The following is a 144,179-nucleotide window of genomic DNA, read 5'->3' as shown; positions in this document are numbered from 1 at the left end:
TCAAGAGGGTAGATAGAATTGAATCCATCAAGGAACCAGAACCTGTGCCATCAGCGTCAGGTGTGGGTGAAATTGCAGCTTGCCCTCCATCTCCTATTGCTGACGATCCTTCAGCTCTACCATCTCCCACCTCCTCTCCCTCCTCCAGTCAGTAACTCTTCTTGCCTGTTCACTCGATGCCAGCCCCTGTATGCCAGCTGTTGTACTGTACCACTGCACTTTTCAAGGTACTGCACTGTAAGATTAAAAAGGTTTTTTGTGTGTGTGTGTTTGTTTTTTATGTATTATTTGTGTGAAAAGTATTGGTATTATAAACCTATTACAGTACAGTGCTATATAGCCGATTGTGTTGGTTGGGTACCTAGGCTAACTTTGTTGGACTTACAAACTGGACTTATGAACATGTTCTCAGAACAGAACACATTCGTATGTAGGGGACTTACTGTATATGTTTGTGATATTTCTATATCAGTACTCACAGATCCACATTTCATCAAATTATCACAATTTCTTTAAACTCTGCCCTACTGATCAACATTTACATTGACTTTGGGTTTTTGACTAATTCAAACAATGTTGCAGTGAATATTCGTGCACTGATATCTTGGCATAATTTTGTAAGGAAGTGAATTTCCAGAAGTGGAATCTTTGGCTCAAAGTATGAAAACACACATACTTAATTTCAATAGATATTGTCATATTGCCCTTCAAAAGTTTCTACTTCCACCAGAGGTGTGTAAAAACGCCATTTTCCCCACACTCTTGCCAGTACTAGATGTACCTCACTTTTTCATTTTTATCAATCCAATAGTTAAAAATTGGTGTATTATTCTAGTTTCTACCTGGGGACACGTCTGAGCATCTTAGAGAGTTGTCAAGAGTACAGGCCCAGGGGCCAAAGCCTGAGTTTGAATTCTGGAGCTGCCTTCTCCTAGCTGTGTGACTCTGGCCAAGTTGCCTAACTTCTCTGTGCATCAGGCTCCTCTACCGTCAAATGACATAGCAGTGGCAACTACCTTGTCATAGACTTCCTATAAGAACTTCATGAGTGAAGAGACATCAAGTGCTTAGAACAATGCTTGGAATAGGGTACTCTCCAAATTAATGTTAGTTATTATTACTGTTATTAAAAATTAATACATATTTACTGTTTGTATTACTTTTTGCGTGACTGCCCTGCCTTATGAACTGAATGTTTACGTCCTCCAGAAAACGCATATGTTGAAGCACTAACCTCCAACGTGGCTGAATTTGAGATGAGGCCGCTGAGGAAGTAATTAAGATTAAATGAGGTCACAAGGGTAGGGCCCTGATCTGATAAAATTCGTGTCCTTATAAGAAGAGACACATGAAAGCTCTCTCTTTCTCTCCCCATGCTCACTCAAAGAAGAGATCATCTGAGCACACAGTGAGATCGTGGCCACCTACAAGCCAAGGGAAGAGGCCTCAGAAACAAACCTACCTTGCGGGCACCTTGATCTTGGACTTCTCAGCCTCCTGAACTGTGAGAAATAAATTTCCATTGTTTAAGCCACCAAATCTGGTGTTTTGTTATGGCAGCCAAAGCAGACTAACACACCCTGTTTACGTCTTTTACCCATATTTCTGTCCAATTAGTCTATTTCTTATTGATTTGTATGAGTTTCATCCATGCTCCTTAACTTGATTTATAAGGACAGATGTGTTGACCAAAGGACCATGGTTGAGAAATGAGGGCAAATGATATCGACTTCCCCTAGAGTCTCCCAAGCAGGAGAAGACTGAGAATGTGAATCAGGCAGCATTTGAGGTAAAATTTGGGGGCTAAACAGTCTAGATTTAAGGAGGCATGTGTAAATTCTGGTCCTCGATACCAGCACAAGTATGGCATTCCACAATCTCCTCCAAAGATTAAGAACAAGTACCAGGGCACCTTCCCTTGACTTTGATTTTTTTTTTTTTACACATCTCCCTCTTTCAAAGAAAAATACAGAGGGTATCAGTTACTTCTTACCCTTGTTCATTTCCACATCAAAGTCTTGGTACTGAAATGCACTTTTTCAAATTTAAATCCAAAATTGTAATTTAATGTAGAGCAATTATAAGTAACAGATGCTGGAAGGTTTTCGCTTTTTGCTTCCACAAGAAATATACACATTGGATCCAAATTTTTGGATATGATATCCAAACTAACTTAGGAGCTAGCAATGAGAGACTGCTAAATGTAAGCTCAAGCATACAAGCTTTAGAACTGGAAAGTATGGGGAAATTGGGAAACCAGACACATAAAAACTACACTGTATTTGACAGACACCTCCACCCCCAACTTGACTGGCACGTCAGACTCCAAAGGTAAGGTGACAGAATGTCATGGTAGAAGCATAAACCTCAGAATTGAAGTGCCGTGGATTTGAAACCCAGGCCTTCCACTTAACTAGCTATATGATCTTGACCGGGGTAATTTAACTTCTAGGATTCAGTTTCCCCAGCTACAAAATAAGAATGATGTTACCTAGCTTACTGAGTTGTAAAGATTCTGTAAGTTAACGACTAGAAAGTCCTCAACCCCATGCCTGACGGATGCTAAGTGTTCTGCAAATGACTAAATGTCTCTAAGACTTTCTCTCAGTACCGGAACCCTTTTATTTCTGAGTTTCTGTGATCCGTCCAATCCAGTTCCATATTCACCAATCGACTGTTAAGTGATTATTGAGTTCTAAGTGCCTAATACCACCCATACAAGGAATAGAAGAATAAGACCCTCGAGAAACTTCCAGCCTCATTATGGAGGCCAAATGGGTACCTATGAAACAATTCATGAACGATACAAGGCAGGGAAAATCAAGTACGCCAGACTATAAATGTCCCCTGGAACTTGAGCTGGGGGTTGTTTGGGTGAAGCGGGAAGGAAAGTGGTTTCAAACCGTCAAGGTGGGAATGAGTCCCCAGGTCGGCACTGCTAACGAGTTGTGGCCAGCCGCTCCATTGACTACAATACTCCATCCTCACCGACCACAAAGCAGGACTCGTTTCTCACAAAGAGAATCCAGGGCACCGAGGGGCAGTGTGGACTCAGGCCAGTTAGGTCCCCTTGAGTTTTCTTTTCCGTGTGGCCTGGGAGAGGGAGGGTGGACATTTCCTTTCCTCTGAAATGCTTCCTAGATGCCTTTCCTGTGGCATCACCATGTGCTGTCATTCCTTCTCCTTACGCACAGGTTCCCTGACCAGGGGCAAGGCTCACAGAGGCAGGGCAGGGGCTCCCTCTTCTTTGGCTCCCCACAGTCAGGAGTCCTGGGCCCCCAGTAATTGTCACATCCATAAGCAAACACCTAAGTAAATACATGAATGAATGGAGTTCCTATGTTCCCATGTGTCTTATGTCAGAGTGGAACAGGTAGAAACAGGATAAAATGGGAAGTAAGGAGATACAGTTCCAAACCCTGCTTGTGGGAAAACTTGGACACCACTTACCAGTAGTCTATTCCAATGAGACTTGGTCACATCCTACGTTCTTTGTTTCCTCCATGGCTTGAGTTCCTGGCAATAAAGTTGCAGAAGCCAAAGAACATTCAGTTTGAAACATGGAGTTTTGTTTTCAGAGGAAGCGGCAGGAGGCGGGGAGAGTATTTTTGTTGTCATGGCAGCAAAATAAGCCCCCTCAAAACTTTAGTGGTTTAAAATGACCATGTCTTCTCTCACACAGTCCTGAGGCCGGCTTGACCGGCTGCAGCCAGGCGGGTGTGCCTTGGGGACTCTTGTGCCAGTACAGCCAGAGGACAGCTGGGGCTGGAGTCATCTGAAGGCTCTACTGGGCTGCCATTCTAAGACAGTTTCTCCACACAGGGGTCTGCACCTGCCTCCTGTGCCCCTTGGCCTCTCCCCAAACCCCACTCTCACAGGGCATCTCCTCCTCCAGGGTCCCCGCACACACACATGGCTTGGGTTTCTCTCAACTTGGTGATCACACAGGAGTCTCACTCTCTCCACTGCAGCCGTCCTCCAAGAGGCTGAAAGTGGAGGCTGCCAGGCCAGGTAAGGGCTATCCTGGGAGTGTCAGTGTCACGTCCACCATATGCTATTGGTCAGAGCACTAGTAGGACCCCAGGGATAGAGCAATCGACTCCATCTTCTGATGAGGGAGTGACCAGTGCACATTGAGAAGAGCACGCAGGATGAAGATGCTTCTGTAGCCAACTTTGGGAAATGCAAACTGCCACTGTTTGCTGTTGTCATTGCCACTGTTGATGCTGTAATCGTTCTTAAGGATCCCTGCTTAGTCAAACTAATGCGAGAGAAGGCAGAAAACACCTCAAGCCCAAATCCCACTGCCATCATGTTTGACGGCTGAATGACAGTGAGACAAAGATGCTCCTTGAAACAAAGATTCTCCCATTGGCCCCCAGTGCTCCTAACCAATGCCCTCCTCCAGCCGATGAAGCTCCTCTGTGTACATCTGACAAAGGTACCCCTTCCTCTAGGTCGAGGCACGGCTCGGGAGGGCAGTGCCTGCTGGGAGGCACACCTGAACATGCCACAGCCCTCCTCCTAGCATGAGGCTGCACACCTGAACATGGCACAGCCCTCCTCCTAGCATGAGGCTGCACACCTGAACATGGCACAGCCCTCCTCCTAGCATGAGGCTCCCGATGCAGCAGAAATGGACAGTTGATAATTGAGTGCATGAAGGAGCAAGAAATAGCCACACTTTCCTTCCAACGCGGTGGCCCATGTAGTAGGAAGGGGAGAGCGACCAGGGAGCTGGATCAGAAGAGAGTATCCCCAAGCCCCTCAGCTCCCATGCGGGCACCTGAGAAGCACACCCCACAGTGTCTCCTTGAGGTGACACGAACGACAGTGCATTTACAGCGGAACAGAATGCAGTTCCATTACATCCAGGAAACTGGAACTAGTGGCAACCGGCTAATCCAGGAAAATAAAAGTAAGAAGGACTGTGTTATTTATAACCTTAGTGAGGTGACAGGGCCAAAACAATACTGTCCAAAGTATTACCAAAGAACATAATTTTTCAGATGCATAGTTCCTTTTTCAGAAACACATAATTCACTAGGATGATTTTAAAACACTGCCCTTTGCAGCTGTAATTACCATTTGTAGGTGTTTGACTTATCTGTCGGCTTATTAAATCAGACCTTCGTTTTCCCCTTTCCAAGCTACAGCTATCAGTGTATAACTAAACTTTGGCAGGGTGTTTGCTCTGTCTTCAGCATGGCTCAGAAAACTAACCAGCTGCAAGTCGAAATTTCTAGAAGTTGCATGCCTTTAAAATTCCTTTTCATATAAACAGAAAAATTAATCTTTTATTTATATATAGGTATATCTACATATAAATTCTTCCCCTACTCCTGTTATCAAAAACTTGAGGGACTATTCACTCAGACTATTCACTCAAAGTGCCACAGCAGCCTCTATTCAAGCTCTCTCAGAGCCAATGGTGTCTCCTGCACACTCCCACCCCCAACTAAAAATAACCTAAGCAGTAAAATGTGCTTTCCATGCAATCTATGTAGTATCAGTTTGCATCAGGTAAAGCAAAACCAGAATCCCCAAAGCCTCGTGGATTTGGAAATCAACCAAATCACTTCGCTCTACCCACCCAGTACTTCTAGGTATGTAAAAATGTAAATATTTTATTTTATAGTTTATATGGGGTGTTTTATAGAGCAGAGAAGTCAGAACACCCTTAACATGACACCATAAACCCACCAGGCTCTTATACTGCTCGGCTGTATTCCTCTCTTTCTTCCCCTTATCAGGGATTAAGGGCAGCTCCTACACGCATGAAAGCTTTTGACATTCCTCACAGAAGTTCCTGGAGAAAACTGGGTCATTAGAGTGAGTGTGTGGAAGGGAAAAGCAAGTCTGGAGCCCTCCCTCTCCTAAACTTGTAAACTTCACCTTAGGAAGCTCACCTAGAATTAAATGCAGCATCTCATATGCTAAGTTGAGCCAGTGTTTTACGGGTAAGAGCAGACGCTGAAATTCACCACACGCCAGCAACCTCTCTGTCTCCTTCATTCTCACACGGCCTATGAGGTGGGCACTAACGGTAATAACATCAACAGTAATAGCAAATGTCCCTGCAGTGCTCATGCTGTGTCAGGCACCGTTCTAAGTGCTGCTTGTGTATCAACTTGTGTCATCCTTACAACAAGCCGATGATGTCGGTAGACCATTATGATCATCCTTTGATGAGGAAACAGGTGCAGCAAAGTGAAAGAACTTACTCAAACTCACAGAGATAGTAAGTGACAGAGTCTGACTCTGAAGTCAGTGCTCTTCACTGTTATTCTACCCATTTCACAGATGAGGAAATCAAGGTACAGAGAGGCAATGAGACCTATGTTCACGAACCTGGTATGGGATCAGATGGGGTTCCACACCAAGTATGCCTGGTTCCAGAGCCCGAGTCTTGTTGTGACTGACAAATGGACACACAGATCAACCCAACCTCCTCTTAGTTTGAGAGTGACTCCCTGGGTTTTGCTTCCTGGCACAGCTGCTGCTGTGGGCCTCAGCTCTGCCTACCCCGGCAGTACCAAGCACAATATCACGAAGGAACAGCTATAAGCATGGGTGAAAGTGAGAGTTGCCTACGTTATATGAGTTCAAGAACATCTAAAAATATGTTCCTTCCTACACTTAAGGAGTCATTCCCTCGACTTTCAGCTTTGCCTCTTGCAGATGTAAAACATTACGCTGCATCAGTAATCTGTACCTCAAATACCTTTACCAGACTTTTCCTCAGAGAGGGAAGAAAAAATAAAGGCTTTTGGGGTGCGGGGGAGGAAACAGAAAACAGCCTCGGACCTATTAGGCATCCCAGACAGAGCCTAAGCGGTCTCCACCTCTGGGATTCAGATACATCTAAACAGATTTAATGAGCTAGTGGGGTCGGGTGCCAGTAGGACATTTGCATGAGGGAGTGAGAGGCCTTCTGGGAAAGCTCTCACTTTAATTGGGAAGAGGGTCAACAGACAAGTCTGGCCCAGTGACAAAGCCCTAGTCACAGGGAAACAGATTCAGTTTTGAGCACCGGGTTCTATCACTCACCAGCCTGTATCTGAGAGAGAGGTGCCTTGGGGAGGGGGTGGAATTAGGAAGTGCTCCATTTAAGTGGTGGCCTGACAATCCGAGGTGAAAGAGTGCTGATTCGTTACCCGCGGAACAGAGCTTGACATAAAGTGGGGAGGGGTGTGCTCCCCAGGTGGCAGCTTGGATCCTTGAAGACCCCAGTTCATCAGTCCTGTGATTGGGTGAAAGAGACAGCCCAGATGGGCAGCTAGGTATTGAGAGGAAGTGGCAAGAGGGGTGTTACCCCGTGATGTGGCAACCCTGTCCTGTGGAAGCAAGCACCCAGCCCAGGGAACTGGGATGGAGACGAGTAACGAGAACCAGCAGAACTCATCTGGGGGGTGATTGCCCAGCCTGTTAGAATAGGTCCATGTGCCACGGTCTGTTGACAAAACTGGGATGGGGGTAAGAAGACAAAGAAAAGTACCACAGGAAATTCTCTCTTACCCTGTCATAGTCCAACTCTTAGCTGAGGACCAGAACTGATGTCAACCTTCGAATTATGCATTCACTGTATCTATGACATGCGCGGCATAGACAAGAGGATACAGCAACTCACAAGACAGCTGTTTTCTCCAAACACATCCCTTCTCCCCACCCTTTAGCCATATCAGCTTTCCTTCAGCTCCTTCTTTCGCTCAGGTGCCACACCCCCTACTCCTGCTGCTTATAACACGTTATCCAACCTTCACCTTTGTCTTTGGTCTCAAAGTAGAAGTCACCTCCTTGCGGAGGCCTTCCTGGCCCACCTATTAATAGGGTCCCCTGTTATTCCCTTTCATATCACATATCACAGATTGTACATAGGAACATATTTGTGAGTTTCCCTGATCAAAGCTCCACTCCATCCTCAGCACCAGCTTCGTGCCCAGCATGCAGTAGGAACTCTATATCTGTCAAATAAATGTTATTCACTGAACTCCATTTTATAGAGGGTCGCACAATAATAAACGATTGAACTCAGGATTCAAATGCAGACCTGATGGCATGTTATAACCAGAGTCCACCTTATCTGGTTATAGCATCCCCTCAAGGCCCTCATAGTTTAGTTGTGAAAGAGACACATAAACAGTAAGTAGAATCATGTGACTCGTGCTATCATAAAGCTCTGTCCAAAGTGCTGTGAAAACATGGAAGACAGTCTGATGAATTTGGCTAGGGAATGATGAAAAGTTTCTAGACAGCTGACACCTGGATGGAGCCTTGAAGTATGAGGTGGTGTGGAGGTGTAAAGGCATGGTGGCATTCTCACTCTTATCCCCATCAGTAAGGGTTGCTTATTCTGGACAGCTGCACAAAGATTCTTCACTTATTCATCCAGTAAGAGTTGAATGGCACTTATCAAAACACACATAGTCCCTGCCCTCTGAGGGAAAAGGGACAAATAAAAATGGTTGACCCATAGGGTCCATGGACAAAGTATTGAGAAGGTAATTGGAGGCCGGATCATGGAGGAGCACACTGAGGAAAATCAAGGTGACCCTGTTTGCAGCCTGTCAACCCCCAGACAAGTGAGTGATGTTGTTCAAGATCAACCGGCCTCCAGTCTGCCTGCCTGCTATCCACAGACACTCAGAAGAGCCCAGCAAAGATCATCTGCCCTTCAGCTCCTTGCCCAAACCAGAGGAGCCTCGCAGACAGTCCAAAGAACCATGAGCTAAATTAAACGTTTATTGTTTTTAGCCACTGAGTTTTGAGGATTATTTGTTGCTAATCAAAAGCAAAAGTATCAGTGTATGGTAGCACCATGCTAGATACTATTGGGGTGGCACACATACACAAATAAAGCCCTGCCTTTGCTCACTTTGCTCCATCCTACCTCGTATTTACTTATGTACAGCTTTGTCTCCTTATCAGCTCAAGAAGGAAACACAGTTGTACATAAATGAATGTGAGATAGGATAGACCAAAATGAGTTCTCCAGAGAAGGACCAACATCTGCTAAGGGAGCATGGAGGATGAGATTAGCCCTGCCTGGGGGTGGGGGAGCACTTGTGAAGGAGACCATGTGATAGGGGTGCAGAAACACAGGTGTAAGATCATCAGGCAGAGGCTGAGGAAACAGGAGCCTCCAGGTGGTGAGAACATCCTGCTTAAAAACACAGGATGTGAGTAATCTGGGATGCTCAGTTGGAACATTTCTCATTTTCTGCCCCAATCTCTCCCCACACCAATCTACCCTTCCTAATATACTCCCTCAGGAGGTGTGAGCTTAGATTTCACTTCTTCCAGGAGGCCCCTGCTATGCACAGAATTGTGCACCTCCCCAAATTCATACTGAAGCCCTAAGCCCCAATGTGGTGATATTTGGAAATGGGGCCTTTGGGAGGTAATTAGGTTTAGATGAGGTCATGAGAGTGGGGCCATCACATGTGATTAGTGCCCTTATAAGAAGAGATTCCAGAGAGCTCTCTCTCTCTCATTCTCTCTCTCTCTTTGCACTGTGTGAGGACACAGTGGGAAGGCAGCCATCTACAAGCCAAGTACAAGGTTCTCCCCAGGAACTTAATTGGCCAGCGCCTTGATCTGCAATTTCTAGCTTCCAGAACTGTGAGAAAATATATCTCTGTTGTTTAAGCCACCCAGCTCTGGTATTTTGGTATGGTAGCCCTTGCCAACTAAGAACCTTCCTTGATGTGGTCCCCTCCACATCTGAATTAGGCTCTCTCCTCTGTATTTCTTCTCTGGAAGTTCTTCCCACACTGCATTGTGACTCTTCCCTTGTCTGTATCTCCCACCAGACTGTTATCTCTATGAGGACAGGGACCTCATCTAGCTTCTTATGTTTGCTTTCTTATCTCTAGTGCCTAGCACAGAGGCACATAGTAAGGGGTCAATAAATGTGTGTTGAATATGTGCTCCAAATTTGTCTTTCTGTGTGTTATCCCAAAGAATTCATGAAAATAAAACATTGGTTAACTCTAGATATAGTTGCAGAAATAACTCACACTCCTGCCCTTTTGCAAAGTTTGCTACTTCTCTATTATTTCAATTAAGAGAATTGGTTTTGGGGCATCTAATTGGCTGTTTATAAAGACAATAAATAGTTCACAACCTAAGCCATCTCATGGATGGAATATTTTGTCTGATGACCCAGAACAGCATGATCTCTAAATGCTCCTGCTGGTTTTCTATATTCTTTATAAATACTCCCTATCGGGACTTCCCTGGTGGCACAGAGGTTAAGAATCCGCCTGCCAATGCAGGGGACACGGGTTCGAGCTCTGGTCTGGGAAGATCCCACAGATGCCGCGGAGCAACTAAGCCCATGTGCCACAATTACTGAGCCCGTGTGCCACAACTACTGAAGCCCATGCACCTAGAGCCCGTGCTCCGCAACAAGAGAAGCCACCACAATGAGAAGCCTGCGCACCACAACAAAGAGTAGCCCCTGCTCGCCGCAACTAGAGAAAGCCCTCATGCAGCAACGAAGACCCAATGCAGCCAAAAATTAATTAATTAATTAATTAATTTTTAAAAATACTCCGTATCTATACAAATTTTACAGAACACTCACAAGGTTTCTGCTTCTGGAATACTGGCTAACCTTTACATCAAGCCTCATCAATCCCCCATTTTTTTTTTTTTTACTAGTTAAGAAATTTAAACTCAATAAGGCTAAACGACTTATCCAGGATCATCAGTAAGCAACAGAGAAAAGGGTAGAGCCCAGGTCTTCTACTTATGAGTCCAGAATTTATTGGAAGAAAGAAAAATGGAAACTATACAGAATTCAGAGAACCCCTGATCTAAAATATAGACCACATATATCTTCCTGTTAAAATGGTTAAAGGTACACAAATATAAATGTATAAGAAAAGAAGGGGTAGACAGGGGAACTCCAGTATTTATTACCAGCATTTAGGTATGTTCTTACAAGAGACAGAAACTGAGTGTCAATGTCCATTCTCTGACCTCTTACTGATGTCAGCACATGACAATTCTGGCTGTATCCAAAGGATGTCACCTGTATTTCACTTGCTGGAGTAATCACTGTGTAGGTCTCCTTATATGACACATTGTCAACTTCACTTCTAATCTGCACCCCCTTAGATTTCAAGATGATTTGCTCCATGATTTCTGATCTATGCAATTAGCTTGAGGGTGAAGTTATATATTTATATCCATAGGCGCCATCTTGATTTGGAAGTAGAAAGTGGAGGTAAGATAAGGAGAGCCAAAAATAAAAAAAACACAACACTTCTTTTTGATCTGTCACACTCTAGTGTAGTGACCCATTCTCTCTGTACTGGTGTAAGGTCAGTGACTAAATTACACAAAAATTTAGAACAAGGCAGCATGCCCCTAATATTTCCAGCAGCAGTAATGCTCCTGGGTTTCCTTTCTTCATGGATTCATTGCCAAGCATTTCTATCAGATGAGGTGAGGAGGCTTCCGTTAGTCAAATGCTTCCCTCTCTCCCCCAGCTGCCTGTCTGGTTTCTTTCTTCTCACAGTAAGTTCTAGGAAGCAACCCTCTTATTGTCAAAACTCACAGTCATAAAAGGGTCATCCTTTATTTGATTTAGCCAACAGTTTAGAAATGCTTGAGCAGTGCGGATTAGATTACCCAGTTATGGTCAGATCTGAGAAGCAAAGCAGAGAGATGACTGTTGGTCTACTACGGAACACATGGAGACTAAGTGGCTGAATAAAATGATGTCTGCCAAGCACCAGCACATTGCCTGGCGTGTTCTCAACATGCCTCTCTGAACTCCAAATGTCAGCGCACCCAACTCTGTTACAGCCTTGCCTCTTGGTCTACACTATCTCTTCACTGGTGATTTCATGCAGGCCTGGGGCTCTAAATGGCCCCAATGTCTTCATGACCCCTGAATTTACCATGTAGTCCTGACCTCTGCTCTAAGCTAGAGTTATATATGCAATTGCCTATCTGACACTTCAGCTTGTATCTCTAGCAGGCCACATTCAGCATTTCCCAAAGAAAGCTCATGATTTCCTGCTCTGCTTCCAAAACCTGCCCCTCCTCCATCTCAGTAAAAGGGACCAGCATGTATCCAAAAACCTAGGAGTCATCGTCAATCACTCCCTTTCTTTCATCACCCCCTGCCCTTTCCATACACACATCCAATCTGTCATCTAGATCCATAGGCATGTCCTCCAAAATGTCATGAGCTGGATAACTTATATCCACCTCTCTGGTTACTCTCCTAATCCAGACCACCATTCTCTTTTCCCGTGACTATTATAAACTAGCAAAATGGGTCTCCCTGCTCCCATTCGTGCCTTCCCATGATCCATTCTCCACAGAGCAGCCAGTGCAAAATTCTAAAACAAAACTCAGACCATCTTACTCCCTTGTGTGACAAATGCCCACAGCTTCTCCTTGCACTTAAAATAAAATCTAAACTCCTTGTTCTGCCGCTGAGTCATGGAAGGCCCTGCACTGATTAGCCACCTACTTCTCTCTCTCAGTCACCCTTCTGCTTTCTCACTAGTTCCAGCCACGTTCCCATCCTTAACTTGTGAACTTCTGTTTTTCCTTTAAGACTCAGATACTGCTTCTTCCAGAAAGACTCTCCTGAGACTTGCAGCCTGAGTTGGATGCTCTTCCTCTGATGTCTGGTAACACATCTCTCTCTCTCTCTCTCATTCCACTCACACTGCCCACATCAAACTGGATTTACTTCTCTGTTTAGGAACCATCAACCCACCATATTGTGAGCTACCTGAGGATGAAAATCATGTTCTATTCATCTCTGTGGCCCCGCATAAGTGGTGTGCTATCAATGTTTATTGAATGTAAAGTAAATTCACCCCTCCTTCTGGCAATATGAGCACCAGCATGCAGGAGCAGAAAATAGGGAGTTAGGTAGGCAGTACCTGCTGTTGCAGACTTTGCTTCTTTCCACGTGGCCAAGTCCCGACCGGAGACCCTTACCTCATCCACAGGGCACACGTGCTCCACCCACAGGAGTTCTGGGTCTGGAGAACGCTGCGTAGTCATTGAGCCGAGGAAATGTGGGCAGCCCCTATGGAGCTTGAGTCTCTGAGTTCCACCAGGTGCTCTGTCGTGCTCTGCAGATCACACGTGAGGCTCAGAATCCACAGTACACAACACGTGTTTCTGTCCCCCATCTGCCTTGCAGCAACCCTGACTTAAAGGAGCAAGCAGAGAAACATATGGAAATCCAACGATGAAGAAGTAGCCACGTGCCTGTATTTGGAATTTGCATAAGTTCTCACTTAATACAACTTTCTAGAAAATGTCAGTGAGCTTAGCCAGCAATTCTGTTGACTTGCCCCCAAACAAATGTGGAAAAAACAGGTAATGCCATTGCTTTGATTCCATGGTTTACCTTTAGGGCCATGACTCTCAGGTTCAATGACTAGACCTCTCCCCATCAAAGGGTACCTCGATTGCTTTAGCTGCATGGCTCAAAATCCACTGCAAAGTCATAAGAAATGGAAGATTCAGCCATGTCAGTCCCCATACAAAGAATGTACCTATCTCCCTACTTTCTATAACAACACAAACTGGATGCACACAAGTATAAATGATATTTAGGATAAAAAAGAGTTGGCAAAGGATCAATGCCAGGTGTGGCGGCCATGAGAATATATCTCATAGACCTCTAACTATTACAAGGAGCATAATTCACCAAGGGATGCAGCTCTGAAATCCACTGCTGCATTTGTGCTGAGGCCACAATTCCTGGGAGCTGCTGGCGCATTAGGGATACCAAGGCCAACCTATTTCTGGGAAACACGGGTCTCCTGTGATGGCTAACTGTGGTTCAGAGACTTACCAGCAGCCTTGCCGGGGCTTCCTTAGGCTAGACAGTAGGCTAGGACATTTCCGCCCAAACTTCCCTCCCTCTTTTCTTCACTTGGAGTCAGACTTGAATCACAGTCTGTCAACTCTCCCGAGCTTTTCCAGCTCCCTCCCCATTTTCTCTAATACAGGCATTTCTCCTAAGAAAATTCTTGCACGTTTAATCCTGTCATGGCATCTACGTCTTGGGGAATCTGGACTAAAATACCAGGCAACATCAAATACCATGTTCGAGAAAAACACCAAACTAGAAAGTTGGAAACATGTCATTATCCCAGCTCTGTCCCTTTCTAGTGTGTCAGTCCACTTCTGAAAACCTCATTACCCCATCTGCCAAATAAATCAGCTAGAGTAGATGTCTCTAAGTTCTCTTTTGGCTTCCATATCTTGGATTCTATAGCTCCACATCCTGCCATTTATGACCACAGGATTACCAGCATCATAGGAGACAGTATCTCTCAGCATGAGGATGTCTCAGGTGAGGAGGTACATTTCCACACACTGCCTTTGTCAAGAGAAAGCTAAGAGTTAGCCAAGCCCTCAGCAGCTAATGTAAGGGTGTCCTTGGGCTGGGCCCCACTTGAGAACTGAGTGAATGGAACCTACATTTTGTAGCCCAAGTTGCTGTGTGAGAGCCTCAAAGCAACGAGCTCACCTTGAAACCAGAACACTGGTATGCTACTCAGCTCAAAGAGATTCTACCCACCTCCAGAAGAAATGAGATGTGCCCCCTTTTGACCCCCTACAACACTGTGTCAGACCCATCTCTAGGCACTTAGCACTTGGACCTCACAAAGACCTTGGAGTCTGACAGATCCAGGCACACCTTGGAGATATTGCAGGTTCAGTTCCAGACCACCACAATAAAGCCAACATCACAATGAAAACAAGTCACAAGAATTTTTTGGTTTCCCAGGGCATAGAAAATTATGTTTACACTACACTGTAGTTTATTAAGTTTGCAACAGCATTATGTCTAAAAAACAATGTCATAGGAGTAACGTCAAAGATCCCTGATCACAGATCACCATAGCAAATATATTACAATGAAAAGTTTGAAATATTGCAAGAATTACCAAAACGTGACACAGAGACACAAAGTGAGCAAATGCTGTTGGAAAAATGGCGTCTATAGACTTGCTTGATGCTGGGTTGCCACAAACCTTAGATTTGTAAAAAATGCACTGCCTGTGAAGCACAATAGTGAGGCACAATGAAACAAGGTTATGCCTGTATAAGTTAAAATCATTGGTGAGCCAGTGAGAGGTTACATCAGTTAGAATTAGGTATGGCCACCTGTGAGAGAAAATCCAAATTCACAGTAGCTTAAACATTCAAGATTTTACTCTCTCACAGAAAAAGAAGTCCAGAGGTAGACAGTCCAGGGCTGATAGAGTGATTCTCCAACTTCAGGACCTAGATTCCATTGGCCTTCTACTCTACTATCTGTCGATCCAAGGTGGCTGCTAGAGGTCCAGCCATCACATCTGAGTTTCAGACTACAGGGTAGAAAACAGAAGAAGGGACCACTTTCTCTCTTTAAGCACATTTTCTACAATTTTCACCATCACTTCCACTTGCATCTATCTTACTGGCCAAAACACAGTCATATAGCTACAAGGGAAGCTGGAGAATATAGTCTTTTAGCTGGTAGCAATGTGTTCAGCTGAAAATCAGCGTTCTTGTTACCAAGGGCAAAGAACTGGATATTAGGAGGTACCTAAGAGTTTCTATCACAAAGACTGATGGGAAAAACATACCTGGAGGAGTGGGAAGAAAAAGGGTTCACAGAGAAGGGGAATGAAGCTAACATGGAAAAGAGGTATCACTCACCATTTGTGGGGGCCATAGATTGTGCCTGTCTTGAGTTTTTATCATAACCAAAAAAGAATTGGCAATATTTACTCTAAAAACAAATATGAACATGCCTTATATTGTACAATACATGGAGCTAATTCAAGTCCCATATTATTTTATGTTGTTATGATTCAGACATATTTTTATAGTGCTTTCTCTCAGAGTCAAGATGTAAAGTCACAACACAGGTGGGGCAGATCTGTGGTATTAGAAGTGGACAAGAGCTTCTCGGCACACACCCTACCACCCCCACCTCTCCCGCCAGTAAGTGAGATGCTCTCATGACTTAGATTCCCCAGTCCTCATGTTCTTCACCTGCAAAATGAAGATAGTAATGCCAGGATGGGCTAGCATGAGGATTAAAAGTCATGACTGTGGACTTCCCTGGGGGCGCAGTGGTTGAGAGTCTGCCTGCCAATGCAGGGGGCACGGGTTCGAGCCCTGGTCTGGGAAGATCCCACATGCCACGGAGCAACTAGGCCCGTGAGCCACAATTACTGAGCCTGCACGTCTGGAGCTTGTGCTCCGCAAGAAGAGAGGCCACGATAGTGAGAGGCCCGCGCGTCGCGATGAAGAGTGGCCCCCACTTGCCGTAACTAGAGAAAGCCCTCGCACAGAAACGAAGACTCAACACAGCCATAAATAAATAAATAAATGGATCATCACGTTTTTAAAAAAAAAAAGTCATGACTGAAGAGCAGCCACTGCAGGTCTGGCTCGTGGCTAAGTGCTCAGTAAAGGCTTTTGTTAGTTCTACATTGTTATTTCTGGTCTCCACTTCTAGGTGGAGGTTCTCAGAGAGGAAGAATCTGTCTTCTTTGTATCTCCTCCTTTTTCTGTTTTTTGAATCATAATATTGCAAAACAAAATTCTATTAAAAAGAACTTGTTGTGTCCCATTTAACATTTTTAAAGCTACATGCACGAAGAAACTATTTTCAACAAAACACAAACAGGCTTGGAAGGGAACTGTTGGGATAGTTACTCATTTGTTCATTTATTCAACATTTATTTGAGAACCAAGCATTGCGGACACAAAAATGAAAATGGCACAGCTGTGAATTCACAATGATTAACCTAAGAGGAGGCACAGGCAGAACAAATCATGAGATGCAATAATAACTACAAAGAAATGTAAACGGTGCTGTGGGAGCACAGAGGAGGGGCCAGTGATGCCCAGGAGACTCAGAGCTTCCCCCAAAAAAGGTGAAATTTGCACTGGTGTTTTGAAGGATAAATAGGAGTTTACTAGATGGAAGAGGAGGGATTAGGAACTAACCTTAAGTATTAGACCTAGAAATCATGAATAATCAAGAGGGAAAATGTGGTTAATGCACTGAATCAGCAGATAAGGAGAAAGAAATCTCTTCTAGTTAGAACAGTATGGAAATGAAAATTGTGCTTATCAACATCATCATCATCATCATCACCACCATCATCTCTCTCTTACCTCATGTTTTGGAAGCCAAGCTGGTAGTACCCAAGGCAGTTAGCCCCTCACTAGGAAACAGCACAGGGGCTGAGTTATTACATGTGTGGCCTGAGTGCTTGCTGGCAGACTGAGAAGAAAAGACTCTTGAAAAGAACTTTCAAGACCATGCCAGGAAAAGACTCACAGTTAAATCATCTTCCCACTGCAGGTTTCAGAGATCCATATAAAAGCTCCATCCCACCAACCACCTGGTAGCAAGAAAGAAGAGCACGGCAGTGATAGATGGCCTCCTCCATAGTGTGATCACTGGGTTCAGAAATGCGTTCCCACTTCCATAATCCCCACAATTCAGAACACTGCATTGGAGTAAGGAGTAAGGAAACAATCGGAGGAGACCAGTGTGAAAACTCCTACATCCTCTTTGAGAAGAAAGGCAGTCCAACCAATTAACACACATTCAGTGATTTGTCATATCAAACCATTGCAGCAACTTGTGAAAGTAGAGGAGGTTCTCAGGAACTAGGAGCCAAGACGGTGCCACCTTACAGAATCTAGAACTCTGTAATGCAGAAACACCTTTCCAGGAAAGCCCCTATGCAGTGGATATGGCACACTTGGGCCAGCAACCCCTCTCACTCTAGCACAGGGTTTATCAACTCGAGACTACAATCCCTTAGGAAATCTAAAAGTCATTTATCACAACAAGCTTTTTTGAAATCATGAAATAGAATGGAATGGGGCGGAATGAAACATGATGAATGGCATGAAATAGAATAGCATAGAATTGGAGAGAGTAGAGTTGCATCGGGTTGGGTAGGGTGGAGCAGAGTTGAGCAGAATAGACTAGAATAGAATAGAAAGTATAAAAGTGCATTGCATATAAAGTTAATACTGTTTTGTAAAATGTGAACCCATGGGTGCAGGTGCACACACACACACACAATCTGAGTGCTGATTAAAACGTATTTTTAACTTTGGTTTCCAGGCAAAAAAGTTCTATACCCACTATCTTAGCATGTCTTCTAAAACTGCAAAGACTGAAAAAAACTAAAAACGGTATTTCCCATAATCTATTAGAGCTAAAATTTGAACATGATTTAGGTTGGCCAACCATATATAACTGCATGACATTTGTTCCATGTAATGAAGGTAAAGGTCTCATTTCAGATCCTTCTGACGTTGCTGCTGATCAACTCCATGGCGGCACTGGGTTTCCTGCAGTAGCAATGCCACAAGTCCCAATATCCAGTTGCTGACTTCACGGAAGTAAGAGAAGGAGTTTTAGGGTTCATGTTTTGCAGAGGTGGATCTGGAAGCTGTGGCATAGTTCTGAAGGCTGTTGTTGCTGTTGTAATCTATGCTTGGATTACAACCCAGAGAGTGTATTCCTGGACCCATCATTTGCTGCGTCAGCTTCCTGATTTTCTAGCTTCATGATTGCGGCTGAGGTGGTAGCTACCCAAGCAGGATGATTCTGGACATCACTCCTGAAGTCTCAGCCCACTCTCCCAACCATTCAAGGATTTTATGAGCACCTAATTCCCTTTCTGATTAAAAATAGTTAGATTGGTTTATGTTAGCTACAATTAAATCCTGTCTGATAATGGAAAACATTCAGAGGCATTAAATAATTCACCCAAAGTTTCATCTCCGAGTTGAATTCATGGCAAGGCTGGTACTAGAACCCAGTTCTTTCAACACTAAGTCCTCTGTGCTTGGTATCCACTCAAACTACATTTTGTAGGGATGGAAAGGGAGAATGAAATTAAGCCTAAGGAAAGGGCTTAGGTTTGGGATCAGGTTTGGTACACAAATCTTACTCCCAACTGCCCCTCTCCTCTGGAGTTGTTGGCTAAGAAAGCATTCACACAGCAACAACTATCAAATAAAAACAAAACATTATTCTTTTAAAAACAGAACAAGCCTCTGACACTCCAATAAAGTGGCTTCTAAGGTCAATGGAGGAGGTGCATGAAGTTTAGGCTTCTTCCCATTCCAACAGAGACGGTGGGATCCGTGAGCAGACCCCAAGCTTCTGACCTGAGCCGCCAAATGAATGAGGATGGCCAACCTGTAACAGGGGTCCTTGGGTGTGGTTACTACCTGGGGGCAGGACCCATAGGAGAACTTATCATACACATGGGAATCAGACAGAGAGAGAATGAACAATGAGTTCCATCGATATCTCAGGACCTGACCACCCGGAGTCATAGCTCTTTCTCTTGTATTGCAGTGAGAAAAAGGCAGCTAGAAAATGGGTGGAGAGAACAATGGGAGGACAGGCAGAATTCTGCACCCTTATTGGGAAGAGGTGAGAATATGGGCAGAAGATCCTGAGCATCCTTCTCTCTCTACAGAAAGCAGACCTGATGGGGAAATCCAGGTCCTGGAGTCTAGGCTATCTTGACAACCAGGGGAAGCATGAGAGTACCATATTCTGGAAGAATTGGAGGAAAATTTGAGGAGAGAAAGGTTAACAGAAAGATACAGGGCATTGCAAAGATCCCTTGCCCTGTTTCACCATCATGCTCAAGAATCTTTCAGAATTTAGAATTCTTACATCACATGGCTGTAAGAACACATAAATGTGGAGATGATCATCTCCTCCAGATTGGTGTTGAGGAATACAAACCTCTTACATCTCTTGCTGGGCCAGCTTAGCTCCATCCCCTTCTAAGTGACATTTGTTAATAGGCTGGCATTCATCTCACTCAGGCGAGTTTATTTTATCACAGACGCACGGAGGGGAAAAAAAAATTTGCAACTTACCACAAGAAAGTAAATATCACAAGATAAATGACATTGTTGGAATGGAAACCACTTAGGGACTCAGAATGGTCAGATGCAAACAGTTTTTAGACTATTAGCTGTTAAAGGTTATGCCTTACGTCACCCAGAAGGGTTTTCCCCTAGATTTATAGCATAATCTCCTAGAAGATTTATTGCCTTCTTAATTTTTTCCCCCATTTTAACTTTATGAACCACCAGCCTGGAATTCCTCCTAAGTCATTTAGGAATGAGGAGTTGCTGGTTTTTAAGAAATGCTTGTGGTACATTTTCTGCAATGTTAATATTCTTACCATGAATCAGATCATGGTGCCCTTGAGTAAGAACCAAATCATCTTCCATTTGCTTCCCCAGATTTACTCTCTAATGTTTTCCACCCTGCTGTCTGTCCCAGGAAACTGACCAGCAAAGATACAGAATAAACGTTCTTGCCTTTGGTTTCTAGTTGGGTACAGACACAGGAAGAACTGGCCAGAGACTGGAGGGAGGGAGGCATTTATTCCCCCATTTCCCTCTTCTGTGCTCCATGGCTGACCGTTCCCTCGATGCAGTCACCGCTCCTGTCAGGCAGCTGTCTCCTCATAGCTCTCTCTCTCTGTCTCCGGGTTCCAGTAATCACTCCCTCCCCGTGATCGACAGTATCATTTGTTCACAAATTTTCATTTTCACTCTCACGAGTATAACCCTCACCCTGCTGATTTTATTGGACTTGGCCACTTGCCTTGCTTTGGTCAATGGAACATAAGCAGGTATGACGTTCATCTCATCAGAGCAGAAGCATTATATGTGTTCTTGCATGGTTTGGCTCTGCCCTTCTTATTCTGCCTTCCAGCATGAGAATAGTCTCAGTGAAAGACTACTGTCAGCCTGGGTTCTCAAATGAGAAGCTATATGGAGGTCACCCAAGCCTAGCTAAGCCCAGCTGAGCCCCAGTGAACCCAGCCGAGGCCAGCAGAGCCAAGCAGAATCACCAACAGCCTACACCCTTCAGGTAACATGCACAAGGAATGAATGTTTGTTGCCATAAGCTACTGAGATACTGAGGTTGTCTATTACCACAGCAAAAATCAACTGATACACTCTCTTTGCCCCTCCAGACCTAGGGGTTTGACCAGTACCTACTGCTACTCGGTTCAGAGATTTGCAACACTCCTTGTGGTTGCCCTACATCCTTCCCAAGCCTTTATAAACAGTTTCTTTATTAAAGACTCCTCAATCTGCACGATATGATTATGTGATCTGTTTCTTACTGAGACCCTGACTGGTACCTGTCATGTTTAGAGCAGAGAATATTAGAAGAAACCACAAAGAAGCTTGATATCGAGTAATGTTTACCAAACTCTAAAAATAAACAATAGTAAGGAGAAAAAGAAAAATGGGAGGAAAGAAGAAGAGGAGGAAGAACACAAGGAGAAGTAGGAGGAGAAGAAAAAGATGAAGGAGAAGGAGGAGGAAGCGGAGGAGGAGAGGGAGAAGAAGAAGGAGAAGAGGAGAAAGGCAGTGGCAGGGGAGGGGAAGGAGAAATAATAATGAAGGAGAAAGAAGAGGTGGAGGGAGGGAGGGAGGGGGAGAGCAAGTGGAGGGAGAGGGAGAAGAAAGCAGTTACTGAGGTTTTACTCTGTGCCAGACACTGCACTGAGAACTTAAAGATAACCTCATTCCATTCCTAAAACAATCCTAGGTAATACCAATTATGCCCACTTTATAATAAAAAAAAATAAGATAAAAAGAGAGTAAGCAGCTTTTTCAAGGTCACCCCCAGAAAAGTCCAGACAAATTGCTCCACAGCCTCAAAAATAAAGGAGAACACATCTAGTAATGGGTGGTAGGAAGGCCTCCTGATGACAGCATCTTGAAGGATGGTGGAGTGAGGCTGGTTATCCAAAACTCTTGACCAATGGATGCCAGAAAATCTTGCCAGCCAAGGGAAAATACATCAACAACTTTGCAAAATAGCAACAGATAAGTAAGCCAGTTCTTGCCTTTATAAAATATGAGTCTCTGAGTAGCTTGATTCATTTGGGTTCTAAGAATTTTGTGAAAGAAGCTCCATGAAACTGCCAAATATATGCACAAGTGAGCCCCTTGTAATGCTGGGATCATCCACGGCGTTGCAAAAAATAGTGAATCCCAGGGCTCTCCTCTGAGTGAGGGATTAACAAACAAGTTCCCATTGTCTCTTAGCATTTTATTTCTGCTTCAAGATTGTCCTCAAAGAGGTGACTGTTCGAAAGAAGGCTCCACCTTGCACGGATCTTCCAGTCATGTGCTGTCCATTCACCAGCCTTTCATGGAAGTCTGCCTCTAGAAATTCAGGCAGATGAGCCACTATTCAATTCTAACAAGCCTTTCGGAGGAAGCCACGCACAACCAGCTCTGCTGCATCAGCAATGACCGCTTACAATCAACACTTTATCCACCGGCTACCGATTCCACTGTTGGATCCTCTAATTTTTCATTCCTTTCAGTTTCATCTCCTTGCTTGTAAGGACTTTCAATCACCTGTGTATCTGCCAAACTCCTTCACCTTCAAAATGTGACCTCTTCCCTTGTTTAGTCCTTGCTGAGCCGGGATGAATGGCTGGTTGAGAAACATAATATTTATTGACCGCTTGATACATGCAGCCCTGTATCTACAATCTCCCTTGATCCTCAACAACCCTGAGAGCACGATATTATTACCTCCACTTTACCAATGAAGAAACAGGATCAAGGGGTTAGGTAACGCCATGGTAACACAGCTCCTGGTCTTAAGACAGTCTTTCTGCCTCTCTTCCCATCTACCGTGCCTGTCCTGGTGTAGACCACCTGCAACCAGCCATGCACCAGCCACACCCAAGGTCAGATGGTCTCAGGGAATGGTGAAGTCCCACAGAAAACTCTTTGTTGCCTGTGTTCAGATATATTGATATTCAAAAGCATTTAATGCCCTCCCTGGGGGAAGACTTTCATCCCTGTCCCATTGGCAGCAGCCTTGGCAGTGCCACTTGATTTTGCCAGAGAAACATGAGCAAAGGAGATGTGTTCCACTTCCAAGCAGAGACTTTAAGAGCCAGCTGAGAGTTTGCCATATTCTGTTTTTCTTTCACTACAAGCAACACGACTTTCAAGGTAAAGGTTGTTCCATCCGTCTGAGTCATGGACTGAAGCCATCCACAATGGACACGAAGCATGAGTGCAAGATAAACCATTGGCTTGTAGGTCACTGAGATAGTATCATTTGTCACTGCAGCATGAATTAGCCTATTCAGGGCTCTGAAACTCCAAGGGGCAGATCCACTGCCCAACGTTTGCTAGCTTTTTTTTTTTTTTAATTGATTTATTTATTTATGGCTGTGTTGGGTCTTCGTTTCTGTGCAAGGGCTTTCTCTAGTTGTGGCAAGCGGGGGCCACTCTTCATCGCGGTGCGCGGTCCTCTCACTATCGCGGCCTCTCTTGTTGCGGAGCACAGGCTCCAGACGCGCAGGCTCAGTAATTGTGGCTCACGGGCCCAGTTGCTCCGCGGCATGTGCGATCTTCCCAGACCAGGTCTCGAACCCGTGTCCCCTGCATTGGCAGGCAGATTCTCAACCACTGTGCCACCAGGGAAGCCCCGTTTGTTAGCTTTTTAAATGTATGATAAATAGTCGAGTGGGCCACGGGTCTACACTCAGAAAGAGTTGGGTTTGAATCCTCACTTGCCGTTTACAACCTAGCCATGTGCCCTCTTGGTCAGTTGCTTAACCTTTCTGAGCCTTCATTTCCTCATCTGTAAAACTGAGAATAATGGGGACTTCCCTGGCGGTCCAGTGGTTAAGACTCCATGCTTCCGGGCTTCCCTGGTGGCGCAGTGGTTGAGAATCTGCCTGTCAATGCAGGGGACATGGGTTCGAGCCCTGGTCTGGGAGGATCCCACATGCCGCGGAGCAACTAGGCCCGTGAGCCACAATTGCTGAGCCTGCGCGTCTGGAGCCTGTGCTCCGCCACAAGAGGGGCCGCGATAGTGAGAGGACCGCGCACTGCGATGAAGAGTGGCCCCCACTTGCCGCAACTAGACAAAGCCCTCGCACAGAAACGAAGACCCAACATAGCCATAAATGAATAAATAAATAAATAAATAAATAAAAATTTAAAAAAAAAAAAAAAAAAAAAAAAAAGACTCCATGCTTCCACTGCAGAGGGCACAGGTTTGATCCCTGGTTGGGGAACTAAGATCCCACATGCCATGCGGCGCAGCCAAAAAAAAAATGAGAATAATGCCTGCCACATACACATTTGGAGTGAAATCTAAGAGATAACAAATGTAGAGGCCCTCACTCTGCTTCTGGTGCTCTATAAACATCCCCCCAGCCTTCCTCCATCTCTAAGTGCTGCCGCAACACACAAACCGATGTGTACACATATGCCCAGCACACCTTTGCCAAGTCCTCATTGCATTTCCCCACTCCCTGTGAGCCCTTTCTTCCTGCCCTGTCCCCATGACCAGTGTTCACACCATCCCCTGCCCTCCCCTACACTTCTGGACTTTCTCTCCTGTTCCCCTTCCCTCTCCCCAGCACCCTGCCGTCCCCTGCACCCACACCCAGACACTCATCTTCCTTCTGACGCCTTCCCTTCCTCTCCCTCCTCCAATAACAATTGTCTTACTTGAGAGCCTCAACCTCCTTCCCTGCATCTGTAGTCATCACTGAAATGCTGAGCACAGCTTGATTTTCAAAGCCAATGGTTAATTGCAGGGAGCTAAGGGTGACCCAGTGGCAGTTTCAAGTATTTAGAGTGTGAAGTAAGGAAGATGCTGGTGAGCAGACAGCCTGAAGATCAGCATACAGTCCCCCTGAAGAGTTTCCAAGGGTTCTGATGAAAGTGCCTCTCCCCAGCTGGTGAGGCTTGTGCTTGAGCTGGGAGGCAGACAAGAGCCAAAGACCACCCCAGGGAGATGCACGGCGGGGAGGGTGCATCCTCAGACCTACAGGAGGATTTTGATAACTTCCCCAGTTACCATAGCAGCTGGGCTCAGAAAGGATTACACAGGAACTAAGCAGCAAAATCTTTAATGAGGTGATGACCTTCAGGGCCTAAGTCTCCCCTCACCAGACATAGTGGTCCCCTCCACCCCATCACCATTAATGAGTGACCCCATTAACGCCCCTCACACAAAGAACAGGCCTACCCTCCCCCATGGATGAAGAGGGAACCTGATCAAATACGTCATATCCCAGCTGAGAGTTCTGAAAACCTTGAGAACAGTCAGTCTGTGCCCCTATCATAACTTTCTTTGTCTAATCCACAAATATTCAGACCACAATGGGTAGATAATACCCAAGGAGTATTACCGTATTACTCTATGGGCCATCATATGGTCATATGGGTTTATCTGAATGGAGGGAAGTTTCCTGAAGAGTCTTCAACTTTTAAGATGCAGCAGTTTTTTAAGTATTTACTCTATGTCAGCCCTGAGGACAAAGCAATGAAAAACTTAAGGCCCCTGCACTCAAGGAGTTTATCACCCAAGGAGGAGAAACAGAAACAAGCAATTTTAACAGTGAGGTAGGCCCAGGAAGTGTGGGGAGTGGGGAATGAAGAAAAGTGCTTACCTTGTGACAAGTGTTTGATAAAGGATTTAATGTAAATGAATTTTTTAACTGTGGAAATAATCAATAACTGGAACAACACACCAGGTACCTTCCTACAACAGGGCATTTTCACCTTCTGTTCCTCTGTTGGCAATACTCTTCCCTCAGTGACTACTGTATGAGCTTCCTGTTGCTGCTGTAACAAACTTCTATAGACTTAGCAGCTTAACACAACATAAATGCATTCTCTTACTGTTCTGGTGGCTGGAAATCTAAAATCAAGGAATCAGCAGGGCTTCATTCCTTCTGGAAGCTTCAGAAGAGAATCTGTCTCCTTATCTTTACCAGCTCCTAAAGGCCACCTGCATTCCTTCACTCCTGGTCCTTCCTCACATCACTCCAACTTCTTACTTTGGTTGTCATATCTCCTATGACTGACTGTGACCTCTTTGCTTCCCTTTTATAAAAATCCTTGTGATGACCTTGGGTCCACCAAAAAAACTCAAGATAATCTCCCCATCTCAAATCATTAATGACATCTGCAAAGTCCCTTCCACCAGGTAAGGCAGCATAGTCCCAGGTTCTGGGGATTAGGGTGTGAACATAATTGGGGGGCCATTATTCAGCTTTCTGAAACTCTCATGACTCCTGTTCTTAACGTCTCTGCTTAGACACTACTTATTTCTGAGGTTTCCTTGGCCAATCTAGCATCAAATCAACATACTACCTGTACCTATGGCACTCCCTGTCTTCCTTACCCTGATTGATTTTTCCCCTTTATTTACTCCCGTCTGAAATACTATGTCTTTACTCATTTATTATGTATTGCTCCCCCTCGCCAATAGAATGTAAGCTGCATGAAGGCAGGAACCTTGTTGACTCTGATGTCACCAGAGCCTAGAACACTGCCTAGTACTTAATAAATATTTGTCAAATAAATGAAAACCTATAAGCTGTAGAGGAGATGGCACTGATGATGAGAACTTGGCCAGGCAAAGGGCTAGTAAAGAGAAAAGGGGGGTAGGGAAAGTTCCAGGCAAAGAGAAACCATGAACAAGGCAAGAAACATCATTAGTTCCAGAAGCATAAAGAGATTAAATATCACTCTGAGGTGGACACTGTTGGTTGCCCAACTGTAATCCATTCTCCCATTTCTCTTCAAATGGAACCCAGTTCTGAGCATAAACCCACTACTCATGTACAACACCACACATACACTGATCTGATGCTTTGTCCTCTATCACACAGCCCCTGGCCCCAATGGGCTGCATTTCCCAGGTTCCCACATCAGCCATTGACTTGGCCCATGGAGGTGCTGGTAGGAGATAGGCAATGTAATGGACTGTATTATGTCCCCTCAAAATTCATATGTTCAACCCTTACTCCCAATGTGACTGTACTTGGAGGTGGGGCCTTTAAGGAGGTAATTATGGTGAAGTGAGATCGAAAGGGTAGGACCCTAATCTGATGGGACTGGAGTCCTTATAAGAAGGGGAAGGGACACCAGAGTGTGCTCTCTCTCTCTGCACACACAGAGGAAAGACCATGTGAACACACTGCAGGAAGGCAGCAGTTTGCAAGCCAGAAAGAGAGGCCTCATCAGGAACCAACCCTGACAGCACCTTGCTCTTGGACTTTTAGCCTCCAGGACTGTGAAAATAAATGTCTGTTGTTTGAGCCACCCAGGCTGTGGTATTTCCATTACGGCAGCCTGAGCAGACTAAGATAGGAAGGAAAGAGAAAGAAAAAGCCAGGATATTTCTCCCCCTTCTTCCCGGACTCAGACAGCTCTGTCTCATCAGTGGTCCCTGCTTCTGCCAGGTGACCGAGGCCCCATCTGTGACCTTTGCCCCTACACCTATGACCCTCTGCTGGCTAATCTCTGGGTGGCCACCTCATCCCTTGATGGCTTCTCAGCCCTTTTTTGCCTGTCTGATCAATTCCCTGCATTCAGTCCCCTCTGTTTTAAGAATTCACAAGGGTTTCTATTTTCCTGGTGGGACCTTGCTTGACATCTCTTACGGCACATAAGGTGTGTGTGAAGGAAGCTGCACCAGAGGATGCTACAGGGTATTGCGGGGGCTAGTTCACCAAACTCCTTGCCCATCAAATTGCCGGTGGCAACGTCAGAGCTCAAGGTGGGGTGTATCCAGGGAGCAATAAAGGCCAACACAGAAGCATTTGTAGCAGGGGGAGGACCATTTTCAGGGCTCCATTTTAGAAAGATCATGTCACAAAAGTCATCTACCTGTAGCACCTGTAGGATTATTATTCTCTGGGGCTTACATTTTCCCCATGGGTTCTCGAACGCTGTATAGACACTACCTAAGATTTCTCTCCCAAAAGGAATGATAGTGGGAAGGAGAGGAGAGACAACACAATGATTAGAAGGCGAAAGCTGACCCTCCCACTGTCTCTGGACCTAGGCATTCTGACTCGTAAATTGTGTCTAACTCCTAAATCTTGACTAAACCACAGCTGACATGGTTGGGCATGCAATGGAAACAATGGTGTCCCCATATCCACCCTTCCTCCCTTTACAAACCCCGAATTCTTGTGCTTAAAAGCCAAGAACAGTAGGGGCTGAAAAATGCAAGCAAGAAACTCCCCGATCGGCACTTTGAATACAGGATTTATCGGTTCCAAGTAAGGGTGTCATATGGGTGATACAGCAAATACCAGCTGGTAGCTGTAACTCAGAGGGCCAACATTTTGATCTGTACAATCAATCATATGAAGCAAGCAGAGGCCTATTTGTTCTTTGTCATCCTTCAGCAAAAGTTCTCCAGTTGATACACTTTTCTCCCTCTTTCCTCAGCTCTTTCTTTCTCATTCTTTTCGTTTGTTTGTTTGTTTTTTTTATATTCTTGGAAACGCTTTTCTGCCAATCACTGTCAGCAACTACTCAGGCCTTGGTAAAGCAACAGCAGATGCGCATGAGACATACAGACTTGGAAATGAGCTACGGAGGGTGTGTGGGAGGGAGTCTTGCCCACAGAAAAGAGCAGATAAAACACTAGATGCTAATACAGCCTAAGACAAATTCTAATCTAATAAGAAACATTCTTCAGGTGCACAGACGGGCAGAAAACGGAATTGAACGCTTCACCATGCAGAACTGATTTCTTTTAGTATTAGAAATGTTATTTTCCTCCAGAGGAAAGCTGCTGAGATTTATACGTATTGCTAATATATTTAAGGCAGAAGAGGACAAGACAACAGCCTTCAACAGGATCACGGGAACTAAATGGAAACAAACAACATCAGAGCTCAAGGTGGGTCCTCCTGTCCCGAGAGGCCAGGAATCATCTGAGATGCTCTAATGTCAGGTGCCCTTGATTATCAGGGTCAGAGGGTCCAGCTGGGGTGAACAGATGAAGGGAAACAGGGTTTAAGGACATTAGCCTATTTTAGAAATCAGCTGAGGTTTGAAGAGTTTAAGAAAAGCCATGGATTTCAGAAAAAGGCTCAAAAGAAATCTGGACGATCTCCTGGTCCCTCTCACTCAACACCGCTCTGCACAAACCTGTTGGTCAGTGTACACGAGCCATCCTCTGCCATCTACACAGAGTCACCCACACACTGAGGACTCAACAGGGCCGGTGGCTAGGAGGTAGCAGGGTTGGGTGGATAAGATGCCATCGGCCTCACGCTTGGACTCTTGCTGTCAGTCTCCAAACATTAGCGTGTCATAGTGTGTCTTTGAGATACACTCGCAAGACTAATTTTACAACCTGTTTTGGCATTTCATCATTTTTTAATACAGTAGAGATGATTGGGACTTCTCCTAACACCGAGAGGCCCTTGGTATCAAGGATTTGATAAAGTCTCATCAATAAGACCTGCATGTCTCAATGCCCCCCGAGAAGCAGATAAACCCAGACTTCTTTGATACTTTATGTATGAGGTCTGAGTTGGGTCTCCTTAGAATGTATGCTTGGGGTGGGAGTGGGGGTCTTTTTCCTGGAAAAAAAATGGAACCATTGAATCCCAAAGGAGAGAACATGAGGAAGGAATAGGAATAATTCTTTTTTAAACCCCCAGAATTTCTATGACAATTTGTCAGACATCATCTCTGCCCTCTCTACCCTTCTCTCTTTTCTATTCTCTCCCTCTCTCTCTCCGGCCCCCCTGCCGAAGGTCCATAGCCCCAGCCACTCACTCTCTCTGGAATACTCTTCTAGCCCCTCTTTACCTGGCCAACTACTGCTTGTCTTTCCACCCTCAGCCCCAGGAAATCCCTTCCTCCAGGAAGCTTTCCCGACTTTCATAACAGCAGGCTCTCTGTGATACCACCTTGTGGTCTCCTATACTTCTCCTCCGTGGCTCTAATCACAATTGCAAGTCACTGATTGCTTACGTGACTGTTTGTTTAATGCCTGTCTCCCCCTCCAGATTGTCCATACCAGGAAGGCAGTGCGGTAGCCCCTCAGGTCTCCTGCTGCAGGGAGGGTGAGTGACCGCTGGCCCCAGCCGCTGTGCTCATCTGCATCCACCATGGTGTTGCACCAAGGCCTCGCTTCCCATGGGCTGTTCCCAGCCACTGATCAAGGTCAGCACGAAATGCAGGTCGTTCCTGCCAGATGTGGGACTCCTCTGACAAGACAATTTCACTTCAAGGGCTCCCTGTTCACCTGGCCAAAACTTTCTCAGAACCGGGCTGCAGTCTGAGACCCTTGCTACCCTGTGCTCCTCCCTGCCCTCTCTCCTTCACAAGCCCATCGGAAGTTTCTCCCCACCCCTCCAGCTCCCTCCTCTTTCTCTCTCTCGAAGGGCATCTGCTTCCTAAGGACCTGGAGGACTCGTACTGACACAGGCAGTAATTCCTGCTTATTCCCCACTGTTTCCCCAGGGCCTGGAACAAGGCCTGGTGTATATGTAACAGGTGCTCAAATATATGTGTAAAATGAATACATGCTCGCAGACATGGTGAAGATCAGTTGAGAGAGTGTAGATGAATCAGAGCATATCTAATTCATCCTCTGGGAGAACAACAACAGGAATATGCCCTATAGAATTGATACCAGTACCCCATTCCTCAGAGTCTTTGTATTGTGAGAGTGACCATACCCATGGCTGGAGAAAAAAGCTGTTATCAACATCAGCACCGACACTACATTTTACTGAGCACCTTGTATGTGTTAGGCATTGACCACACAATTTCTAAACATTAATTTATTGCCTTCTCACAATAGCAGTACAGGGTTGATCTTACTCCCATTTTACAGATGAGAACACTGAGGCTAATCAGGATAAAGTTTTGCTGTGGTGATAAAAACCCTCAAATCTTGATGGCTTAAAAGTATTGTATTCAATACAGAAATACAAGTTCTGTTCCTGACATCTTGTTCCTCCTTCTAGCCTTTCAAAGAAGGAGCTGATAAGCCTTTTGAACCGTGCCAGGGGCTGTCTGACCTGTGCATCCTGAGTTGTTGGGGTCCTGCTTAGCTTGGACCTCGCATCACCAGGGAATATCTGTGACTTACTTGCTGGAGTCGGGCTTCTGGGACCTGAGGTCATAGTGATAGACATGCTCTAGCACTGACACTCCCGGCTCTCACCAGTTCTGGCAAAACCAAATCAGTTGGCTTTCCATCCACAGTGCAAAGCCCACTTGCTAACCTTTCTTGTCCATGATGAAAGCTGGCATCAGCCCTTCCAAAGACGAGGCATTTTATTATTTTTAGTCTTCACGTTATCGCTGTGACTGTGTCCAGAATCCCCTTACTCTGAGCTTATTGTTTTAGCCAGGCAACTAGGAAAGAGTCTCCTTTTATTTCAGCCTTCCTTGGATAAACATTAAAATCTCCATATCTCCCAACAATTTTTAGACTGACTAGTTATCCCAAGTGACCAAGAAAATTTGATTGAGCTTCTCTTTTGGCAAGTGCCAAGATGGGCAAGTTACAAAACCAACAGATTTCCTTTTTATTTTAATTTCCCCAAATACAAAATTAAACCATAACATTAAAAAGTGTATTCAAACTAAACCTAACACTCCCACTCCTCCAGCCCTGCTGGGGACACTTCTGGAGGTTCTGCTGTGCCCCCAGTTGGCTACTACTGTTCAGTAAGACTGCAAGAGACAAATGATATCACAACCATCTAGATGGGAATCTATTTGGTTCCAGGATACTTCTCCAGAGAGACAACCTCAATACAGGCCACTCAAGGGACGGAAGAAACCAGCTCACGAAAGAAAGAAAAGAGACCCTGTTTCCACATTGCGCCGCTTGTCTTTGACTGACTGCAGCCTTGCGACTCACAGCTCTGATGCTGCCAAACTTCTTTCGCCCTGAAGCAGCATCTGGTTTCCTGATTCAAGTCTCTCTTTTGTGAAAACGGGTTCTCTCCCAGCAGGGTCTCAGGTCCCTCTAATGCTTCTTAAGCCTAATTGGAGTCGGGGGTCTGAGAAGTCTCAGCCGCTTTGGAGAGTCAGGTAGGCCCCGGGAGAGAGACCTTGGTCCCATTCCTAGGACCCACCAGTTGTGTTGGCCAGAGTCCTACGTCCGTGATCTGAGCCAATCCCATAACCAGTTTCAGTACCTCAGTTTCCCCACTCATAAAACTTAGCTCTGGGACTTGGGAGTCTTAATGAGCATTGGCCTTTCCTGGAGAAATTAACCAGGTGCCAGAAACATCTGTGGCTGGAAGTGGAGTCAGCTGTATAAACAGAATATAGTATTCTTATACACAGGACTGTAGCTAAAGCTCAAATACCCACGAAGCCTGACTTCATCCTAAGTCCTATTTAGTATGTCTCTTGGGAAAAGGCAATCTCTTCTCCGCTGGACTAGGTTATATTTGAAGAACTCACCTTCTCATTTAGCTCAATCTCTTCAACTCAGGACAAAGGGTCTTCTGTAAAAAGTAGAGGAATCAATAATTTTTACATCACCACTTTCCATTTAAATCATGTAACAACACTCAAGAAATAAATACCCCCAAGGGAATGTGTGTTCCATATGGACATAGACAGCATCTGTCTTACTTACCACGATATCTCCAAAGTGCTGATTCACAGAGGATACTAAAAAAGGTTTTGAATAAATGCACAGATAATCCCCCTAGAAAACTAATACTATATGTTTGCATAGGTTTTAGACTGCCTTTATGGCCCTCCTTCCATGCTGTCCTCAGTTTATGAGCTTATTAGGGCAGAAAATACTTGATAAAGGCTCAACGAAGGCTCAGAGAAGTCAACTTGATACAGCCAGTAGCAGATCAGGTCTCCAAATACCCAATTCTGTCTTCTTGCTTTTACAACCCACTGCTTTTCTTTGTCTAAAGTAAGGGTCAGAAAACTACAGCCCTGGAGCAAAATCCAAGCCATCGCCTGATTTTTGTAAATAAAGTTTTATTGGGACACAGCCACAGCTATTCCTTTCCATATTGTCTGAGGCTGTTTTCCCACTACAACAGCCCCAGAGTTGAGTAGTTGCCGTAGAGACCACATGGCCCACAAAGCCTAAAATATCTACTATCTAGCCCTTTACAGACAAAAGCTTGCTGACCTCTGCTCTCTAGCAAACTTCGCCTGGAATCCCGTCAGTCCTGGAGCTCTGTGGCCACACTGATTCAGTCACATAGCCCACACAACCAACTGGCCCTTCAGGAATGCTTGCTCCTAGGAGTGCAGAGAGCTTCACCCATGCTGACCTAAAACAAAGAGACCGCCAGTTATTTGTCCAGCAAAAATGGGTTTATTTGGGATCAACAGAGAATTGCAATTCTGCAACCATAGTAAGCTGTGTGCAAGTCCCCACATAGCAGGGAGAGGAGAACACTTTTTAAAAAGGGAAAAGGAAGTTGGGAGGGCAGTAGTGAACAGAGTCCGTTGGGGCAATTGAGAGTTCAGAGTATAGCGGCTTTTCACTGGCTGAGCTGTGACAGTCTCTTATTGGCTGAGCTCTTGCCAGGCAAGAAGCCTTTCTTCCTTCTGTTGGGCGCTGCTATCTTAGGGCTCGGCTAAGAGCATAGGATGTGAGAGCGCCCTCTTCTGGCCTCCTGACTCTATTTTAAGTGAGGTTTCTACTAATTTTTATACCCACATTATCCTATTTAATTCTCCCAACAATCCTATGAGGTATGCATTACTGTACAAAGACATATTGTGCTAATAGTACTGGACTAAGCAATAAGAAATTGCTATTTTTTTGTGGGTCAAATACTGGCAATTTCAGGTAGGTCAAGCTAATACTATTATCTCCATTTTGAAAATGAGAACACAGGGGCAACTGGCCCATCCGCACTCAGTTAAGTGAAAGTGCTCAGATACTAACCAGCTCTCTGCCTAGGGCAGCCACTAGCTACACTGCCCCTTCTTAAAACTTTACACTTAGGGGAGGGGGAAGGGTAAGCTGTGGCAAAGTGAGAGAGTGGCATGGACATATATACACTACCAAACGTAAAATAGATAGCTAGTGGGAAGCAGCCGCATAGCACAGGGAGATCAGCTCGGTGCTTTGTGACCACCTAGAGGGGTGAGATAGGGAGGGTGGGAGGGAGGGAGACGTCTGCAAGAGGGAAGAGATATGGGAACATATGTATATGTATAACTGATTCACTTTGTTGTAAAGCAGAAACTAACACACCATTGTAAAGCAATTATACTCCAATAAAGATGTTAAAAAAAAAACTTTACACTTCACTTTGTGTATTGAAGGTTGTGCTAATATTGAAGTAAAAAACTAGTCTAAGGCTGTTTAAGCAAGCCTTTTTCAAATTTATTTGACCAGAAAAGTTCTGGGGTTCCCTGCCTCCCCCAAGTAGCACCTACGAATATCCCACAAAACTAGTCTTCCTTGGCAAAACACATTTTGGGAAACACCTCCACTCCCTCCATCCCCATCAAAGAGCCTGTGACACTTCACAGGCATTGTCATCCTCAGTCCCCTGGCTGCAGCCACCTCCTGCCTCCCCAGAATGCCCACACAACTGTTCTGGGCATGCGCAATTTGAGACACACTGACCCTTGCTCCACTGGCAAATGGAACTCCAATTTCACTAAGATAACCTGAATAGTTCTTGCTGTTGCTGCTGGCTAATTCCATTTACAGGAATGATGAAGCTCCATGCTTGTGTGGCGTTGGATGCTCATTTAATACACTTTAACATCCCATTCCTCCCATTTGTAATGCAAATAAACTGCATCTTCCATCAAAACTGCTTGCTCTCCCTCTAAATCCAAATTCTTCATAGAATTTATGTGCCGAATCAGTTGCAAGCTTTTTTCCAATGGCAGTACCCAAAATCTGAGATTGCCTTTTAGTCCGGGTCAATTAAACAACGTGGTATATATACGCTTAGCGGGTTTATTTTTTCCCCTCCTTTTTAAAACAAAATAATGGGAGGGTATATATAAAGTTTACAGTAAGGGTCTCATTTATCACAAATTTTCTTTAGGAATAATGTAAGTCCATAATTGTCATATGCATCTTCCCCTGCCCCCTCCTAAAGTATGAATTTGGTGGGGAGGTTAGAAATCTATCATAACCAATGACAGACATCAGGGCACGAAAATAGCAAGCCTCGAGTTTAATATTTTATTGCCATATTTTGAAACAACTGGTTAGGCAGATGTTACTGTTATCTTTCAATTACTTCTCATTTTTCCAGAGTTTTAAATGCAAGCTGTGACAAATTAAATCTAAATTTCTATATGCTTTTCTTTGAAAAAAAAAAAAAAGGCAATTTCAGAAAACACTGCAAAAAAAGAATTGAAACAGAGGGGAAGAAAGGGATATTGACAGCAAGCAAGATGAGAACTCTATTCTCAGTGCCTCCAGTGATTTGTTTCGATGGCCCCAGGTATGCAGATATGCCTTCCCCACACAGGTCACGCACTCTCCATCCCAAAAAGATTCTTTGCACCCGAGAATATGCGGTTGCTAAAAATGCACTCTCCCTGCCAATTTTATAAAGGTGCTGAAGAAGAAATCCCATCACCGAATGCTGAATCTCTCTCATACTCTGGTGTTAACACTCTACCAATGGTGCCCAAATATACAAGAAACCTCTCAAAAGATGTAATGCGTCATATTTGGGAGCTATCAGCTCAAACAGAATTGCGCATGATTTAGATTGACCACGGAGACAGCATACAGCGTGGTTATCTTTTTTCTAACATCCACGTGCTTTTCATCATTAACTACGGGGATGGTGTTCAGCAATTACATTTCTGCTAGAAAAATAACACATGTTTGAATCGTCTCTGTTTTTTAAAACTCTGACTCCTTGACCCTAATTAGGGGGAGTTAGGGGTGAAGGTAGAAGGCAAAATGTCACAACTCCCTCTCCTTCCTGCTGCCGGGATTCAAAGAGATTTCCAAACCGAACTCATGTCACTCTGCCTTCGCTCGGTTCAAGGATGTTAAGTGGCACACGCCGGTTTCCTTTCTCTGCAGTGTTAACACCGCTGCCTCTAGGTGGCCGCCGCCATCAGCAGTCAGGTCAACAAAGCCCCGCTACAGCTATTGTCTCGGGCTCCCTGCGCACCTGCCTTGAAATGCTGGTGACGCTCAAGAGAAGGCTCCCTGGTGCCTGCATACAAGGCTCTCTGGATGCGTGGATCCCTCCGCCCTTCGCCTTCTCCGTCCCTCTTCCTCCTCCTCCTCCTCCCACTGCCTCCTTCCCCTTCTCTCCCACCTCCTCCTCTGTGCTGGTGTTGGCCAGTAATGCCTGCGGCCCTGGCTTTATGCTCTGTCTGGAATCCTTCTCCAGGACTTGACGTGACTATTACTCTTAACCTCTAATAGAGGTGACTACTCTAAAATAATTTATTGCATTCTGTCCTCCCAAAATCAGCTTAAGAAAAGAAAAAGGTTCCCAGGCCTATTTCAGACCTGACTTGAAACTCCCCAGGCAATAATGACACACAGCCAGATTCAGGTGCCACTGTTCCAGAGCAATCTTTCACAAGCCTCTGAAACACCTGGGCACTTGTTAAAGCACCGGTTAGGCTCCACCCTCAAAGCTCCTGATTCTGTAAATCTGGGCGGAGGTCCAAGAATTTGCGTTTCTGACAAGCTCACAGGTGATGCTCCACCAGGGGCCACACTTAAGAGAACCACTGCCCATGGGTAAGTCCCTTAGGGTCAGGACTGCCTGCAATTCCAGTCCCAGGGTTCAGCACCACGTGTGACACATCTGCCTGCTGAACGATCAAGAGAAGGTGCTCCAACATTAATACGTATAGTACGGAGGAAAACACACAACAGTTACCATTTAGAAAGTGTAAGTTTGTGATTCTACTTTCATCCCACAGCGATGCTCCATTTGCAAAGCTAAAACCCACTTGCCAAGTTAGACGTAAAGAGACTCAGAAGCACTGGACTGACACAGTAAGCGACACTCAATTCTTTTTAAGGAAAAATGCTGCTCTTAATTGGTTGGTTGTTTGACTTTTCTTCCTAGAAGTAGTGAGAGACAAGCATCTACTACATAAGAGCATCAGGAGAAAAATCATCTTGTGGCCCAAGGGTGCTTAAATTGGGAGCAATGATTTACCGCTCACACTACATCTATTCAGAATCCAGGGAGGATTTACATGGCCAGCCTCTAATCACTTTCAGCAGAGCACCCCAGTCGCTACCGTCCATCCACACCAGACGGGAGATTGTCATCTGAGATTTGCCACATCAGGGCTTTGTCAAAACGCAAAATCAACACCTCCCCTTTCTCCTTCTCCTACCCCAGATGATTTCTGAATTTCTGTACATTTGTGAATTCACAGACGCATGAGCAGAATGACATGAACATCACAAATGCAAATGTCTTTGTTCCTAACAAACTGCTCCAGGTCCCCCCTCCCCTAAGTTTGGGAAGGGGAGGGGACGCACTCCACAGGTCATTTCATCCTAAGTTTCTCGAAGGCAGAGGCGAAGGTGAGTCACAGCATTCCAACATGTTTTGTCAGGAGGATCTTTTAAACACACACATACACACACCCCATCAAGTATCCTTTTTTCCAATGCTGATTTGTACTTTGATAAAACTGACATCTGCATCTCTAAAGAAATATTTCACTGTCAAAAGAATCTAACTTAATTTTGTTTGCTTGAAATGTTTTCATCTCAGACCGAATTTAGAATACCCGGCCACCTGTTTACACCACCAATCTCCAGCAAAGTAGCAAAAGCTCACCTCTTCCATCCTCTTCCTAGCTGGAACAGTCAGGGTGACGAGGAGATAAATTACAAAAGGTTTTTAATTAGCCCCTAACATCTTGTTCTTTCTCTAGAGTGTGACCTTTGTGCTCCAAATGCTTCTGAGAACACACCTCAACTCCAGGGGGCATCGGAAAGCATCTCAAAAACAGAAAGGTTCAGCATGAAGGGGTAACACTCAAGCTCTTGAAGAAATGCTGAGACACAGAATAACACAAAAGAAGAGTGAATGATCTAGGCTATTTTGGAAACAGTATTTACAGCTCTTGAAGGCTGTTTCCTCATCGGTAAATAAGAGTGTGTGTCGTGCCACTGCTATATTTAAATGGATAACCAACAAGGACCTACTGTATAGCACAGGGAACTTTGCTCAATATTCTGTAACAACCTAACTGGGCAAAGAATTTGAAAAAGAATAGATACATGTATATGTATAACTGAATCACTTTGTTGTACACCTGAAACTAACACAACATTGTTAATCAACTGTACTCCAATATAAAATAAAAAGTAAAAAAAATAAATTAAAAAAAAAAGTGTGTATGGTGGCCAATAACTCAGGCTGGGTTCCCTCCTGCTCTAAAATGTCATTAATGTATTTGCAAAACAACTTTGATTCTTCTATTGCCTTGTAAGGCTGTACCTTCTCTAACCCATTCAGGCCTAATAGCAAATAAGCCTTAGTATATACATGAGTTGGATTAAGCATTTTTGAGGTTAAAAGCAACAGAAACCAACTCAAATTTGAAGGGGAAAAAAGGCAGTGTTATTAAGAAGATTCAAAAGTGTTTTTCTAAGACCCAAGGGCAGGAACACAAACAGGCCTCAGAAAGGGACTGGAAACAGAAAATCCAAGTGTTAAAGGAACTTGGAAGCATTCTTCCACCTTTGTACCTCTCTTGCTTCTTCCCCTAAGCTCTTCTCTGCTACTCAGCCCTATATTACAAAATGGTTAACAAGGTTAGATATTCTCTTGGCAAGAAATGAGCCCAAATGGACACTGGAATCCCTTAATCTCAATTCTTATTCATCAGAAAAGGGTCACTAATTGGGTGAGGTGTCCACCCTCCCTAATTATAAACATGGAGGTTGGGGGCTCACCACTGGGATCCTATGAATTTAGGGGGTGGGCTGAATTAGGGCGCGACACAGTTCGCCAAAATTGGTGGGAGGAGGGGAGAGAGTGGCTCACCACAGAAGTGAAGCTTTCATACAAATGGGAAGCCATGCTGAACTGAGAACTATTTTCCTAGAGTCGTGTCAAGGAGGGAGATTGTGCCGAGTACTCTTAAGAGAAATCAAGGCCTGAGCTCCGGTCTTGGTCCTGCCACCTAGCAGTGTGGGAGCTTTAGTTAATCACACCTTTTTGAAGTTTGGTTTCATCATCCCTGAGCAGGAATTACCAAGTACCAAACACACTGGCTTCATAACACATCCATACTCCTTTCCAATCTCAAATGAGAAAATACACGAGCGAGTACTTGGTGAACTGTAAAACAACGTGTTAATGTAGGAAATCGTTCTTCAAAGAGCTGTTTCAAATGCAATGCAATTAGTCTATTCACTTTCTTTTCCAAGTATCTGGGTCTTTCGCCTCCGTAACAGGAGTCCCCTTCCGCAGGTATGGAATATCAGAGGGACTACAAGCCAAAATAATACCACCCATCAAGACCAGACTAGATATTGTTATGTAGGCAGCACACGCATTTTGTATTTCTTTGGCCCATTGCCTCCTGAGAGTGCATTTCTGTTATAGTACAGTGGGCTAGAAGTCATCAGCTGTAATTCCTCTCTGTATCTCATTAGAGGTCTAGTTTCCCACCTTTCATTAGTAGTAATGGTGGCTGCATGAATCAAAGAGAAAAATAATAGATAGACCCTCACCATTTTGATCAGGAGATGAGGTTACTGGGACACTTGCCTGCTTGACTGGACAATTATGACATTCAGAGATTCGTGATTCCATCAGGGAAAAAATTAAAATCTTTGCAACTGTTTAAGAAGAATGAAATGCAATTTAAAAGCCTCAAAATGGAGAAGGGTAAGAATCAAAACTAAAGAATCATAAGCAGACTGAACCTAAGAATGAGTTAAGCAAGTGAAAGCCAAATGACAAGATAAACAAAGGCGGGGAAAGATTACCCAGGGGATCTGACAAAACAAGAACTGTTTCCAATACATACAAAGTAAAACATTGGCAAAAAGAGACTCCAGTCCAAGAAGAAAAGGCAAGGACCATTTACCGTCAGAAGCAGTAAACACTGCTGAAAGTTAAACAAATCCTTTGCCTCCAGGTCCACAAAGGAAGATGGAAGATGCCAGAAATGTCTGTGCCCTGGAGAAGGGTCAATGAAAAAAAATATGACTGAAGGAAATAGAAATGACACCTGGATTTATGTCTTGAGGTTGACACAAATGCTAGAAGCAATATTTTCCTACTGCAATCAACTTGACTGTAAATAAGGACACTTGGAAATTGGCCACCCTGCATTAAGGGTCTTACGAAGTGCTAGAGTCCTTCACTTTTGTCCAAATGTAAAAACAGTAATTTTTGGATTAAAAGAAGAGAAAAATCATTTTTACATTTCTTTACAGTACAGCATCCGTCAATTACAATTCTCCTATACTTCTTTTTGGAGTAGGGAAGAATGCACATGGAAACTAAATGTGTATCTGCAACCTACTGAAAAGGACTTCCAACAAGTCCTAGGAGTGAGCATGGATTCAGCACCCCACCTACTATCCACTCAACTCCTGAAGGTTCCACGGAATACTTTAAGTTAGTGAGACTCTGAGACTGCATCCAATCTTTGGTAGTCTGCTAGCCATTGATTCAATGAAAGGATTGAAGATGGGTTGCCTAACTCATAGTTTTAAGAAAATGCAATTGACCTCAAAATCAATCCCACCAAATCAAATTGTGATTCTAATAAACTGATCATATGACAATTCATATGAGAACTTAGCCTCTGAGAACAAGGAGGATATAGGTATTTAAAGAAATATCTAGGACAGACCAAGCCCCTACAGAATGACCCAAACTCCTCAAGCTGGGGGTGGTGGCTCTTGGAAACCATTCCGCATCCGGGAACTGTATTCCTAAAAATCACTACTGAGGCTTCAGTATAGCCATTCTGGGTTATGCTGCAGAGCCAAGCAGGCTTAAGGTGCATTATAGGGAGTGTGTATCTATGTAAAAAGGAAGCTGAAGGCAACGGGTATTAGGCCACAGCTGTTTGCTCCAGCAAACGGTAATTTCCCAATAGCCCTGGCTCCCCATTCCTCCTTCCCTATCGCAAGCAACTTGGAGTCAGATCAACCCCTGTTCCAATCCATTCAAAGAGGTTCAGACTCCAATTTGGGAGTCACTGCCCAACAAGCAGGTTTGAACTCCTCCACTGCACATTCTTAGGCTGTGGGAGGCAGAAACCATCTACTGCTTTTCTCTCATCTTTGTCAATATTAACAGACTCAGATCTTCATCCTTCCCTTCATTACTTATCTACTAACCACTGTCCCCCCCACTTCCATACATGCCAAATAAAGAAGGAATCCTCTGTTGCCAATGACGACTTGATCGTGCTTTCTATAGATGGGCACATGAGTCATTTGCTAAAATAAGCCCTTATAGGCATTTGCTTTGACCCAATTTGAGTATTATCAGCCCATCTCTATGACAGAACTATCAAAGAAAAAGATGCCTAATGAAAAGAGAAAACTGATAAATGGTATATTATATATTTAATTTGAATGAGAAATGTTTACTATAAGATGGAATTTACAACTTAAATAAAAAATTCTTTCATAACATTCTGATATCCACACCAGAGCTCAATGCCAGCATTGTTTGAAAGTAAAGCTGACATAGGTTTTCCAAAGAATGTTGTAAAAACATACTGTGAACAGTGTAGTAACATTTTAGAAGACACTAAAACTTAAATATTTAGATGCTGTAAATGAGAAATTACACTGAGCTCCATTAATGACGTTAACATTAGATAACCACATCTCCATTTCCAAGCTTCAAAAAATGGAGAAAAAAGTTCCTTTAGTTTACCTCCATATTAAAAGAATAAGGTATTTTGGGGAGGCTAAAGATTCATTCTCTCAGGTATTTTCAATTAAAAATAATGTTACATTATCTAGAAACTTATAAAGTATTATCCATGATTATGGGGTTAAATATCAATTAGGTTTTACTTTTCTTACTTTGTAACATTTAATTTTCCATTAGGTTAACATGCTAGTTTTTTCTGTTCTTTTTGTTCTTGGGTAAGTGAATGACTTATCAGACTTGGTACTCAGTTTATGAGCTTTTCTCATTTCAACTTGAAGAAACTGCAAATATTTATAGAAGATGAACCACATGTATTTGTTCCTGAAGACTGTCAGAATATAGCACTCAAATCAAATGCCGAACAGAAGCTATTCCCTAACACTACATACTGTGGAGATTTAATTTCCATTGACACGTTTTCCTAAACAGTTTTTCCCACTACAGTAATTCCTAACTCAAAAACTACTGAAATCTTCTGTTAAGTGTGTACTCACATATTACTGAGTTATGAGGACCTAAACAGTCACACAGAATTCAGAAAGAGCCACATCTTTTAAAATACAATTGAATCCTGTTAAATTAAACATATACCATGAGGAAAACAATATATAAGATTATGTTTGAACTGACTTTCCTTCCTTCCTTGTAGTTTGCTCTTTCATACTTCAAGGGCGCTTTGTTTATCCACAACAAAATTCCAAATCTAGGCAACTAGAATGCAGGGAAATGAACCAAGAGTATACCATCCACAAAGGCAGGGACCATGACCAGCTTTGTTTATGAATATAGCCCCTCTGCCTAACACAATCACACTCAAATGTGTTCACTCTAATAAGGAATCACCATGGGTGGGAGTGCAAATCAGTTATCACCTTTCTTGAAGGCAATATAGCAATTAAAAGCCTTAGAATTATATATACCCTTTGACCAATAAGTCCGCTTCTAGGAATTTATCCTAGGAAAATTAATTACATGTGAGCAAGGACTTGAATTCTAGGATGTTCGAGGGCCAGATCTTTTTAAAAGCAAAAACCTTCTAACAACCCAAAATCCTGACCGGAGGGCCCAGGGCGCGCCCTTCGTCACAGCTCACTCTGAGGCTGCTCGACACCAACCACTGCTCCCTGTGGACCCTGTTAGCGCCCACAGCACCCTACACTGGTCTCCTTCTCTCACCTCCTCTGCATGAGGACAGGGAGGCACAACGTGTCTCGGGGCCCACTAAAGGGAAAAGAGCCGGGGTGCGATCCAGCTGACTGATCCCAGAGCCCCAGTCTTGCCTTGAAAACAATGTTACTGCAAAAAAAAAGGTTTCTCAACTCTTCTTACCCACCACCCATTCCTTTGATCATCTTCCTAGGAGCCGTGTCTTCAAAGGGAAAACCATCCATAAGAGTCTCATAGGCACACCTCCGCTGGCTGGTAAATCTCACTGATTTTGGTGTTATACAAATGGCAGGATTTTTTTTTCTTTCAAATACAAAATTATTAAAATAGTCTTTTCCCCCCAGTGTAGCACTTGTCTCCCAATTCTTCTTTCCCCACTCCTAAAACTTGTTATTAGCATAATTATATTTCATGGTATAAAAGAAACAAACATGAAGTCCTCAATTAAAAAGAAAACACACACACAGAATCAATTTCATTTTCATACAAAAACATGGTCCTTTGGCGAAATGATTTTTTTTTTTTTTTTTTTTTTTTTTTTGCCCGATGAATGGCCTATGAGCATGGGGACTGGGCAACCACCACCTGAAGAAATGAAAAGGCGGACCCACGGGAAGCACGCCAAGCGGTTCTAGGCCTGGGGACCAGGGGTGCCAGGGCAAGCACAGAAAGCCTGGGGCTTCAGGGGGCGCTCACCTGGGAGCGAAGAAGTACCAGAACTCATAGTAGGCACCAGGGCCTCTGGGCCAGGCATCGGGACAAGCGGCACTGGATCCGGTGGCTGAAATGTGGCACCGCAGAGGTGTGACAAAGGTGACGGAGCCTGTAGGTCTGAGCCTGGGGATGCTTCTGGTCAAGCCTGCTTTATCTTTGGAAATACATAGGTATAAGCTAAACAAAAATAAGAAGCTAAATATAATATGTCTAAAACCAAATGAGCAAGCAGTCGAGATTGTTTTATTATTATTTTATTATTTGCTAGAAAGACTTTTCAATATGCAAGTGTGTTTCTTCCGAGAACTGCCCCAATGTGATCTCAAGAGTCCATGTTAACTCCTTTTCTGGAAACTTCCTTTTCTTAGTTGTTGTATTCTTGAAGAGCCTGGGCCATGAAGAGTTTGCCTAAGTTTTGAGCAGTGAACTCCTTGATGTTCTGGCAGTAAGTGTTAATCTGGCCTGTGCATTTGGGAAAGTGAGAAAGAGAGTCATAATGTTCCACAAACTGTAAAATGACCCAGAATACTAGTCAAACAAGAAAATCAGCATAATACAGCATCATCAGAATTTTATTTTGTTATGTTTTGAATCAAAAACAAAAACGAAGCAGACACAGATATAGAGAACAAACTAGTGGTTACCAGTGGGGAGAGGGAAGGGGGGAGGGGTAATATGGGAGTAGGGAATACTAAGAGGCACGAACTATTAGGTATAAAATAAGCTACAAGGCTACATTGTACAACACAGGGAATATAGCCAGTATTTTATAATAGCTATAAATGGAGTATAACCTTAAAAAACTGTGATTCACTAAATTGTAACCCTGTAACATATAATATTGTATGGCAACTATACTTCAATAAAAATTTTTTTTAAAAGAGTTAAGAAGTCTATTCGTTCATAAGGAATAATAAAGAATATAAGTTTTGTTGTTGTTTTTTTTTTTTTTTTTTAAATAAGCTATCTTCCACTCTTGGTTACATGGATAATGAAGAAAAACGACAACTTTTAAAAAGATTACCAGCAGTTAAGCACATATTAGCTGTCAATCAAAACGTACTGACTGTGCAGACCAGACCAACACTGTAACTAAGACAAGTGAGAAAACAGCACTGGCTCTTCTTAGTCAGGTAGAAAGGAGACACCAAATCACAGAACTGTAAACTAACCAGACCCACCTGACCCGGACATTAACTACAGTAGTTTTCAGTCTGTGCTCCAGAAATATCAATAGCCTCCTCCTGCACCCCCAGAGCCCAGACAGAGCATGAGCAAGGAGCCCATGTGAGGAAAGGGCTCCACCACTGCATTAGTCTTAAAACAAATGATCTAATCTGATGCAACAGTTACACATTTCTTGAGAGTATAAGAAATACAATTCTGCTTGAAGTGGCCCTGAAGTAAGTAATGTGTCTCAGTTTCCCGAATCTCATTTATACAGGTACCAGAAAGCTTTAAGGAATTTGGAATTTCCCCCACACTAAAAATATATCAACAGAATTGAGAAACTGCAGAAGACCAGCTTTTCTCTGAGTTGGATTTTCATTCTAACAAACCTCTCAGACAACTGGCTGACTGAATCAAACAGCATTCAACAACATTCATACAGAAATAAGGTGATTATAGCTAAATAAGGGCATGAATGTTATATATTCAAAATCAAGTCCTAGCATAGGACACAACGGCTCTACTACCTTAAGGCAGTGTTAAATGTTTATCCCCAGAGAAAGTCCATGGAGAGTTACATTCATGTTGCTACAATACAAGTCAAAGTAAGGGAAATACCTCTTTGAATCAAAAACTTCAGTTCAATTCAAACACCCACTTACACACTGGGCTCAAGGCTAGGCTAGAACATCAACAGTAAGGGGTTTGAACTCAATGGCCTTTTGCATTATGAGATGATAAACACTTTTTCTTGGTTTCCATGAAAGATGACTCACACAAAACCTTCCCATTTTAGAAAGTTTATATAATCCCATCTCAAAAGTGTTTGTTTAGATAAACACAGAGTGAAGCACTGAAAGGACCTTAGAAATAACAAAGACTGACAAATTCTTAAATTTCAGAAATTACACGTGCTAGATTCAAGTTCATCATTTAACCATTTAAAATACACTAACTTTTAGATGTCTTACCCTGTGAATCTCTCACTGTCTTCTGCTTCCTAAAGAATAAAGAAAACCAGCCATGCTCTGCACTGGCTAACAATACCTGCAATGAGCAGAGAATCCATCCTGGCAGGGGGCTGATGTGGTTTGAAGAGTTTGGACAGATCCTCCTCGGGGAGCGGGGGTTCTCCCCGACTCTGGCGCTGCATATTCTCCTGCTGGCGACGCTGCTGATACTAAAATTCAGAGAGGAAATGATTGGGTTATTTTTCTCTACCTGGGGAGAAAAAAGACCTCCCTCACTTATGTGATCAGCAAAATTCCACTGTTTTGAACTCCAATCTCGGTTTTATAAATGTAACCCTTCATAACTCTTGCTTCTAAGAGGCTAAATATGGTAACAGTCAAAGAAAACTTCCTTGTTGTAAACTCTAGTGTCACTCTGAGCTCTAAGATTATATAACTAATGATTCAGAAAAACAAAACTGGTTATGTGAGAAACGTGGGGCTTACAGGCAAAGAAGCTCAAGATTCATGAGCGAAAGGGAGTAACTTGACCAATTATGACAACTGGGTAAACAGCACTACAAGTATGATTCATCTTAACTTGAAGAACTAAGTAATGAAATACCGTATTGGGGAATTTTTTCAGCTTTATCCTTACTGACCAAAGCAACAATAATACTGATGATGTTACTATTATAACGTCACCATTCCTGTTATTATTATAACAGTAAATACTATCAATTCCTAACAACAGATAATCATCTGTGCTTTAGCTCTACACCGAAGAATGAATATTAGCTCAGATAATGCTTCAAAAACTTTCAAACTCTGGATTCTTACGACTCAATGCAGAGAAAGTGGGGTTATATATAAAGGTATATATCAACTATAAACTTATAGTTCAAACTACAATCAAGACGCTAACAGCTGTGGATTGCTTACGATAGCAGAGGAAATAATATCCTACACACAGCCTTAAAAGGTCAGGTAATGGGAAACCAGGGTAGGCTAGTAAAAATTTTAAGCCCTTAGATAAGGGAAGTAACTTGCTTTGCAAAAATTTCTACTCATTATGGGGTATGAGAGTAGAAGTGAGACAAATCTAAAAAGGGTTATGAATGGTGCTAAGTAGAAATAAATGTCAAATGCAAAAATTTATGACATACTAGAATTCTAAAAAATATCTCCTAAGATTGGTTTCCAGAGTCAACTGTTTCATTGGTGACAGATTTTCAATTTGATCCTCCAGTTGGGTCTTTTACCTACAGGAAGAACCAGCAGGGGAATGGAATCAAGCTGGTTTTATTCTCCCCAGTTTATAAGAGATTTTCACCATCACCATCTTCACCACCATCTTTTCATTTAAAAATAAGATACTTTATAGATTTATATGTGTTTTAAAAATTCTATGTGTGCAGAAACGCAGTATTTTAAATTTCACTAAATATATGAACATTGGTATCAAATTAATTTTTTAAATATGATATTCTCAGAACCACTTCGTTGTGCTTAAAATCCTACAGTTACCAACATCTAGTTTAAAGTACATTTTAATGAACAGAGTAATCAAACACTCACATGTATGTACATTCTGGAATCAACTTATCTATGAATCAAATGCTAAGAACATTTCAGAGCAATATAGTCCAAAACAGTATTCCAGGAACTGTGAAAATCATGTGGCCTTCAGGCAACACTAATAAAGATTAAGATTAAATGGCCAGAGCAGTGCGGATGTGCATATGAGAATATCCAGGTAATTCCAGGTAAATCTGTATTATACTATCTATTTCACAGCAGTTGGTCTATTATTTCCTATCAAAATTGCTTGCTCGTAATCACAACTGCTCAGTTTTTTAAATGAACTGAAGACTGATAACTGTACTACAATAAGCCACTAGCAAACCAATTATAGTTAGTAAAGAAATGAGCTGTGACCCTCTAGAATCTCTCTGCCTCTGATTTTCTCAATAAATGTATCTCTTTTTTGCATAACCTTGGCATTACAATCTGAGCTTAATCTACCAGCTCTCTTCAAGATAGGTATTTTTAAGTACAACTTGTAAATAATATATTAGGGACATACTATATAAAGAATAATCTTTTAAAACATGATAGACTTACTAGCTAAGGGTCAATGCTTTATCAAAGATAATTTAGATCATTTTGAAGATGACTCTTTTTTTTTTTTAATTTATTTATTTATTTATTTATTTTTGGCTGTGTTGGGTTTTCGTTTCTGTGCGTGTGCTTTCTCTAGTTGCGGCGAGCAGGGGCTACTCTTCATCGCGGTGCGCGGGCTTCTCATTGTTGTGGCTTCTCTTGTTGCGGAGGACAGGCTCTAGACGCGCAGGCTCAGTAGTTGTGCCTCACGGGTTTAGTTGCTCGGAGGCATGTGGGATCTTCCCAGACCAGGGCTCGAACCCGTGTCCCCCTGCACTGGCAGGCAGATTCTTAACCACTGCTCCACCAGGGAAGCCCTGAAGATGACTCTTGAAGCACCATACTTCGAAAGGAATTCTATGTTTGTTGAATTTTCCCATAATACCAACCTGATGTTTCTGCTGCTGCTGTTTACTCGTGTTCCTCATGTATGTGTTATATTTAACTATATCTTGGCTCATTTCATCCACTCTGTCCATCAGCAACTGGAGGGTCTTCCCCAAATGACTGCTGAAATATAAAGTAAGTATACTGACATGTCATACTTGAAAGTTATAGCTCTGCCACTGCTCTAAGTAGTTTTGAGATATTAAACTGATCTGCCATTTGCTAAAAAAAATGAAAGCACACACATACAGGAAAGCAAAGGCAGAGGAGAGAATGGTAGTCAGCTTGTTATTAAACTTTCCATATCGAACCCACAACTATTAACTACAAGGGTATCTGAAATAGCTCAATTTCTTAGTGTCAGAGCATACACATGTCAGAGTAGAAAGAGTTAAACATATCTAGCAGGGTATCTAAAATGGGTACTTTCTGAACAATCAAGTTTAACCTAGGCTCAGTACTCCTGAATCCGTTTCCTGAGCCCCACCTCCGCTCTCCCCAGTTGTGCTCCAGAGCATTCAAATCAGTAGCCACAGAAAGGAAGAACCGGCAAACAGACTGAGACTTCTGGCACATGATTTCTCTACCCAGCAGGTTCTGAAAGAGTAACAATAGTATTTATTCTGCAAGGCCAAAGGAAGGAAAGAGGGCTCCTTCCCCTCTGCCCTTCCCAGAATCTGAAGTACAGTCATTCATCTTTCTTTTCCTCTCCATAAATTTCTACTGCAGCTTACTTACCAAAATCTTCTTACAAAGTGATGCTAATGGTTAGTACGACACCCACCATATTCACTGATTTCTGCCCACAACTATCTCCTACCATGTTAAGGCCCACTACACATATACGTACTCTAAAAATAACGAGCTGACAAATAGTACTCATTCATTCATTCCACACAGGTATCTACTAAACACCTATTATGTTCCAGCCTCAGTGTTAGCAAATAAGGAGACACTAGTGAATGAGACATTCCTGGTCTCGGTCTTCACTGAGCTTACAATTGATGGGGAGAGGGGAGGAGGGAAGAGGGGAGATAAGACACTTAGATAGTGTGGTCAGAATATCTCTTTTAAAAGGTGACAGGCTGAAAGCACAAGATTAGAAGGAATCAGCCATGCAGAAAGTATTCTAGGTGAAAGAAAGCCCAAGTGCTGAAGGCCTGAGGTGGGTAAGAACTAGACAGGTAAAAAGAGGAGGCCTGGCATGGGAGGAGCACAGAGACAGGCTAGGGAGGCCAGACAAGCACGTACGAGGAGCCATTAGCTGCCTCACACAACACCCCAACCACACGGTCACTTAGTGTGAATGAGAACCCGCAACTCTGACATGAACCCTGGTGACATGTTTTGCCTTAAATTTTAAAACGATTTAGACTGGCTGTTATGCAGAGAATACACCGGAGGGTAGCAACTAGGAGACGGTTAAGAGTCCACTGTGGAGTGCTGGCAAGAATGTGGAGAAATTAGAATACTCGTACACTGTGGGGAGAATGTAAAATGGTGCGGCCACTGTGGAGAAGTTTGGTGGTTCCTCAAAAAGTTAAACATAGGGTTACCATATAACCCAGCAATTCTACTCCTAGGTATATACTCAAGAGAACTGAAAACTTATGCTTACACAAAAAAACTTGTACATGTATGTTAATAGCTGCGTTATTCAAAACAGACAGAAATTGGGGGGAAAACCTGAAAAGGATGAATGGATAAACAACAAACTGTGATTTGTCCATACAATGAAATACTACTGAGTTATAAAAAGAACAAAGTACTGATATATGAATGAAACTTAAAGACATTATACTAAGTGAAAGAAGCCAGACACAAAAGGCCACTTACAACATGGTTCCATTTATAGGAAACGTCCAGAAAAGACAAATCCACAGAGACAGAAAAGTAACTACTGGCTGCAAGGGGATGAGGGGAGGAGAAGTGACTACTTAGAGGCATGGGGTTTCTGCTTGGGGTGATGAAAATGTTTCAAAATTAGTGGTAATGATTGCACAATATTGCAAATGTGTTAAAAACCACTGAACTGTATTCTTTAAAAATGGTTAAAATGGTAGATTTTATTTTACTTGAATTTTATTTTAAAACTGCACGTGCGCGTACAAACACACACACACACACACACACAATCTACTGTGGCATTGCATAGAGAAGTAGTGGCGGCTTGGAACAGCCCAGTGGCAGTGAACATGGAGAAAAGTGGGCAGAACTGAGAGAGGAATCAAGGGCGACTCCCAGTTTCCTGGCTTGAGCAGCTGAACGGTTGGTTACGGCACTTACAGAGAAAGAAAAGGCTGAGGAAGAAACAGACTGGGAATATTGGGAATGACTAAAAGTAAATCCAGTTAAAACATGGATTCCATCTGTAACCTGAAGCTTTGGCTCTTTATCTTAAATAACAGAAAGAGCATAGATCTGGTGTGTGTGTGTGTGTGTGTGTGTGTGTGTGTAGATAAATTTATCTTTTAATCCCAGGTCTGGCACTATCTATCTTACCTCGATCCAGCAGCTTGGTCTAATGACTTAACTGAAGAATCAAGTGCTTTTTTCAAATTAAATTTTATTTCATATTTATCTTATTCCATTGTAATTTTGTGAATCATTTTTCACTTTTAAATATTTCTTCTTTGGACATCAGATTAAGTATTCACTTTTCTGTTCTTTTCCAATTTCTTAATAGTCTGATTTTAATTCATCCATAATTTGAGCTGATGGTGCAAGATCGGGAATTAAAATGATTTTTTTTTTCCCCAATAGCTAATCAAATGTCCAGATCCACTGATTATTTAGTTACAATGCTTTCCAAGTAACTTCAGGGCTGAAATTTAACAATACTGTGTCCTCTCACATGCATTCTTTCAACACACATTACTGAGTACATACTTGCTTTTCCAGTCACTCTGTTATAGGATACTATATAAGACATTGTTGCACTCAAAGCATTCTAGTGAGAAGCAAGGAACACAAAAAGAAATGCAACACAGTGGTAGTAGATTCTATAACAGAACAGAAGCATAAAAGATAGTTTGGTAGGATCAGATGAGACTTTCCAGATTATGTGACAGTTGAATTTTGAGTTTCTGAAGGAGCTGAAGGTGGGAGTTGGAGACAAGGAAGATGCAGAGGGACACTGCAGATAACTGTGTGTAGGTAGCATGGTCAGAGACACTGGCATGAAAAGCATGATACATCTGAAGAACTGCAAGTAACTCAGTCCATCAGAAGCACGGGAGAAGGGCAAGACTGGGAAAAAAGAGAGCAATGAAACTGAAGAGGCAAACAGTCACAGTGCAAAGACTCTTGGAAGCTGGGCTATAAGTTTGGATGGTACTCCAAGGGCAATGGGGACTTAGCCAAAAATTTTAAGCAAAGGAGTAATATGATCATACAATTTGCATTTAGCAAGATCACTGCAATGAAAGAGGAAAAGGTTAGAAGCAGGAAGTTAGGAGACTGTGAAAGTAATCAGGAAAAGAAATAATGAGGCCCTGACCTAAGGTAGCAAAAGACAAGGAATAAGATGAAATCACCCCAGGAATCACACACAGGAAGACAGACCCCAAGGAACACTGATATTTAGGGATGAGCAGAAGAAGGTTGACTGGGGAGAATGAGAAGTAACCCAGAAGTAACCCAGTGGTAGTATCCTAAACTACAAAGAAAGTATTTCAGGAAGAAGGTATTATCAACATATTAAATTTTCAACACTCTATAACATCCAGCAGTATCGTGATAAAGTCATCTTTTGCAACTTCAGCGAGAACTCTAACAACACAGAATAGATGGAATACTAAGTGTTTAGGATAAGTGGAAAGTGAGTAAATACAGACAGCGACATATAGAAAATCCTATGAAGAAGTCTGACTGTAAAAAAAAAAAAAAAGGGAGAAAATGAAGTAAAAGGTTAAAGGAGATGGATAATAACGGCACGAGGTCAAAAGGTGTTTTTTTTGTAACTTTGTTGTTTAAGATGACGGTGACTTTACACAAGTTTAAATGTCCTTACTTACTCTTAGGAGATGCATGTTCAAGTATTTAGGGGTTAAGTGCCACGTCTGCAATTTACTTTCAAATGGTTCAGGAAAGAAAGTACCCATTTACGTCTGGAGAGAGAACGAGAACAGGTGCAAATGTAGCAACACATACACCTGGTGAATACAGGTAAACGTTTATGGGTGTTCACTGTACTACTTACTATCCTTTCAATTTTTCTCAACTGTCGAGCATTAAAAAAAAAAAAAAATTAATGGGAAAATCCAGTCAATAAATGTAACAGAAAAGAACCAGTACAGAGAGGAACTGGAGATACCCAAGGAGAGAGGGTGCAGAAAAAGAGAGACCTGGATGAGGCCTCAGGGGAGACACTGATCCCTCGTTTTCACCAGTGAAAGAACTGAGGCCCAAAGAACTATATTAAATACAAGAAATACTGTAATTAACTACATGATTACTTGTTAAATAAGTCATTTATGTTCTTAAGTGCAAAAGAAATTCACAGAAGGGAAAGATCACCACCAATCCTTGACTGGGTGATCGAGGAGAGAGCAGTGACACTGCAGAAAGCCATTAAGAAGAGGTAACTGCCATTGCAGAGAAAGATCTATTATTTTTTCCAGACCTTACATCTTGGAGACTGACTACACTGACTTTAAGCAATGAGAAAGGTGCTACTAGAAGAGAACTTCCCTCTCTACTAAAAAGCGTCTTTAATGGAAAGTACTAACATTACGTGTTGTAGGTATATGTAATTATAGTGAAAGAGCACAAGCGCAGGTGTGTGGACTTTAAACATTTCGTAACATTTCTGTTGCTACAGTGCTCTTCAGAAATCTAACCAATACGAAATACGTGAAAATCTGCACAGTACAGGTCTTGAAGGGCAAAAGGAATTAACAATAATACAGAACTATTTCACAGATAACACTCATAGGAAATCAGGTCCACTACCAAGAGCAATTTTATGGGGATCTTTTCAGTACCAGTTCAATGAGAATAGTGAAACAGGGAGTTATTGTTGGCAGTTTCAATAATATAGTCTTTTCTTTTATTGCCAAGGAAACAAAGAACTGAAAACAGATAACTTAAACAGATGTGAACCGAGAGGTGCAGTGATAAGTCTGCTCTGGCTACAGTATCAATTTGTCCTTATCTTCCTTCATGTATGATGCCCACCCTTAGTTTACTTTCTTAAAGAGGAAATAAGAACAGAATTGTTTTTGCATGTGTGAAAAGCCAAAGGCTTGTGTAACAGATTTTTAAAAATTAATAAAGGCTGTTATGAAATAACCATTACCAGAACTTCCATCTAATAAAATTAAAATTAAGAATTAGAATTTTTTAAATGAAAGGGAATACAATATGTTTTATTCATAGCATAAAGCAAATTTATCAGGTAAATCAAAGAACTGGAACACGCATATGGGTTCTGATAAGCAAGACCAAGCAAAATGTTTAAGGAGCTACTTCAGAATGATTTCTGATGCGGTTTCTTAGAAAAAAATTTTATGGCAAATGATGATTAGCATCATCATGCTACTAATGTTAGAAATTAAAATTTGAGAGGTACAAAGGTTACACTTCAGTCTTTTAAATTAGTACTATCAATTTGTGCCAATGTAACAGTCCATTAGTATAAGCACGGCTTCAAGGTTGCTTCTTTTTTTTTTTTTCCTCCCAACAGGAACACCAATTTACCCTTTTAAATAACTTCACATGGAAAGCAAACGTCTTCTCTTCCTATTTCACATAAAATACAGAAGATAAAAACTGTAATAAAATATTTGTCCAGATCTTAGTTGCTATGGCGAACTGGGAACATTTTCTTGGCTATTCTAAATGCTGCTTTGGACAAACAGACATTACAGACCAGCTCATTGGTAATGGGAAAGCAGAGAAGGGCTGTATTTGTTTTGTATCCTCAATAAAGGAAGCTTGGGGAAAGGTGAAGACATAAATAATATGTAAGCAAAAGCTTTCACATAGTAAATTTAAAATTATTATATAACTATATACTTAATACATCAAATTGCATGCTGAAAAAGGTTCTTAGCTCAATGCTTTAAATACAGGTGTGCCGAGTGTGTTTGTGAAAGCAATGAAGAAAAATATGACCTTCTAAAAGAGACAAATTAAAGGACTATTGTGAACATACGTTTGCAGTCAAACAGTACACTCTCTCTTTAGTGCCAAATGACCCTTGCAACCTGGCTGTATTACTGAGCACTCCATTTACCATCCAGTTTCCATCTCCTTCCCCTGTTAAGACTTTCTAGTGGCCGCTGTGATGAATTCATGCAATGAAGGTGGCACTTCAACCACAGTCCCACCCATCCCAGTGCATGGAGAAGAACACTGGGTACACTGGTCCTTCTGGGTTTATCCCTACTTGTCTTATATTGAAGAAGTACAAAGCCTGCGTATTCTTTTGTACTAGCTTCTATCTGGGATAACTAGAAACCTGATAAATAACTGAGCTTCTGTTCCAAACTGGTTGCTTTATGAAAACACACCTTGTTTTTCTAAGCCATTCAGCAAATGCATACTGATAGATTACCTACTTGCTATTAGCCTTCTCCTGCCACAAAACAATCACTAACATCAAGCTTAAAGGGAATTTAAGAGGAGCTATACACATGACTCTCTTCATATTTCTGTTAAAAGCAATAAATGAGGGGAAATGAAACATTAATTCCATAAAGGAAATAATCTGTTTTAGAACACCTCAGTCAGCATTTTATCAATATAATAAATAATGTCTTAGCAACTAGACAGCTAAAGCAGTCACGATGAAGCAAATGATGTCACCACTGTCTAAGATAGCAAAAGCCAGTGTCAGGTTCAGAAAATTCTAATTTTGGTTGAAAATTCAAATGGAAAGTTTACTGCTAAAAGAGTCTACATCTGAACCAGGGCAAATGCCACAGTAAAACAGAGAAGCATTTTTGGTTTTCTCCCAAGCGTTATTAAACATCCAGACATAATACCATAGCCTCTAAGGACACTGTACAATAAATAAAGCTGAGCCAAATCAAAACACCCCTCCCCTGTGGGCATGTACCATCTCAAAGCAAAAATGACACAGAAAAGGCAGCAGAGGGTTCCTACAATAACAGGAGCTATTAGTATTCAAACACCATCTCACTTTATCAATAACCATGGTGTTCTTCCTGGGATTTTAGCAGAGCTGGACAAGTTCTACATGTTGTTACTATGTCTTAAGAACCTCAAAATGTGCTTTAAGTAATTTTCTTCTTGTTTCACAGGTTAAAGTCTAAGTAAAAGACTCTTTTGCAGAAAGTGATTAAAAAAGGGACTTTTCATTAGACAGGGCCGCTTACCTGCTGGCAAGACTGAGCAATTCATGTTTATCTGCTACAGCTGACTTCTTCTCAAGCTCCCACATTAGGACGTTGATCAGATGTGAATTTTTAATTACAATCGGCACTTCTTCAAACATGTGCTCAAAGGTGATACTTCCCTTTTTCAATCTGTGAAGCATGTTAAAAATACGTTAGTCTGGTGGTCAGAAGTAAGTGTTAAAGTGATTATTTCATACATTTTCCCTAATTACAGGCCCTCTTCAGGATTTTTGTTTGTCTCATTAGCACTCTTTTAAAAAGGGAGAGAAACTAGAGTTTTACCGAGTCAAGCATAAGTCGAGTGATTTGAACAACTCTGAAAATGATCCGAGTTGGAGCTCTAAGACTAGAAAATAAGACTCTTAGCAAAAGAAACTATTGTTTCTTCACAATCAGGTATCTTCAAAATTTCAGATACGAAAATGTAAATGCCATAGGAAATCATGCTATATAATCTACATCTAAAACATTTAAAATAGCTAGAAAAGAGAAATACTCTAGTTTTTGGAAAGTTCACTTTAAAAGCCAACTGAACTCGAGAGATTAACAAGTAGCAGGACACTCACACGTTACTCCACACGCAGTGGCTGAGAACACAGCAAGAACGCAACTCCTCATAGTTTAGTTATAACTACCATGCCCAGGAATTGTTCATGACTTAGCTTTTCTTTTTAAATTCTTTGCATCTTAACTTCTTTAGGAGCCAAATGGTAAACTAGTAAGGAACTGTCTGTCCTACATGAAGTCAAAAGCACTAACTTTAATAAGAAATAAAAATTCCTATAATTAACAGAAAATGAAAGAATTCTGAATTTTTAAAATTTTAATGTAAATATTCCAATGCCATTATGTAGGATCACAAAACAGCTTTTTCAATTAATTCTTTGCATACCTGTCACCCATAAAATATCCAAAAAATCCACATTCCTTACTGAACCCTAAAAAATATTTGTATCTTTCCACACACCGCCCCCCCCAATGAAACAGGAGGTCAGAAAATAAGACAAACAGCTCACAACTGTTCTGACACAGAACTTACAATCTGACAGCCACTGAACACTCACTCATCCCATCTCCCTTTATTTAATCATATATTTCTTCAAATCCAGTAGCTAATTAATCCCCACTCTAACTGAATTCACCCATGCTGAGAACAACAGATGAGACATTCCATAAAGAACAGTTTAAACATGGAAAGGGAGAAATCAAGTGGCACTCAGCCATGCAGAAACTTCTACCGTCCACATGGCAAAAGCATTACCACACCACCACCGAGGATTCAATACATGTGGCAAACTAATATCTTAAAAGAAAAACACCCGATCCTTAACACATGCCTTATAGGCCCCCAAACACTTACGCTTCGGGAGAAAAATCCTTCTCTTTACAAACTTCCATCAGTTTAGGAGTCAGTCTGTATGCCTTTAGTGAGAGAGACCCTTGGGCAGTTTTTATGGGATCTCAAATAAGGAAAAGAAAAAGAAATTACTAAGAATTCTGTCCCTACCAGTGCCCAAATGACACTGGTTCTGGGCACATTCTGTTAATTATCATAGTCTTTGCAAAACGAAGATCAAAATAAATAATCAGAACACAGTTTGAAGCAGATTCAAACCAGCATAGCAAACAGTAAGTGAAAATTCAGGAACCTATCATCCTACTTATAATAGGCAGAATAACTTCCTCCCGAAAGTATAAACAGAAGATAAAAAAACACAGTTATTTTCAAATCTATTCCTCAGCTAGAACCGGCAATCTTGACAAGAATTAAATATAGCATATGTTCTATACATCTTACATACATCTTGTATAATTAGAAGGAAAATACTAATGAATATTAAACATGAAAATTCACTGGACGCAGTGTGTAGTTCTTAGTCCACTAATTTAAATGAACAGCCCTTCCAAAATTTATCCATCCTAACAATCACTGTTCAAATTTTTTAGTTAAAGCAGATTCTAAAAACAAAACCACTAAAGTCAAAGTGCAATCACAAGTGTCTCTTTAGTTTTAGAGAAACTAATTTTGTCAAAGCTAACTGCTTAAACACTCCGTGAGTAAGGGAGCTTAGCACTTGCTGCATGATAACGGCTCCGGCATGCCAATATTCGCCTAAAACCTGTGTTAACATTCATGTTGCCTGAAACTTAACACAGTGAAACTTTTAGCAATAGGTGATAAAATGAAAACCAAAATAGATTGAAACAAGTGGAAAATTCATCAAGGTCTGATGATGCAATGTTTCCAGCCAGTATAAGTACACTTTAACAACTTGTTCTTTACTGTAATCCAATTGTTAACATACTGAAACAATTTGGGGGCAGCTCATAAGATTGATCGTATTCATTAGTATTTTTTCTGACAGATACTCAGGACGTTACATTTACTTCTCAGCTGGAAACTATATGCAAGTCTGCCAGATATGGCAAACTGTGAGTGTTTGGGGAGGGGGAAGGCTATAAAGCTGTTAAATTGCCTACAGTTCTGATACAGCACAGAACATCTGGTCTGGAGAGCTTGAGGAAACACCATTAAATAGGCCGAAAAGAAAAAAATCTTTGTGCTAAGAAACAGTCCAGGTTTTGTACGCTGCTGTCAGAGGTATAAAAAAAAACTTGGCACACTGTGTTACGATTGGTCAGTCACGTACAGAGCCAGACACTCTAGCAATCGGGGTTTGTTAGACATCTGGTCTAGTTCCACCAGCCCCTTCAAATGAGGGAGGGGAGATGGAGGAATAAAAATGAAGCAGCTACTCCAGCATTCCAAAATGTACACATCAGGGCTCTGATAGCAAGAAAAATAAACAGAAAGAAGGAAACCCTGTCTAGACTTAGCTGCTGCTGAGGCTGCTGCAGAAACAGGCTTGGTATTTACTTGAGAAGGCCTGCCAGGCTGCTCTTAGAGGCGAAAAGACAGAAAGCAAAAATAGTAGTAGTAGTAATAATATTAAGGGAAGAAAAGAATAATAAAGGAAACTCCTACTAACCGTAAATGAGAACGACAGATTCTTCAATGGCATGCTGGTAACTGAACTGAGAATCCAGAAGCGCCCGGGTGACGAACGAGCCGTAGTATGTGGACTGGTACCAGCCCACGTGGAGATGGTCGATGTTTACGTGGCGAAGGCTCCGCATCATTTCCATCTGATATTGGACTAGAGGATGGGGACGAGGGGGACAAAAGAAAAACTATGTAATGACATTACCCAGATTAAAAACAAGCCCTTCTGGAAACAAATTTCTACACAACTATTTATTAGCTAAAGGGAACAGGTTTCCAGATTTTAAATTCATTCGCTTCACATGTAAAGAAAACAAATTAAGCTTTCAAATCATTAGGGCATTCCTTTTCTCATCAACAAAAGCACATTTTGTAGAAACAGTATTAAAAATGTGATAATAATGCCTTATTCCAAACAAGTAATTATTTATTAAATGTGTCTCCACTTTTAAGGAAAAAATTTGTGTAATTACTAAATTGGTTGGTTTTAAGAAGTTATGTTTGAATTAATAAGTTGAGAGTAGTTATCGATGTCTTCAACACAGCTTTTAGAACTGAGAAGTTAAAACCATCAAGAAAACCAACAGGAAAACAATTAACTACCACATTATTTAAGTATGAACAGGATACAAGCTGTAGCTGATTAAAAATATAAGAATTCATTTTTGCCTTCAACTGGTGCCCCCTGCTGCATGTGCTAAATTTAGAAAAGAATTCTTTTTTCTTGTCTGTGTGTTCCTTTGTGTTAAGTAATCACCAGTATTTTTTTTCATTAGAATAGTTATATTTTAATCGCCATGTATAGAATGAAACAGTTGGATGACTTTTACATGTCAAATTAATGACTATAATGTATATTATTAACTCAAAGCCGTATTACTAGAAAAATGGGTGCAGACACTATAATAAATAATGTATTCTAAAAAGCAATATAGGCCAATAATGAGTAGCAAATATGTAAAACAGGAGAAAATTTTATAGTTAACATAATATTCAAGCTATTTCTATTATAATAAAAATGCATGACTGTGTTGAGTAAACATATTTGCTTAACTCAAAATCTAACCATTTCATTTTCAAAACTCTTAATCAGGTTTTGGCAAAAGTAAAGTTAAATGTCTGTCACTTCCTTGGTTATAGCACTACGGTTTTACAAAGCAAACAAAATTCAGGATCATAAAGTATAAAAGAAACTTCCCCAGATGGACACGGTCTTTTCAACACGTGTTACTAGGTAAAGAAAGTATAAATCTGCTTATTCCAAGGAAGGTTATATTTCTTATGATAAAAGATGGCAGCCAACTCATCAACTACTCAAGAATTATGTGTTTTTTGAAGTTTTCTTTTTATATACAATATGATGGCCTCAAGAAGAAGCAGTATAAAATTAACACGGTAATCTTGAATCAATTATCTTTTATCTTAATTTTTCGCTCTCTAGCATCCAAGATACCCCTCTTCCTAGCCAGTTTAACAGATTCCTATCAACCACATAAAACTGGGATAGAACCATCGCTATTGTCTCTTTCTGCTTTAAAATTTCATAACTCTTTTAAAGTAAAATCACTGATTTGGCTAGTAAAATTTAATCAAATGTAACTTATGAATGAAAAATTCTAATATCACCAGTAAAACAGGAGCCAGAACTAAATTTAATATTTATTTTAAAGGGATAGGAAAGAGGAGACGGGGAGCAATTACCAAGCAACTGACAGTACAAACACGATTTTATAGGATGAGTTTTTTAAAATTGGTACTTCTAAAACATCTGTCAATGTACAATTTAGCTGTAATATAAGCAGAAGACAGATTCTACCAACTGGCAATAGTAGAAAAGAAGAAAAGACCCGGAATCCTAGACCCGGATCTAGGTTCTCATGTCGGCTCTGAGATTTCTGCCGTGGGGAATCTTGCTGTCCTTCTCTGATGCTCAGTTTTCCCATCTCCAAAAAGATCTGAGAGCTCATCCCAGTCAAAATGCTACGATTCCACACTGTTCACTGGATATGCTAATTACAAGTAATGACTTTTCTATAAACTAAAGCAGGTAGCATGCATTAATAATTAAAATAAAAGTGCTTTCCTATGAAAAATATTCTGTAATCTTACTAAGTCAAACAGCCTGAATACAACAGATTTTATAATAGCATTTTCAGGATGCATGAAGTAGAAAACTTTACAATCAGTAGCAAACCTCCAGACTCCTTCTTCATCCAGAGTCTTACCCATCTTACAGCCCCTTGGTTAACGATAAGGAGGAAAATGAAGTGTTTCTCTCAGCTAGAGAAGAGACTAAATACTAAGCCTATGATTCATAATGAAGCCTGTCGCCCTCGGAGTTACCATTGTAATAATTGCCAATGTATTTATTTCTGGGGATTGAGGAATGAAGAAATAAACCTCTATATTATGGGCGAGGTTGGAGGTGGGGGGAGCACTTCTATTTTCCTCTTCCACAGCTTAGAAAATCATGACATACAAGATTTTACGAGGCTTTAATAAAAATTTATTTTTAAGGTCATAAGAGTTTTCATAGGATGAAAATACAAATTTAAGGGTTAAAAGCAATGACAGGTGAGTTAATAAAATTGCTTTTGAAAATCTACAATGAACTGGAATTTCACTATTACACACAAAAAACGTATGTGAAATTTCAGGTCATTCTTCATCTAGGTTTAGACTTACCACCCCAATTTTTTAAATTAAGAAACACAACTTTTTTTTTTTTTTTTTTTTTAATGAATGTCCTCTTGGAGGTATCAGAGCAAGAAAGGATCTAAAAAGACTACAAGTGATCCTTGAAAAGGTGAGGGTAAGGGTGCTAGAGCTCCAAAGTGAAGTTGGGGTGCACTGAGGTCCAGTCCTCGCTGGAACTACACATATGAGGCTCCAATAAATGCACAGTTTAAAGAGGTTACTTCGATTTAATAAAAAAAAATTTTTTTAAAGAAGTCATATTTGTTCTATTATATGCAAGCAAGAGACAACTCAGAAACAGCCAAGTGAATTTTGATCTCTGCAGTCTTTTAGGTCTATGTCCTTGTTCTTATGTTAACACAGACATGTGACCCTCGTCTCCTTTCACAGTTTTTCCTCCTCCTCCAATCCAAGTTCTCAAAAAGTACAAAATCAAACCCTACAAAAGCTTCCCGGTAAACCTAAGTGGGGATAAGAAATGCACAGCAGACTGTCCCACTAAACTGTCTCAAAACTGTGCTCCCAACACACCCATTAATCAACTGAGCTGAGCTGCCACACCAGCTGACACCCATTTACCCTCTGACAAGGAAAAAAAAGTCGTGATACAGTGACATGCCAGTAAACTTTACACAGGAAATAAGGAACGATCATTCCAGATTCTAATCTCCCAGGCAAATGCCACTGCTTTAGTGGCTCTGCTAGTCTAGTCCCTCTCAGGAGTTATGCTGGAGGTGGAGGGGAAGGGATACCGGGGGTGGGCAGGTGAGGCACAAACAAGAGACCCAGTTTAGCTAGGACACTGGGTAAACAGAAAGGGGAAGGGCTCGTGCTATCTGGAAAGGACTGTGAGGACGTGTGTCCCAGCCTGCAGGCTCTGGTGAGTAGGGGCTGGTGCTATTTCCTTCTCATTCCCAGCCATCCTCACTTACCCTCTCCCCGCCACCACCCGCCACTGGAGTTTTAAAAAGAAGGGTAGAAAAGATGTGGCTAGACAGATAAGGTTCACTCCTATCTCTCAGAAGGAAGAGAATTACAGCAAAAGAAACAAAAGAGAAAGGAGAAGGAAAAGAAAACCAAAGTTCCTTGATATAAAGTGCCACACCTCCCTATAGTTGAGTTAATGCAGATCAATGAAATAAGAGACAAGCATTTATTGGCAACTCTGCCGAGTTGGCTCAGGGTTAGAGACACTTTCATTTTTGTTCTAAAGTTCTCGTATTTAACAGAAGCCCAAGTGGCAATTTCAACCAACGATATTAACTTCTGAGTTAATGGCTAAATATTTCTGGAGAACTTTCCAAAGATGAATAGCAAGGGAAAACTTTTGGGGAGAGGGGGATTACTTTAAAATATGATAATATTCAACAGAAAGGCTCAGAATTGTGTAGTGAGAAGTTTAGGAAAGAACATTTTAAACGTTGTTAGTTTAAAAAGCAAACCCCCTGCCGACTGACTGAGGAGAAACAGTGCACAGCAAATGAATTTCAAAGACAAATTGGTAGTTACTACCAAGCCAACTCAAATTACTAATACAAAAGCTACACTTAGATGCAATTGAGGTGGTGCTACAAAATTTGGAAGGATTATAAAAATGAGGTGAAGTTTTATAAATCTCTTCAAACTCTACAATTGCCTTCATTGCTTAAGCCGCTCGCAAGCAAAGGAGAGCTTGGTTTACAACACCGAGTAACTGCCCGCAATCTGGCACCAGTGTATTCACATTCACTTTTTCCAGATACCCTCTTTGCAAAACAGTCAATTTTAAACTGCCTAGAGCTAAACAAGTCTTAACTGAGGCAGGCTGCCCAATAACTATTCCTTACAAAAATCCACCACATTTGTTGGGCTTTCTCTCGTTTTATCTCCAAATATGAAAACACTGAAAATAATATGCTGCCTTATATTTAAATGCTGTATCTGGACTCACACACTGGCAAACAACCGAACAAGAGTTTGAGATATGAGTTCCCCTTAAGATCACCGGGAAGGACAATGAATTCGAAGCTTTTCAGTTCAGCACAATAATTAATCAGCATTCTTTTCACCTCCAATTCCTCACCTTCATTTTAAAAACCATCTTTATTTTATTAAGTGAGCCCTCATGAAATGCAATTTATTGCCAAAAAACAGGAACAAAGAATTACCACAGTTGGCCAGGCTGGGATGAGCTGAAAGTAGAAAACTGAAGCTGAAGCATACTCCAAAACTATCTGTCTGGCAGACTGTTGGGCGGGGTCGGGGGGGGGGGGGCGGTGGTTATAGATGTCTTATTGGGGAACAATTAAAGGACCAAGTAATAAACTAATTTAAATGTTAAAAATTAAAAACAATTCAATGGATCTATTGTCTTATTTGACTACTTAATATTGTATCAAATAAATCCAAATCATTTAAAAATATATGTTACAATAAAATCTTATTAAAAATATACATAGATATAGCCTGGAGGAAAAGGACAAGACTAAGCACCAGGAAAGAAACTAGCACTTAGTGAGCACTTATTATGTCACACTTCCTGCTAAGTGGTCTACATATGTTATCTGACTTTATTCCTCACAATAACTCTAATGAGCTAATCACGATTACTGAAATCCTTTTAGAAAAGCTGTTTACCACAGCTTGTAAAGTGGCAGGACTCAACTGGACTTTAGACTTTCTGACTCCGAAGCCCAGGCAACCATCCATTTACAGAATCTCATCTCTTCTTTATTAGTAAAGTGTAGAGTGAATTATTTCTGAATCAATAAAGCATAATAGAGATACAGCAGAAATACACAATTTCTAGGTTTTCAGAAACCACAGCTTGTGCATGTTTGATCACTAAATTAACTAGTAATTTTGCACTACCAGTAAGATTTTAAGTGATAAAACCACCTTCAAAGATTTTTAAATGTCAAAGTTGAAATTATCACAAACATGTAATCAAACTCCTAAAACACTGCATTCTGTGTTACTATTTGAAACTAAGCACTGGACCAGATCAAAGATGACCTGCACAAACAGATCAAGAAAAGGAACAAAGAGAGACCAGATGTAGTTGTACATGCTCTTTGAAACAAAGAAACAAACTAAGCTCAACCAAGAGATGCAAACGGCTTTAAAAGCAAACAAACAAACAAAACCCCACAACTCTGAAACAAATCAATGATAACAACAAACATGACAGGAAAGTGGAATACATCAAAATATATCTGTTCTAGCATTAGGGCTAATCTAAGGAGGGCTTTTAAGAAAATTGTCACAACCCTCTTTCCCAGCAGCACCATGAGACACGGTGAGCGCAGACAGGGTATGAACTGTGAAGGCTCTGCCTCATCATTTAATAAGACAAGCTATTCTGTGCTTTCCTCTTCATATCAGATTTTCTGCCAAGCCACACATACGTTTCAGGCAATGCTCAAAGCTAGGAGCAGATGTAGATTTAAGCAAACAGAATGTGCATTTGAAAAAAGAATTAAATAAGAGTCTACTTTGGGTAGAGAGAACTACAGAGTACGTATTTCTTAAAACTTCCATATTCTCTTCACCCAGTCTGCATTACGTATTCATCCTTTCCCCCCCACCCCCCGCAATTAATACACCTGTTATTAAGGCCACGCTGGGACTGCTTAAGAACTATGGTAAGAGTTCAATTTCTCACAATATAGAGAAATATAGAGTCCAATATAAATTCTACTCTACCTAGATATTAACCTGTTCTATTTAAAAAGAAATAACAAAAATACTGCCTTTCTTAATCTTACCAGAAATATTTTTTAAAGTGTTCATTTGTCCTGGGTGGTTTAATTTCTTCTTTAAAGTGTTTATGAATTCTGACAAGTAATTTCTTCTGTATGCCAAGCTGGGAATAAAGGAAGAGGATGTGTGTGCTACCTTATCTTTTAAAACTAGTAAGAGCTTTGAAAATCATTGGAAATCAGGGTTTTTTAGAGGTTTTAATGTATCTCAAGAAGTCTCCTATGAAATAAACTGGATTCTTCACAGAAAATACTGTGCATATCCTGCAACAAATTCATATTGTATCTTCTTAACCAAATCATGAAAGACAGCCAAGAAATCCTATTTCTCTGAGGTTACGAGAATTTTTAAAATATATATACATTTATGTCCTTGGGCATGAAAACAGATGCACGTAAGTGAATGACACAGAACAGCAACTAAGTTAATTGTACGTCATTTGAGATCTGTTTACACAAACAAAGTAAATTCACTTTGATGGGAGCAAGGGGATATAGACCCCCTTTCCTTACCTATCACCATGAAGAATTCTCACTTAAAGAATAACCTACTGACCACTGCTACCACTTGCTACAATTAGGAGCACAGTATGTTAGAAGACCAAATGAGAATCTCTGGGTTTAGAAAAATATGTATTTCATGCTCTTTCATGAGGACAGGTAACGCCCCTGTCATATTTACAGCTATATATCAAGTACTTGTTTAATGCTGGCACAAAGTTAGGTACTAAAAGAAATATTTCAAAAACCTAATTGTTGTTAATGTACTAGAGAAGGGTCACAATTATTAGGAAATTATAGATAGATAAATCAATCCATCTCCATCTTACCATGTTCACAAAGGACATGAAGTAGCTTGCATTAAAAAGCATAACCAGTAAAATCACATCTAGGGAAATTACAAATTAGATTAAAGAAGGTGGAAACTGAAGGTGAGGCAGAGACCTGAACAAAGTGAAGCAAGCCATAGATATTTTGGTTAAAACACACAAATTTAGTTCTGGGCTCTGGCAGTCAAATCAAAAAGGGAAACATGGTAATTTATATTATCCAAAGGGAGAAAAACATAAGATCCCAAAGTAGGTAAGACTTTTATCTCGTTCTTAAGCCTAAAATGAAATTTTCATGTGGGGTTTCAAAGGAAAACTATTGTACAGTTTTTTGAGAAGCAAAAGCATTTCTCTAATAGAACAATCACAACTGATTTACCTTTTTTATAAATCTAGGTTTTTAAAGTAAAACAAGGAAAGAATGGCTCATGAGTCGTAACACAGAAAACAGTTTGTACAAGTTACAAGCAGCAGCAGCAGCAGCAGCAGCAGCAGCAGCAGCAGGGGAATAAAAGAAGAAAGGGCTACGAAAATGAATTAATAGCTTCATCCTGTAAGAAACTACCTATCAAACTCAGGCTGTTCAAAACACAGAATGGGATGCATCAGTAGTGAGCACTAAATATTCAAAATACAGAACAAATGATCATTTTTTGGAAGTACTGTTTGCAGTATACAAGCAATACTGTTCATTCTGAAACCATTTACTGAGTATCAGTGCTGGGAGCCTGATAAAAGTTACAGTGACATGAGCTTTAAAGGTACCCCCTCTTCAATAGGAGCTGGTGGTCAATTAACGCATTTACTTCTCTCTCTGAACCTTAACTTCCCCACCTAGAAAATGGTGGTTTCCACTTCCGACCATATGATGATGGCAACTTAAAAAACTTACCTCCAGTCCAGATGGCTGTTTGCTTAACGAGCATTTTTCGGTAAAAGTATACACTGACTTTATCAATCCCACCCTCCATGCCTACTAATTCTATGTTTTCTCCCTCAGTGAGAGGCCCTGAGTCATCAATCTTGTCCACCTTCTCCCACACTCAGCTCATATAGTCCTCTACTTTCTTAGTAACTCTCAAATCTGTTTTCTCCAAGGCAAAAATCATTTAGAATGTTTCTAAAAATTTTAACTGGGAAAATGCTCGTGAGATGCCAAGAGGAGGAAAAAAAGCAGAATATGTGAGTAACCTAGGTTGCGCCCTCCTCCGAAAGAGAAAAACTAGAAAGAAATATGCTAAAATGGTAATGGCAACAGTTCTCCGGGGAGTGGGATCATAGATGATTTTTGTTTTCTTATTTATTCTTACCTTTATTTTCCATGGTTTTCGGCAAAAGAAGCGTGCAATACATACAATATTAAAGGAATACGTACACAAGTATCAACAGCATTTTCTTTTGCTGGCCAAATTATTACACTTAACATGGTCACCAAATAATCTGGATACCAGAGCTCCTAAACTGTGGGAGCAGAGAACAGAATATGGTACCAGACTATTCAGAATCTGAAGTAGCCAACCTGGTCTGAATACCATCTGCTATGGACTGAACTGTGACCCACCCCAAATTCATAGGTTAAAAGCTTGACCCTCAATGTGATGGTGGTATCTGGGGACAGGGTCTTTGGGAAGTAATTAGTTTTAGTTGAGGTCATGAGAGTAGGGCCCTCACAATGGAGTATGTGCCTTTATAAGTAGAGACACCTCAGAGCTTGCTTCCTCTCTCCATCCATAGGTAGTACTGGGTCATCAGGCTGTGTGAAGGCACAGTGAGAAGGTAGCCACAACCCAAGGAGACGGCCTTCACTAGACATCAACCCTGCTGGCACCTTGATCTTGAACTTCCAGTCTCCAAAACTGAAAAATAAGTTCCTGTTGTTTAAACCATCCAGTTGTTTAAACCATCCAGTCTATGGTATTTTGTCAGGGCAGCCCAAGCTGACTAAGACACCATCTTTAACATATATTAGTTGTGTGACCTATGACAAATTGTCTCAGCCTAGGTGTCTGCCATTGTAAGATGGGAATAAAAACAGTATCGACTTCATGAAGTAGTAAAGAGGATAAATGAAAGCCTTAGCAACAAGAGCTTGGTGCACTGAATGACCTCAAGAAGAGCTCAGTGGGTTTCCACCATCACCTATCATTCAGAAATGCTATTTATAATCTAGAGGTTATGGTATTTATCTGAGTCAAAGGAAAGTTTATGTACAAATATGAATATGATCAAAAAACAGTCTACCATGAAAAAGGATTACAAAAGGAAAAAATACTTCTTAGACACTAAAACTATAAGCTAATTATTTTCAGTACAATAAAGAACAGAGTCAATAAAGAGACAAGCTACAGAAATTAGATTTCGAGAAAAGGTAATCTTGGGTGTTCTATTATTACTGGGTATACAACAATATAATTGCATTGTGCTATATAAGTTTCTATCTCCTGATTGCATTTGTAACTCTTCCAAATAAAGGAAATAAGCTCCCTGCCCCCTCCCCAACAGGTGGCTTTAGAAACCGTGCTGAGAATACGGGGGGAAATGGGAAGGAAGAGTGAGCAGCAGTGCCACCTTACACAAGGCACTGACTGAGTAAAGGTTACTGGAAATACTGCCCACGCAAGTGACGGAGCTCAGCTCAGTTCAATACAGCAAACAGCTTTCTAACGTGCCACCCATCACTTGGTAGGGTGATCCACTCCTGCAGCCTCAACTGTCCAAAGACAGTGCCCTTTACCTTCAAACATCAGGACAATTTGGATTAGAAAATCAGTATTAAAGATGCTATAAGAAGAAAGCTTGAAGGACACGAATCTTTTAAGAGTAGCCTTAACTGCAACGCAAAGAAGGGAAAGCGGGCAAGAATGTAAAGTGACAGGGGTTAAAGAAAAGAAAAGGTGAGGAAGAGCAAATAATTTCCCATGGATTATTTATATCATAGAAACAGAAGTACTTGTAACCACACTCTCCATCCAACCCTTTCTTGCCCCCATCTCTTCCCCTACACACTCAGCTTCACGCAAACTCATTTTTATGGGGTAAGGAATAAAGAGGTCTGTGCTGAGAAAATAAACAAGCAGAAGCCCTCATAGCCACCACAATAAATCTGAGGCTTGATCCTTGTGGCTTGTTTTCAATGAGGCCGTGTTACTTTTCCTGTTACAATATCTTTTTCCCAAAACCATACAAATATGCACTTTTGTGGAGAGAGGGTGTAAAGCTTTCACTAAATTCTCAAAGGGGCTAAGATCCAAAAAAGAGTAACAAGCACTGAGACGCAATGGAGAACAAGCCAAATGTGGTCTTGGCTCTCAGGGAACTTCCACTCCTCTGTGCACATGTAGGGGGAAGGTGGGAAGGAGGCAAGATGTGAAGCAGTGATCAATTCAGTTCAGGGGCAGCCAAACAGTAGCACAGACAGCACTGAGATCGCCAAAGACACACCATTCAGGGAGAGTAAAAATGACAGGCCGAAGGTCCCAAGGAAACCCCAGCAGGACACCCAACAGACTGTCACTTTTACCCTTGTCCTACCAAGACCAGGAAGTCCGTCCTGTGGGAAGCTGGATGGAGGCTTCATCTAAACAACTCTGTGCTTTAGATTAGTAATTCCCAAGAGAAAATACACCCCTTTACCCACCAGGTGATATGACCGGAGCTAGTAAGCTAAGACTGTTCTGAAGGCAAGGAGTGGTGATCCCAACGGAGAGGTAACCTTTCTCCATTTGAGAAGAATACACATTTGGGGGGAAAGCTCTAGCAAAAATGTTATGTTATAAAAATACACTTAGCACAAATTTTATCCTGCTATGTTACAAACGTTCCTTGAAATACAGTTCTACAGTCACACACTAAAAACCATCTTCAAGCAACTCAGTAAGCCTGTTATCTTCTGGAGTTTTTACACAGAGATCTCTAGAAGCCATTACTGAGACTTGTCTAATCAGTCGTCATTATGTAATCTGAGGTTCCTAAGGATGCTTTTCTATGGCGGACCTCTTGGGTTAGAGAGGAAGATGAAACAGCGTACAGGCAAGAAGTAAAAATCATTGAAAGGCAAGAAAAGTATTACAGAAAGATGCTGGAAGGCTACAAAACAGACCAAATAATTCTCTTCCGCAATTGGCAGGCAGGATCCTGCCAGATGTTTGAAATAGAATTAACCTCTATGGGCTGCACTGACAGAAATACACTGCACAACTATAAATAAATAAATATCTAGGGAAGCATAAATAACTATCTAGGAAAAGGCTAACTATCTTTGTTTTACTTTCCCTGAACTTGTTTCAGATTGTTCACCCCCCACTCAAACCGCCAAAAAAAACTGTCCCTCAATGCAGTGTCCAGATACAGAGCGAGCTGGGTATGCCAAGCCTTGAAAAAAGGTGCCATTTGCAATCTTTCAAAGCATTTTCAAACCAGGTAATATCACCTTAACAACAACAAAAACCCCTCTTTTATCCCCAAAGGATATATATCTCTTCCTTGCACAATAGATTTTGATGGTCAGATAAAGGCAATGCAAACAGCTTACAGAGGCTTCCTCCTTATATTCTGGGGAAGAAAAATCTTGAACAGCAAATTCATACATTCATCCCTTCATACATTCACCCCTTCATACATTCACACAGCAAGTATTTATTTCAAGCTATAATGTGCTGGACTTTTAGGTGCTGTCCAGCAACAGGGCAAAGACAGAAAAGGTTCCTGCAGCTGACATTCTAGTAGAGAGGAGCAGGTTGACAGCCAGCATTCCTGGGTCTACTCAAATGCTTAATGTTCCCTAAAGAAAATATCTGGATAATCACATATAGTTCTCTGGGCCTTTAAAATGAACAAACTATCTCTGTTAATAACAACCAGGAAATCAAGCTTGGGAATCAAAGGTCTGGCTTCTTACTTTGCAAAATAATACAGCACAGAAGAATAGTTGCAGGCTGAGAAAACAGCAGACCTGAATGGCATGTTTGGCTTTGCCATTAAATACAATAAAATAAAGCAGAGGAAAACCTCCAAATAACCAAACTGCCCTTAAAAATACAGTTTTAAAATCATCTAATTTTTAATGTATCTCAAATGAAAAAATGATTTGGATTAATGCTTATCACATGGTCATGGTGATCATAATAAACAGTAGTAAAATGGCAATGATTACCATTGTGAGAAAACTGACATTTTTTAAAAGAGTTAAGGCAAGACAACTACTGAGCCTGCGCGTCTGGAGCCTGTGCTCCGCAACAAGAGAGGCCGCGATAGTGAGAGGCCCGCGCACTGCGATGAAGAGTGGCCCCCGCTCACCGCAACTAGAGAAAGCCCTCGCACAGAAACGAAGACCCAACACAGCCATAAATAAATAAATAAATAAATAAATAAATAAATAAATAAATAAATAAATAAATTTATTTAAAAAAAAAAAAAGAGTTAAGGCAGGGACCAGGTAAAAATCCCCCACGAATAAAAATTCATGTGTTTCTTTGCTAGGTTTTGAAATTGGAATCAACTATCTCTATTGTGCCTTCAGGTGCTAATATTCCAGAGATAAATGGGGGACAAAGTCAGTTTCACTAAAAACTATGGTCTAGAAACCCTAACAATAAGAATGGTCAGAAGAAGGGGAGAAGTATAACAAGGATCACAGTTTAAGAAGTGACAAGAGTTCTAGACTACGGAGCATAAGTGGGTTCCTCACACAGCAAACAGGCCTGAGGCTAATCCCTGAAGGAGGGGGCAGAGGTTCAAAAAACATCACTAGATTTTCCTCCCAACACAACCTTAGTTCAGACAAACAAGCAACTGGGACAACCTCTCTCACACTTGAATCATCTGCAGAACGTTTAATGGACATTTGCACTCATGAAAACCACTGACTTCAAGTTTTTAAAAAGCTATTCTAATTTTAATTATATAAATAAAAGTTTTAATAAAATTAAAAACGAAACAAAACTGCTGTGTATCAGTGACAGAGATGATTTGCATTTACCTCCAGGGTTTAAATATACAGCGTGGAGATGGGTGACTTGGATTACAGGTTATATATCGAAGAAGGTTCTTTTCTCATTCTATTTCTACTAAATCAGCAGCTCCTTACTCAGACCTGTAGGTCTCATCAGGAGAAGCAGCCAGTATTTCGTTCCTGTCAGATGATGCTACATATATGAATGAAATAGACTAGATTCTAATCCTTGATTTCACTGAGCTCTGGAGCTATTCATATCCTGCTGCACTACTGAGATGTAGTTTAATATGCCTAGCAATCTCATCAATTTCTTCCTCCAATAAATTAAAATTATCCAGGCTTAGTAAAGTGGGGACACTTTCCTCATCCCAGTATCATAATCTCAATGTTAAAAACTGTGGTATTTTTACTCAAAATTAATACTATAAAGCTACTCAAGATACTACATGTTTAGCTAAAACATGCCACTTCAGCAAATTATTTGAAGGAAGGAATGAAAATAGCTTTTACTGTCATTGACTGTGTTATAAAGAAGGTATAAAAATGTAACCTCTACTCTCACGTCAAAGATTCATACAGGTATCTTTCTCCTCACAGGCAGGTTAGAAAAGCAGGGTCAGATTTAATCTCTTCCCACACATTTTTCATTGAACATATTCTAAAGATAAGTATTGAAAGATTGAAATTTCATTTTATTATCTTCACTATTTTCTTCCATACTAAATTAAGATTGAAAAGCATAATAGCATTATTTCATCAAGTCTAAAACTCCACTAAAGGGCTTCCCTGGTGGCGCAGTGGTTGAGAATCTGCCTGCTAATGCAGGGGACATGGGTTCGAGCCCTGGTCTGGGAAGATCCCACATGCCGCGGAGCAGCTGGGCCCATGAGCCACAACTACTGAGCCTGCGCGTCTGGAGCTTGTGCTCCACAATGGGAGAGGCCACGATAGTGAGAGGCCCGCGCACCGCGATGAGGAGTGGCCCCCGCTTGCCGCAACTAGAGAAAGCCCTAGCACAGAAATGAAGACCCAACATAGCAATCAATCAATAAATAAATCTTTTAAAACTCCACTAAAGCGTAAGAAAGGAAAGAGAGCTAGCAACTTTAATCATAAAACACCATGGATTAAAAAGTACATCCCAATTTCACAGATGTTCAGGTGCAAAAAAAAGGAGAGGAGGGGAGGAGAATTCTAGAGCCAATGAAGCTGTTCCCTGTAAATAAAGTAGTGTGTGGGCAGGCACTGTGGCAGCAATGCTTTTTTCTTGCCAGAAATACAACTGTACTCTATCAGTGCTTTTTCTAGTCTATATAACTCACAAAACAGTTGTTAAATAAAAACTCTTCTCTTGAATCATGGATTTTCCATGATGAACAAAAAATCGCCTGGCACTTTTCCTTCATACAAGAATCACATATATGCTAAGGATGACTGCTTTTGTGCACATCAACAGTGAAGCTGAGTTGGCTAGTAACATGCACATTTAATAGGAAGTGCTTTTGCATCTTCTATGTGATTGAAACTACAAAATATTAACAGTAGTTTTGTAAAGGAAAGGATATAGGTACTCTGCTTTCTCTCCAAACAAAGCATTTGTCACTAACTTTACAGCTGCTTTTACAAGGTTATCTGCAATAGTGCAACTTCTACTTGTGTTATTTTAAAAAAAAAAAAAAAAAAAAAAAGGTGCTACTTTGAATGATGCTCTGGTAGTTGGGACTCTTGTCCATCTTTAGCGACAAGATTCATTATTTTTGGAAATAGTTCTTTGGAAAGTATTACATTTGTCCTGGAAAAACTTTATGCATTTATAAAAATTGTCATTGTAGTTTTAAATCACACAAATGTTTTGGTGGCACTGTGCCACCACTTGACAAAGTTTCTTAAATAACCAAAAACTTTGGGGACTAGGGGCAAATTATTCAAGAAGTCCATAAAAACTACTTTCGAGGCATGTGCCACAGTGATTCTTATTCACTTTTCTTTTATTGCTTGTATAAATCATCACATTCTTAGATTCTCATTCCTAGCATATACAGATCCACATTCCACTGAGGCCAGAGTTTCTGCGGACATTCTGGGCCAGACAGTTCTTCGTCGTGTGGCTGTCCTGTGTGTTGTAGCGTACTGCACAGTACCTCTGGCTTCCACACACTGGATGCCAGCGGCGCTCCCCAAAGCGATAACACACAGAATGTCTCCAAACACCGCCAATGTTCCCTGAGGAGCAAGCCCCAACTCTCCTCAGAACACTGACGTAGGCACGGGAACCCTGTTCCATTATCACATATTATTCTGAGACACAGTGATTTTGTTACTATTTTTACGATTGAATGAACCATTCCCCCCCCCTCATTTTTGAGATGGAATTACAATAATAAGAATGAAAAATCCAAATTCGACAAACAAAAATATGTAAATGATGTAAAAGTGGTAACCAAAACAAACTACCATATTAACTATCATCCGAGACACACTGACCAACTCACTATCCTTTAGAGCACACATACAAGCTTTAAGAACTTAACAATTATTAGGAATGTAGAGAAGTCTTCCAGGAAAGTCATAATCAAGCTTACACTTCAATATGTAAAATGTATATGAACACAATTGTTTCAATGCCTTTTCCTCTGAAAACACCAAAATTTGAAGGCAGAAAGTGAAGGATAAATTTTTTTAATGTTCATATTTTAAGTGTTTCAATATAAAATTCACCACCATCAAACTGTGATATAGGCCAGGGACATGAAGGACTTTCAATTGGTTTAGAAAAACTATTAACAAATACATGTGCAGTTGAGATCTGCAAGTTGGGGGCCAATTATGGCGACCATGCTTTCTTACAACTTGTCTCCTGATACGATACTATTTACTAACACTAATTATAGAAAGACCGGAGGGTGTGTAGACCACAAGCCTGAATTAATACAGCAGTACTAATATACATGGCAGACAAGGGAAAGGCTAGACATGTATTACTCATCTTTCAGGTCTTAGCTCAGAAACCCCTTCATTCTGGAAACTTTCCAGGTTCCCTAGTCCAGGCTAAGTGCCCTTACTTTGTGTACCGTGCTCCTGCTTTTATAAGATTATTCCACTACACTATAATCACCTTGTTGTGTTTACATTTTCACAATAAAACCACTGTGTCCTCAGCACCAAGTACACTGCCTGGTACAAGTGGTGCTTTAGTAAGTCCTTCTTAAAAAAAAAAAAAAAAAAACTCAGATGAATCCTATGATAGCTTTCCTTATGATATACAAAAGGAATAATAATAAATGCAAGTTTATCCAGAGTAATTAATATCAAGGAATGAGAAAAAAAAATCCTGAAAGCAATCTGGAACACTGCAAACACTGGACTAGAAACCTCAATGAGCACTGTAGAAGACTGTCTCTATATTTAGAAAGAATGAATCGACATTACATAGCTAATTTACTTATGTCTTTTTCAGAAGAACATACTGTGGGAAAATAAAGATAATATTTAAGATTATGTTTAAATGGAGAATTTTACTCAATTGGGCAGACTGTAATTCAACATTATTTATAATCAAATAAATTTGAACCAAAATATGTCAATTTTCACCTGAGAAATATGTAACTTTAAAAAAATATGCACAATGATGGTGAAGATGTGGTTTAATTGCAGGGTGACATATGTTCCAAGTGTGGCTGGGCTCCAGTTTATATTTGTCCAAAGCCCACATTACTTGGCATTGGTTTGGAACTAAAGTTTCCCAATTTGTGTGGTAAAGTATATGGTCACACTTAAATGATACTCTCATATACTACTGAGAGCAACAACCTTTAAGGAAAAATGCTGGCTCTAAGAAAAGCTTCTACTTACTGAGCACCTATATTTCAATCAATAAATCAAATACTCCCTATACTTCATATGTAAGGAAGATATTACTTTTTCCATTTGTTACATGAGTAAATTGCCCACATAATAGGTAAGTGACCACCATGGCTCAAAGCTAGATGTTCCCAGCTACCAAGCCCACATTCTTTTCAATATACCATAAAAACATTTATGTCCTTTAACTCTGATTCCTCTGCTGGAAATCAGCAAAAAGGTTATAATTCATAACTGGAGGGAGGGGTATGTTTTTAAGTGATCATCAAAAACTGTTTATAACAAAAAACTAGAAATTGTCTAATACGTCTGACAACAGGAAGAAGTCAATTGTGATACATTTATGCCTTCAAAAGTTCACAATACAGCTTTAACAATGGTGAAAAGCATTCAAAAACACAATAATATGCAACATAATATGAAACAGATACAAAAGGTAAAAGCACTCTAAAATTTAAAATGTTAAAGCATACTTAGAAGGAAATATACCAAATTATTAACCATCATTATGTTAAAGATACAAGATGGATAATTTTTCCTCTTTTCCAAATTCTCTGAAATATTGTTCTCTTAATTTTTTATAATTCAAAAAGCTTACTTAAAAAAGAGAAACTTAACAAGGGCTAAAAGTTCAAACAGAGTACATTCTGTTCTCTAATTCATAACAAAATTCACATGCTCACAAAAATGATAGTTAAGTTTAAAGATATAGATAAGATAGGAAGAGAAAAAGCAAAAAAGAGATGCAAGAAATTGAGAAGTTCAGTAACAGAAGCATTTCAAGAGGTAAACCAGATGCTCCTATGGAAGTGCAGCAGAAGGTCCAGGAGACAAATTCATAATGTCAAAGGCTATATTCAGATCAAAGAGCATAAAAGTAGGGTCCATTTGCTACAGAACTGTCCATTACACTGAAGAGATCAAGCCACACTAAGCTCTCAGCAAAATTCACAATTAAAATCAGTTTAAAGCTGTTGAGTAAGAAAGCAATGGAAAGATGAGAAGACTGCTTCCTCAAGCATTTCACTGGGAAAAGGAAGCTTGGCAATCGGGTCAAAACAAAGAGGTCAAAAGCATAAGTTAAGTGAAGTGTCTCATGTGAGGCCATAAAAAGTTAAGTTACCAACAGTAATTAGCAAATATCCATGATATTTGCTTTCAGTGCCACAATGCCTCTCTCTCTAAGCATCTCTCTTCTGTTTTACTTTTCTTTAGATTAGGCAGTGTTACTGTCCTTTCTCCAGGACTTCTCAAAACCAAATGAAAAACTCTTTAAAAAGATATTCCTGTCTTCAGAGGCAGCATGGTTCAAATGCCCTCACAAAACATTTTACAGGTCACATTTCAAGAGGGTAGAAGATGCATACTCTGGTGAAATTACTCACAATAGGTAAAAAGTAAAAATTATTCTAAGTGCTTGGTCTGTACCTAATAAATTTACCTTTCCTACAAAATTAAAATGGAATTTTATTAAGGACATGTAGGATGGTATGAAGCCAACTGAGCAGGAAATATTTGATTTCTTGGAGGTAAAAGTCTTAGCTTCCAATTGCCTGTTACTTCTATTCAACAACCTAATCAAGAGAATATATAAAAATGAAATGTTGTGATACGTTGTTTGCTATGGTTGTGGTGCATGAACTTTTCCTGAGACCTCTGCTTAGATGATAATCATCTGATGCTGAATTATGACTACTACATTAAATGCCTGTCCAGAGAAAATCAACTAAACTCACATGATTGTTTAAGGTCAAAACATCTCAGAATACCTACCATCCACAAACAATAACATTTTACAGATGGTGTCATAAAACAAAAATTTCAATAGACATCTGCCGTATCAGGAATAAGAACAGACAGAGCCATACCCCAGACATTAAACAGAATGCCTTTTCATTGTCACAATGCCCTATATGATGAATGTATCCCTTCAGTAAGAGAGAGATCAGCTTACTTCCTACCTAACTACTCCAATTTTGAGCTTCCCTTGGGCTGCCATAACAAAATACCAGAGAAGTTTACTTCCTCATAGTTCTGAAGGCTGGGAAGTCCAAGATCAAAGTGCCGGCTCATTCAGTTCCTGGTGAGAGCTCTCTTCCTGGCTTGCCAGGCTTCTCCCTGATGCCTTCACATAGTGAAGAAAGAAGGCGAGCAAGCTCTTGGTATCTCTTCCTAGAAGGACTCTAATCCTATCAGACCAAAGCCCCATCCTCATGGTTTCATCTAACGCTGGTTACCTCCCAAAGGCCCCATCTCTAAGTACCATCACATTGGGGGTTAGGGTTTCAACATATGGACTTTGGAGGGACACAAACATTCAGTCTATAACAACTTCTATTTAAATTTCTCAATTTGGCAATGGTGTGTGTGCATAGGGATGGATGACATAAGCTAAAACTGTTTATTTAAATCATAACAATTTTTGAATAAAAAAGGTTGATATTAATATTCATAAAAAGGACTATAAGAAAACAATACCAAAATTGGGCAGAAGCAAAAAATAAAAAATCTGGTTATCATGAAGATGCTGTTTTGTAAATGCTCTGGTCATAGCAGTATTCAGTGATTTATATAACCCAGGCAGGTTATATACATTGAATTCTTTTTAATTTTAGCCAGCTTTATTTTTTTAAGCCACAAGATGAATAATAATAGCCTACATTGATTATCAGCCTACACACCTCACATGTATTTATGATAATCCTCCCAACAGTTCTATGGTGTAGGTACTATTATCCCCATTTTACAGACAAGGAAAGTGTAAGAACTGTCCATTATAGTAGTACAATTTTAGAAAACAGAGTTTAAAAGAAGAAAATAAGACCTGTCTCTAATAATTCTCTATCTGGAGAAAGGACTATTCACAAATCTGCAGCCTTTCATTTGACTATTAATAAAAAGAGCCTGTCTTTGTTCTGTGTTTTAATCTCAAAGAGAAGCTATTATGCTACAACCACTGGAGAGAGCCAAGATGAAACTGGGCAGAAAGGATCAAGTTCTCACCAGATGGCAGTCCTGCAGACATGAGGGCTTTTACCAAAATATTTGATTGAAAGTAGGAAGAAGGGAGAGTGTATCTTCTGAAACGCACTATAAAACTGTTCTTGCTGGATCCCCCCCCTACAGTGAAGATGTAGAATGAACACGAAAAAAGCAGTTTCCAAAAGAAAAGATGCCAGGATTCCTCCCTTTCTTCAATTAATACACATTTTTCAATTACATTGCAGCTATTATATTCATATTATTCAAAAGAAACAAGATGATGCATTCCTCGATACTGCTACTTTTACAAAGTAATGCTTCTAATGTTACATAAAACTGCTAAACCATTATTGATGGGAAGGAAAAACACAGAAATTTGGAATATCGTGAAATCTTTTCCAGACTCAGAATTATGACTAGTGCTAAAATTCAAAGATTGAAGGAAACAGATAAGAAAATAATTCTTTTGAACTGTAAGCATACACTACAGGAAATATGCATAGCATGAAAACATTTTATTGTTTTTATAAATCAACATCCTGCAGATGTTATGATTAAGAATATCCACAATTTGTTCAATTATAAAATGTTTTAAATTGTCAAATTAGCAAGAAACTCATATCTGCTTCAAATGCTTTTTTGGAAGGAGTATGTAAATCATAAATAGTTGTTGCACAGTCAACAAAGACTACTACTTTACTGTTTATTTCGTAAGAAATAAGTATATTGTTGAAATACATATTTCCCAAACCTTTTCAAACAGAATATACAGGCAATATCAATTACAAAATGTAAAATGTAGCTGCAGCACAATTTATTTGATATTATGCAAATCACTCAGTCTTTCAGGTTATAAAAGACTGTGCCTTTTCTCTTATTTATAAACAACCATAGTCTGCCTAAAATAAACTACAAATTCTGATTTCTTATAGTGGTTGATACAAGAAACTAACCAGAAGTTTGCCCTAAAGAGAAATGGAACATCTGGTGAAATGAGTAACATGCTTCAGGATCACATCTGTTGCTAAGGTTAGTATTCCAATGTGATGGCTGTAATCTCCATGCTAAGTGGTAAAAGCCTTATGGAGAATAAAAAGGTACTAAAAGAGGCATCTTCTCCAACCACAGAGTGCTTTCTTTTTTCAGCAATGTTCTAACAACTGGGCCTCACAGAGTACTTGGAGAACTATTTCTGTAATAAGTAAATCCTTCAGTTCAAAACACGGACCTATTCAATAGACTGCTTCTACCATGGGATGGCTGAATGAGTCCCTTCCCCCAAGTATATTAACCTAGGACATTAATCAAGACAAAATGTACGCTATTTCTTGTCTGTGATTCATCAATCTATTCTGCTTTTATTTTTCAATTCACCAATAAGAGAATCTGGAGTAGAAGAAATAGGAGAGGAAAACTGAGAGAAAGCCCAGGTGACCAGGAGAGATGGCATTATTAATTCAAAAAAGGCTGCTTTCACAAGCACACCATGCTCAGCAACCTTTCTCCTCCATTTACTTTTTTTTTTTTTTTATTTTATAGCTACTTTTTTATTTTTATTTATTTATTTTATTTTTGGCTGTGCTGGGTCTTCGGTTCGTGCGAGGGCTTTCTCTAGTTGCGGCAAGTGGGGGCCACTCTTCGTCGCGGTGCGGGGACCCGCTCTTCATCGCGGTGCGCGGGCCTTTCACTATCGCGGCCCCTCCCGTTGCGGGGCACAGGCTCCAGACGCGCAGGCTCAGTAGTTGTGGCTCACGGGCCCAGCCGCTCCGTGGCATGTGGGATCTTCCCAGACCAGGGCTCGAACCCGTGTCCCCTGCACTAGCAGGCAGATTCTCAACCACTGTGCCACCAGGGAAGCCCCTCCATTTACTTTTAACTTTCAATTTTCTGCCATAAACAGCAACAACAAAATTCTATGCTTACTACAGTATAAATTGCCTTACATTTGTGACACTTTTAAAAGCCCCTACTGTGCCATCAAAGGTTCCCAAACAAGGAAAGATCTGTACAGCAGGAGAGGAACCCACTTACATTTTCTAACAGCTGTGAAGGATCAGTCCCCTCGAGTAACAGAAATCAAATGCAAACTGAAAAGTGTTTAGAAATCAAATGCTTCCATCACCTCACACTATCAGCTACTTCCATTAGTATCCATGAAAGAGACACGGATTTTATACAGCATTTCAATACAATAAACTTTACTGACAGTAGAAAAGAGAACACAATTACAGACTAATCCTACTATTAAACACAGGAAGTCATCAATGAAGAGAATGAATACTCAACTTCCCATTTCTGCCGCTTCTCTACTGGACTAAACAACTAATCACAAATGCCTTAGGGAAGAGTTCACAAGTGTTATTTATGAAGCTTATCTGGGATTCCATATTCTGAATTAAAACCGTGTTACTTAAAATATAAAACATTTAGCATCACATCAGGAATTGATTTTACACCAAGTTCAAAGTCAATGATAAGCCCTATGGAGGGAATTTTATATAATTTGTGATGGTTCTGTAAATATCTTGACTACCTACTAATCAGAAAGGATAATACAGTCTACATATCCTGGAAAATAAAAGATGAGTGACCAAATGGGCTCAAATCATCCATATTATGCTAAAAATAGGAAGATGTGAAAAGATTTTCAAATGTCATTACAGAGTGAGTCTCAACTCCAGTTCCAGATGACTTCTGCCAGCCATGTCCTGAGCACCTATCTCTTTTTCTAGGCGCTAAGGTAAAAGTTGACAGCCAGCCTTGAATCAAGACATAATCCTTGCCTTCAAGCAGTTCAGAGTAGGTAAGAAAGCCACATTAGCAATACCATGCGATAAATTCAAGGTATATCGGTTGCAGAGTTAACACAAAGAGGACTATGGGGATAGGGGCATTAGGAAAGGCTCTACAGAGGTTCAAAACCTGCGCTAAGTTTTGAAGGATGGGTAAGAGCTTGCCAGACAGAGAAAGTAAGAGCCGGAGTCGAGCCTGAGGAAACCACCATGCAAGGCACAGAAGTGTAAGAGACTCCAAATTTTTAGCGAACGCTATAAAACAATCTCACTTCTGGGTTTTTTTAAGGCATCCCTTTGGAGGGGATGAATGGATGAATCCCTTTGGAGGGGAGAATGGACTAAAAAGGAAAAGACTTGGGCAAGGAAACCTGTTAAAAGGCTACCACAATAATTCAGGCAAGAGATGATAATGAAAGCCTGAAGTTAGGTAATGTAGACAAACTGAGCAGTTAACATGAAAAATGGAATATGCTCAGCAAGTTTACACGGTAACTTTAAAATTAGCTCGTGCAAAAAGCTTAAATGAGCCACCAAGAAAACATCAAAATTCCAAAAGGCATTTTAGGTTGTGTACCACATTAAAGGAATACTGCAAAACAATTTCAATTAGTAGGAATCAACAAAGTTTACACATTCAAGAAAAGGACTAGAAATCCACATCGTGCCTGCTCCAACCTTGGTGCTCCAGCAAAAGAAACACACATCACAAAGTGGTATAACAAAATTCACAAATCAAAAGTGCAACCTGAAAGTTTCCAAATAAATAACTGCGATAATTTATGATTACATAATTTGTTACTGTATTATCTAAAGAAAAATAGATGTAGGACTTCAAGAGAAACTGATTCAGCCATTTGATAGGCTTATGAAGTATTTTCTACTTGGCTCTTAATTTTTTCTTTTTTTCCTTTTAAGAGAAGGGCCAAGAGACATTTGTTTAATCTGGGGGCATTTTTACAGGGTTTTAAAACAGCATCATTTCCAAACTGCTTTTCCCATGACTGCTTTCATTTCTGGAATAATTTTCGAATATACTGAAAACCACCTAAATTTACAAAAACCTCTAACAATGAGGGCTGCTAAGTTATTTATATACTTCATGATTCCTTTTAAAGATACTTGTAATAAAAACTTGGTCACAAAAGCAATCATTCATTCAAGTAAGAAACCTAAAGTGCCCAAGACACTAAGCTAGAATGAATCAGGTCCGACTACTGCCTACGTATACTTATAAAACACAAGCTAAGGTTAGTTAAAAATATAGTACTTCAGAAGGTCAAGAGACACATTCCGACCACAGCTTAAATGCAACACAACAAAATGTTACTGTCAATGCAAAGCAATAAAAAATAAATACCATATTTAGTCAGCCCAATTTAACTCATAATTTCCCTCACTTTTATCTATATGATATTCATATAACACAGAAAAACTAAAGAAACATTTGAATACCAAGGGAAAAGTTCCAAAAACTTTGCAACAAGCACCTACTGTCAAACTCACCACAAATATATTAGACAGTAGTGAAATGCCTTCTTCTGAATATGCTCAAGTACGAGCGCTAAACACAGAATGGTGTCTAATCTCTCTGGTATTCATAACTTAAGGAGGAGTCATAAATGGCCAACATTTTAGCATACAAAATGTTCTGACATATACAGCACTTTTAAAAACCTAGAAATTTCACATAAAAATTGGAAACAATTCAAATGTCCATTGAGGACAGAATGAATAAATAAAATGTGATATATTCAAATAGAATACAGAAATAAAAAAATGAATGCACTACAGAGGATGAACCTCAGAAATACAATGCTGAGTAAAACAAGCAAGACATAAAGAAAACATATACTGTCATTACATTTATGAAGTTCAAAAACAGATAAAATTAAATTCATAATGCACAAAAACATACCTGGTAAAACTATAAAAGATAAAGCTTCAGAAAAGTCAGAATACTAGTTACTTCTAGGGGGAATGCAGGGGAGTTATGACCAGGGAGATTCTGTGGTGCTATCCATGTTCTATTTCTTGACTAAAGTAGCGGTTATGTGCATGCTTGCTTTATAATTATTCAACAAATTGTGTTTGTTTTATTTACTTCTCCTGTAAATAGATGTAGGAATTCAAGAGAAACTGACTCAGCCATTTGATAAGGTTTATGAAGTATTTTCTACTTGGCTCTTAAATTTTTTTTTTTTTTTTTTTTTTTTAAGTTAGAAGGGGCAGGAGACATTTGTTTAATCTGGGGCATTTTTACAGGGTTTTAAAACTGTATATATTCTTAAAAACTCAAATGTAGTCAGAGGCCCTATCACATTGAAAAGTCAGATTTTCTGTATTTTAATTAAACTATTACAGGTGAAATGAATCTCACCAATAGGAAAGTGTATATATTCCCTGGTGATGCAGTGGTTAAGAATCCGCCTGCCAATGCAGGGGACACGGGTTCAAGCCCTGGTCCGGGAAGATCCCACATGCCACGGAGCAACTAAGCCCCTGCACCACAACTACTGAGCCTGCGCTCTAGAGCCCGCGAGCCACAACTACTGAAGCCTGCATGCCACAACTACTGAAGCCCGTGCACCTAGAGCCTGTGCTCCACAACAAGAGAAGCCACCACAATGAGAAGCCCGCACACTGCAGCGAAGAGTGGCCCCTGCTCGCCGCAACTAGAGAAAGCCCGCGCACAGCAAAGAGGACCCAAAACAGCCAAAAATAAATAAATAAAATAAATTTATTTTTAAAAAAAACATGAACATATCCCAGAAAATCGAAGGGGTCTGATATCTTAATGCCATATCTACTCCTCCCACAAATGAGAATATATTTCTACCCAAAATAATCACTATCGCTTTAATAACTGCTGAAAATCACTTCTACTTTCACAATTATTACTAAAAGGCAGTCATACTTGTTCTTAGAAGATACCAAGCCCAGGACCTTCATCTCACTGGCCCTGCTTCTTTATGTTTTTTTTCCCTACTATTTGGCCTTAAGCAAAAGCAAAGAGCTGGCCTACGACTTGGAGCTGACAGTTCTCTGATGGACCACTAACACTAACTACCGAAGTCACTTGTCTATTTCTGAAAATACAGCAACCTGAAACAATCAGATGGAGGGCAATAAAATTAAAAAGAAAAATAGCTCCTCTCCTCCTTTCTCTCTCAACCCCAGCACAATAGCACTTGTTGGAAATGCGGGGCGGGAGGGGGGCTAAGAAATTTGAAAATAAGTTCTAGCTGAGCTAAGGCAACTCACTGAAAGGTTGCAGACACTGAAGCCCAGGAAAGGGTATACTGGATTTATTAATCCTTCAGACTGCTGTTAACATTACTTTTTGATCCCAACTACCATTTCTAGGTTGACTTACACTGGGATCTAATTATAACCTACTTTGCTTATCATTCTCAGCATGTAAAATAAAAATGTCTAATATAATTGATACAGCAAATATTCAAAGATTAGTTCTGTTCTGTGTATTCATTTTAAATAAAGAGAAAATTTAAAACACAGGTAGAAAATGCTTTAAGTATATTTGCTAAATTAAGCAAGTGACTAAGAAGAAAGTCATTACACTCAACATATGAAAGGCTCTGACAATCAAATAAAATGTGAGAGCAACATGAACACGTATCATGGCTAATCCATAGAATTTTCACCGAAATTAGTGACAGTGTTGTATCTCTGAGAATACACTCAACCCCAATGCTCACTGTTCTGGTAAACATTGTTTCCTAGTGTTCTTAGATCAAAGGTGCATTTAATAAACAGCCTTAGTGCAAACATAGTTTATTACATTACTAAGCCTGATGGCAGCTCCTAATGACAGCAAACACTGCTTAAACTATTAAGAAATGCAAGAAAAACCTTCATTTTCCATTTATAAATAACAACCCATGTGTCCACTGCATCCACGATACACATACATACTCTACACTTTGAAAAAAATGCTGCTAACAGTGCTAACAGCAGACTCCAGTTCAAGGCCAAATGGCACCTTTTGGGTTTGACCATCACTCCCCCACCCCCTACAAACCTAGAATTGGGGGGGGGGAGGCGGGAGGGGGGAGGGGTGCGCTTACAAAGCCCCAAGGACACTCCAAATAATGTACTCAAGTGTTCTTTGTCTTGGTTGTTTAACATGTACTAAATAATCTTGCAATTCTTGCCTGTCACTCTGTATGTACTCTTCAGTCATTTAAATTTTAACTTTGTTTCAAAACACCATCACAGGAACCTCTATTAAAAAGAAATAAATTTTTTAAAGCCTACAAAAGAAATGCCCTTCTATTTAAAAAAAAAATGAGGAGGGGGATGTACAAAGTCCCTATTTTCAATTTTAAGGTTTGGTAGATTAGACAAAATTACTTTTTATATTATTCCTCTTGGAACAGAGGTTTTTCTCATAGCTAGTGAAATCACAAATATGAAATTCCCGTTTCCCAATGCTCACTTTTTTACACTGGCAGATAAGGTCTTGTGTTCTAAGTTAACAACCTCCTAAGAAATACTCCCTAGCATCCCACTGCGGCACCACCCTCTTTACTGACTGGACTGAACTAAATCTAATAGACTACAGGGGTAAGCACAGAAGGATATACACATAATTTCGCAAGCACTCTGAAAGGCTTTCAAAATCCAGTAAAAGTTTACCACGACGTCAATAATATGAAACAAACTGAAAGAAACTAGAGGAAAGAACCACTCGCTTTATAAAACTCACCCAAGATTCCTCTTAATGGCAAATTCTCAGTGCATTTGAAAAGACTGTTAGATTTACAAACATATAAACTATGCATTTTTTCAGGACCTCGATTATACCAAAAAAAAAAAAAAATCATCAATGCAGTAAAGACCAATTAAATTTTGGTTTACAGAAAAGACCACCTTGCTTATTATCTTCTACTAAAAGTAAGTATTGCCTTAAAATCAAACCTAAGTGGAACTTAGGCCAAACATTTAGAGAATGTATTGGCGTAATAAATGACTAAGAATCAAGACAGGATTCCACACCACAATTAAGGAAGACTCAGGAAAAGTATTATCTGTCTTTCAAAAAAGAAATCTTTTTCCTGCTACCCTCACTGTATATTCATCTTATATAGTGGCACTGAGATGTTTATTTACAAACACTCTTCATAATAATATGCTTAATGAGTTGAAAAGGTCTCCCTCTCACTCCTACGCCCTCTGACATCACCACTCTTTCTGGTTTATAGATGTATCCTTAAAGAGGTAGTCTTAGCGTATACAAGTCTGTTACACATAAAAATACATAAATTCACATATTTTCAACAAAAGAGTAGCATGCTCAAAAAATAAACAACTGAAAAATGTACTCCCTTAAAAATATATCTGAGGGGTTCTCCACACTTGTTCATAAAGCTTTTCATATTTTTGTACAAACGTGTGGCATCCCACTGAATGGATGCACCATATTTTAATCATTCCCTTACTGGCAGGCATTAAGTTATTTCAATCTTTTGATATTAAACATCCTGTAATAAATATCCTTGTACATACATCACTTCACATACATGGTAAGGAGATGTGCAAATCAAATTCCTGTAAGTGAAACTGCAAGGTAAAGAACCGTGAGCAAACATTTCCATTTTTGATACCGCCAAACTTCTCTTCGTACAGTTTGTGCCAGGTTAAACTCTCGTCAGTAATACATGAGTGTATCTGCTTCCCTACACGGTGTCTATCAAATTCAGTGCAGTGTGGGATAAAATTTTTTAATCTTTCCAAATCTGAAGGCTGAAAACTAGTATTTTCTTATACATTTTAAATTGCATTTCTTTCATTATGAAAGGTTGATTTGTTTATCTTTTCCTATGAACTGCCTGGCACCTTTGGTCCACTTTTTCTAGTGGTCTGTTGTTTTCTTTTCTCCTCCCATTTGATCTGTAAAAACAATTTTTATATAATTAAGAAATTAGCCTTTTGTCAGTGCTGAATTGTAAATACTTTCTTTCGCTTTGCCATATATATGTTTGTATTTTTATTCTTTGAATTATCAACCATTCATTTTATGCCTTCTGGGTTCTGTAACATACACAGAAAGGTCTTACCTAATCTAAGACTGCATATTAAATAATTCACTTACATTTTCTTTTAGTTCTTTCATGATTTCATTTTTTTGTTTTGTTGAAATCTTTGACCTATATATAAATTATTCTTGAGAAGTAGTTCTACAACCTCTCCTTAAAAATTCCCCTAAGGGCTTCCCTGGTGGCGCAGTGGTTAAGAATCCGCCTGCCAATGCAGGGGACACGGGTTCGAGCCCTGGTCCGGGAAGATCCCACATGCCGCGGAGCAGCTAGGCCCGTGAGCCACAACTACTGAGCCTGCGCGTCTGGAGCCTGTGCTCCGCAGCAAGAGAGGCCGCGATAGTGAGAGGCCCGCGCACCGCGATGAAGAGCGGCCCCCGCTCACCGCAACTGGAGAAAGCCCTCGCACAAAAACGAAGACCCAACACAGCCAAAAATAAATAAACAAAATAAAGAATTATTTAAAAAAAAAAAAAATTCCCCTAAAACTAAATCACATTCAGATCAGACAGAGATACTATGTGATGCTGATAGTTAGTTTAACCCTTCAAAGAAGGAAGCATGAGCTAAAACTGACTCATGAAGGTGTATTGCAACACAGTAACAGGGAATAAGAAAACAAAAGTTTCTCTCCATGCATCCTCTATTTATCCCATATCCATGCCCATACCGTCTTTAAATACAAAACAGCAATAAGAAAATCCCATCTAATGCAAAGGTCTTAAAAACTAGGGTCAACCTTACTGTGCACAGGTAATTAATTAAAAAAAAAAAAAGTTCACAGCCTGGAGGGGCAGCGGTGGGGGGGGGGGGGGGGGGGGGGTGTGGGGCGGGGATGGGATGCAACGGTCCAGAGCAGAGTGTCACAGCCCAAGCAGGTGAGCAGGTGTCTAATACTAAACAGAGTAAGAAAGGCGACCTCACAAGGCAGTAGGTGGCATGGGGAGTCAGAGACTCAGTAAAGTTGGGGGCGCGGGGAGCAAAGTAAAGAGGGTCAGCATCTAAGCAGGGTGAGGAATGCAGGGCAACCCAGGGACACGTGGTCTGGCATAGGGTATCAGAGCCCAAGCGGGGTGAAGAAGGTCACATGGGAGAAGGGGATGGAAGGTGGAGTCAGAGCCTGAGCAAGGTAAGGAGGACATGGGCATGGGAAAAGGTGTGACAGCAGAGATAGCTGAGTTACACGAGGGAGAAATTAACCAAATAAGTAAACATATTAAGAATAGCAAAGGCCAGTGTTTTTACTGTCAGAGAAGGGAGTTATAAATATGGAAAGGGAGAAACCTAAAATAAACTCTGTTGCAGTACACTGGAGTTAGCCATTTCAGTGTGAACTCATGGTTTTCAATATAGATAAATATAGAAGTACAGATGTGAATGTGTTTTCTGTGTTTTATTTGTGTACTTAAATACATACATTCCCTAGATCTGTCAGCCTCAAAAGGCCCATTGCTATACTCCAATAGCAATGAGTACACTCAATGCCCAGTTCTCTCTTCTAGATACCATTCTTCTCTACGAGGATATGGGGCTCCTTTGAGAAATGACTGATTCCAGACCTGTGACAGGGAAAGTACAAAATGAGCCTCGAACATCATATTATGCCACAAAGCAATAAAATGCTCAACTAATTGATGGAGACATTGCTGAAGGACACAGCTACCTTGAATGATAACCTACTGATCAAACGGGATAAAATGAACATCAAAATAAAGTGATAGCAACATATAGTAACCTGTTGAATAAAACAGGAAACCATGGGATATATAGACATGTAAGGATATATGAATAAACTGAAAATTTTTTTAAATAGCATACTTTCAAAGTATCCCTAAATACTTTGAAAATCCCCCAAAATACTTGGAAATAAGATTTTTCCTCATACTACTCAAATTTTTCTAGCCCTAAAGTTAGTAATCATGAATAATAATTAAGGCTTGATAAAAGATAAGCATATTTCATGACTACATCAAGAATCAGATCCCAAAGCACTACACAAATTGTTTCTGAAATAATTTGTTATTTCTGCCTAAAACACAGGGTTCAATGACTAGGGCTTCAGAATACTTAAAATACGGGTGAGGGGGGAGGTGCTGTTAGCATGATATTGAACTTCTACTACATACTCATATATTTAATCCTTGTATCATGCTTAGTCTCCTTGAGAAAAAACAATCAAAATAATTCGAGGGTAAAATTGATGAAGTGTAAGTCTGACTACAAAATATGTAAGGCAGAACACCCTTGCTCCAAAAACAGAATGAAAAGCACAAAAAAAAAAAAAAAATTTTTTTCAAGAAAACGAAGTAAAATGAAAACAGTTAAGGCAGTACATGCAGTCAAATAAAAAAGGCTAGGACACCAAGCCTGCCGGTATTACACTACGATCATTACAATAAGGGCACAGACATAATAGTCTCACTGTGGCTTTTCCAAGGGGTTCCAGATCACCCCTAAGGAAATACTGGGCCTAGATGAAATTTTTTTAAAAGAAAAAATGAAAAAAGGATTGAGTTTTAGGATTTTAGAAAAGCTTTTTTTTTTTTTTTAATGCATGCCTATTTGCATACATATGGACACTGAAGACCTATTGTTGCCTTCACCAACCCAAAGGCTGGCAAATCTGCTCACTTTCCTCCTCTGTTCTGCTACAGACTGGGAACAAAGTGGAGTTCACTCCACCAGTGAGCTTGTGAATTAAAATGGAATTAGGATGGCCACAGCCCTCTGAGTCTGTACTCGAGCCACTTTCCCTACTGCTTAAAGCCACTACCAAGAGGTGAGGCTCCCTCTGCACTATGTTACAACATTTTTTTACCCACTTTACCAGGAACCTCTAGCTGAGCCTGTCCTCCTCACACTGAATTAGTACTAAAGGTTTATGTTTCTTCCCTCAGGGCCTAAACCTTTATTTATTCCTATTAAATATCACACTGTTTAAAAATCTTCTAAATTTCAACTTGCCCTGATTAGTTTGAATTATACAATGCAAATTAGACTACTCAATAAGGCTTGATCTTGAAATGTGATAAACATAATCTCAACTGATTAAGTTAAATTATGCTCCAGTAGAAGACAGACCCTACATATTTCATATGCCTCCAAGCTACAATGAACTCAAAATTTTACCCCAAATGTACCCAAAGTTATGCTTTTGTGAAAAATAACAATACCTAACACTCGTTAAGTGTTTACCGTGAGTCAGGTACTGTTTTAATGTTTTACATGCATTCTTACTTAATCCCCAGAACAATCCTACAGGTAGATGCTATCACCATGGTACAGATCAGATCACATTCAATCGCAGCAAGAGCCCACCCCTGGACCACTACACTAGAGAGCTATTATCATGGCTTGGCTATTAGGTAGCTTATTGTTTCACATGCAAAATAATTATAACTGCAGGAATTTTTACATTTAGCGTTAACAAGTTGTTCAATGTGATATAAAATAAATTTGACATGGCTGAATATTCAAAAAAGTAAACCTATACATTTCTTATACATTTAATGCAAAACAGAATTTAAGCTGCAATTTTCTAGATCATCATATTAAGTCTAGTCTACAAGTCAAGTTAGCTGTCACTCACTAATGCGAATCACTCCTTTACTCAGAAGACATCAAATTTCTCGTATCTACCCCTTCTCTCATTCCCACCACCAGTGCTCAGACTGGTCTTAAAACAGATCTGAACACTGTCATAATACAAAAAGCTTCCATAGTTGCCCACTGTCAATGGTACAAAGGCCAAACTCTTGAACAGAATGATCAAAACTAATATAAATCTATGTTGTAGGTATTGACTGTCTCCATTTTACAGATGAAGAAACTGAAGCTGAAGGACTTTTACCATACTCCGCATCTATCTATCAGTACCTTGCTCATGTAACAGCCTCTATTTTAAAACCTCTCCCCGCAATCAACCTCTTTCTCCATTCTTAGAAATCCTAATCTCTCATGTGAACGCCAATTCTTTAATGCTGCCAACCCCTAAATTTCATTGTTTATGATTTTTTTCTACTGAGATGCAAGACATTGTTAGTATCAGTGGCTCATCTTAACAAGGGACAGCAATGGGGCTGTTAGGAATTTATACATATCAATTTTACACACAGACATATATACATTGATTTGCATGTGTATGCCAAAACTCACTGAGTTATAGGTCCCATTTTATTAATTAAAATTGATTTGATAGGGCTTCCCTGGTGGCGCAGTGGTTGAGAATCTGCCTGCCAATGCAGGGGACACGGGTTCGAGACCTGGTCTGGGAAGATCCCACATGCCTCTGGAGCAACTGGGCCCGTGAGCCACAACTACTGAGCCTGCGCGTCTGGAGCCTGTGCTCCGCAACAAGAGAGGCCGCGATAGTGAGAGGCCCGCGCACCGCGATGAAGAGTGGCCCCCACTTGCCCCAACTAGAGAAAGCCCTCACACAGAAACGAAGACCCAACACAGCCATAAATAAATAAGTTAATTAAAAAAAAAAAGAAAAAAAAATTGATTTGATAACATTTGCTTACATTTCCATCCATTTCATAATTCAATTTCCCAACAATTTTCGTCATCAGTAAAACACTTGACATTTGACTCCTCTAAGCTCAACAAACTTTTTCCTTAACAGTTTATTTAAATGAACACATAGGTGCTCTGATTATTCTCTTCGAATGGCAAGGGCCCTTAAGATCAATGGCAAATTGACAGTGTAGTTTTTTTTTAATGGAAATAATGAAAGAGAAGACAGTATTTTAACAGTCTCAAGTAGCCAACGATAATCTGGCATTGGAGCAAGACTGCTTAACCATCTACGGAAAAAAGCAGATAACAAAACTCATCCTTAGTGGGATGGTGGCAACAGCAGCTGAAACAAAAGATTATCCAACTGATTAACCAATCGTCAATCTCCTGAAGTCTTCAACATCTTCTTAAAGAAAACTCCTCTTCGCCTTTTAGTCACTACTTAGCAAAAACACCAATGGTCAAATGCAAGTATGGTTTATTGTTCCTGTTTTTAGTGGATCAACTGACAGTCTTTAAAAAAAAAAAAAGCTTTATACAGTTTGAAGGGAAGCCAGAAGCATCCATAAGTAAAACCGGCATCCAATATGGAAGTTAAATTTAGCATGCTTGGGGTTCAGAGAGTCCATTTATATTGCAAAAGCTAGGTTAAACATAACATTTGTAACTTTTAAACACCTTTTTTGAGAAATGGGATGGGATTTTTCTATCACTGCTAATTTACTTAGAAATTATATGCTTTCCCAAGTTAAATCCACCCTTCTAAATATAGAGTATGCTCAAAACATTCAACCAACTATCATATAATAAGACTTCTGGCCTAAATTTATTTTGTTAAATTTCTTTATTCTAATCAGTTCTCCTTCAAAGCTAAGAAAAAAAAAATACTTTTTCTAAATATGTTAAAATTAGGGAAGAATCTATTCTTCAATCACAAACAAAATTAAAACGAAGGAAACTAAAACAGTAAAATTTTTTGTCACATTATTCAAACACTGTTAATACTATTCCACTACCTAAAGGATCAAGTTTAACTAATTTAGCTTTGTGTGCAATTTACAATCTCCTTTTTTTGGTTCTAGCCATTCAACAAATATTTTATTGAGCATTTACCATATGCCACTGTTCTACATACAAGAGAAACAATACATCAGTCTTAGTTCCTGAGCTCAATAAACATCCAGTCTAATAAAAGTGAATAATTGAAAAAGATAATTAAGATTAATCCTGATAGTCTTCATAATATTTATTAATTACTGGGGTGTTTTTCACTTACCTCCAAAAATTCTTTGCTACTTGTCCCACCAGGAGGTGGAACTTAACTCCCCTCCTCTTGAGTAGTAACTCACTTCTAGGGAAAAATTGTAAATATTCAGTGGAGAAACCTGGCAGTCACCCCCTAAACTGAGCGGCCAAGGTTAGTATCACCAGTACTAAAACATGTTGAGATGATGTACCCCCTGATATGATGTGATGAGAAAGGCACTTCTTTTGTATTCTTCCCCAAATTCCACAACCTCAATCTAACCACGAGAAAGCATCAGACAAACCCAAACTGACAGACAGTGGACAAAAGACCTGATACTAGTACTTTTCAAAATGTCACGGTCAGGAAAAACAAGGAAAAGGCACAGACTGCAGGAGACTAAAGAAACATGACAACTAAATGCAACATGGTATCCTGGATTGAACCTTGGAACAGAAAAAGAACATAAGTAGGAAAACTGGAGAAATCTAGATAAAATCTGTACTTTAGTTAATGGCCCCAATTCTTAGTTTTGACAACATCATGGTTATGTAAGATGTTATGGTTATATAAGATGTTAACAGTAAGGGAAACCTGGTGAAGGGTATACCAGAACTCTCTGCAATTTCTGTAAATCTAAAATTATTTCAAATTAAGAGAACAGAATAATCCACTAACCAGGAACAAGACAGATCTTGGTTTGGGTAGAAAACAAGTGGTTTAGCACAGCTGGCATATTAGGGGGGAAATTGAGGGTGATGTCGAAGGACATGTCAGACAGAGAAGCAGGAACCACACATCTTCAAGATCTAGTGCAAATTCCACTAGTTCCAACCTAGTGCTGAAGTGACTTCCTCTGCTGAAATCATTTCCTATACGAGCCATTTGTATATAACCAAGTATTGCCTGGGAATAGTACAGTACTGACTTCATAAAGTAGCCATGGGGATTATATTTAATGCATACCAAATGCTCAACACAATTTTTGGCACTTGATAGGTGCTCAATAAATGTTAGCCATTACAACTGAGGTTGTAATGTTATCATTACCAATACAACAATAATGATGATGGTGATGATGATGACAACATTCAAAGACTACTGCCTCCCCGTGGCTAACTTTCAAGATTTTTACTTTTTAGTGATCTTTCCCAGTTAAAAAGAGAAAAAAGACAATTTCTTCCTACTAATAGCTAGGGGAAATACCTATTTTACTAATAATAGTAAAATCTTGATGTACAATTGCTTTTTTCCCCATACACAGAAGAGTAATAAGGTTAGTCAACAAATATGAAGAGATACTTGGAGTCAATAATCAAACAAAAGTTTAAGAACTGCAGAAAACGGAAATCAAAGGAATGTCCCTAAAATTTCAATACAGGCAGGCTTCCATATCCCCCGTGTTCGACATCTGTGGATTCGATCAACTACAGACTGACAGTATTCAGGGAAGGGGGAAAATAATTCCAGAAGGTTCCAAAATAAGAATATATAAGATAAAAAACTTGAGCATCCGTGGATTTTGGTATTCACTGTGGAGGCCCTAGCACCAATCCCCCGTGGATACCAAGGGATGGCTGTACATCCTTTCTTATTTTCTTAACTGGAAAGCTCAAAATCTAGTAGTTTAAAAGCTGAAATGTTTCAAACATCCCAAAGAAAACACAAGCTATTTAAGGCTGGTTTTTAATTATTTCAAGCCTTTTTTCTTCATCTCTCAAATAATTTCATAGACTGTATAACACTGTGTAGCTCTCACAGTGGTAGTATATTCTATGTCAGCTCTCATGACGTCTCTCTATGTCAGTGGACAAAGTTGTGTTCACACCAAATGTAAAAGTTTGGCAAGTTCCTCTGTACAAAAGGCATTTTGAAGTGGATACAAACTATTGCCAATAACACTGCGTAGGATCACACAGGGGAAATGTTAATTCCTGCATCAAATATTCCTGATATTGAAGTACTGATGAGCTACAATGAATGTTCTCCAACATCTAATTCATATTCTGTCAGAGATAGATCCCAACTGGCCTGAATGAATTTAGATACCCAATAGTATGTCTGAGATGGTATAGCATAAAAGTAAAAAAAAAAGTTCATCTAAACTGTGAAAAGTTACATATTAAGGCACATAATACATAACTCTACCCATGTTGTTTAGCTATTACACTATTAGGAATAGACAGTATAAGGAGAAAAGTTGAGTTGTTTCTTCCAAGAGAGAAACTCTACTTTTTCAACCAAAACATCAATGTCCTAATGCTTCCGTAAATTATAAAGACTTCCAAGACAGAGTGATAATTCAAAAAGGATATCAGACACCACCATACCCATGTGACCAAAGTTAGCATCACTAGTGATGTCATGTGGATAACATTCTACCCTCCAACAGGATGTAATAAGAAGAGCACTCACCGTTATGGGTTTACCCTTCAAAACTCCAGTCTAATCATGAAAAAATATCTGACAAACCCAAACTGAGGGACATTCTACAAAACACTTAATCAGTACTCCTCAAAACTACCCATATCATGAAAAACAAGGAAAGAACTGAGAAATGGCCGCAGACCAGAGGGGACTAGGGGGACCCAACAACTAAAAGCAATGTGATGTGGTATCCTGGACTGGATCCCAGAAAAGCAAAGGACATTAATGGAAAAACTGGTGAAATCTGGATAAAGGCTGGAGTTTAGTTAACAGTAATGTACCAAAGTTGGTTTCTTAGTTACGCTTATGTACCACAGGAATGTAAGATGATAACATTAGAGGAAGCCGGGTTGAGGGCTATAGGAAAACTCTCTGAACTATCTTCGCAACTTTTCAGTACACCCCAAATTTTTCCAAAATAAAAAAGTTAATAAAAAATAAAAACTCCAGACAAATTTGTTCATAAAAGTTATCTAGTAGCCACAGATAAACTTCCTTGGAATAAACACTATCACCAATGCATTCAATCACCAAGCTGAGTTTTCATAAATATTTCAAATACACCACCAAGAAGAAAAATAAGTCTTAGATTAAGTCACAGAATTATAAAGAACATGACAGTCATTAACTCAACCATTTAACTTAAAACCCTTCAGTTCAGTAGCCTCTTGCTGCTTACTAAACAAAACCTAAATTCCTATAAGGCTCTGAATGACACAGCCCCTTGTTTCTCACTCAGAAGGATTTATTCAGACGGCCTAGCTTTCTAAAAGTTGCTAAACAATGGCAAGCTCATTCCCACCTCAGGGAGGGCCTTCACACTTCGTTTTCCTCTACTCCTGGCTCTCACACAGCTGAATACACCTCAGTATCAGGGACTCGGGGAGGGACCCATTTAAGGTGGGGCACCACCCGCTAAAGCATCTGTTTATTTCTTCCACACTACTTAACACAATTTGTAATTACTTTATCTGGTTAACTGTCTTATGTCTCTCTCCTCAACGTGTTCATTATGTTATCCCTCAATATCTGGCAAAGTTCCTGCGGTAGCTGGCACTCAGTAAATATCTTTTAAATGAATGAATGAATTCACCAACTTGTAAAAACTATTCTCAAGACAGGACACAACTGTCTAAAGAATTCCATCCCATGAACGGACAGTTCTGTTGGAAGAGTGAAGTAAATCTACTTTACTCTTTATTTCTATTTTTAGAAGATCTTAGTTCTGCCCTGTGGAGCTTTATAGTAAAGATCAATCCTCTCTCCTTAAGACAGCCCTAAAAATATCAATCCACATCTATATCATATTGACTATTCCAAACAATGCATGTACTTTTCAAAATGGCCCCGAAAGCTCCCTGAATTGAAAAATCTTAAATATTTAATATTTTAGTAAAGCTCGTATTGCCCTGCCGTTTATCAACAGCTCACATTTACTGTACCCACCTGCTCTGTCATACATACCATTATCACAGAACGGGGGTGCTTTTTACAAATTATTCAAGAGGAAAAGGGATGACAAACAGGATTTAATTCTTCTAGAATATGTCAGGTATTAAAGCTATTTGATACATGAAGTCAAGCCCTCAAAATATGTGTATAACCTTGAGCTCAACCTTTTACAGTTTCTTCCATCTCTCTAGTATTCACCTTTTCATTCTTAATGCTACTGCTCACATTTCATTCAAACCTTCATTATCCATCTGTTTTTCCTGCCTCTAGACAAAAAAATATTGATTTTATACCCTTACACCTCTGCTGGGGAACCCAGAATGAAACACAACTGTTTCAAGTCTAAGCCTCGTTTTCAAGCACTCTGTCTTCCATAATCTGACCCTATCTATTATTATTTCAGACCATTTCCCCAAACTAAGTCTTTGCTCTAAGTGACAGACCTCACTTTCCTATGTTTGTATCACATGCTTGTCCCTAAATCTACGCCTCTTCATTTTGTATGAGTTCACCTTTCCTCAATGAGTCACAAACCTCTAAAACTTAAAAGTACTACCCTACTTTCTAAAAACAGAAAGTTACAAACTCTTGGTAAGCAATCTTTCCAACGCTCAAATCTCTTCCTATTTTTAACACTTTTCTCCTTTGTCTTATCAGGGAAAACAAAAAGGCTGTTGATTATCACTTCCATACGTCTTTCAGTACCAAGGGCAAATCAGGTATATTAAAAGAAGACCATTATATTTTTAAGTGCCCTTCACCAGGCTTAAAAGTTACACTGGGACATGGAAACTTCAAGCCAAACTACAATAGTTGTAAGAGTGCTCAAAAATCAAGACAGTGAAAATTAATCAGCACATCAATAAATGTACAAAGCATTTTACATGTAAATTTTCAAAACAGCACTTTTAATAATGATTATTATTACTATCATGCTAAGGACAACAATATCTTAAGTTATTAAAATCTTCCCTGTCCTCCATTTACTAGTCCAAATGAATATTTATTTTCCTAAGCCGAAACATTTGCTTAACTCCACAACAAAGATACTATTAAATACCTGTGAAAGACTATTTCTAAAATTAGTGGAAGGAAAGTCTGTTGATTTTGATGACTAAAAATTTCATTGATCTATATTAATAGACTAGCTAAAGTTTAAAATTTCAAGTTCAAAGACAAAGCACGACAATTTATCAAACAAATTAAATTCTGTGATTAGTATAATTCATTCATTATGGGTGAAGTAGTTAAAAATCTTTCCATAAATTCTCAAAGATGCTCATCAAAACCACTTAATACCAGCTGAAGGGAAACCGATAGCAGTTAGTTACTACATTCTCAAGACATGAAATATATATTTTAAATGGATGTATTTATATCAAACAATAATTAATTGAATTACACCAAACAGCATTATAGTGCTCCACTACCACAGGATAAACAAAAGTGTAATTATGATCCAAGCAAAAAACTAAAGAGAAGCAAGGTCGGATGAACTTGATACTCAACTGCTGCACTTTCAAGCTTTTAATTTTGTTTAAAAGGTTTTCTCGTTCTAAGGTTCGCTTAGCTGTTGAACTTGCACCTCCCCAGAATCTCAGCTTGGCCAGAGCCTTTCTTTTAAAAAAATCTCTTTGCAGTGAAAGAAATTATGGTCTAAATCACAAAGATGACAAGAAACCTTAGCAATTTAAATAGACAAGCCTTGAAATAATATTGTGATCAAAGTATCAAGCACCCTAATAAAACCCAGGTGGCTCAAGCTTATCATATACGGTACTCATTACCACAATTGCACTATTTAATCTACTTCCTGGTGTCAACAAAAACTTTCTGTTATTAATTCCCTCCAGTTATGGATCTGCTTAAGTTACTGCAGTTTTCTGATAAGACATCTCTTTGTCCAAAAAAATTTTTAAAGAGGGAGCAAGTCTCATTTTAAATGTTTTAGAACTAGAGCCATGGTTGGTAAAACCACAGAAACCACAGTGGCTTTGTATTATTAGTCATCTATATAAGGTTATGTTAATTCCTAAGGAGGTACCAGATGACTCATGATTAACAGTTTCATAAGAGCTCATATGTTTACATCAAAAAGGTAACCATATGCACACACAAAGAACTGTTTTACAAGTTATAAGCCTCAAAGTCAAATAAGAGATTTACTCACTGACAAAGGTATACAGGATAGATTCTGCCAGTCAACTCCTCTTACCCATATACAACTTCTCCATCATTCATATGGTTGGTTCCCTGTTGGTTGCAACTTTTAAGATTTTGAAGCAATTTTCCCATCTATAGGTCTTACTGACCTTTTTTCAAGTACTTAATTGTTTCTCAGGGAACTTGTTTTATGGCATAATTTGTTTCCAAAAAGATTCCATTTAGGCAACATAAAAATGCTAGCTAGCATTATTAAATCTACCTCAACAATGGTGTCAAACACTGAAGCAGCAAAAAGATTTTATCAAAAAAAAAAAAAATAGAGAAAAATAATAAGAGGCTGGCATGATCATGGTTGCTATCCCTGGATTTTCTAGTTGGTCTCAAGCATAGGTACCACAACATCCAAAAGGGGAAGTTGAGAGCTGAATGCATCGCAAGCCTCCAGTTTACAGACAGCTGGTTGTACTGGTTACAAAGGAAAATCACTCACTGCTTCGTGTTTCATGAGTGGCACCCAGTGTTCACACAGATTCCTTACAACTTACTAACTGATCCATTTCCTTTCCACGTTCTCTTCTCTCTCACTCTGCTTGCGCAGATGGCAGTCACAGCAGATTGGAAGCATTGCACAACATATCACTTAAGCATACTGTGTACTCAGTAAAGAAGGAAATTCACATGACAAGCTTTATCAGTATTGTCTAAGTCATCTGCAAAGCAATGTATTCTAGAAAGTCTTCCTGTGTCATCAGTCAGAGGCTGATCTCCTAAGTCAAATTAAACCATCTATTCAACCTATTGTTTGTAATTGCATTCAACAGCATTTAATAAGAACGTGTTTTTCCTCCCTTAACCCACCCAGATCAATTTATACTTTCAATTAGTTTCTCCATTCTTTCAGCACTGAAATGGTCTTAGAGTGCCGGAGGTGACTGTATATATTCAACAACCACTAATTTTCTGTTGACCTAAAGGTTAGAATTGCCCTTCATTTTAATTTAATACCTAGTATACAGGCAGAAACTTAAGAAACTTTCTGAGTCTAGTGTTTAATTGAACAAACATTTGATTCCAGCTGTGCTGACAGTAAATGATAACAACAAGAAGTCACTTTTAAGTAAATACATCATGCCTAGAAGTCACAATTGCATGCATCTATATCACTCACAGTGCTTTCAACAAAATACTGGCATTACTGAAAACCCTCCTAAATTGTGGTGAATTACATATTAGATGGGCACGTTGGAATTTCTAGTTCTGGATTAGCCACTCATTTTAAACTTGGGCCTCTTTGGGCTTCAGTTTCCCACGTGCAAAAAGAATCACAAAAGTTCCTACTGTGATCCACTCTGCAAATGTTTAAATTGAGGCTAGAGACAAATGATTACAATCAGTAATAAACCAGAACTTTACCAGAACTCAATCTAAATTCCCTTCCTTTTATGCCTTTCAGAAAGTTTGCAAGAGCTGTATAAAAATGATTTAAATTTTTTTCTCAACTAACAGCTATAATGGTAAATGTGTACACACACCATTTCCATATATATGGAATTGGCTACTACTTATTTTTTATCAGGCTGCCCATAGGATGAGGAGACGAGAACGAAATACAAATCTGGATTATAGCAAAACATCATTCTCACGGTTCATCATGTAAAACATCTCCTACAGGAGCAGGGAAGTAACCCAGACATGCTTACCGTGATTTTAACATTTCACAGTATGTCTATACCGTCCCATTCCTCATTCATTCACCAGGGAAAATGGCTAATACCCATAAAGGTGTCATATCACCACTCTTCATACAACCCTTCACTCTCTTCTAGTAATGAATCTTTTTAATGTTTTGTTTTATCTGTGTTTTCAAGGTAGGAGTGGTGATAAGAGTGTTATGAAGAGGAAAACAAGAAATTTCAAAATTAAGAAGAAATAGTTCACCTCACCAAAAAGAGTCTTGCTAATAGACTTTTAAAACTGAGTACATTTGATTACAGATTAAAAATTACTGACAGAGAAATTTTCATCTAAAGGTTCGGGAGTCCCTACCAAGTGAGATCAAAAATAAAAATAAAATATTTCTAATATGAAAATGAAAAACATGATGAGCTTACAAATCTTTAGGAACCAAATTAAGTTACGAAATAATGGAATCACTCTGAATCGCAAACTTGGAGATGTGTAGGCTTGCAGACACATGTTTATAAACCCAAGTCATTCTCCAACTACACAAAAATTTTTCTAGACACTTGCACCTGAATAGCAACATAATCTTCACTTTATACAATAATCTGGTTTCACTAACGTAATGTGCTCACAAATCTCCCCATGCTTCAAGTCAAACACATTGCTCAGAACAGCTAAGTTCTTCAACGAACACTTCAGAAAATATCCTTAGCAGATACAGGCACAAAATGGCCAGTGGAAATGCCTGGCACAAAGTTCCCACTGAAATACTGACTTGATGAATGAATAACAAAGGAATAAAAGAAAGAAAAGAAAAGGAGAAGGTAGAGTGAGAACAGAGGAGCCTGGAAGCTACAGTAGCGTGAGGACAACTGTTATTTGTGGAGTGCTGCTGCCTTTGCTGCCTGCTTGGTCTGCTGACACGTGCCCCAAGTCCAAAGTTCCCTAACTAGGACTCTGCTGCCTGACTCTTAACAACCACTGTTGCTGCTTGTGGGACGGGTAGCCTGCCGCCAAAAACCATGTCCACAAGGTCCTCACCTATCCAATTCTACAAAACAGCAACAAGACAGACACATTTCTGCAAAGACCACTGGAGTAATTTTTGTGATCCTCTCACCGATCAAGGAGGGAAGAAAGGCTGTCTGTATATTAAAATGTCTGTAGGTTACATATTAGAGAAAACAAAGGGTGAAGATGTACGGGGGGAAGAAGGGGGGAGATGTAGGGTTGCATTATAAACCTATGCCGTTATATTGTTACTTAAGTCAAAATAAATATTGTCTTTGTTCTCAAATGTATCAGAAAGCATCCAAAATGTACTGAGTAAAAATTACCAATTTAAAAAAAAGGCAGCAAATAATCCTCATGTTGAAAAGGGATAAAGGTATGAAAACACCTGTCTGAAACGGATAATAGGTAAGCCTTGAAGAGTAACCTCAAACAGATAAAAGTTTCAAGAGCTATGAAAATTTCACCTAGAGAGATGAAAACAAAACAAACAGAATGCTTCACTGGCATGACTAAGATATCACTCTATATTAAAGGGCAGTTTGCAAAACTCACTATTAGTACCAAAACGTCAAATCTAACTGTAAGTAATCTATCAATCTATAAAACTTGCAGATCAGGTAATGTATTTAATTGGGGGGGTGAAGCCAGGTAGCATTTCTCCAGGGCAAGACAGGAAGCTAGCTTGAACTGTGATGGTTAGGACCATTTTTGGAAAAACAGAAATAGCAAGGATCTTTGATTACACACTGTAGCTGTGGCTTTCTGACATTTTAATTAGTGCCAAAACAGTTCATTTCTAATGGTTATTACCTTAAAGTTTAGTAATAAATTCAAATATCTATACCTAATGTCGCTGTGGTTCAAAAGTAAGGCAATTTTTATTTAATTAAAATTTAAACCACTGGGAATAGTAATTTAAGGATTACATTTTTAGACCTGGGAAACTTAGGAATTTTAAATACTATTTAAGTATTGTATCCACCTGTAATTTTCAAATCTTAAAGTATTACTTTAAGTCTGGACAAAATTTGAACAGGTTTTACTTGGCTTCTTTCCAAACCATAGCACTTACGCTTTAGGGACCGAGGGAGGGTACAGTGTAAAGCACTTTAATTTCTTAAAGCAGAAAAATCTTTTACCTTGACCACATTTTCAATAGTATATCCTTCCATGCACAGGAGTTTCTCATTTAAAAGGGGGAAAAAAACCCTAAATTTTAAAACATGCAATAAACACAAAAATATTTTTCAAGCTTTTAAAATGAAGTCAGACTTTGTTCCTACTCTTGTATTTAAAATCTTGAGACGCCCAAACTGAGAGAACAAAAAAGGCATAAAAATAATCAGGACTGATGCTTTATATCTGGATTCTACTTCTCATATTCTAATCACCCTAATAAGCCAAAAACTAAACATATAAAGTAAGGTTAAGGTTTTTAAGTTAGTTTCAAATCTCAAACTATAGCTTTCTGAGTGAGCAAAATAATTTAAGCAATAATTTAAAGTTCATTACCCTGAATATTCAGTGATAACTCACTCAATGTGAATGGTTTAACATTTTCAAAATACTACCATGAAAAACAACAAAGACATCAGTACCCTGGAGAACTGTGCCATAATTCAGTGTACAGATTCTCTCTAGTTACCTGACTATAAAATGTTTCATTTAAAATGAAATATATATGAAATAGGTTAATAAATATTTAAAATTTATTAAGTATCCTATTTAAATATTTATTAAATATTTTAAATAGAGCTAACTGCAGCATGGGTCCTGAGTTTCTATAAACAAGGCACTCAATTATTATTGTCACGCATCTTTTTACGTATCGAAAGAGCCTAGATGTCAAAAACAACTTCTCCACCTAATATAAAATCAGCAACAAAATCTGAAAAATATTATCAAGGAACATAATTAGCTCTAAACAATAAATATGCCAAAATGAATATATATTAAATTCTAGAGATGCTTGTGGTATTTATGAGGGCCCAGAAATGTGAATAATTGGAACAAACTCACAAGACATAACTTCCTTAAAAATTACTTAAAATGCAACTAATAACCACCTACAAACTCAAACTTTACCTCCCCTGTGACGTCATCCTCCAAAAGGAATTAGTAGCTCATATCTGAGTGTTGCCATTATTTTTTCCCTTCCTCACATTAGACTTAGAGTAATTCTGTTTCACAATTCTTTATTTACACACTTGTCTCTCCCACTTAAAATCTTTCAAAGCAGTAACTAGGATTTCATATCTGTATCTTTTTCACCACCCACTCAATGTAATTTTTTTTCACCACCTACTCAATGCAATTTGCTGGATAAAAGCTGAAAAGGAATTTTTTTTCTGATATCTGAAACATTATCATACCTCCACTTGATGATCTGAGGTCACAAAGTACACATGCTCCTACTTCTCCAGTAAGTTTCAAAACACACTTCAAAACTATCTATATATAATATTTCCAATATTTCCACCAAGAAAAGCTCTTTGGGGGGGGAAAAAGCAATAAAACAGGATTTTTAAAAAAACGAAATCTGTCGAACAGACCACAGTGATCAATGACTGTTCATACAGATGGAAGATAATACAAAATAATAAGTAAACATCATGTCTTTTTACAAAATGTCCCCATCTGTCTGAAAAAACATGAAAAGCTTTCTCCATTCTGACTCAACCCTTCCCTGAACTCAAAAGCAATACAAAGCCGAAATAGTGATCATCAGCTAGGGTTAAAGCAGTTCTGCACTCGGTGTGGGCTGCAAGCAAACTAAGGAGAAGGAAGGCGAGACTTCAGGAAGCAAGTAATTAAGCAGAGACTTTCTCCAGTGTAAAATATAGCTTACCTATGCAGAAAGTATTGCAAGTAATATAACTATACAAACCCACTCTCTCCGAACCCAGTGACAGAAAAATAACACCTATGCCATGAAAAATTACTGTGATTACATTTATTTTAATTACATTTTTGTCAATTCTTATTTTAGCCCTTGAAGAGTCTGTTTAAGACGATACTACTTACTGCTCTTCTGTTGGTAGCTTAATGATAAAATGATAGCGTATAACACAGTCTTTAGTAGTGTTTCCTGCTCTAACACTAAACTTGAGTTTAAGAAAATAATTTTCAAGTACCTGAAAATAAACAGAGAGGTTAAGAGCTATGTGTGTGTACATATCACTTCACTGTGTGGAATTACTTCAGTAATTACACATGCTGCACACGTCAATACTGTCTCAGTTAGGCATCACTTCATTCCCCTAACTGCATTTTAGTAGCACAATACAGTCTTCATGCTTCATTTCTGAAAGAAACTTATTTGAAGGCCAAGGATCATCCTTTGTGACTGACTTAAAGGAGCAAAATTTAAAAAATTGTCTATTCCAAATATGAAAATTATGGATTTGGCTCTGATGCAGAATAAAGTAAGCTTCTTGTATCACCTGCAATATTATATTGATTTAGTCTGCTGAAAAACAAGACAGTGAGTTATTGGATCTGTGTTTAATTCACTGCACTTTATAACATATTTAAGGAATTCAGTTGTATAAAACAGTATCTGAATCTTATCGGATGAAAATATTTTTCCCTTTCAGCAAGCCTCGGGTTGCATGTCTGAGAAAACAAATTAGTCTCCAGTTCTCCTAAGCTTGATAATAGTGCCCCCTAATGGGAATTTTAATATGAGTTTTTCTACTTAATTTTTTAAATATCATATATTCTCTAATATGAGCATATTATCTCTCTAGAAAGTAAATTCTGTAACATAAAAGTTTATCGAGATTTAAACCACTCAAAGGAGAAGTTATCACATATGCAAAAAAAAAATGTGAATTCATGGAAAGAAACAAGAGAAACTTCATGCCACAAATGTTTCTTGTTTTCTGTATCAGCTTATTGTAACATCATCCATGGTATCACTACTCAGAAAGTTAATCTCATAAGGAAATTATCCTTCAGCTATGTTCCCAATGTTCAGTATATAAGCAATTAATACGTGCTTGATGAAAAACATTAGCGAGTCAGATAAAAACAGGTTCAGAAGTGAATTATTCGGCGTCACACAGATCCTAAGTATAGAGCTGAAATTTCCACCCGGGTTTTCAGGCCTCATACCACTACCTTTCCACAATACCTGGTCACAAGTCTACAACCATTAATTGAAAGCCTTTCTTCCCTGTTATCCACAGACAGTTCCCACAAATATCAATAATATGTGGGATTTTTTTGAAAAGAAAAATGCATTAAAATTAAAGTGAATACCATTCTGATACCTTCCAGGTGCATCAGAGAAACAAACACCTGATAATACCAGCATTTTCATTACAGTGCCCATAATACATTCTGGATGAGAGTCAATGTCAAGGGCAACATCTAGAAGAAATAAGTAACAAACAAAAAGCCATCAATTTATGATGAAAAGAAGGAGCTATCTTTAACTTTTGAGAGCAGGAAAATAACAAGAAAAAGTTATATATAAAAAAGAAATAGTCAAACTTTCTTAAAGAACCAGACAGTAAAAAAAAAAAAAAAAATTCAGGCTCGGTGCCCATATGGTCTCTGTCACAACTACTCAACTAAGCCACTGTAGCAGGAACACAGCCACAGAAAATACATAAGTGAATGGGCATGAGAGTGTTTCAATAAAACTTTATATGCAAAAGCAGGCCCACAGATCAAAATTTGCCAGGCCCTAATTTAAAACATCTCTCTTTTGGACCACAGATTAGAAATCTCAACTTTACACGAGGCACAGAAACACACAAACCAAAAAAAACCAACCTAACACAACTCGAAATACATAATCACTAAACTTATTAAATGTTCGGTGAGTATTTTACTTCCATAGGGTGAAAAGCAGAGGAAAAGATCCTTCCCTGAATAAATACTAGTTTTAGCAAGCATATAATACCAGAATAGCAGTAAGCAAAACAACAGGCCTTTACTTTAGCATGATTTAAAATAATCAACATGCAGGACTATAATGGGAAAATTTAGCTTTTATCAAGGTTTGATAAACATCTAATGGTGACTGCATACCAATGCCCATTAAGATAAATAAATGGGGACTTCCCTGGCGGTCCAGAGGTTAAGACTTCGCCTTCCAATACAGGGGGTGCGGGTTCAATCCCTGGTCGGGGAGCTAAGATTCCCAAATGCCTCTCCACCAAAACACCGAAACATAAAACAGAAGCAATATTGTAACAAATTCAATAAAGACTTTAAAAAATGGTTCACATCGAAAAAACTTAAATAAATGGATTAAGTGAGAGAACCTAAAATTTAAAACTACTACAGGAGGCTATGAAGAAATACAGAGCATTGCCTTAGATTATTCACATACATAAGAAAAATGGCAAAACCTACTAGCTTCCAAAGGCAAACCAAGAAAATCTAATTCAAATTCAGTTGTTTTTCCCAAAAACAAATTTATGATATAGAATAATGATGCTCTGCACTCAACACCCTTTAATCACTGGCTTCTACTTCATTAAATTTCTAAAATCAACACCATTTTAGTGGGAAAATCATGGGATTTGGGACCAGGAACCCAAAGATCTCAATCCCTATTCTACCAATTGCCAATTAAATGATTCTGGACAAGTTGGCCTCAGTTTCCTAATCTGGAAAATGGGACTGATAAAACCTTCAACTATGTAGAGTAAATGATTATAGGAAATGCACATATAATATACAGCAAACAATGCCCTGTAATTTTTTTTTATTATTTAACATTAAATTGAAGTCTGTTCTAATCTTGGTGTTATTAAACCATTTTTTAATGAGCTTCTTAAAGCACATGTTAATGAAAAGGTACAAAGGCCAATTATCTCAAGTCCATAAAAGAAGTCAGCTTCCATGGAGAACAGTATGGAGCTTCCTTAAAAAACTAAAAACAGAATTACCATATGACCCAGCAATCCCACTACTGGGCATATACCCAGAGAAAACCATAATTCCAAAAGACACATGCACCCCAATGTTCATTGCAGCACTATTTACAATAGCCAGGTCATGGAAGCAACCTAAATGCCCATCGACAGACAAATGGATAAAGAAGATGTGGTACATATACACAATGGAATATTACTCAGCCATAAAAAGGAACGAAATTGTGTCATTTGTAGAGATGTGGATGGATCTAGAGACTATCAAACAGAGTAAACTAAGTCAGAAAGAGAAAAACAAATATCGTATATTAACACATATATGTGGAACCTAGAAAAATGGTATAGATGAACCGGTTTGCAGGGCAGAAATTGAGACACAGATGTAGAGAACAAACATATGGACACCAAGGGGGGAAAGAGGCGGGGGGGGGGGGGTGGTGCTGTGATGAATTGGGCGATTGGGATTGACATGTATACACTGATATGTATAAAATGGATGACTAATAATAAAAAAAATTTTTTTTTTAAAAACAGGAAAAATAAGTTAGCTTCCAATGATCAAGATCTAAAATTAGTCAGACATTTTGCTTTGTTCATCTACCATATTTGCACTGAACAGCTATTTCTTGCTCATATTCTAAATTGAGAATTTTATAAAACAAAATTAATTACCCAAGAAAGCCACGTGACAACGCAAACTGTTCAGGAATGGATTCTGCTCCCAACTGTGCCACTAACAAGGAAACTGAGTAAGTCACTTCAAATGAACCTCTCAGGCTCCTAACTTGTAAATCAAAGAAATTGTGCTAACAATCCCTGGTCTTCTCCCTTGTCTTCCAGATCTAAAATAGTTATTACTGAATTATAATTAAGTATCTCCAGATAGGCTGGTGAATATGGGAATAGAGATAACTTAATACTGCCAAAACAGACTGAAGAGAAATCCCAACCATAATCCTATGTGAGTATTACACACATTTAATATTAATATTACAGTAGTTCAAATGAAACAAGGAGACCCTGACTGGCTTAAAATAAAACAAAATAAAATGCATATTGCACGAAAGTTTTTTAATAATGCAAATACTTAAGTGCCTAAAATAAAACAGCCTTGGTTAGTTTCTAGAAGTATTATCTTAACGCAAAAAAGATGTGCAGACCAAACTGAAATATCAAGGTATTAACCTCAGTAAGAATATACTTTGTGTTATTAAATGTTCAAGGTACTATAAGGATGTGAAGTCAAATGAGATAACATTTTATCAAAGTTAAAGTTGATCAATTAAAAGTTATATAGAAAATGAATGATAAAAAGAAACTTAAAAGACAATCTCATTTACAATAGCACCAAAAAGAATGAAATACTTAGGAACAAACTCAACCAATGCGGCACAACACTTGTACACTGAAAACTACAAAACACTGCTGAAAGAAAGTAAAGACGACACACATAAATGGAAAGACATCCAGCCTGTATTCATGGACTAGAAGATTTAATATTGTTAAAATGTCCATACTACCCAATGTGATCTACAGATTCAATGCAATCCCTATCAAAATCCCAATGGCATTTTTTTTTTTTTTGCAGAAATAGGAAAAAACCATCTAAAATTTGTGTGGAATCCCAAAGGACCCTAAATAGCCAAAATAATCTTGAGAAAGAAAAATAAAGTTGGAGACCTCACACTTCTTGATTCCAAAACATATTACAAAGCAACAATAATCAAAAGAGTACGGCACTGGCATAAAACTCCTAGAAGAAAATACAGAGAAGAACCTTCATAACATTGGTCTTGGCAATGGTTTCTTGGATGTTACACCAAAAGCAAAGGCAACAAAACCAAAAATAGATAAGTCAAGTTATATTAAAGCTTCTGCGCAACAAAGGAAACAAAAGAGTGAAAGGAACAAAACATCTACAAACCATATATACAAGAAGGAGTTAATATCCAGAATATATAAAGAACTCCTTCAGCTGAGCAACAACAACAAAAGAAATCCTAAAAAATTAGCAAAGGACTTGAATAGATATTTCTCCTTCTAAAGAAAACATAAAAATGGCCAACAAGCATATGAAGAGATGCTCAACATCACTAATATCAAGGAAATGTAAATCAAAACCACAATGAAAGATGGCCTCACACCTGTCGGAATGGCTATCATCAATAAGACAACAAATAACAAGTGTTGGCAAGAAGATCGAGAAAAAGGACCCCTCACGCACTGTTGGTGAGAATGTCAACTGGTGTAGTCACTGTGGAAAACACTATGAAAGTTCTACAAAAAAAATTACATACAGAATTATCACACAATCCAGCAAATCCCACTTCTGACAAGATTATATATCCAAGATAACTGAAAATAAGATCTTGAAGAGACATTTGCAGCATTATTCACAGTAGCCAAGAGGTAAAAACCATCTAAATATCCATCAATGAATGAATGGAAAAAGAAAGTATAGTATATACATACAAGGGAGTATTATTCAGCCTTAAAAATGAAGGAAATCCTGCCATATGCTACAACATGAATGAGCTTTAAGGACCTTAAGCTAAGTGAAATAAGCCAGTCACAAAAAGACAAATACTGCATGATTCCACTTATAAGTGGTATCTAAAGCAGTCAACCTCTTAGAAACAGAAAGTAGAATGGTGGCTGCTAGGGGTTCGGGGAGGGCAAAAAGGGGAGGAGTGGTCAATGGATATGGAGTTTAAGTTTTTGCAAAATGGAAGTTCTAGAGATCTGCTGCACAACAAGTGGCATAAAGCTAACACTATTGTACACTTAAAAATAATTAAGCTGATAAATGTTATTTGTCTTAACTGCCATTAAAAAAAAAGGTATGTACAAAATGAGTTCTGAGAGTTCAGACAAGTGCGAAATTATTTTCAACTACATTTTTTTTTAAATCCTTTAGGATGCTGACCTTGGCGTTTGGGGTGAGCTTTTAACTACTATTAGCCTTTGCTAACAAAGCAATTATACCTGTAGCACAAAAATAAAATGCTCCTGAAATGCTTAAGGAGTGCCGTCTTTCTGAAGTAGATAGCTCAACTCATCTTTTCTTAAACGGTAAGCCAAATACTATAGCAGGAAATGGGTGTTGGACACAGTGACAATCCCTGTCCTTCACAATGTATTTGGCAAGCTGATTTCATAATGGGAAAGTTAACATCAGCACAGCTCCTATCCAAATTATCAGAATCACAAATTCCAAATAAGTAAAGGTCAAACTAGTGAAGTTTTTGATAATAAATCTTCATTTCAGAGAATTTGTATAATTTTTTTTTCAAGAAACTCAGAACTAGGCTACCCTGATAGACTCCCAATAACAGATTATCCAAGATTATTATATGGTGAACATTGGATTAATAACCATTTGTGCGCACTGCAAAGACACAGTAAGACGAGTACCCTTACCTTCATCAAAGTCAGCATCATCTTCAGTGTGCTGGGGGAAAGGAAAGCAGTTGGTAATTTCAAGCCGATCTTCTACAACAAGGCCCAAAAGCACTCCTTGAACCACCTCAGTTCCCTGTCCTTCTTCTTGGTAATGTTTGATAATCTTTAATACCACCTAAAAGAAAAAAAACAGAAAGAAGCTTAAATACCATCTTATAGTCTACACTTCCTTTATTTCAAAGAAAAAATAAAACTTGCCTAACCAAATTCCTTACAAATCATTTCCTTTACCCTTACATAAATAATAGAGTCTTACATAGTCTAAATGTACATCTGAAACTCTTGGAATTTGAAGACATGTCAAAGATGTCCATGTATAGCAATCACAACCTTCAAGTCAAGGGTCCCTAAAGGTCTGGCATCCAAGAGTTCCTTCAGTCAAATCAAACAACATCACCTCAACCTGAGATCATTACAAAGTGATCCTGTTAACCTTTGTTAATAGTAAGATAATTTCCTGCCACAGATGATGAAAGTATCATTAAAACACAGAGATAAAGACCTCAATTATCTGAACACCTAAAAGCAGAACCCTCTGACAAATTCTCAACACCTCAAGATGGGTCCTGAACAGAGCATCTAATTAATCAGAGGAAGCAACAATGGGAACATGTATCTAAGAAGAATCTGCTTGGTAACAGAGAACACAAAGAGAACCCAGTCTCTAGCACTACCTAATTTTTCTCAACCAGAAGGATACACCAAATAATCTCTAATGGATTAGTCAGCTCTTACTATTACTCTCTCCTTTAATATTTCCATAAAGATAAAGAGGTAACATCATTGAACAGGCAATTAATTTAAAAGTTCACAGTAACAGTAATGATTAATAATAATTCCTACAACATGAGATTGGTAATACATTAATGGGCTTTGAATAGTGCTTGGCACATAGTATTTATTAATAGTAGTCTATTATTCAGTACAAGCCCATGGCCTGAAGACTAAAGGGCAATACCGTCTAAAATATAACGGAAAGTCCTCCGAGGGAAAAAATAAGTCTAACAACAAAATGATAATGAGTATCTTACTGATTAGCGTTTCATTTAAAACAAGTATATTATTGACAGAAATAAATCATTGGTAACCAGTTAGTAACACAGGTTACAATTACTGAACATCATGTGCCAGGCAGTATTCTAATTATTTTACATGTATTATCAATCACGTAATTCTCACAACTACCTTAGGGAAAAGGCATTATTATACTCATTTTACAAATAAGAAAACTGAAGCAGAGAGGAGCAAATGACTAAAGATCACACATCCAGGAAATGGTAGAACCAAGATTTAAACCAAGTCAAACTCCAAAACTCATGTGCATACTTTAACAAGGAGATGACTTTCATATCAGTAACTTAATAATTAAAACCATGAGTTAGGAACAGATATGAAGCAAAGACTCTGTGATGAACAGACCCAAAAAGACTTTACACCAGTGTAAGATCCAGACCTCCTAAGAACAGCAAGTTGTCAGCAGGGAAAAGAGCTTAATGTAGGACTGGCAGTACTAGCTGGTGTACTACTTCAATGCTGTGAAGTGGCGAGAGTGTACAAACCTTACACATTCCTGTATAAAAGACCTCTCCACTTCTTGAAAGACACAAAATGGGCTTAAGGGGTCACGCAGGAATAGGAATGATTTACAGCTCTAGCATTTATTAGCTGTGACCTTGGGAAAGCTATTTAATCTTCCTAAGTCTTAGACTTCTGACTTGCAAAATGGAGCTACTTCATAGCATTATTGACACTATTAAAAATGAGAAAATGTACAGTAAATACTTCACACAGGGTCTGCCATGTAATAAATGCTCAATAAATCATCAATATTACTGACTTTATCAATAAAAAGAAAACAGAACTGTTTAATTCCTATTCAACTTGACTCTCTGCCAAGAACAATCATTTCACACACTTAAAGAACAGAAGAAACATGAATGACTAAGAAGGGATAAATAAAACTGATAAAGAGTTATCACAAATACACCTACCAACTTGTGTAGTTTACCTAGTTTCCTGGATACTTAACCCTATTAATGAGATCACTGAACCACAGTTGAAATCAAAGTAAATGAGAGATGCTAGAAGGTATCTGAACTTAACGTAGATCTTTGCACAAATCCTAGAACTGATTCCTAACAGCTGGTTCCTGTGTGTGCAAAAAGGAGTATGGATGACTAGGGCCCAGCATAGTTTCACAAAAAGCCAGGCCAAAATAACCTTATTTCCTTTTATAAAGAAAATAGAGGTGAGAAAAAATAATTATGTTTAAAAACAAATTAGCATAGTTTAAAAATATCTTATATTGAAACACTGTCTTCACTCTTACCAAAGTGAACTGTAAAGGGGTTGGGAGCAATGTAACCAAACAGCATAGCAGCCTGATATGCTTGCCCCAAGAATCAACGCAATTTATACAGCTCCACAGAAGCACAGCGCTCCAAGCAACAGAAATGATTATCTCACTCTTTCTAGCATGCTGACCTGTTACAGCCAGTTCTCTATGACAATCAAGAGAAAATTTACCAGTAACAGTATTCAACCGAGCAACGGGAAAAGCACAGCGGTTTAACCATCGGCTAAACACAATCAACATGAATAAGTATACCCCAAAAGGGCTAATTATAAGAGAGAGAGTTTAAAACTCTGTGATGAGAACCAGTTCAATGAATTCAGATCTCTATCCACGCTAGGGACACTCACAAAGAGCACTTTCCAAATAGTGAAGCACTAGAGGATGCGTCTTACTTCGAAAGGCAAACTAAGGACCACAGGTGACAGTTTCAGGAAAGAGTATTCCAGTTTTAAAGATGAATTCTCTCTAGCATTTATGGCTGTCCAAAATAGAAGCCTTTAGAAAAGGCCTGGTGATCACTAAAATGATCTTACCAATTTAATAAAATCTGATGAAATAAAACATTCAGAAAAAAAACAACTTTATCAAAACTAAGCAAACTCATTCTTCACTTTGACATTTTATAGCCTTCCTATTTCCTAGATACACATTAAAATCTCAATTCTTTAGTTTAAAAAATAATGTACTGGAATTGCATTACAAACTTCAGAGTAGGCTCAATTTAGATGTCAAAAGGAAACTCCCGAGCAGAGGGAACCTACTGACATACAGCCTTCTGATATTCTACCCAAATAACCAAGAACTTACTGTACATAGAAAAATATTCCACATATTATTGGTATTTATAAGTAAGAATCCATGTACTGCTCATGGCCTCCCCTCTTAAATGTCCTTGTAAAAATGAAGGGATGCTTTTACTCACCGCATCTTCAACACCCAACACAGGTACTAGCACATAAAAAATACTCAAAATATATTTGCTAAAGGAATGAATGGTAAACATTTATCAATCACTTATGTCAAGCACTCCACCAAGTGCCTCACATGCAATTACTCATTTAATCCTCACAATCACTCTACAAAGTCAGTAATATTATTTTCCCATTTTACAGAGGAGGAAACAGATAATCTGACAGAGATTTATTAAATCAGGAAAGGGAGATTGACTTCTGACACCAAGGTACGTTTAATTACTTACTTCACAGTAACTGAGTAACTTTAGGCTCCAAATATGTTTTTCATAACAAGGCTGAAACAGAATGCAGGGGCAACAGCTCTGGAAGAAGTCTCTGTAACTAAGTTGTAGACGCAGGGTTTCTGCATGGAGTAAGAAAAGTTCAGTGAAGGATTTACAGGGACCTGCAGCAAAAAGACTGAGGGAATGGTACTGGTGGTCACATTTTTTGTGCCCTGACAACAAGAAGTAGCATGAACAGGAAACTGCCACTGATTGTAAGAATGCGATTCAGCTCTTTATCTTTAGCAGCACTATCCTCACAAGCCACAAGATGGGAACGTTCCACCACGCATGTCCTGTTTCAGTCATGCTCACTGGCCTTTCATTTTTCTCTCCCTGCAACCAATCATATGCTTCTGTCCATAAAACAGTGCTGATATACTCTTAATTAATCCTGTTTATTGATGTCATGCTACCTGTCCTGACTCTTGAAAGCAAGGTACATGGAAAGCTTCATAGCTCCCCAAAACAAAAACATACTCCTCTATTATATTTTGTTTATAAGCATCACAAATGTTCTTAGCATATCAAAATGACCTGGGGAGCTTTTTTAAATAAATGAAGAGAGGTCTTCACCCCGCTACATATGACAGCCATCAATATTTTTAAAATACTGATGCCTGAAACCCAATCCCTGAAAATCAAGAGTTAGTTAACCTGGGTTGGGGTTCCTATACTGGTTTTTTGGGTTTGGGGTTTTGTGGGCTTTTTTTTTTTTTGGTTTGGGTTTCTATTTTTGTTTTTAGATTCTCCAGGTGATTCTAACATCCTACTTCATTCTAACTTTTAATGAGGTGGTATGGACCAGCCTTCCTTTTTTGTTCTGTTTTTTGTTGTTTTTTTTTAATGAGGTGGGTTTTTTTGTTTTTGTTTTTTTGGCTGTGTTGGGTCTTCGTTGCTGTGCGCAGGCTTTCTCTAGTTGCGGGGAGCAGGGGCTACTCTCTGTTGCAGTGCACGGGCTTCTCATTGAGGTGGCTTCTCTTGTCACGGAGCATGGGCTCTAGGCACACGGGCTCAGTAGTTGTGGCATAAGGGCTCAGTGGTTGTGGTACATGGGCTTAGTTGCTCCGCGGCATGTGGGACCTTCCCAGACCAGGGCTTGAACCCGTGTCCCCTGCACTGGCAGGCGGACTCTCAACCACTGCGCCACCAGGGAAGTCCTTTTGTTCTAACTTCTCAGGTGATTGCAATGCACTCAACTGGTTAAACCACAAGTTTTCTTTCCTGTTTTAAGACTCCCTATGTTGCTAAAAAGTGAGTACACTAAGAAATACAGACCCAAGAATGAACCTTTTATTTATAAAAGCATAAAGAGAAGCTCAAGCCCTACTTGGAAGGATCCCTACAATAAAAAAATGAGAGGAAAGGTAATGTGAGCAGTTCATCTGAGAAGTGTTCACGTGTCTACAGCAGAGTAAAACTTACTCTTTATAGCTTGACCCCATATTTATGACTACTTATGAACTAGTGCCGACCAGGTTCCTTTATCCTATAAATTAGCAGGTAAGTGAAGATTCTTCTACAAATTATGCCTTACGGGACAGAAACAAACTGGCCAGCAGAATCTGAAATTACCATATTCTTCTACACCTCCCTAACATTGTCATATTCTGAGTCTAAATGCTTATTAACCTCCTTGATATGCCCTGCACAGTAAGTACTGCTCTTGGACTAGGTCAGCAGTCTCTAGAACCATCTCCTAGTTTTCTGAAGTTTGCATGTTCTCAGGATGGGCAAATCTTGCCAAAGAATCCCAACCTGCAAGACAGTAAACAGACTTCCTGTCTGCTGAAAGTACCCTAGAGGAACCATTTTTTCCTACTATTGTTTACTATTCAGTGCAGACAATTTGAAAAAGCAAAGCAGACTGTTTCTAATCTCTAATGAACAAAATACTATTTCTTTAAGTGTCTGGCATTTAAAAAAAAAAAATGAAAACCTAACTTTGCCCAAAAGGCTAAAAGCAACAAAGAATTTAACTTCCAAGACAGAAAGTATTCTCAATACTACAGGATAAAATATGAATAATAATCTAAAATATCTAAATAAATTAATTATACCAGAAGTCAATCAACCTAAACTTCGAGTTAATTAATAAGCATGATGGGTTAAATCTTCCATCCTTCCTGGAAAGGAACACTTAGCAGAATCTCTAATCAAAATCACATCAGAAACTTCCAGTTCCATACCAGGGAACAATTTAAATCTGACCAAAATAAAGATTATGCTTTCTGATGAATTGGAGTAATTTTCTATCAAATATGATGTCTACAAAGACCCGTTACTACAGAAAAACTTGGAAGTCCTGCACAGAATCACCAGAATTCTGTTATTTTCAGCTTCTTTCATTCACTCATTAATCCATTCACCCAGATATTTGCTGAGTGACTTCTACAGGCCAGTTATAGCAATGCCAGGCCCTGTGAATATGAAACTAAATCAAATACATAAGGCCTTTACTTTCATGGGGCTTATATTTTAGAACATCAGTTCTCACATATTTTAATCAAAGGGCCCTTTTAACACTCTTAAAAACTACTGTGGGGCTTCCCTGGTGGCGCAGTGGTTGAGAATCTGCCTGCTAATGCAGGGGACACGGGTTCAAGCCCTGGTCTGGGAAGATCCCACATGCCACAGAGCAACTGGGCCCATGAGCCACAATTACTGAGCCTGCGCGTCTGGAGCCTGTTCTCCGCAACAAGAGAGGCCGCGATAGTGAGAGGCCCGCGCACGGCGATGAAGAGTGGCCCCCGCTTGCCGCAACTAGAGGAAGCCCTCGCACAGAAACGAAGACCCAACACAGACAAACATAAATAAATAAAATTAAATTAAATTTTAAAAAAAAAGCATCATGTAATGGCAATTCTATAAATCTGGGTTTAAAAAAAAAAAAAACTACTGTGGACCTCAAAGAACTTTTATATTGATATTTACATATGAAAATTCAAACCAAAAAATGTTCAAAATACCTTATTCACTTAAAACAATAAGTGTATCACAAACTAACTTAAATTACATTTTTATGAAAAATAACTACTTTCCAAAACAAAAAACTTAATCAGGATACAAAAATGACATTGTTTCACATTTCTGTAAAACATTTACGTTTTCAAAAATAAATTTTAACCAGGATAGGAGAATGACACTGTTTTATAGTTTTGTAAATCCTATTAATGTCTAGCTTAATAAAAGACAACTGGATTCCCCTATCTGCTTCTGCATTCAGTCTTTTACATAACGCATCATGTAGCATCTGAAAACCTCCATTAAACACTCATGAAAGAATGAGGGTAAAAGTGACAAATAATGTTTATAGTTATTATTACGAAAATAGTTTAGATCTCGGACACCCTCTAAAAGAGTGTTGGGGATTCTCACAGTTTAAGAACCACTATTCCAGAATGACAATTAATTAACGTGCTTATACATTGTTAAAAGCACCATGAAGAAAACAGAGAAATGTGCTGTTAGCTAGGTTGATCTGCAAAAGGCCTCTCTCTGAGATGACCCCTGAGCAGAGAGCTGAAGAACAAGCAGTCAGCCCTACGAAGAGCTGGGTGAAGTGAATATTTGCCAACTATGGGTTTTAAACACTAGTTCAAAAAAATACTAATATTTGCTTTTCATAAAATATACAAGTTGTATTTTAAGGGAACAAAAAGGCCTAAAGAGGGATGAACAGTAGGATGGGAGTAGTAGTACACTTTCATGTTTTTACCAAAAGCTCTGGTATATAAATAATAAACCCAATCTCCTAGCAGACTCAGTTACATCCTAAGATACTACTACATAGTTCAAAACTAACAATTTCGTATCATTTTTGTTGATGAATTATGAAACAATATGTTAATAAAATCCTTTCAGGAAACGTTTGCCATGGCTTTTATAATCAGCAATATTTCTAATACCACTGTCAAGGTTAATCTTTACCTGGTAAACATACATCTACGAAGTTACCACCCAAAATTCTTCTAATCAAGGTAGCAACTCTAATGAAGTTCAAAGTTAAAAAGTAATTTAAGAACTGAATCTGGAACTTTCAGGCCTTGCAATATACGAATACGAAGTACCTCAACCCCCTCTACTCCTGTGTGCATGGAGAAATGATGAATAAGCTGCATTTCTGAAAAGCTTAACTAGACAGTCAACCAAGCTAGAAGAGAAAACTCACAGACCAGAGCATTAACCCTGTGAGTTAACACAGCAGTATCCAAAGGTACATCAGACCTAGATACAATCCCCAAGGGTAAGGAACTGGTCTGCAGCCCAATCTCTGTCCTGGGTCAGCAGATGGGGTCTTGACTTGTTTGACTCAAGGAAGTGGAAACTAAGACCTTTCCAAAAAGCTAGAGCTCCATGAAAATTGTTGGTGGAAAGGAAAGAGAGAAAACAGTAATTGCAATATCGTATAGTTAAATATAAACTTACTACATGATCCAAATTCCTACTCCTCAGAATTTACCCAAGAAGAATAAAAATATATTCACACAAAAATATGTTCACAAATGTTCACAGTAGCACTATTCATAAGAGCCAAAACCTGGAAGCAACCCAAAAGTCTACCAAACACAGGTGGATAAACAACTGCAATAGGCCATCCATTCTATGGAATACTACTCAGCACTAAAAAGGAACAAAGTATCAATACAACAACAGGGAATCTCAAAAACATTATACTGAGTGAAAGAAGTCAACAAAATGCTATGTACTATATGACTTCCTTTATATGGAATTCTAGAAAAGGCAAAACCACAGCTGATAAGTGGTTGCCTTGGGGCCAAGGTGAGGGGGAGGATACCGAGAGCAGAAGGTCACAAATAACTGTATAATTGTGGTTCCCATTATATAATTATTTATAATTGTGGTTCCCATTATATAATTATTTACAACTACTAAAGTTCATCAAACTGTACATTTAAAATGAGTGGGTTTTATTGTGTATAAATAATACCTTAACTTTAAAAAAACTGTATGTACTTTTAAAATGTCTACATGATGAAGAAACAATTCATATGTACCCACTCCAAATTTTATCCCCAATTTCAGAGTTCAAAGATCCCCTGAAATGCTATAAGGCCCAAGGAACTAGATTAAGAACCACTGCTATATTCTGACATTATTTATATTTTGTATGTGCATATATAAACTCAAGTTCAAAATAACTCAAGTTTATAATAAGCCTAAGTAATCAAAAATAAATCAAAATAAATCAAAAACAAATCTGTATTATTTTAGAAGTCAAAGTATAACATTCAGAATTTTTCTTTTAAAGTACTTTAGAATTTAATCAGATTAATTAGGTAATTAATAGACAATTTCAGTTACCTAGAAAAATCTGTTTATGTAAAACTAATTCACCAGAAATTGGATGTTTACATGTTTACAAACAAACACACACCCCCAAAAAAAAGACATGGCTAAAGAAAGAATCCACACTACCCAAAATTCTACATTAACAAGTATACTTCTCCAAGTCTATAAACCCTAAAAGCAAACATTCAAACCTGAAGGTCACAAATGAACCTGAAGAGATCTAAGAACCTCTTAAAATCAAATGCAATATTTTGTGTCTACATACTTAAGGGCATTTTCTTGGAAAAAAGGTCCATGGCATTTGCCAGATTCCCAGAGGCCCATGACACACAAAGGGTTAGAAAGAGTTTTAAAAAGTACTAATAAAAATGTATTACATACGTGCAGTTATGCATTTATGTTTGTATGAACAAGAATGGTGTGGAAGGACATACCTTTTCTTCTATAAATCTTTGTATTATTTACTTAGTCTTAATAAGCATGTATTTGCTTTTAATGCAAAAAACATCAAATAAAGAAAAAATTAAGGGAAATTATTTTAAAATACAGCAATCACTGCAATTTACTGTATGGAGTTGCACAAAGAAGAACAAACTAATTTAAATTCCTTTTTTGACAGTGCTCCTGAGTTGACAGAATGGTGTGGACATACTATATCTTGATTTTAGCATGTTCTTTGGGGTACATTAAAAAAAAATATGGACTGAATGAAGCATGGTTAAGTGGCTCTGAAAGGAAAAGAAAAAGAAAAAATCCACACACTATAAGCCTGAGCACCTGCTGACTTTAAATTCTAATCTCTTGTTGATACGGTCACTCTTCAACTCAATTCACAGATGTCGCTGCACACATACAAAAATTACCAGAAAATATGCATATGTACACACCATTAAGGTGAAAGAGGTAACTTCTAGATACATAGACTGGTTTTCAACAAGCAGAGAGATCTGTTTAAGAGAAGCCTAACCTAAGCCAATTATAAATCAGCAAAATATCAATTCAAACTTTGTGCAAACTTATGGCAATAAATCTTCACCAGGAAAAGCAGCAGGTTTCCCACTGTCTCTGTACTACACATAAAAAGGATCTGTTGAAAGCCCAGTTTAAATGATTTGGGACCTAAGTAGTTCCAAATTGTTAGAACTGTACCATCTATCATTTTTAACCTTCTTTTATAAAGCTGAGCTCGTAAGGACTGCTCTGAGGTTGCAACCTGCACTGTGCACCTAGGGAAAACAAACACTGAATCTATTTGTTCATCTTGTTAGAGTTCACAGATAAGAAATGTTGACATTATTAAAATGTTTTACCATTAAACCTGATAATAAAAAAAGTAAAATTAGTGGTATTTAGTGACCACAATATTATTTTAGGTAGGTTCTACTAAATATTATTAGACTCTGGTTATAGGAAGATGCTATTATCTAAAATAGGCATAAAAATCATTTATAACAGTACTTCTCAAACTACAAGCAGCAAAGAACTCATTTTCCTCCCGCCCACCACAGACCAATATTTTAGTCAAAGAATAAAAATTACTTACTAGAAAGTGAAAACATATTTTTAAAGACATAGAGAACACAAGCCCAGCGGTCACACGCTTGGCTACAAAGCAATATTAAACTGCTGTCAAAGTTTCTAAAGACTCGGTCTGAATCCCGTGCTTGTCTCAGGCAGACCAATAACAGTTCACACTTAATCAGCACTGGTTTATAGAACCTGTAACGTTAGGCAGGTACCGTTCTCTCCCAACTCCAGGAGTGGAACATTGAGAGTTTATAATCAAACACTTCCTAATTTATGTCACTGATAACGAAGTCTCTCAAAATATAACATTATCTCAATAGATGTGAACTCTAAACTGTGTAGCTATCAAACCCATAGCTTCCCCCCAACCCCCACCTGCTACAGGAGAGGACAGGCACTTGCTGGGCTCAGACCACTATTCTCTTAGTTTTGATTCTATTCTGAACTCTGTATTTTTAGGAAGGGTAAAAACAAACTCATTCCAGCAGCAGAACTCCACTTTGAATCACATGCTCTGTAAGACAGAGGTAAGAGAGTAAATCATGTATCGAATGAGTGAGCCCAGCTGAAGCCCCAACATGCAAACCTCGATTTGCTGTCTTCCATTTGTTGTCTAGTACACAGTAACTCTAGAATTAATCTTTATTTTTGTGGAAAAAAAATAATGTTCAAGTGAGAGAGAAAACTTTAGTAAAAGCTTAAAATTAATTCTTACAAGTACACACAAATGTGAACCTCTGGTCTGTACAAACGGGAAAACCGTATAGCATAGTTTAGTCTGGGCACTAGAATTCAAAATTAAGCTTGAGCGCCAGCTTAAGCAGGTTACCTTACCACCTATCTCCTATGGAGATAAATCAGTCAGTACCTATTCTCACAGCGTAGTTAACAAGGATTAAAAAATAACCCACCCAAAGTACCTATCACACTGTGCCTAGTAAAGCCTCAATAAACGTTAGCTACTATTACAACTACTATTTTACAATAAATATTTTACCTAATCTCTTTCATCCATCCATCCATCCATCTATCCCACAAAAATCTAGTGAGTGGCTAGACTATGCTAGATACCCTCATGGCACTTACCCTTGTCTCCTCAGAACGTTCAGAGTCTACTCCTCAGAGATGTTTTTCAGTCTTATAAGATATAAATATGACTTATTAAAAATCAGTCACCTAACGCCAAATTTCCATTTTTGTTAAGACTTATCAGGCATCTGTACCTAGAGCTATCTCTTATAACAACCAGTACCACAGGGTTTCAGGACAAGATTTTTTTAATCTGCATTAAAAAGTCAAGAGTGTGAGTAAATTGATTAACTGATTTATTCAAAATATTGTGTATATGTGTATGGATGGATGGATGTAAGTTTCCTTAAAAACACCATTATCCTTGCTAAAAATAAAGACTAGATCCACTACAAGAGTTTCTTAAAAGTCTGAAATAAAAAGGTAAAGCCCAAACTGCACCAGTTGCTAGCCAGACAGAAGAGGTCAGACAGGATGCATGATTCCTAGCTGGCTTTATTCCAGTTTTGTAGATTCTGGGAAGTAAGGTCCACAGCCTGAACTTCTCACATCAATCACCGTCAAAGAACAGCTATTACTGTAGAAGAATTTTAGTCTCAAAGAACCTGTAATGCCACAGACTCTCCCCTTAGCATATTCTGTAAAGTCAATATCTAGACTTTCATTTAATTCTGGCTTCTCTCACTGACTGATCTGTGAACTTGGCAGTTTTCTTATTTGCTTAAGCCTGGATCATTTTTTCTAACACTGAACAAAGAAGGTAGTTACTGCCAAAATGTAAATTCAAAAAACAGAAAGCAGCATTAGTCTTAAATTTAACACATTTTATGGCTCAAGTGGGATGGGGTTCCATTTCATAACTGGCTGAGTCAAATAATAAATAGGATTTCAATCACTGCTGTTAAGTTTTGATGTGAAAGAAATTCAAGTAACTTCAATAAAAAAAAAAAAAAAAGATATTTTGCTCCTGACACATATGGGGTTAGTTACAATGTTCCAATACACTTAACCAATATTGCTTCTATAATATTGCAGTTGAAAGACCGTATTTCATAATTATTCTCTTAAATCTAATGCTCACTGATGGTCCACAGTTTTAAAGTTAAATCAACTATTAATTGTTGGGGAAAGGGGAAGGAGGACAACGCAGCCTCAAGAAATTCAACAGACTAGCTCTGCTCTCATCATAAAAATTAGTCATCAGAAAGTACAATGATGCAATCAAACATACAAATGTATAATTTCAATTAAATGTTAACTGAAAAGGATATTTAACTTATAATATTAAATTTTTACTTTACCAACTCAATATACATAACCAATAAGCAAATTTTCCCACATATAGCTAGAAGATAATTTTCCTAAAGTAAAAGGCTTAGCTGGAACAAAATTCATTTCCCCTCTAACACAAAACAAACAAAATTTCAAAGCTGTTATGAGCTGTCTGCTTCCCAACACAGTTTAAGTTTATTATATTCAGCAGCATGAACCACTGCTTAATTAGAAGGCCTTAAGGTGATTTTTAGGTGCTTCGATTACAGTTTGTTTCTGCTTCCTTAACAGGAGGCAATACTTGCCAAAATAGGTCCAGAAGGAAACATTCAAAAAGAGTAACTATGACTGCCCCTGAGAAGAGGGTGGTTGAAGATAGGAATGAAAGTGACAGTTTCTTTTCACTACCTACTCTTTTTTGCGTTTTGATTTGTGTACCATGTGTACCCAGAGAAATGGCTGTGTTTAATTAAACAGGTTTAATAAATTAAAAGCACTTCAACTTTCCAGCATAAAGACTATACCACAATAATCCCAGGGGGAGGTGATTATTCACCTTCTTTATCCTCAAGAGGTCCTTCAGAACAAAACTGAAGGTTATGCATTTCTGTACAAAATCTAAAATGGGTTTTTTTCTACCCAAAAGAAAAAGATGTTGGTTTTGTTTTAAAGGCTACCCTTAAACCAAACTTGAAAACAGTATATCTACAATCTCTCATTTGCAGGCTACAAACAAAAGGTAAAGAGGATCTTAAAAGTCAGGCTGTAAAGTTTGATTTTATTTTGTGTAATGAGAATTTTTCCAAGGAGTTTCTGCATTCTAGGACCACAGCTACTAAGTAAGTGACTTTAAGAGAATCCAAGGTAAACCCTAAGGAACAATCAAAGATAATACCAGAAGACTGGGTGACTTGGGCAGATCTGTGAGTGTTATCACTATCAGACAGGAAATGTTTACTGAATTGATGAATCACTGTAACAAGCATACTAACAGGCATACTTAATTTTAAAAATAAAGGCTAAGATTTTTAGAAACCATAACTTTCAGGTGGCAGTGGTATCAAGAAACAGCACTCTATACTCTGTAAGTGGGAAAGCACACTGAACTATACAACTGTTCTGAAGAGCAGTTTGACAACACGCTTAATATGCTTAAAAATGTGCACAACCACCTTTAACCCATTAACTTCAACTATAGATATTTATTAAAGCATTGGAGAAACGCTAGAAGAGAAAATTCCGAACTCTTAATAGTGTACCCACCCTCAAGTTATGAGCTTATAAACTAATTTCCTTTGTGTTTTTTATATTTCTCCAAAGTTTTCTTACTATGAATGTATACCATTTTTTGTTTTCTAAAACATCCAATTTTAGCACATTACTGCTATCCCATAGATAAACATTTGCTACTTATATCAAATGAAACTAGTTGGGGACAGGGATAGAAGGTAAAGGTATTGAGAAAAAAAAATGTTTTATATTAATCATCAAGATACAATGAACACCTGTGGCATTTAGGTACTATTTGGGAGGAAAATAAATCCTTAAAATTTTATGCTAAAATACAGTTGATATGCAGACTCAAAGAGTAAAAAAGTTTTATATTTTGAGTAAGTTAATACTGAGTTACCACTATTTTGCTAAATCCATTTTTTTTTTCTTGTATGCTTGGGCTTGGTACCAACATCAATAAAACTCCAGAATACGGCTCTGGTATATACCAGTACGCACTTCAGTCCTTCAGTTTTGATGAAACAAGTACAGTTTGTCATCAAATAGATGGATATGTAAATTATACTATACTTTGCTATCAAGTCTAATCTTTACAGGAGATAACCATTTTATAGAACAATCTTCTACAAACAGTAGTTTGCAGGGGGAAAAGATAAAGTTATTTTCTCTTTAAGTATATTTTCCCATATCCTGCCAAATGAAATAATATCCAAGTACCGTAATTTAAATATTTTACAAAAACAAAATTATGAACTAATTTCCCAGAGAAAAGCAAATGCAACCAAGTTTTCATGCAGTGCTGAAATCAGGAACTTTTATCTAAAAAAACATCTAAAGGAGACTTGGTAAAGTAAAAGTGAGAGTATCCGACCACAAAAATAAGAACTGGCAAACACCCTCTTCAAAGCCTAATGAGTTATAGAGGCTTTTCTCCCCAATATTGGTACTAAAGGCCCAGAAAAAGGTTGCCAAGGCTTAAAATATCTGGATAAACTTATGAAATCCTGGATAATAAGATCAGAACTTCTAATTATACAGGAGCTAGTTGAAGCCAAAGGTGACAAGAAAGCAAAAGATAAAAAACCAGTAATCTGATGTAAAAGACTTACTGTGCCCACACCTTTTAATGTCGAAGCAGGCATTTGCGAAGTGATACATGCCATTTCATCTAGACTGCAACAACTACAGTTTAAATTTCTCATTATATTCCATTTACTTGGTCAGGCATCCAGTTTGGAATCCCACTGTAACTAATACCAACTATTAAAATCAATCCCAGCTACTAAAACTGTTATTGACAATGATTAAACATCAGTAGGGAATTTTATATGTTAAGCTTTTATTTATTACAGTAGGAAGGCCATGCCTTATCCTCACATTAAAGCAGAAGAAACTAAGGTCCAGAAATGCTATTTACTAAATCATCTCCATGTGAAATACCACGTATGCTAAGCTCCTTCAATCATCCCCACAAAGCTACAAGGAACAACACTAATATAGCTCGTCACCAGTGGTGTATATGCCATAAACACAGGAAGCAAGCACTGTCATGAAGTTTTTTTAAAAAAGGAAATGGATTTCAACAAGCTTTCTCGCCTTAAGGGAAAGAAACAATGCCCAGGATGTCTGCAGGGTTATCCAAACCTTGGAAGCGACCTGAGATGAAAAAGTCAGATGGACTTAGGTTTGCCTACCTAAGGCAGGTAAACTACCTTACTTAGGGATACCTACTAGTACTCCTCCTGACTCTCCTTAATATACAGTAAACCTTTCATTCACAGCATATGATTACACGCCAAGATGAGCAACACAAGCTGTCACCACAAGAAGTTCAGAGAAAGGAAGAGACTGATGTGGCCCAGAGCAGTACTACTCAACCATTAATATGCTATAAATTACCTGCAACAGTAGATCAGGAAAAATTCTGAAATACTGTATTTCTGCATTTCTAACAAGCTACCAGGCGAGGCCAATTCTGCTTGTCTTGCTGGTCCTTGGACCATACTTTGAGTATCAGAAGTATAATGTACATAAGAAAGGTAAGATTCAGCCTGGTTTGGGGGGAACAAGGTGGGTTTTACATGAAAAGTCCAATAGGAAGAATTACCTTGATCTTCTCTAGGAACAATGAGATCACTTGACTACAATGAAGACTCACTCATCCATTCTACAAGGATATACTGAGCACTGACTCTGCACAATGTACAACTAAAGACACACTGACAAGCCTACTGAAATGCACAATTAAGATTATTGAGAGATATCATTTCACACAACGAAAACAAGCCATCTAACTGTCCATTAACATTTAGATGAGGAAAATTATGTTCTAGTCATACAATGAAATGCTATATAGTAATGAAAATGAATGAATTATAGCTCCTCACTCTAGAACAGAATAATCTCAAAATCATGGTATGAGATACGCATACATATGATTCAAGACACAGGTGAACATATACTATGATTTAATTAGTATTTCATTTTTTATTAATATAAACAGAACAAACTAAACAAACTGGGAATACTCTGTGTGGCGAAGCTATAGAGAAAACTAAGAAATCACTGAAACAAAGCTCACAAGAGTGATTATAGGTTTTTTTTTTTTTTTTTTTGATTATAGGTTTTGAAGAAGGGATGGGAGAAAAGGATGAAACAGGGGAAGGGGCTTCAAAGATACTCATAATGTTCTATTTCTCAAGTTAAATGCCAGGTAAGTGGATGTTTACTTTGTGATTATTTAAATTATGTACTACAGACACTATTTTGCATGTATAATATATCCTGATTTTTTTTTTTTTTTACAGTTCTTTGATAATGTTATCAATGACCTTTTTAAAAACTAAGTCAGGGACTTGGTGATGGCAGATTCTAGTAGCAGTGAGTTAAAAAAAGAATGGAAGACCACGAATATAGACAAATTCTTTAACCACTGACTTCAAGGAAAAAAGTGGGGACTAAAAATGAACACAAAGTACTAAGCAAAAGGAGACAGGGCTGAACATTTTAATATGGGAAAGTCTGACAATGGTCACATGTTAAGAGAAAGGTAACATTAAAGATACAGAAAAAATTGATGAAACAGGACTAAAGCTTAGAAAGGAAAGGCTCAAGAAAAAAAGAAAAATTGGCCTTGGCCATTACCAAGACACTGGAAACAAATGTGATTAAACATGAGGCTAACCAAATTTGTCCTGTGTGGCTGGAATGAACCGTTCCTACGTAGAAGCTTGGACATAGTAGCAAATAAACGTGAACACAAAAGCAAGGATAACATCTTGGTGGGCCTTGAATTCATTGCAAAGTCACTAAAAACATTTCAAGGGACTTCCCTGGCAGTCCAGTGGTTAAGACTCTGAGCTCCCACTGCAGGGGGCACAGGTTCAATCCCTGGTCGGGGGAACTAAGATCCCACATGCTGTGCAACGCGGCCAGGAGGGAAAAAAAAAAACCATTTCAAGAGGAAAGTTAACAAGGTCTGAACGTTCACATTAAGTGAATGTTTTAATAAAAGTATGCAGGCTAAGAAAACAAGTCAAGATGCCATTAATATAATCTTTATAAAAGAAGATATCGGGACATGAAACAGGAGCAGTACAAAATTCATCAGTTTATCCTATCTATGTCAATTAACCTGTTCAGTTTTGGGAACAGGTGAACAACCATAATCCCTGCCTGCCCTCAGTAGCTTACATTCTAGTGGGGGAGACAAACAAGAAAGCAAACAAGACAATTACAGGCAGTAGAAAATACTACAAAGGAAATAAAGGTGATGTATGAAGAGTGATGGGGATGGGGCTATTTTTTACCGGGTTGTTAGGCAAGGCCTTTCTTGAGATGCTGACATTTAAGCCAATACCTAAAGGCTCAGAAGAAGCCACGGAGAAGGAAAAATATTTGAGAGAGTATTTCAGGCCGAGAAAACAAAACTCTGAAAGCTCATTGTGACTGAAGCCTAGAAGAAAGTATGAGGTGAGTTTGAAGAAAGAAACAAGAGTAGCAGGGCCCTGAAGTCTGTATAAGAAGTCTGTATTTTATTGTAAGTAGATGTGGTTGGAGGCATAGAGATGAGAAGCAGATGAATTTGACATATTTTGAAGGTGAAACAAACAGAATTTGCTGAGGGACTGTATGCTGAGGATATAAAAAAGAACATGCATACATTAATCCCTAGGTTTTGACTTTTTCAAATGGAGAGATAGTAGTTCCATTTATTAAGATGGGAGAGACTGAGGTAAGATTAATGAGTGGGAGAGAAGAAGGAGAGGGAGAGTCAATAATTTTATTTTGGACACGTTAAGCTTGAAGTACCTATGAGATATCCAAACAGTGATAGCAAGCAGGCAGTTGGATATATAAGAGTGGCATTCAAGAACCAAGTCTGGCAAGAAATATAAATCTAGGAGTTATCAAAATACAAATAATATTTAAAGCTTTGAAAAGGGGCCTTAAAGAAAGTCTACCACTGTAACTTCTACAAATCATAACAGCAGCAGCTAAAATTAAATGGTAACACGTTTTATCATTTAATTTACCAAGCACAAAGAGATTAAATAACATGCCCAATGTCATTCAGGTAATTTTAGAGCTGGATTCCAACCCAAGCAGTCTGACTCCAGAGTTGTGCTTTCATCTACTTTGTCAAGCAGAGACCAGGTGGAAGGAAGCCTAAACCCAAATCCTGAGGCACTCCAATGTTCACAGATAGGGAAAGGAGAAGCCAACATAAAAGATATTTATTCCAACTACGCGGTTTCAGGTAAGCGCTGAACCACAGGCTCAAAAGTGGCTACAAAGTAAATCTCCACTTGTGAAGTTACAGATGTCAGATCCCAGCAGGGAAGCAATAAAGTTTACTCTACCCTTCCAAAAGCCCTAGAGTCCTAGATCCTTTTCGACACCTCCGTCACCTACTTGTCTCCCAGAAGAGTCATTCTCCAAATACCCTCTCCCAGGCATCTCAAAACAAGACCCCAAGAATCTGTCACACACACACCCTAGCCTAGGTCCCCTGTCTCAGTCCTCACCTCCCCCATCAGATGGCAGAGAAGGCGGCCGCGTCTCCCGAGCAGAAAGTGAAGATAAAGAAAGGTTTTAGGGAAAAACCTTGGCCCAGCCTCATCAAGCCCAGAGGGGAGGCTGCCGGGAAGCACGTCTGGCGGAACCGGGCTGGGAACTGAGCTCCCCACGTGGGCCTGGGGAGACGGAACCCCACTCACCAAGCCATCTATCTGCACTTGCTTCACGGCTGAATCTCCGGACACCCCTTTGCCTTTGCCTTTCCCTGAAGCGCCGGTGGTGGAGCTGGAAGAGGTGGCAGCAGAGCCGGTGCCTTCTTTGCGGGACGCCATCTTTCCAGCCGGACAGGAAAAGAGAGAAACGTGAGTAACCGGAAGCGGAAGTACAAGCTTCACGTAACGTCAGACGCAGTCTGGCGTTCGAGAGGCGGAGCTCTTAGGAAAGGCCGGGGGAGGCCCCGCCTCCTTCCTCACGTCCAGTCACCTTCTTCGGCAATAGAATTCTCTGCACATGCGCGTTGTGCGTTTGCGACTTACAGAAAGCTTTCAGAAAGGCAAAAATGAATTTTTTTTTTTAGCTGTGTTGGGTCTTCGTTTCTGTGCGAGGGCTTTCTCTAGTTGCGGCGAGCGGGGGCCACTCTTCACTGCGGTGCGCGAGCCTCTCACTATCGCGGCCTCTCTTGTTGCGGAGCACAGGCTCCAGACGCGCAGGCTCAGTAGTTGTGGCTCGCGGGCCCAGTTGCTCCGCGGCATGTGGGATCCTCCCAGACCAGGGCTCGAACCCGTGTCCCCTGCATTGGCAGGCAGATTCTCAACCACTGCGCCACCAGGGAAGCCCCAAAAATGGACTTTTTAAAATGTTTTGCACTTTTATGTTTAGTCTGTCTCCACAAGGCAGTTGATCATAACTGCATTATAGCTCGCATTTATGTAGCGTCCCATTCGTAAAAAATGCTTTCACTTCTAATTTTTTAAATTAATACCCATTTCCAATCTTGGAAACTATGAAGAGCTATACAAGCTCCCATGTTAGGAAATTGAGACGTGATTTGTCTAACGTCATTCTGTTAATTAGTGGTGAGCCATGTTGCAGTTTGTTTAAAATTTCTTTGCGATTTTTGTCCTTTTAAATATCCCACTAAGATTTTCCAGTCATGTATGCTAAACACACTACATGGGTTCTTGTAATCTGAACAAAGACAGTGTATGTGGGCCCTCTGCATGAAATAGCCCAGAGCCAAAAGATACAAATACAGAGAGAGAGAAAGAGAGCGAGAATGAAGTAGAATTTTAAATAGGAAATCAATATGATCACCCTAACTAGAAAGGGTCTAGAAGCAATGACATTCCTTCACTTGGATTCCTAGTTTCCTTCCTATCTCACTGACTGATCCTTTCTTCTCAGTCACCATTGCTGATTTCTTTACCCTTCCCTAATTTTAAAATTAAAATTAAATTTTAATTTATTTTAATTAATTTAATTTAAGAACAGCAGCAGTGTTCAGTCCTTGTACATCTTCATTCCCTTATCTTTACTCCCTATCTCAAGGCTCATCATGCAATGCTGATGATTCCCAAATTTATATTTCCCCAGACCTCTCCACTGAACTCCACACCAGCATATCCATCTGTCTATTCAACATCTCCACTTAAATGTCCCACAAGCACCTCCAACTTAACCTTTCAAAAATTGAGCTCCAAATACCACCTCCCCTCGAAAAAAATGTTCTTCCCACAGTCTTCCCCCTGTCATTTGATGACAGTGTTATTCTTCTAGTTGATAAGAACAAAGCCCTTGGGGCCATCTTTGACTCCTCTGTTTCCTTCACACCCTACCCCTGATTCATTGGAAACTTCTGTAGGCTCCATATTAAAAATGTATTCAAAATCCAGACTTCTTTTGGGAAGATGAAGTAGAAATATTTTTTCCTATTCCTCCCTATAAGTACAACAAAATCCCAGGCTATTATATATAAAAGAAACATAAGAAGACTCTGCAAGGTGAAGAGAAGGAGAAAGACTGGTTAGGGACATGGGGACCCAAGGAGCAACACAGTGGTGATTTCCCAGTTTCTATTTGCCACATATATCCCAGACTTGGAGGTGAAATCCAGTCACCTGAAAATATCAACAGGCACAGATTTAAAAACTCCAACAAAAGTCTGTTCTCTGCACACTGCCAGTATAGACCATGTGGGGAGCTTGAACTTTCACCCCCACCAGACAGTAATAAGGCACCCACTCCATCCCCCAATGGAGTGATGTCAAAGAAGGCCTAGTGGAGACTAAGGATTTCACCACAGCTGGTAATGAGGCCACCCACTCCTAATGCCAGTGAAGGAAACAAGAAGAGCAGTAATGAAGCATTACTACCCCTCCCATCCAGGAGGTATAAGTTCACGTGTAGTGGGAGCTGGAACTCCCATCCTCCAGCAGTAGCAAGGAACTAGTCTACTACCCCCAAGGGAATCAATGGAGGCTGAACGTGAAACTTCTATTTGTACCCTCCTAGGGCAGTGATAAGAAGGACTCCCTCCTCCTTCCATTGCCAGAGCTGTGTCAGAGGAAACCAGCTAAAACATATGTCTCAAGATCCATTGTTCTGCACAAATAACAAATGTTGGCAAGAATGTGGAGAAAAGGGAACCCGCACACACTGTTGGTGGGAATGTAAATTGGTGCAGCCACTGTGGAAAACAGTATGAAGACTTCTCAAAAAACTAAAAATAGAGCTACCATATGATGCAGCAATTCCACTCCTGGGTATATACCCGAAAAAAACAAAAACACTAATTCGAAAAGATACATGCAACCCAATGTTCACAGCAGCATTATTTACAACTGCCAAGATATGGAAGCAGCCTAAGTGTCCAAGAACAGATGAATGGATAAGGAAGAGTGGTATGTATGTATAATGGAGTACTACTTGACCATAAAAAAGAGTGAAATTTTGCCATTTGCAGCAAAATGGATGGACTTCGAGGGCAAATGGTTACCAGTGTGGAGAGGGAAGGGGAAAGGAGCAATAGGGGTGGGGGAACTAGAGGTACAAACTATTAGTTATTAAATAAGCTACAAGGATATATTGTACAACATGGGGAATACAGCTAATATTTTATAATACTATATATGGAGTATAGCCTTTAAAAATTGTGAATCACTATATACCTGTAACCTATATAATATTGTACAGCAACTATACTTCAACTTTTTTAAAGTTTAAAAAATAAAAAAAGAAGATCCAGAGTTCTGTAACAAAATACCCAAAAGTCTATGTCTCAGTTTTAAAAAATCACTCATCATCACATCAAGAACCAGGAAGATCTCAAACTGAATGAAAAAAGACAAATAGATGCCAGCACTGGAATTACAGAGATGTTAGAATTATCCAACAAGGATTTTAAAGTAGTCACCATATAATGTTTCAACAAACAATTACGAACACACTTGAAACAAATGAAAAGTGTCAGAAAAGAAATTCAAAGTCTCAGCCAAGATATAGAAGATATAAATAAGAATGAAACATAAATTTAGAACTTAAAAAATACAATAACCAAAAATAAAAAAAACTCAATGGATGGGCTTAACAGCAGAAAAGAAAGGACAATGGAAAAAATCAGAGGACTGGAGATACAATGATAAAAATCACCCAGTCTGTACATAACAGAATATAAAATGGTACAGCCACTGTGAGAAAGAGTACGGCAGTTCCTTGAACAATTATCATAGAATTACCAATTTCACTTCTAGGAATACACCCAAAAGTATTGAAAGCAAGGACTCAGACAGATATTTGTACACCAGTGTCATAGCAGCATTATTCATAATAGCCAAAAGGTGGAAGCAACTCAAATGTTCTTCAACAGATGAATGAATAAATAAAATGTGGTATTTACATACAAGGGTATATAATTCAGCCTTAAAAAGAAACGAAAGTCAGAGACATGCTGAACCTTTTCAACAAGGATGAACCCTGAAAACAGTATGCTAAATGAAATAAGCCAGACACAAAAGAACAAATATTGTATGATTCCATTTATATCAGGCACCTAGAATAGTGAAATCTGTAGAGAAAAAAAAGTAGAATAGCAACTACCAGGACTTGGAAAGAGGGAGGAATAGGGTGTTACTGTTTAATGGATGCAGGGTTTCAATTTGGGATAATGGAACAGTTCTGGAGATGGACAGTGGTAATTGTTGCACAACAATGTGAACATACTTAATGGCACTGAATTGTTCACTCAAAAAAGGGTTTTAAATATAAATTTTTATGTTATGTATATTTTACCACAACTTAAAAAAAAGGAGACTGGAACAAAAAATGAACAGAGACTCAGAGGTCTTTGGAACTATAAAAAATACATATCTAACAATCCTGTCATTGACGTCTCACAAAGGCAAAAGAAAGAGAGCAGGGGTTAAAAGGTATTCGAAGAAATAATGAATAAAAACTTCCCAAATAGGGGAAAAGTCATAACCTACAGTTTCAAGAAGCTTGAGTGAATGCCAAACAGGATACATCCAAAGAAATTCACACCAAGACATATTACAGTCAAACTTCTGAAAACCAAAGAAAAATCTTGAAAGCAAAAAAAAAAAAAAAAAAAAGCACCTTATATTGATATAAGAGAAAAACAATTAGATTAGAGTGGATTTCTCATCAGAAACCACAGAGACCAGAGGAAGTTGCATAATATTTTCAAACTGGTAAAAGAAAGAATTACCAACCCAGAAACCTATATCCAGCCAAAATATCCTTCAGGAATAAAAAGGAAATCAAAACATTCTTGGATGAAGAGAAACTAAAACAATTTGTTACTAGCAGACCTACCCTAAAAGAATGACTGAAAGAAGTTCTCTAAAAAGAAAAGAAGCAATAAAAGAATAAACCTTGGAACATCATAAGGAAGAAAGAACACAGTAAACAAAAATATGAGTAATTACAATAGACTTTCCTTCTCCTCTTGAATTTTCTACATTATTTTTGAGAGTTAAAGCAAAAATTATAGCATTACCTAGTGTGGCTCTAAATATACGTAGAAGAAACACTTAAAGCAAGTAAGGGCTGCTTAAGGGACATATAGGAAGGTCAGGTTTCTACAAGTCACTTGAACTGGTTAAATGACTTAACAGTAAACTGTGATGTTATTTTTATCTAATATAATACCTAGAGGAACCACTAAAAATGCTTTACAAAGGGAGACACTCAAAAACACCATAGATAAATCAATATGAAATTCTAAAGAATGTTCAAATAACCCACAAGAATGCAATAAAAAGAAAACAGAAATAAAAACAGAATTATAGGGGAAAAAAATTAAATGGCAGTCTTAAGCCTAAATATATCAATAACTAGATTAATATAACTGTTCTAAATACACCTATTAAAATACAACTATTGGAAGAATGGATTAAAACAACCTAACCATAGGCTGTCTAAAAGAAACTGATTTCAAATATAATGATATAGGCACATTGATGTAAAATGATGGAAAAATGTATCATGCAAACATCAATCAAAAGAAGAAGGACTGGCTGTATTAATATCAGATAAAAGAGAATTCAGAGCTAAGATAATCACCAGAGACAGTGGGAAATATATAATGATAAAATGATCTATCACCAAAAACACACAGCAATTCTAAATGTGTATGTCCTAGCAACAAAGCTGAACTTATGTTGAGAAAAAACTCATAGAGCTCAAAGGACAAATAGACACACCCACAGTCATAATTAGAGATGTCAACTCTCCTCTCGTAACAATTGATAGAACAACTAGAGAGAAAATCAGCAAGGATATAAAGGAATTTAGCAATGCCATCAATCAACAGGATCTAATCAATATTTATAAAACATTCCACCCAACAGCAACAAAATACACATTCTTGTCCAATCCCCATGGAACACAGAGATCATATCCTGAGTCATAAACCAACCTTGACAAATTTAAAGTAACTGAAATCATTCAGAGTATGTTCACCAACCACAATGGATTCAAACTAGAAATCAAAATATAAAAGTAACAGAAAATTTTCCAAATACTTGGAAACTATACAACATGCTTCCAATAGCCCGTGGATCAAACAGGAAGTCTTAAGAGAAATTTTAAAACACACACAGTAAACTGAATGAATATGAAAATATAAAATGTCAAAATTTGTGGAGCACAGCTGCGTTAGTACTGAGAGGAAAGTTTATAGCTGAATGTATACATTATAAAAGAGGATATATCTCAAATCAATAAACTAAACTTCCTCTTCAAGATCCTAGAGCAAAGTAAGCATGCAAACATGCAGAAGAAATTAAATAACAGAATACTGAATACATTTGATCACCCAAAGAAGATTGCTCACAACCATTATATTGTACTTTAGTCACCCTCCAAAAGGCAGTTTTGATGTTGTGGTTATTAATTTCACTGTGGATCTTCATATACTGGATAAAATAAATTTATCCTGTATTCCCAATAATATGTTCTTCATTCTCTCTGTCACTGGAACTAAAGATTTTAGCATACTTCTATATTTGCTGGAAATATTTCAAATTTAGTCAGAGGCAAAAAGAGAGAGGATGGTAAAGGCCTTCCAAAGCAAGCTGTGGGCCCTGTCCACGGTGATTACCGCATAAGGACAGGAAGCAAAGGATAGCCTGCCATGCCTGAGCGAAAAAATGAAAAAATAAACAGTCTGACTAGTTCTGCTTTTGTGGCATCGTAACTCAACCCATTCGGAAAACACAGCCCAGTGAATGTCAGACTGTGACCAGTCCATGCCTCAGACCCAGCCAGTACTAGAGCTGTTTTCCCTCACTTGGCTAAGATTTACCTAAATCCCTTTCAATGCAATAAAATAGAAGAGTCAAGACACCAAAGATGAGCCAAAGGATTTCTTAAAATGTCACTTTATTCCTATTCAGTATTCAGATGAGCCAAAGGATTTTTTTTTTTTAATGTCAGTTTATTCCTATTCAGTTGTTGCCTTCTTCCAGACCTCTATGGAAGGCAAGGTTCCTTTGGACATCTTGACAGTCTGAGTTGAGCTCAGGGTTGGCAGGCAACCTCTATAGGACCAACTTAGCATCGGTTCTAGTCTTGGTATGAAGGAAGAGGGTAGAAAGTCATCTGACCTTTATATTTACTGTCCATCTGGAAAGTAACCACACATTCATGACATACAACCGAGGAATGGTTCTGCTTTAGTACCCATTAGAAACAAAGGAATCAAGGAAGCACCATTTTCAATCAAATTTTCAATGAAAGCCTGTAAGGGGTGTATGTTCTTATCTCTTCTTTGTAGATCATTTTCTAGGAAAGGAACACAAAGATCTTTTTTTCCCCTTGAGAAGGAGATACCATTATGGCATGGTGACAGGATCTCCCCAAACATCAGATTAGTCACTCCATTTTTAGGGAGTCATAAGTAACCAGGTATAGAGAGAAACAGGAAGCCTACCTTCCAATACTATTCACCCATAAGGAGGGGATCAGAAACTCCCTACTCTATAGAAACGGGAGGAAAGGGCAAAAGCCGTCCTATCCCCTCCCCTCCAAAAGAATATGCTGTGCCATCACAATTCATGAACAAGGCCTGGGACACAAAAATTAGACATAAGCAAAGCCAGAAGAAACAACATATAAATAGGGCAAAACTAAAGTTCTGAATTAAGTTCATAAACTCTTCAGAAGTCCACAAATATTCATTTGGCCAAAAGAAATCATTTGGCTTAAAACACTAAACGCTTTCCTTAATATTTAACTAGAATGGAAAAGATGCCTTTGGGAGATAGTTGAAAGCAGCTAACAGCAACACTTAACTTTGCATCCCAGCCTCTTCACAATGGTGTCTAGGATAAAACAAGAACATATGCAGAACATCTTAAACTTCTTTAAGGCAAAATATTATACAGGTAATATTATCATTTTTCCCTTTAAAAGTACATTTTGTTGCATAGATTTAACAAATATTCCATCAGTTAGGATGATTTGGGCTACAAGCAACCAAAAAAAAAGTAAACAAAAAACAATTTAAGTTATTTTCAACAAGAAGGAAATATATCTATCACATAACTAAATGTCTAGAAGAGAGCAGACTCCAAATGAAGCAGCATAAAGACTCCGGTTCTTGACTCTGTCTTTTACCGTGTTTTGGTTCTGTCCACAAACTGACTGGCTACCCCTATAACCTCAAAATAGCTGCCAGTAGCAAAGAACACAATGTGCTTCTTTTTTCATGTTTATTGTAAGAAAAAGAAAACCTCTCCCCCTAACCATGGGGAAAAAGTCTTTCTCTTTAGTCTGGGATCAGTTTAAGTCATATGTCTTCTTCTGTGTACGTACATACTATGTGAGGTTATACTTTGAAGAACTAAGTGATTTGTTCAAAATTATGAAAAGTCACAATAGAGAGGGTAAAGAGAGAGCCAATAAAAAGAAAATAATATTCATTTATACCTATGACTCAGCATGTGGGTATTTTCTATATGTTTGCTAAAATAATAATAATTTTTAAAATGACATTTGATCTTCTCATCCCAGTATTTTGATGTATGACTTACCAACTAATATTAAAAGAAAGTGATCTCACATTGAAAACATTTGCACAGATTCTAAGAGAGACTTTTATTTGGTATAATATCATGTAACTAATACCTTGTATTGGTGTAATTCAATTATAAATACAAGACTTTGAAATAATATTCTACTGAATTATTGAAAGCCTGTTTAATTTCTTGCCACCAGAAGTTCAGTTTCTGCCCTGAAGTCCTCCTGCTGCTTAAAAATATATACGAAACCATGAGTGAAAGGATTGTCTTCAACATTTTGTTCAATATAAATAAATAGTGTTTTTAGGAACTCGTTTAATGCCATAATCTGACATAATTCTCAATCTTTAAACTCCTTTAAGTAACAGTAATAATATTTGCTTACTTAGAGTAATTTTATAAGGATTCATTAATCTTCTAAAAATGCTTTGATAGGTTAAAAATGAATGACCCCATACAGTATGAACTTCTCTACCCGTTTCAGTTATGATTTAATTAAATTTCAAAGGGCAGTTTGTTATGTACGTATCAAAGTAAAACATTTTGCACATTGCTACCACTTCTTAACTTTTCTTTTTTCTCTACTACTGTATGTTTTTACTACTTCAATTAATGCCACTGAACATTTTGTAGTAAAATCCCAATGGAGAGCACTATTCAGATCTATTGTGAAATAATGAATTCCTTTCAACTTACCTCACATGGCAGTATTTGTTCTCTGTATCATTTCATTCAAATAAACTATTTAGCAAGCAAATTTGCTAGTCTCATTTTACAGCCATCTGACGACAGTCATCTGATAACCAATGGTGAACTACTTCCTGATCACTGTCTTGTTTAGAAATATCCTTGACAAAGAGCAATCCCTTGAAATTTTTTTCCAAGAGACAGTTTCTCCTTTGTCATTTAAGGAAGAGCCCACTGGTACTAACTAGCTGGGCCGACAGACAGACAGAAATTCTGCTCGCTTTCTTTGATTGAAAACTGGGTGACACTAACATTTCCTTGATGTTTCTTGCCCAAGCAGCTGGGGTTCTTCATATTTAACTAACTTTTCCAAACAGGAGATATATCCCACTGACATTCTCAGTTCAAATCAAATTGTTTATACGTTCAAAAGAAACAAATGTCAAGATAACTTCTATAGTATGTAAAAAGGATTTAGTTTATTTTACTTTGAAAAAGTCTTTTACCTTTCACAGAAAACTTATAAACTAGGATTTTGAACCTGTTCAAAGAAAGGGTAATTGTATTGGCAAACACTAACCAACATCAAACTTTTATCAAAAACCTCTGCCAATATAAAATTCTCTAATTCTGGCAAGTAGTTTTAACATACTCTGTCAATTAAGATTGGGTTTGGCTGCATATAAAAGAAACAATTTATCAATGTAGGTTCCTTCTTGTTTGAAAACAATGTACCATTCTGGTGAGTGATTTTTTTTTTTTTTATAAATTTATTTATTTATGGCTGCATTGGGTCTTCGTTGCTGCACACGGGCTTACTCTAGTTGCAGAGAGCGGGGGGCTACTCTTCATTGCGGTGCGCGGGCTTCTCATTGCGGTGGCTTCTCTTGTTGCAGAGCATGGGCTCTAGGCGCAGGGGCTTCAGTAATTGTGTCATGTGGGCTCAGTAGCTCCACGGCATATGGGATCTTCCCGGACCAGGGCTTGGACCCACGTCCCCTGCATTGGCAGGCGGATTCTTAACCACTGCACCACCAGGGAAGTCCTGAGTGATGTTGATAATGGGGGAGGCTATGCATGTGTGGAGTCAGGGGCTACATGGGGAGTCTCATATCTTCTCTTCAATTTTGTTGTAAACCTAATACTGCTCTAAAAAAAATACAGTCTCAAAAAATGAAAAGAAAAAAAAAGAAAATAATTTTTTTAAACTAAAATAGAAGTTTATTTTTCTTCTCATGTAAAACAAGGCCAGAGGTAGAAAGTCTAGATTTGGAAAGGTAGTTTCATAGTCATTGATGGCCCAGGCTGCTTCTCTTATCTACTTTGCTAGCTTAGCACATGGCCTCCATCCTCAAGTTTACTTCTTGGTCTAAAATACGTTGCTAGGGTTCCCTTCGTCACATCCAAATTCCAGGGAGTGGTTAGAAAGGCAATGGAAAAAAACAAAAGTGCCCGTCACCAAGTTAAGTCAAGTTCCTTTAAGCAGCTTTCCCAGAAGTCCCTTGTAACACTTATGCTTACATACACTTGGCTAAAACTTAATCGTATGACTGTACTTCACTGCACAGAAGGCTGGGAAATGGATTCTCTTTTCTGGGCACACTATTGTCCAGAATAAAATTAGGATCGTATTACTAAAGAGAAGAGATATTGAGCGTCAATTTACAGTCTGTGTCACAGTCATTATGTTAAATGTGGTGATTTTGTGGGAAATTTCATGCAGCCATTAAAAATAATGAATAAGAACTATGCCAATTGACTTGGAGTATGTGTGGAAAGGATTTCCACAAGGATTGTTGGGTAAGAAAAGCAAAGTGTACAGAAGTGATAAAACATGATTCTATCTTTGAATAACATAGAGTGACAAAAATCTCTACATATGTATGCATATATGTAGGCAAATAAGTATATGAATATTAAAAAAATTACAGAAGTTACACAGTAGATTAACATGTGTTATTTGGGCAAGGAAGAAGGGATGAATGTCCTGTGTTGTTCCACTGTTCCTCTTGTTATAACAGGCATGTGTTATTTTTGTAATTTGAAAACCGTAAGGATGTTTTTTAAAAACGTGGCAGCCTCCAGAACCAACCTTCATAACACCTTCCCCTATATATAAAAACTCACAGTAAGCAAGTCCCAGATGGAGTTTATCCTAGGGAATCTTAGTGAAGGACTAATAAGCCCTCAATACAAACCAGTTTACCTAAGTTGTTTTAAATTATTTATTTAAGGAAATTATTTATTTAAAGAATATGTTAGCTGGATAACGTTAGGGAAAACGTTGTATTCCTTTGGAGCTAATGGATGTTAACAAACATAAATATTTAAATATGAATATAAGGCAGAATAATATCACAATAGATATCTTTGCTGAATTATTTGGTATACTAGTATTTATGAAATTAAACAAAATAACCTTTATGAATTGTATTTAATATTTACCTATTTAATTCCATTTAGGACATGAATCTTTCATGAAAATTCTTGTTTGGGAATTAGTCATAACTTGCAGGAATAAATCATTTTCAGGTCAACTTGGCTTCATCAAAATTTCATGAAGAAAGAACTTCAAAATCATGTACAACAACATCATATTATAAATTATATTTGATCCAGATGTAATAAAGAATATGAAGAGTATGAAAAAAATAAAGAAAAATAAATTAATCCCCTACCTCAACTGAATGTCTATTTGGCCTGGAAAATATCCAGTGTACTGACCTGAGGAAAAAAATAGCAGCTAGCAATACTGAGACATTACTGTTCCTGTACTCTAAGGTCAAAAAAATTTTCAATGACTATTAAAAATTTTAATAATATTATAATAATTTTCAAAGTAAAATTTCAGATTTAAACTTATATCCAAATAGTTTCTCCAATAATGGCAATATTTGGCTTCTGCCTTTGTTGTGGCCAAATATTGATTTTCCAATACTAGGTCATTTGGCATCAGGCCAAAACGTATTCAGTGGACCATTTAATGAAAATGTCCCATTGGGTAAACAGTGATGCTTTACTGCAGACACTCCTTCTGGAACACCAATATGCATAATAAATGACTTGGGGATATTGTAATAAATGTCACTTCCTCTCTGATTAGTATTCCTCTCCCTCAGTACTTGTTTTGCATCAGAAATGGGCATATTAAACAAGCACACTAAGAACTTTTCTGCATGTCCGAGGATCATGTTTTGAGAAACACTGCTGTAACAGAAAATTCTGTTTTAAACTTGATAATCAGCAGTATAGACTGTCTTCTTACTGGTGAAATAAGGGTCAGTTGTGTAAATAGCACTGTCATATACATAGAGTTTGAAAAAAATGCTACAGTCTAGTAAATTAAAAAAAAAAAAACAAAACTAGAGTATGACTCAAATCCCTAGTCCTGAACCTCATTTTTCTTAGTAGTGAAACGTGGCTAACAGGATGGAGCTGGTAGATAAATCTGTGAGCCTGTTTTTAAAACTGTTTTGCAAGGCTGGGATAGTATATTTTCTGTCTTTGGTGGGATTATAGTCAGAGTGGGGTGTTGGCACACAGGGATAAAGAGAGTATTCAGATTGGAAGGTCATGAGCAATTATACTCAAGAACCATGAATCCAATCCTACAATAACTCTTCATGGCTTCCAATTCCTAAATTTATTTTCAGTTAAATGAAAGCAGTCATCTAAGTGATGTTGTGCTGTGAATCAAGACAGGGTTAACATTATAGAAGATTTTGGTTCCAATTTCATAAACCTATATCTTCAAATAAAACCCCAAATGCAAATAACACACCTCGATCACTTTGTAAGTTATTTTTCTGCATTGGTTCTTTCTCTCAATCTTTAGCTAAAACAAGATCTGGGACAGATTCCAGGCCAGAAGAAAAAATGCAAAATTCCATACTCCCCATTCTTTGATTATTTTGCCTAGAATTGAAGTGGATATGTGGCAGTTAGCCACGGGTGAACACAAAATTTTCAGATTTACTCTCTTCATTAATCAAGTTGACCAAGTAATTTCTAAACTTTCGGTCAGCTTTGTACCTCCCTGTTAGTAGCCCAGTATGTCGTTCTCCTACCTCAGAGACTACAGACATAAAAAGCGTTCTTAAAAGTCATATAGTCCTGCCAACCTATTTGACAGTGAGGAAGCTGAACCCAGGTTTCTTGGGGAGTTGCTCAAGGTCAAATGGCTTGGGTGAGGGGCAGAATTAGCACTCTAATTTAGGGACACTGACTCTTGGAAAACGAAGCTCTTGAATAAGTCCTCCGGAAACACTCCTTGCGAGTGATTTAGGATGGTCTCCAGGAGAAGAGGAAATGCAAAACGATGGGGACTTTTTGCCCTGACATTTGGCTTTTCAGTGGGAGTGGTCCTATGGCGGGAATGTGTGCGGGAGGTGAGGGGAAGTGCAAGAATATTTGAACTTCAGGCAGGGGACCTGAGTTCCGGTGATAGTTCTGACACTAAAGAACCACGTGCCCTTAGTAAACGTGCTTAACTTCTTTATAGGAAGGCAATCACTACAAACCTGCCCAATCATAGTCGCCCAATATACTTTGGTCGCT

At 39.0% G+C, this 144,179-nt stretch overlaps 1 protein-coding gene across 1 annotated transcript; it reads right to left on the bottom strand.

The window, feature by feature from the left end:
- Positions 1 to 43,836: 43,836 nt before the first annotated feature.
- Positions 43,837 to 130,761, bottom strand: EIF3H (eukaryotic translation initiation factor 3 subunit H). The gene is made up of 8 exons (XM_036830418.1): positions 130,596 to 130,761; positions 111,368 to 111,524; positions 58,623 to 58,790; positions 56,993 to 57,092; positions 55,612 to 55,761; positions 48,271 to 48,391; positions 45,816 to 45,948; positions 43,837 to 44,060 (listed from the first exon to the last, which is right to left on the bottom strand). Exons 1-8 carry the CDS (start codon positions 130,725 to 130,727, stop codon positions 43,963 to 43,965), a joined length of 1,059 nt encoding a protein of 352 aa, XP_036686313.1. The 5' UTR covers positions 130,728 to 130,761; the 3' UTR covers positions 43,837 to 43,962.
- Between the last annotated feature and the right edge of the window lie 13,418 nt (positions 130,762 to 144,179).

This window comes from Balaenoptera musculus, chromosome 17 (genome assembly GCF_009873245.2).
Source record: "Balaenoptera musculus isolate JJ_BM4_2016_0621 chromosome 17, mBalMus1.pri.v3, whole genome shotgun sequence".
In the NCBI taxonomy this organism is placed as follows: domain Eukaryota; kingdom Metazoa; phylum Chordata; class Mammalia; order Artiodactyla; family Balaenopteridae; genus Balaenoptera; species Balaenoptera musculus.
Note: the sequence above shows the minus strand (reverse complement) of the source record. Positions and strands in the feature narration are given on the sequence as shown.

Bases quoted from the DNA above. Each gene is read 5' to 3' on its own strand.
- EIF3H (XM_036830418.1), bottom strand. From the start codon at position 130,727: ATGGCGTCCCGCAAAGAAGGCACCGGCTCTGCTGCCACCTCTTCCAGC. The intron at 45,949-48,270 runs GTTGGTATTATG...TCTGAATTTTAG, and splicing joins AGCAGCAGCAGAAACATCAG to TATCAGCAGCGTCGCCAGCA. The intron at 44,061-45,815 runs GTATTGTTAGCC...CCAAATGCACAG, and splicing joins GGATTCTCTGCTCATTGCAG to GCCAGATTAACACTTACTGC.